Below are 111,393 nucleotides of genomic sequence, written 5' to 3' on the forward strand. Positions count from 1 at the left end.
TCAAGCTACCAAGAGCCCATGAGCATATCTCACTGAAAAACAGCCCCCTCCCACCCCTTGCTCCACTAGTATGTGTCAGGGAAGGGTTTTGTTCACCATCTGGAGCTTTCTTCTGGGCAACCCTCTTCCTGCCTTAATCTTGTGGTGTCTAGCCAATAGATGGAGCTCGTTTCCTGCGTGATGGGCCCATGAGCTGCTGCTGGGATTAGAGGTTTTAAAACTCAGGTTTAAAACACATCAGTGAAGCTTTCCTCTTTCTCCTTCCATGGTGCCCTGCTTTAACTCTTGCTTGTGGCTGATTGCAGCTCTCAGGAGGGAGACTGGTAGTTGTCAGATAGTAAATTTAGTGGCTGCAGTGCAGGGCACACAGTCAGTCCCTGGGGCCAGAGGTGCTTTAGGTGTCTCAGCTGCCTCTGAGCTGGTCTGAACATTAGGTACTCCACAAAAAGGGCATCCCCAGACCTTCCTTCTCAAGTCATTGCACTGGGCCTGCTTTGATCCCCATGTATATACCAGACCCCGTAACAGGGAAGTGGACTTACCCTTCAACACAGCAAATGCTCACCAGCAGGAGTGGAAGGAGGGACCATAAACAGCACCGAGATCTACAGTTACCCCAACCTAGCCCATAGCTCCTGGCCTTCTGGGAATAAGTACCTATACAAGGCAGATGTAGCTGGGGGAAGGTTAGGTGGCGTGGCTTGCAAAGGCAGTGTTTCAAGCGAAAGAGGGTAGGCAACATTTTTTGCAATGAGCTATTTTTGTGACTCCAAAGTGTTTCTCTCTATGGGCTCCTAAGAAGTCGGCACATGGTGAGAGATGCTTAAACACACTGCCAGGGGAACTTTGATTTTGCAGTTTCACACACATTCTTTTCAGTGTTATAAGTGTTCCCTAATTCCCTGCCAGGCTGGCTGTCATAGCTCCATGGTTTAGGACCAGACTGAGACCAGGCTGACATGTGAAGAAACAGGGACGTGAATAGCAATCACGGCTGTCAGTATAAATTACAACCATAAAAAAATGCATTTGTTTACACAGGGGGTGGCATGCCTAGCCAGAGCCAGGGCTAGACATTTGACTCATGCCTCTATGAGGGTCCCAGGTTTTGGAGCATCCCTGAATACCTCAGGGAAAATGCGGGGGTGGGGTTTCTAGTTCTTTTTGTGCTGTTACAGGGGCTGCCTGGGTGTGTGAGACCATCTGCCCACCTACTGTGACATCCTGTCTCAAGTAACGGCCAGTTCTGGATGGTGTGGAGGAAGGCGTTGCCCGCTGTGATGTACCTACTTGTACATTGCTATGCCATCGGCAGGGAGAGGAAATCTTTTCCTGGCCCAGCTGGCGATCCCATTATCAGGAGAGGGTGCAGGAAAATAACACATCCTGCAGCGTAGAATGACATCAGCACTGACCCACAGCCCAAGCAAACCATTGATGCTGTTGAATAACAAGTGCCCACTGCTATTTCCTCCTCCTCCCAATGAATGGACCATTAGGGGGTCAAGGAGCCTTGCAGGGGTCAGGCTCCAAGGACATATCCTGGCGTCCTCCTGTGCAACCCTGTGTGCCTACTGAATTCCAGCTTCAGCAGTAGCGGGGGGAACCATGAACGTTTGGAGCTCGCTCTTGTGATTGATGCAGTGCATTGAGAGAGGAGAGCAGCTCGATCTAGCGGACAGGGCACCGAGCTGAGGCTTGGGAGACTTGGAGGGGAAAAGACACATAGAAGGAATTCACCTGGATTGTTGGGGCATGGAAAGATCAGAGGCTGGGAATAGACCAACACCATGTAAGAGAGCAATGAGTGATGCTCCATAGATAGATAGGATAGTACCCCAGCTATATCATGTATGTCGTACGTGCGCTTGGGCACACCACGCTCCCTTTGGGGACCTCTTTCCCCTCTTTGCCCTGCATCAGGCATATCTATTAAGATTTGCCATGGGTTTTCCCTTCCTCATGGCGTGTACTTGTTTCTTCTGTACAATGCATCTTTGATCTCCACTACATGGTACACTAATAATCAACATTCGTTCTCTGGGACCTTGATCCAAGAGGCTGGGACCTTCTGAAAAGTCAAGAGAGGGGAACAGATGTCTGAAGATTTTTTTCTCTCCACACTTACCAGCTGGTAGATAAATACAAAATCAGACCTGCCTTTGTCTAGTGCTTCTGTAACCCCCTCTTGATATTGCATGACTGCAGCCCGCAACACTACACCAGTAGCAACAAGGTCTCTGTCCCTGAGGCTTGGCCCTACAATGTGAAGCCCTAAAGTTATACTCAGCTATCCCCTATGAGTATTTCATCAATGGAGCTGTGACGTTTGCGGAAGACATTTCATACGGTGTGTGTGAAAACTGCACATGGCATTGGATCAAATGGGTTTGCATGTGACCCCTGCACATCGTGGGGGCCAGGGGATTGTTGCAAACATTGCAGACAGACCCATGGGTACCGGGCATTAGCTCTGCCATAGTCTCTTAGCATGTTAATTGTGCAGGTGGGCATGGGGCATTTGATGCTTCTGAAACATGTTCCCCAACAAACTGCATGAGGCCTTTTCACAGACTCTGGGGCAGTTTCTCGTACCAGATACCCAGGCAAGGGAGCAGATTCAAGCTGCTATTCTCAAGCACCGAGACCTTCTGTTCTGCATAGAGGAGAATATCGCTGAAGGGCAGTGTTGAATACCCAGCAAAAGGCAAGGAGTTAGGAAAGATGATGTAAGCATTTGTGCCCTTGAAAATCTTCAGGACCTTATCAGGACTCCTGTGGCATCCCTGACTGCTCACCACTTCCTCTGCTGGCAGACTCTCTATATCTAGAGACACCTCTAAAGAAATGACCTGGCTCTGCACAGAGCCAAGCTGGCCAAGAGGGGTACACCCAGCCCTCCTAACAATAGCTCTTCCTCTTGATTCAGTGCCGTCCCGCATTTCCCACACATGAGGCAGAAAGAAAAAAAACCCACCCAGATTCTTGGGGGCATGGGTTAATCAGAGACTGGCAGTAAATCAGCAACATTTCCATAAGGAACAAAGGTTGTGTAAGAGCCATGGGAATGCTTTGCATATGGGCACCACTCCCTATCTGCACAGCAGCACAGGGCAGGTAGGGCCAGGCAAAACCAGCTGAAAAGGCTACCTGAAGACAGACTTCAGGAAAGGCTCTGTCTGAGGATTTGCATGGCTGCTTGCACAGACCATCCCCACGGGCTCCGTTCTGTTGCAATCAAGTGTCCTGAGGGGTAAATAGTTTCAACAGGTGAAAGAAGAAAAGCCAATTCCCACCGTTTCAGTCACAGGCCATGACCTTCCTTTGAGAGCTGCAACAGCCATGGGCAGGGGAGTTTGTTGGCTGGGTTGTGCTTTGCTCTTCTTGTTTTAATGAGCTCTTTGCTGTGGAGATGGATATGGGCTTTTCCTTAGGGCCAACTGATTTAGGAGCATAAGCCCTGTTTAAAGGTAACGAACCCTGTGCTTCTCAATTATTTCCTGCCAGAATTACAGAGGTGATTAAAAATACAGACACAGGGACACCTGGAGCCCTCTCAAGAGGGGCATGGGGACTTTTACTGGGAACTGCGCAGCTAACTTTTATGTGTGCTTTTATGTGCTAACTGTTATGTGTGCCCAAGCTGGGCACGATGCATAGGTAGCAAAACCATTCCAACTTCAACCCTGCTCTCTCCAGGGTTAAAGTTGGAGCATTTTATGCTGCGTTTGTATCACTCCTGGCTTTCCCACTAGAAGCAACTAGCATGTCACAACTGCTGTGTGCTCCTGATCAGCTCCCTTTCTGAAAAGGCTCCAAACGCACGTGTGTCCATACCTGATGTGACTAAAGATGCAGATAGATGCTATGGTGAGTTAGGCACCTGTCTTCCATTGGGCTCCCAGAGCCCTTAGGTGTCAGGAACAGTTTTCCCCATATCAAAGGGTTCCTTAAGGCAGCTATGATGCAACGGCAACTCACATTGACCTACCTAGGCTGCATTTTTTGTTGTTGTTGAAATGGTGTGTCTGGGGCCACATCAGCCAAATCAGTTCCAAATTCTGTCAACAGAGCAGAGCTCAATTGTTCCAGTCTGTGCAGTGCTACCACCAGCAGCTCTTCTCCCTCCCAGACTCTTCAGCCTGGGGCTTCACATACTCCCAAATCCATGGCAGGCATCCTACATGCAGGCCTTAAGCCCAGAGGCCTTGGGGTTCAGATGCCCTCTAGTCTCCCCTGCCTTGAAACAAAAGGCCAAAGGAGGAAGCTATGGGGAAAGCCTGAGAGCACTCCTAGGTTGGCTGTGAGCTAACTTGCACAGTGCAGATCTCGGAGCAGGTTGTAAAGCCCATTGAAGGAGCTGGGGAAAGACTCAGGCAGCCAGCTCGTGCAGAGTTCCCTGCTGCTGCGGCTTCATTTATATGGGTTGTTGAGCCAGCTGGTGTAGAGCTAGCTTGGGAAGCCTGCCTGACCTGCCTTCAGGGCCAGCTCCCCTCAACCCTTGGCAATGCCCCATGGCTCAGATGCATTAGACCTAAGGTGCATTGCATTGCCTCTCCTGCTTGCTGCCCTGCTCCCAGCTCTCCAGCATGCTCCCCCTTGTTTTGACAGTGGTGTGTTTATCTTTCTCACAACTACAAAAAAGCGGGACTGTGCGCCAAGGGGAAGGCCTGACTTGGGTTTCTGTGTCCTCCCCAGAACATAAATATTGTGTTTGTTCTGTTGCTCAGAACAATAGCCTGCACCGTCACCCCACAAAACCCTGGCACCTTATGAAACACATTCCAGCCCGTGCAGCTACACTCACTCGAACTGCTGCTGCTGAGATGGAGACGCAAATAAAGGAGGCCCTGAGAGGCAGCTGCCCCTGCTCACACTTTACCAACCTGACTCTTGGCTGCTGTCAGTCAGCTTAGCTGCCCCAAGGCCAAGGCAGTGATGCTAATTTGTAGCATACTCCTTGCACTGGTGGTACCTGCAGCAAGCCATTGCACTCTGGGCTACATGGCAGCCAATGCATGAGGCCATGCCAGCTGTGTTTGACCTGGAAGGGTGTAGACCGAGCTGAGAGACTGCCTGGTTCTCATTTTGAAGGGAAGGTTATTCAGCAAAAGATGTGAGGGGCAGCCTTTGCCCTTCCAGCCCCCAGGGCTGAGATAGCACCATGCATGAACCCTTCTGCATAGGCAGGGTACTGAGTGTTGCTTCTTTCTTGTTCTACCTGGGAGAATTTTTTGCTACCTGGGAGAAATTTTACAATCTTTGAATTTGCCTTTGCCTTAAGAAGGGCATGTGGGCCTGAAAGCTTGCAAAGACAAAAATATTGTTTTTGCAACTATTTATTTGGTCTAATAAAAGATAGCACCTCTACCCCTGGAGTTTTGTCTGCCCTTCTGCATAGCCCACTTCAGCACAGCAGCAGCTCTAGCATCAAGGCAGGATCTTCAGCTAACCTGCTGCACGCTCCCCTTCACACTTAACACGTTCTTTCTCTTTTTAAGGGGGTGGCCAGTGTCCAGCCCATCCTCTTCACTGAGTCTGGGGGCTCCGCTGGCAGATAAATCAACAGGAAGGGGCTTGGTTTGGATTCTTTCCTTCCCTTTCCTTTTCCTTGAAGGCAGAGCTGTGAGATGATGTATAGTGGCAAGGACAGGCAGGGGAAGAAGCAGGCCATGAATCATTGGGCATCCCAGCAGTAAAGCACCAGCCTGCCCAGCTCTTCCACTGGGCACAGCTCAGCTCCAGTGTAGAAAAGAGTTGGGAAGATAGGTTCGTTCTTCTGTGTCACTGGCCAGCGCTTCTCAGCTCTTGAGTCTGGAAAGCAATCTGCTGCCTGTCCTCACTCCCACATCTGGCTCAGCTGTGGATTACAGCTAACTCCGGCTGGCCCCACTGTTCTGGTTTCTAAGCACTTCCCTCCCATATGCCCATGGGGACCCACCTGGGTCTTATTCTGGGCTGTCCTTCTAGGTGACCCAATTCACAAAGCCGTGGTCATGGAGTGGGGAATGGTTCTAGGCTGACCTGGGACAAAGTAGCTCCTCATGTTAATTAAAACAACTGAATGGCCATTGTGGCTCTTAAAGAGTTGGTTTTTTTGGGGGGGAGTGTGTCACCACCTGCTACAGGACTGTACAGGGACCCCTTCTCTATTCATTTCTCTGTGATTTAAGAGACATTTCTACAACTCATTAAACCCATATAGAGGTCTTTACCTTTCATCCCTTTTACATCCCACAGCGTAGTCCTTGAGGGATGATTGCAGGTGCCTCCACTCTCCCTGCCTCCTGCTGGCTGTGAATGCTACGTCCAGATGCTGCAGGGGTGGATGTATGGATATGTAGGTGGATGGATGCAGGGAAGACACCAAGGGGATCTAGTTTCCCATGTGATTGTGGTATTCTTGTTTCTCTCCCAGCAGAACAAGAGATGCACAGAAGCTTAAGAAAATGAAAAATAACAGGGCAGAGGGTGGCTTTTTAACTGGGCACTTCTGGATGTCCAGAAAACTGGATCTGGACAACAGGAAAATATTCAGCCCATCCTTTCTGTATCCAAACTGGTTTCTCCACCTCCACCCCGGAGCCTGACACACTGTGTCATGTTTTTGGCAGCTGAAGCAGAACGCAGAGCTGATTCAGTTGCCCAGAAAACTGTAGCTTTCACAGGAATATAAAAGGTTTGTTTATGGTTTCAAGGAAATGCCAGAGCAGGAATGCAAGCGCCATCCCGGAGATAAGAGCCTGCGGGGAGATAAAGGCAGACCAGGCTCCTCGTTCAGTGGAGCCCCAACTAGCACTCGCACATGGGGGCCTTGTATTTGCAGAGTTGGGGCAGGGCTGGCTCATGGGATGGGCCTTTGGAGACACTTTTGGTATTTATGCTCTGTGGTTGCGTGGAGAGGAGAAGAGCTGCTTGATGCTGAGTGTGCGCACAGGCTGAGGGCTAAATGACACTGATGTAAGCAGCCGTGAAGTGTCTGAAAGAAGCAAGCCGAATAGTAAAATATTAGAGCGTGGGTGAGCCATCGTGTGTTTCTTTCTCTGCCTCAGCCTGCTCTTCCATCAGTACCATCCCAGCATCCCACTGCCCCCTGGTATTAGAAAGTAGACAACTCTTGTCTTTACATATGTCTCGCCAAGATCCTAAGAGGGTCTTAGTGCAGTGGGGCTCGCATGGGCATGTTAATATGAGAAGCCCAGCCTGGTGGGTAGTGAAAAGAAATACTTGGCTGGGAGCAGGGTAGGACCCAGGTGGCTTTCCTTTGCAGGAGGAGAAATCCAGTATGCTCATTTCCAGGATGGGGATCTCTTTGGACACAGATCTTGCTGCCAGTGAACTGAGCATGAGTACTTTGAAGGGCTGAGCTGTGCACTGCTTCTCCTCCAGGTGTCCTTCCCCCCTGGATCTTAGAGGAGCAAAGTAATGGGAAGCATGGGTTTCTTAATGCTGTTTTAAGATGTGTGATGGAAAACTTATGATAGAGGATGTGTATATATATCTAACTCTTCCTATATATATAGAAATATATTTTAATAACAATAAATAAACAAACTCAGACCCTGTGGGAGATGCTGTCCACTTCGATGAAGAAAGGCCAGGTCAGAGCATGGGTCTCAGCTAGTCTGGCACCAGCCTGGAGCAGAGGCTCCATGTGTTGGAGGACAGTGAATGACTCCGAGCTGTGCACAGTTGACCACCAGCTCTTAAACTCCCTGGTGACTCATTCAACTTGGCCCTTGCACTTTTCAGAAAAAGCCTCCTTATGCCATGCTAGCTCAGCTCTGCAAGGGTTTGACCTGGGAAATGCATGAAGCCAGTGGTCCCTCTGCTTCCCTCCTTCTGCTGAGCAGCTGGTGCTTGATCTCAGGAGGTCAAGAGACTTGTCCAGGGTCTTGCCATGAATTGACGGCCTGGGGGTGTTTAAACAGGCATTGCCATTGCTCAGACCCTGCCTCCGGTGCCAGATGATTTCAGGGGTCCCTCAGTGGCCTGCTCGCTTGGAGACCTAGGTGTTGTGTGTGCTGCTGCCCAGGCTTTCCCTCCTAGTTTCTTTGAGAAGTGGTGATGTTTATGTAGCTCGGGGGCTGCACACACCAGTATTTGGGAACCACTTGGAGTTCCCTGAATGGAAAGTGTTTGGATTGGGGATGAAGAATCTTGTCCTCACTGTCATTGATGTTTTTATTACTAGCCCCAATGCGTGTCATTTAGTTCTTATTCCCAAAGACAGGAACACGTTTTCACCTGGGGGGCTGCCAGGTTTTAGCTTTGTGGCTTGAGTGCCCTGTGCTGTGTGGACTGGATAAGGCCAGAAGACACCAGTCACTCATCTAGTCTGACCTCCTGTGAAATACCAGCCCTTGCATGTCACCCATTTCACCCCATATCTGCCATTTCCCTCTGCAGTTGGTTTTGAATGCTTAAAAATCTGTGCCCTCTTTTTTGTTTCTAATTTGCCTCCAGTAATGGAATCGGGGCTCGCTGGACAAGACATAGTTTCCAGAAAGTTTGCTTGACTGGAATGAATTATATATGTCCTTTAATTCTTGACTAACCTGACACTATGTTGGCTTCATCATTGTTTTGCCCAGGACTGATGTCAGCAGACCACCCTCTAACTATGTGAGTTATCCCACTTGTCACACCATGAGCAGACGTCCAGATTTCTGGATGTCTCCAGTACTCCAGGATTTATTAAAAAACCAGCAAGCTAGAGCTTGCTTAAAAATCAGCAAGCTTGGTGTACTCAACCAGTTCACCAAGGACCAGCAGGCAAAAGTTACCCAGGCTGGCTGATTTGCAAATGTTTATTCTTAGTTGATAATGACATTTTCCTTGGTTACTAATGGACTGGAAAGTACTTCAGCATCCTGAGGTGATACAGGTACAACTACCTGCTTCCTTTCACATATAGAACAGAAATATTTATTGAGATCCTTGGCTTTTTCCACGTCATTAACAATTTTACAGTCTCTGTATAGTATTATTGAAAAAGTGCCTGGTTAAATCAGTGTAATTGGGCTTAAGTCCCTTGTCATAAGAGCTTAATTTCTATATTGGTTTAGCAGGATTGTGGGTGGGGGACACTGCACTTCTGACCTTTGAGGAACCTTTTTATAGCTCAAGGAATATTCTCCCCTAATCTAAGCCTTTTGACAATGGGAAATTTAATTTAAACATGGAAACAATGACTTTTGGAAGCCTGAGTTCAGCAAACTGTTATAGCTCTTGCATGGAAGTTGTCCTTTGGCCTGGGATGACCTTGCAGATCAAAATGGGGGACCTTGCAGCAGCTCAGATATAGCTGAACCTGCAGCTCAACATTTTTGACATCTTTTCAGCTGGAGTAACCCAGTGCTTGTCAGCCCAGTCAAAATTCACAGCCCTGCGCAGGCTACTTCGGATCAGCTACAGCTGGGTGAAAGTGTGCTGTAGCAATTAAACGCAACGATCTTGATTTTCAGGCAAAAGAATAGCATTTGTAAATTTTCAGCTGGATCTACCCAGGACGCTGAGCTTTGCCCTAGCTCCTTCAGCTTCTGGAATGAATAGTGGCCGTTGTTCAGTGCAGAAGCTCCTCGTGTCATGTGCAACACATCTGCAAGGATGGAGCTCACTTGAAGTCCTGCATGCCCTATCCCAGCATGTGTTGGGCTCACAAGGTATGTCAGAACAGTTTGCTTGTGGCTGTCGCTGCTTCTGTTGTTGCAGGGGCATGGACATCACAGGCCGTTAGCCTGGGAGCGGCCAGCATGGAAGGTCACCGGGGACTCCAACTCCAGCATCCTTTGAGAGCTGCACTGGGGTTTGGTTCCTGCGAACCTAGCAAACTCCCTCTCCTCCTGCAGAGCTTCCAGCATCTCCTCTTCTCGCCCCCGTTTCCTTACACAAGTGCTTCCTGAGATTTTTTTGCATTCCCCTTTATGGTTCCCTATGGTGGCTGATGCCGTCACGCCTGAGGAGGCTGCTTTGTGGGAGAGCCGTCCTCTCCCCCAGAGGGGAGCGTTTATAGTCCCTCACGTGAGAGCGGCTCTCTGTGGACAGTGACTGGCAACAAGGGAAAGTTCCTGTTCGTTCATGTGTTATTATCAGCAGCACTTCCACCAATACGACTCGGGCGACTAATTAAAGGAGAGTCTGCCCAAGACAGGAAGAAAATAAACCGAGGAGAGCATAAACTTCCCCTGGTCTGTAAACAGAGGGAGAGACACTGATGGGGCTGGAGGGATGCCCCAAATGGGGACTTATTCTTCTTGGCTTCCTCTGGATGACGCAGTAGGAATGTCATTCCCTTTGCAGCTAAGTATCTGCCATCTCTCAGGGCATCATCCTTCCACTCCAGAGGGCACATCCCCAGCTCTGAGTGCTGGCAAGACTGACAGGGCAGAAATCAGAGGTTTAGATAACCAAGAGCTCCATTCCCATGTTCCTCACTTGCCTTGTGTGTTTTCTTCACCTGGGGTTTGGTTTGGACCCACTTGGTTCCACCATTTGCCATAGATCTACTTTTAATACGTGTGTACGGGCTGACAGAGGCTCAGAGGGTGGAGCAAGGCTGTCACTTGTCTTTTCAGACTAGAGATGAGAATTTGAACTGAATCTTACAGCCCCGCATCTTGCAGGCTGGGGAGGTTCAGACTTGGGTCTGGATTTGAATTCTGCCCCATGGGCCTACCTCCATTCAAAGCAAACAGGGCTGCTCTGCCAGCTGCTAGATCACTACTTCTGGGTGGTGCAGTGCTGCCAGCCCATGTCCTCTTCAGATCATGGTGGGACCCCCGTGTTGGACCAAACCCTCCTGACACCCACCTGACAAGGCACTTCCACTCCATGCCATGGTTACATTCCTCGCCGATCACTGGCTGAGATAATAACAGCTGACATCCAGTTTGCCCGCCCAGGAGCTGTTCTTACAGATAAAAGATGCCCCTGGTAAACAACCCCATCCTGCTCTTGGGAAGCACCCACCCACCTTGCCCCCAGCCCAGCTGCCAAGGGGATGAGGAAGGGAAATGGCCTTGCTGGAGGCCAACGAGTCCTTTTCTTCTGAGCCATGGGGTCAACCCTATTGCTACCTAGCCCATGGGCTATGCCAGTTTAGATGACTCATGCTGGTCTGGTTTAGAGCCCAGGGCTGGTGGAAATGCAGCCTACTGGTCAAATGCAAGCCTGGAAACTCTCTAAAGCATGCCCTTCACTTTGGCCTGGGTGTTTGGCTGTGAGATGCTACAGATCCCAGCATGTCAGGCTCTGTCTCAGTAAGGGAGACTTGGGCCACTTTTCCATATAGAAAAGGAAGGCAGGCAGGTATGTCAATGAGAGGTGTGTGGGTCTGGGCACCACTGCTGGGCCCTCGGAGGTAATCCTGTGCAGTGGCTGTTTTAGATTCACTTGAACAGCCCTGCAAGCCTTTGCTCATGGAAAAGTAGGGGGGATGGTTTGTGCTAAGGGCCCTGCAGGAGGTATACCCTTTACCCATCAGACTGCGCTAGAGGCACGCTGAGTCTCCTGCGTGGTTACATATAACTCATGGGTTTGCAAAGGTAACAGGCCCTGGGAGGGAAGTTTCCACAAGCTGGTGTTGCACAGCTTGCCATTCACTACTAACTGTAGGCACAAACCACATCTTGTAGCATATGTTTGATCAAAACCACGTGAAAACACAGCTCTCGTTTAGTTGCCTGTAGCAGACCACAATCATGCGTGCATACGTGCAAGGTTTATGCAGAATGCTGTTTGTGAACGGATGCAGGGTTCGCTGTCCTGTGATGCTGCATGTCTTGGAGCCTGAACACAGCCCCACTGCTGGGCTATTTTGAGGGTGTCTGAGCAAGAGACATCTCTGGTGCAACCCGCTTTGCTGTTCTGGGCCGTAGAGAAAGAAGAGGAAAAGACAGCCCTGGGTATGCAAAGCAAACCAATGCAGCTGGTCTGAGTGCCAGACCGTGCGGACAGGTGGAATACAATGATTTCCCATTTTAAGTGGTCACAAGGGAGCTGTTTGCTCCTCCAGATGCATGGTTCATGTTAGCTCCATCAGCCTAGAGCCAAGGCCCCTGTCCTTTCTAGGCCCAAACTCTGGCTCTTGCTGTGTTGCCTAAATGGGACCTTGAATTCTTTGGGATATACAGCACAAACTCTTTGCTAGATTTTCAAACCTTCTGGTTTCTTCCAGTTTGGCCTGAAACAGCTGAGCCACACATTTCTCCTGAAGCCCTTGCCCACAGTTCAGGCCACATGGAGGAAGCCAGTGGACGCAGCAACAATTCAAAATGAGTAACCGAACCTCTTGTAACCCTGGGATGGATTTGATCTGAGGTACGCGGAGAAGGAGGGTGGCTGGGGCGGGCGGATGCAATCACTCCTGTTGCAACGCTCTGCCATTGTTCCCAGCAAGCCGATCGCTGTGACCACAGAAATGCTCAGTACAGGGAAATGCTTTCATTATGCTTCTGGGTTTTGAACCTTTCTCCTGCTGGTGCTGGTGTGACTCTCCCCGCATTTTTGCTGTGTTGTATAACAGTTCCATGGGTATATGTTGAGAAAAAAAGGTAAGTTGTACAGTGTCTTCCTAAGAAGAATAAAAGCAAGGCAGCACATTCCCAGGGCTTGTCTTCAATCATACGGATTGGGCTGAACCTCATGAGACCAGAGTTTATCTGCCCCTGCTATACTAGAGCATTTATTACCCATAAATTCACTGGAGCCAGGGTTTTATCTTACATTGGCTTAGCAGGGGTTTCCTTTTGGGGAGTTTCTCTGAGACCTAATGCCATGGGGGAGGAAGAGTCTTGTAAGGGCAGTGGGCAAGGGTTGGGACAGGAGAAACCTTCAGTATCAGAAGAGATGTTCTCCGAGGAGGTGAATCAGCAGGTAAATGTCTCCTTGCTTTCTGCTGATATGCACTGTTTGAGGGGTGCATTCAGCAGCCCTGCATGAAACAGAGTAGCTGGGGTCTGGGCTGGCTGGGTGACTGCGGAGTAGAGGTGCGAGTGGTGTTTGTGTCTTATTGGAACAGACTTGCTCATTAGCTCTCCTTGTCCAGGCCTTTGTCCCTTCCCTGCTAGGATGGCTTTGCTCCCTGTAACGACTTCCCACTTGCTCGGATTGTCTTGCCCAATATGGCCCACTTCTCGTATTTATGCACCGCCCCACTCAAGGTATGTTGTAGTCAAAAACTGTTTGGAGAGGCTTGTTGCATAAATATAAGTGCTGAGCTCTGAGCCTGATGTGAGAAATGTACTGATGATAACAACATGCTGTGACGTGCCAAGAACACTAAGAGCGCAGAATACACTTGAGCCTCTCCGCCCTGGTCTGGAGTGAACTGTGCTGTGTTGTGTCTAAATGCTCCCAGGACAGAGAAACGAGAGGATTGTGAACCTTCAAATCTTGTTGTGACTCCTGAGATGCCGGTGTCTCAGGAAGCCAGAAGCACACGTACAGACTCACTCTCCATTCACATGCTTCCAAATACACAGGCACACAATAAATACATACATTTGCTCTTCCAAGATGCACACTTTTGCACAGACACCACCAGGGGAGGAAAGACAAAAAAGTAGAAGAGAAAAAAATAATGAAAACTTCAACTAAAGGAAAGCTCTGACCTATTTGAGAGTGTTCATTAAAACCCTCTCCCATTTCTCAGGCCCTTTGATGCCAGTGTCAAGCTCAGGTATGATCAGTATTTATCCTGCAGCGGCACGTAGCAGCCTCAGCCATGGGGTGGGATTCCATTGTGCCCAGTGCTGTACACACACAGAAAAAAAAGACAGTCTCCAAAGGAAAATAAATGAAGAAGACCTGGGTCAGGCACAGTGATAGGTGTGGGATAGTTTCTACCCAAGAACTGAGTGAGTCTCCTCAGCTGCTGTCTGATGTGGTTGAAGGAAATCCCATGATATTCTCCGCACAGCTCCCCTGCTGCTGCCTGTGTCTCTGGACATGACTGGTAGCGGTACCCTGCTCCTCTTGCCTGTAGGGGCCTGGGATTGCACTTTGGCCCCGCAGAGGGGCAGCTGCCCAGCGTTTGTGCTGCTGACAGCCAGATGTAGCCAAAAATGCTCTCCAGGGGCTGGAGAAGCCAGGTTCTCTCTGGAGCATAGAGCCTGGCTCCCTGCAGACACATGCAGCAGCCTATTCCCAATGCAGGGCCAAGCCCTCCTGTTACACCTGGCTCCTTTCATCCTCGCTGCTCTTTGGAGCCTGCTTGTCCTGTGGGAGAAAGGACAGCTCTGAGCTGCTGAGCTAAGGGGTCCAAGCTGCGGAGGGTCTGATGGATTGCAGCAAGGCTGTTCTATGGGAGAGCGTCCCTCTGCTTCTGCCTCTCCTAGTACCTAAACACTGCTGTAGGGTTAGGGTTAGGGTAGTAGTTGGCAAGGGCTCCCCACAGCAGTGTAGGCTGAATGTTTAGGTGTTCTGCGGGCTTGGCCGTGTCTGCTCAGGGGTGACTTTTACCCAAAGGACAGGTTATCCCTGGAAGCAGAGACACTTCCCGGGTGGACCCTAGGTTGAGACACATCCTTTTCACTGCTCCTTCTTCCTACAGGGCAAACACTGACCATTCATTGACTCCCCATTTGTTACTTGCAGGCAGACCATTCGTGAGAAATATTTGAGTGGGGGGGAATGTACAGATTTAAAATAGCTGCAGTGACATGAGAGGGCACTGGTCCAGCGTCCAGGGAGCGCGACAGACTGCAGGCCTGGGGGGAAGTGTCAGCAGAGCTCTTTCTTCATCTTCCAAACAATTCCACAGCCATGAAGCAAACAGTCTCATCCTCCGCGCTTCCTCGCATGGGGGCTCTAACGTAAACAGCCGCAAACCTCCTCAGATCCCGGGGCAGTCGCTTCCCTGGTTCCAGGATGTCGTGTGACAGCCGGGGCTGTGCCAGCCCAAGCTGCGTCCCTGACCCACTTCTGCCCGGGGCTGGGCGTTCTGCACAGGAATGGCATAAACAGCTGGGGTCAAGCACCGGCCTGATGGGAATCATGCTGTGTCCCCCGGGATCCTAATGGCACCGGTTCTGCATCTCACTGGTGACCGTAGACTTGCTGCTGACTTACAGCCATGGGAGGGAGTGGAGGATGTGGTTCCATGCAGTGAAACTCAGGATGAATTTAGGCCCATGAATGTTCATGCCAGACTTGTAGGAGGGCCAGGGTATAAACCAGGGATTTAAACCAAGGGATTTAGTGTGAGAGAAGCTTTGAGACTGGGGCTGCAAGGATGGTTACTGGAGGCTGGGAAGGAGAAGCAGCAACCAAGGAAGAGCTGTGATAGCACAGGGTGATGGGGTCTTGGGTGTGCCGCACTGGGGCCAAAAGGGGAAGGGCTACCCCGGTCTGTTGAACAAGCCCCCCCCGTGACTGCAGGTGACCTGATATTGGGCAGATGCTCAGGTGGGTCTGGAAGAATGTCCAGTAGCCACAGATAGCTTTCCACTGATCACCAAGCACCACCTGGGATAAAGCTTTACCTAAACTCTTCCCTCTTCTCTTTAGATATGCACATTTGCATTCATCCTCTTTTCTCAACTGTATTTGGTGGGGGGAAAAAAGATGTTTCCCTCTGTGCAGCAGGTAGGAGGATGCCATTGCCCGCTCATACTGTGCTCCCTGTGGTTAGAGGTATGTCAGTGCAGGAGGAGAAACATCTGGCTTCAGTTTGCTTTGGGAGGTAAGCACACTTCAAGTTAGCCATGTATGTAGAGGCTTTGCCGAGTCAGGGCCATGGTAGTGTGCTGCTGTGATGGTTCAGGTACACTGCTCATAAAGGGATGAGGCCTAGACTGGTGGCCACCATATATTGTGAGTATAGCTGTCGCACTGGGATGTCAGTCCAAGAACATACATTATCTGGCTTAAAAAATCATGTTACAGTTGTCACTGAAGAGGCAGCCTGTCTTCAAAAGGAGTAGAGATGCTCTTTAAAAAGATTGTCTTTTTTTAACAAAAGCGAAGCTTTTTGAGAAAACGTATTTGTGTTATTGGCACATGCCAGTTTTCACAGACTGCTCCAGTGTTGTTTCTTCCTGAATTTACAGTTGAAATGATTTCAGCGTGATTATCACTTTTTTTGTCTGTTTGCCAATCCCTACATTTTCCCTGGAGAGAGCAGGTTTGTGACAACCTTTTAAAAGTGGCACAGGTGAAAATTTCAGTTCAATCTGTGCAGATAATTTCAGAGAAAAGGCTTGCGTTTCAAATCCTGTGAAATGCAAACTTCCTTAAAACCACATACACTTGTTCTCCTGTTTCTATCTAGCTTATTGAATAATAATTTGTAGCTGTTATGCCACCTGCTCCAAAAGCCACTAAGATTCATGGAAAGACTTCCATTCATTTCTATGGGCTATGCATTAAGCTTTTACAGAGATATTCAGACTGAGACTTTGCCTTAAGGATCTGGTTTCCCAGTACCACAAGACTTTAATGGAAGTGATCTTGGTGAGGCTGCAGCTGGAGTACTGCATCCAGTTTTGGGCCCCACAATTCAAAAAGAATGTGGCGAAGCTTGACAGCATCCAGAGAAGAGCCACACACATGATCAGAGGTCAGGAAAACAGACCTTTCGATGACAGGCTGAGAGCTATGGGGCTCTTAAACTGGAAAAGCATAGGCTCAGGGATGATCTGATGGCCACCTATAAGTTTATCAGGGGTGACCACCAGGATCTGGGGGAGCGTTTGGTCACCAGAGTGCCCCAAGAGATGATGAGGTTGAACGATTATAAACTACTGCAAGACCGTTTCAGGCTGGACATAAGGAAGAATTTTTTTACTGTCCAAGCCCCCAAGGTCTGGAACAGCCTGCCATCGGAGGTGGTTCAAGCACCTACATTGAACACCTTCAAGAGAAAATTGGATGCTTATCTTGCTGGGATCCTATGACCCCAGCTGACTTCCTGCCCCTGGGGCAGGGGGCTGGACTCAATGATCTTCTGAGGTCCCTTCCAGCCCTAATGTCTATGAAAATCCTGCAAGTGGCTTTGAAATTCTCACCATACCAGTATATCTGAATATCATAATGACAGATGTAGATATTTATTTTGCAAATGTGATCTGTCTCGCAGCCAGTCAGAGAGGAATGTATATATAGACTGTCTGAAAATAAATGCATTCTTAATATATTTTAAAAAAATACTAAGGAGTCAAGGGAATCAATGCAATAGATACAATCTCCCCTTGTTGTTAGGCTGGGCCTTTTGTACAGCAGCTGGGTGAGGTTGTTCTTCAAAAGGGGGAAATTATAAACGTGCAAATACAGCAGGGACTTTGTGGGCATTAGAACCGAAACAGCTGCTCCTAGGCTGTGCTCCTGGGAGGGACATCCCAGTCTGAAGCGGGGCCTAGACTCCCCAGCACACAAATTATGCTGTGCCCAGAGATGTCCTTCCTCTGCACCACAGCTCCGCTCATTAAAGCCATATGTGCAGTGCCATATGGGTTTTCCAAGCCCCCAAATATAAATCAGCGTGGGAAAACCTAGTAAATGCAGATGATACTAGCCTCCACTCTGCCTGACCCGGCAGCTATCAGCGAGTGCGCCACGCTGGTACTCACAGTGCACTGCATCTATTTCATTGCTATCAATGAATGTGCTTCCCAGGATTTTCTTTTGCAAAACAGGAAATAGATGTGAAATAAGTAGGGTGTCTGGGAGTGTCCTCATGAAGAATGCTGGGACCAGCCCTGACAATGGTAAACAGCGGAGAGAGAAATGCAGTATTACCTAGTGGCTAGGGCTATTGACCCACTGTGGGCATTTATGGACATCACAGGCCCTCCCTGAGCCTCAGTTTCCCGGCTTTGGCCTCTCTTAGTAAAGTGCTTTGGGATCTCTGCACCAAAGGAGCTCCAGAAGCACCTGATGGCAGTGTTATGTATAGGGACCTGAGAATTCCCTCACATGCCAGAGACACTCAGTGTACTGGGAACTTCCCCCAAAGCATACAGGTTTAATTCAATTAAATGATTACTGGTTTAATTAAATGATTAAAATTATTCCAACCCGGACAGTGGGCTCCTGCTGTCTCCTTTCATGCAAACCATTTACTACCCTGATACACTAATCCTGCCTCTGCTACTGACACCCTGTATAAGCAAGTCACTTCTCCTCTTCCCTTGGAGAAGGAGATGAAACCTCAGTAGCTTACCCAGCCCCCCCTCCATGCCCCTTGTTAAAAGCTGCCTTGCAGCAGGCTACTTTCCACTTATCACAGGGTAAATGTGTGCACATGGGCAGTTACTAGGGAGCAGCTGGCACAGCATAAACCTCCACTCCCTATAATCCCTTCCAGCCAGTTGTTCCTCTGTTCATACCCTTGGGCTGAGACTCAGGGAAACATCCTTTTTTGGTAAAGCACTGAAGGCCCATTGAAGTCTCAAAGCACTTAATCTTGTGAAATGCTTGGTTCATCCCTTTGAACGTGGAATAAAGAGGTGCGTAAAGTTAAGCGGGTGCCTAAACTCTGTGCTGAACAGGATGGTTGTGGGACCAGAACCAAGTGCTCATTACATGGGAAAGTTTCCATTCACAAGTTTCTTTTTCTAGGAGAAATGGGTTCTCAGTGCAACTATTTTTTGGTGGGGTTGGAGGGTTGCATTGTGTGGAAAGGTTGGACTTTTTGTCAAAATGAAAAACAACCAACTCATTTTGCTCGAAAAATGTTTTGCTTGTATTTGCGCTCAGGAATTTCCCCGAGGAAAAAAAAAAATCCATTAGTACATATGATCAGATGGATGTCTATATGACCAGGTTGTGAAGGACCAGATGTATGTATATAAGACCAAGACAGTTGCTGAAATGGACCCTGCAAAAGAATTAGCTGTTGTTATTTCTTTATCGTATGACCCAGTCATTCTAAGTCACTGAAATAAGAAATCCCAAAGTAAAATCTGTGGGATTAAACCTGACTTCTCTCCTTTATACAGGGATGAATCTGGAGGAAGGGGAGTTACACAGGGGTAGCACCGTTGTATGTGGAAGGTGGCTGAGTATGTGAGTATGTGATTATCATTCTTGGTAATGATAATCACATGAAGTTTTATCTGTCTGAGATTTTCAAAGCACTCAATCCACTATTGAAAGTCACTCACTCCCAACCCTAACCAAGGGCTAGGATCCACTGCCATAACCCCTTTAAAATGCCAACCTGAACCAAAGGCAAGGAAAGTCCTTTAAAAAAAATCTGTTCTGCCTGCTATTTCCCCCTCTCCTGCTTTCTTCAGTCCAAGGAGCAGTTGCTACTGGGGCACAAAGGAGCCTGCCCTCTGAGCTGAGTTTACCATGGCTAAGAGAGCTTACACAGAGCGTCCCCTGGTCTTCTTGGGACAGGCAGTATCCAGCGGGTTAAAGCCACGTCACAGCTTGTTTATGTGCTGAGAAGGAAACATGCTGACAGATAGTCCCAAACAACTTCAAAGCAAGATTCGGGATGCCGATATGGAAACTATTCCTGAAGTCTCAGCGCAAGAGTCCGGACTAATTATCATTGGAAACATTAAAGTAAGAGCTCAACCGATGGCCCATAGCCATGCCTTTTGACTGGCTGAGGGCCCATCCGTATCAAACCACATGGCTCTGCATCTCCCTCACCCTCCCTGTTACTTATGACAGGGCCAAGGGGATTTCGGGTGAATTTGTAAAACAATGTTCCTTAAATGGCTTGAGCCAGAGGACATGAGGTTCCAGCCTGGAGTGGGTTTTGACAGCTGCAGGGCTGATCCTGCAGACTTTACTATGGCAAAGCAGCAGCCACCTCCTTATCGAATAGTTAATAGGAAAGAGCAAATGGGGATGAGAACTTTCCTGAGCCTTCACCCCAAACTCCAACTTGCTTGAAATTCAAAGAGAGTTTCTTAATCTTGGCCTTTTTTGCATGCAGAAGCACTTGGTGCCTCTTCTGCTGAGGGAAAGCCAGGACACCCTGGGTGCATCCAGATGAGTGCACACGTGCCTCTTGCCTCACCTCAAACCCCTCTGAGGTGGGGCAAGAGGCACGTGCGGGAATGAAAAAATGTTCCTCCTGCTGCAAACTTGCAGCGTGGGGAGAAAATTAGACCCCTGGGTCTAAAAAAAACACCTCTCCGCAATAGAGCAGAGCAAGGCATGGTTTGAAACCGTTCCCGGAGCCAGCAGGGAGTCCGTCCTCCAAAAGAGACACTCTAGTTTCACCCACAGGGTCTCTTTGGTGCTCCTGCTGCCCCTGCGCTGTCCAAGATAAGTGCAGGGGGGTGGCAGGGGGATGTGGGGGGTTTGGGGAGTGGCTGCGGGGATGTCCCCAGGGCTGCGGGGGGGTGAGGACCTGGCCCAGATCCCTGCAGCTCGCTAGTCTGGCTTTGCACCAAAGCGGGTCGCACGGCTCCAGGAGGAGCTGCACCTCCCGGAGCCGCGTGACCTGCTCCAGTGCAAAGCCGGACTAGAGAGCCACATGGGGCTGGGCCATGTCCTCGCCCCCCTGCAGGCACAGCGGGGCAGAGGTGGAAGCTGGCCCTGGGGCTCGTCTGCTGTGCAGCCTGGCTGAGCCTGGCTCACGGTGACAGGACCTGGTGCGGCATGCGGTCCCCGTGTGCTGCGCGGCGTCCTGCCACCCGGCCGGGCCTTTCCTATAGTGGCAAGACCCAGCTTGGTGCACAGGGACCACGTGGAGCCAAGCTGGGTCTTGCCAGCCCTGGGGCTGCTCATGCCACCCAGCCACACTGGGCAGCACGAGCAGCCCAGGGCTGGCAGGACCTGATTCGGCTCCATGTGGTTCCCACACACGGGGCCAGGTCCTGCCACCATAGGAAGGGCCCGGCCAGGTGGCAGAGCAGCCCCAAGGGTGGCAGGACCCGACTGGGCCTGGCACATGGTCCCCACATGCCGTGCTGGGTCCTGCCACAATATGACTGCCCTGGCTGGGCGGCAGGAGGAGCCCCAGGGCTGGCAGGACCCGGCTGGGCTTGGCGCACTTTCCCCATGCTGCTGCTGAGAAAGGTAGGTTACGGCCCTGGGTGGGGGGGCCAGGGCCCTCCATGGTGGAGCTGGGACCCTGGGTGATGCCCTGTGGGGGGATAGGGGCTGTGGCCCTCCAGGGGCAAGCTGGGGCCCTGGGCAGAGGCTGCACCCTCTGGGGGCCAGGGGACCCACCCCTCCTGAGCAGCCCCCTCACAAGGTCCCCCACACCCACAGTCCCCCCAGCAATTGCCCCACACCTATCCACATCCCTCCACACACACACACCCACCCATCCCTTCTCACCCCCTTCCTGCAAACACCACATCCCCCATCACACACCCATGATGTGTGAAGAAAACCAAAAGCACACATCAACACGTATAGGTATTTAGAATTTAGTTTTTTCATGATGATAGAGACACTGGTAGGCTTCCACATTGCTTTAACTTTGTAAATATACCAATAAAGCATTGCCCAACTGATCACTGTCTCTCTGTTTCTCTCTCTAGATATATGTGTGTGTGCGTGCATGTGTGTGTACAGTGGTTTTTTGTTTTAACTGTGGAAAAACATGGATTTTGGGGTATTTTTTAAAATGAATTTGGGATGCTGCTGCAGCAGTCCAGCTGGCACAAGGGGTAGTGTCCCCAGGTACCAATTGGCCGGGCCCCAGAAGCCCCTGAGAGTGAGTAGTCCTAAGCTGCTTGCCAGGGCAGCTTTTTGTATGGGTGGGGCCAGGACAGGGCAGATTTTTATACTGAAGGGGACAGCACAGGTGCTGGCCCCAGCCTCTAGCTCCCCATGGATGCAGATCCAGGAGGAGCCAGGCAGGGTTATTTTGCCCCAAGTGGCACAATTTGCTCCACAACAAAGTGCATGTCTGAGCACGTGCGCTGAGGCAAAAAGCCCCGGCTCAAATTTGCACCACTTCTATTTGAGCTGCTGCAAGCGCACGTGCTCAATTGCATGTGTGGACGTGCCCCCTGAGTCCCATGGCATGTCCAGCCCTGCTGAAACCAGGAAAGATCAGAAATCTCCCAAGCATCTGTGTTTGCCACAAGATTCCCGGTGCTCCTCAGTTGCTGACAGCTCATGCACTGAGTCTGTAATGATAAAAGTTATAATTTAGAGTTGTTCTCTAACTTAGATGATACAGAAATTGGGAGATGATCCTTTAGTTAGGGAGTAACCAGTTAGAGCCTGACAAAGGGTCTGCAGAGTTTACCTACAGCGCTGCAATTACAGTTTGTTGTTTTCATCCTTTGCATTCATTGCATACCCATGTTACTGATCCCAGCAATCACTACAGTGTCCACCTTCTCATGCAGAAGTGCCTTCCTTTGCTTGCTCCGCTTGGCAAACCGCTGTGGGTAGGTTTTTTCAATAAAACCTTCCCTGCTCTCTCTTTTTTTTTTCATTCTGGTGTTTAAATAATCCTCCTTCTGGGATACTTTGCAGAAGGGTCCCTGGCCTGACACCACAGCTAATCTGCCCTCCAGAGAAAACGTGGGGCATGGCCATGGCTTTGCATCTTTGCACCCTGCATAAGGGGCAAGATGTGTACAGCAGACAGCCATAGCCTGGAGATCCCCGAGCCTGTCTTAAAGCCAAATCACTGTCCAAAAAATGCCAAGGCATTGCTGGACACCCTTTTGTTTGAAAGCTCCAGAGAGCTCTGCCAGCTCAGGGACTGGCTGCCACAACAGTTACGGCTGACAGGAACATTTCTTTTTCAGAAAAGCTGGTGCCTGACAAATGGTGGAGTGGCCCTCAGAGCAGGAAACCATGGGCAGCAGTAGCACATACCACCAGCTGGACTGTTAGCAGTGACTTGTAGTGCCTACCTGTTAAAGGCTGAGGAGGCAGCTGCCCTCTAGCAGGTCACCAGGGGCTTCTGGCAATCGTCCTTTTGTCTCTATGAAAAGCAAAATGAATTATCACAGAAATCCTGCTCCCTGCTTGCAGCCAGGGCATGAATGCCATGGCAGAGCACTCTGAGCTGAGAGTGCTGGGAGGGATGGCACCATGTCTGCAGATCCCTAGGGCTGAAGGAAGCCGGTATGCAACAGCTGCAAACGCTGTCCATGGAACTGATGGATTTCCCGGTGCCCAGGAGGGACTCAGAGGCTCTGTCCTGCTCCCCACTGCTGTCCATTGCAAGGTCTCAGCCATGCACAGCTGCTCTTGGCAGATACTCCGGCACTCTCTGCTGTTTACTTTGCCCTCCTGAGAACAATTACGACTCTGCAGACTGCAAGGTGCAGGCAGGGAGATGCGTCATGGGCAGTCACTCCTATCCGATTGAGGCAATGCACCTGGTGCTTGTGTTGCTAACAATACCAGCTAGCCACATCCTGCTGGACTCCCTGTCCTATGCAGCACTGCAGGTCCTGCTGTCTGGAGGTCCCTTCCTGGCACAGGGCACCCTGCACTGGGAATCTGAACCTGGTGATTGGCATCTCATGTAAGTGTTGCTGGGGCCACGTCAGTCTGGGAGCCCCAAGCCCTTGCAGGCCCTGGAAGCCATCCGGGGATGTCCCAGCAAAGCCAACCTGCTGCTGTAAAGGATTCCCTGGTGGAGTCTGTATCCCTGTCCTGGAAGAGCTACGTGAATGCTCGCACCCTGGCACAGAGTCACAGGGAATAGGACTGGGCCTGGAATGAATTAGGGGGTTGAACTGATGTCCAGGGCAAACCTGTTTTCCCCACAGGGGAGCACGATCTTTTTGCTCCATTGCATCAGCCCCTGCAGGGTTGTCCTTGACAGTGTGTACATGCTTTGCCTGGGGTGCACTTAAAAGGACCCAACCCACAGTCAACTTCACTGTGGAATGGGTCAAACCAGATGGTCATATTTTTGGATCTTAGGCCCTGAGTCTCCCATGATGGAAAACAGATGCCCCCAGGTTCATCGCAGCCAAAGATACCAACTCCTGCAGGTTGTTCAACCTCACACTTCTACTACAGACTAGGATGAGACTCCACTGAAGGGAAGTATTATTCCACAGTTCCCTCCCTTCACTATTTGAAGTATCTGGTGCTGACCACAGGCACAGATGGGATACTGGACCACATTTGGTCTGGTGATTCCTGTGTTCAGATGCCCTGTTGATCACTTCCTATATTCCAACACGCCAGCACCCCAAGAGCACTCCTTCCCAAATCTGGGTTTTGGCTTCCTAGGTCTTTGCAGCTGGCTCCCCTGTGCCTCTGCTCCCCTTTCCAGTCCTTCATCCCATGTGGAAGGGCCAGGGCATTTCTATACTGAATGCCCCACCTCTGTCCCCCAAATCAGCTCTGAGAGGCAGCACTCTTGGAGATCCCATCCCTGTTCCAGAAGGAGACCGCCACACTCCTTTTTCTCCCTACACACACATTTATTTTCTCCTCAAGATGTTTTTCAAGGGATTCACTGTAGGGCACTGTAAGGTAGTGAGCCAAGAAGAATGATCACGGCAGATGGAAGACCCCAGGCGTCCACTCTACGGTCACACATAAGTCACCAAATAGCATAATGCGCAGAACAGTTCTGTGACCAGTGTTGTGCCCTTGGACACAATGGCTGACAGGGCATGACTGAGATTATGGAAGGAAAGTTTACGTGCAGCCAGATGCCCTGAAATGGACCTGGAACCCCAGGAGGACCTTCCCAGAGGGGCTGATACAGGCTGGCCAACGGGGGGATGCCCGAGCTGCCTGCACATGCAAACTGGAAGATCAAAAAAACCCATGATCAAATGGAGCTACTCTAATGATATGAATACATGCACGTGCAGTGAAGTGCAGACCGTGCAGTACCTGCTTATTTGCCGACTGGTATGAAGGAGGACCTCACTGCAGCAGTGGAAAGAGCCATTGCTTATATGTGATTCTGGAAAAGCACCTAGGTGATGACAAGGGCACAAGAAGAAGACTATAGGGTCAGAAATGTGTAACATGGTCTCTTCGGCAAGTCCACTGCTGCCACCAGCCAGGTGACCAACGCTGGCCATGAGGAGTTAACACTGAACAGGCACAGGGCAGGAAAGGGTGCATGAGAGGCTCTGGCTCAATCAGCCCTGCCTCAGTGCACCTGCAGGAGGGACGCAGGCCTGGTGAGAGTCATTAAAGGGGAGAGCACAGCCTGGGCAGAGGCTGTGAGAGGAGGAGGGTAGGTTCCTAGGGAGCAGGAGCAGGAGCAGGAGCAGGAGCAGGAGCAGGACTAGGACTGTTGCCTGCTGGAGCCCTGGAGGAAAGGTAAGGCTGGCATGGGGATGCTGGTGGGGGTTGTTACCCCTGACTTGTTTGTGGCTGCTGCCAAGGCTTCTGCAAAAGGTAAGAGCCAAGAAAAGGCAGGCAGGATTTCCATGTCCTCTTCACCACGAAGCCCCAGATAAATCTTATCTTCCTGCCCCACCTGGGCTGTGTCAACACCTCCATAGAGCACTGATATTTGCAGACAGTGCTGTCTGTCTTCCTCATAGTGTGGCATACATAGTAAATCCCAGCTTTGCTGGGTGCCTGGTTCTCTCACTGTCCTAGCCACAGCACAGGGTGTGCAGAGCCCCAAGATGCTCAGGTTCCCCAAGCCATTCTTCTTGATCAGGAGCCTGCTTCTGCCACCGCTGTAGAGAGGAATGAACTGCTGTCTCCGATGAGTGAGGCTTTAATGCAATAAGACTGTACACCAGTACCACTAGCTGCTGTCTCCACACTGGGAGGTCTGGACTTGGGGGAGTCTCTTCCAGCTGCTGGCATGCTCAGTGCAGTAAGTGAGCCAGTGGTTCACCAGCCCTCACTGCTGTCTGCAAGGGAGGGTCCTTGCAATACCCCTGTGCATGTACATGGGTGACGGTGCAAGAAGGCTGGCCCTGATCATCCTTTGCATGAAGGGCACTCTCTCTGAGTGTGTGAAGTGGGCTAAGAGCAGATGCAAACACAACTCGTTGCTGCTTCAAGGCTTCTCTACAGTGTTGTAGCAGGGGGGAAATGAGCCCTGGCAGGCCAGGTACCCCCTGGGAGCACAGTAGTGGAGATGCAACTTAGGTTGGCAAAACTATTTTGACACAATAGCATATTCTAGCCCCCAAGCACAAGAAGTCATAAGCAGTGATGACAAAGCTCTTGCGGTGCAACTGCCTATGCCAGAGGATCTGATTAGCTTGGATGGGTGTGCTGGTCTAAAGTCCCACCATGACCAGCAGAGGTATTTTGTCAAAACTCTGTAGCATAGGTTTGGCCTAACAGACTCAGCCACTTTGTGACAGTTAATGCTTGCAAGTGATGTGATATAGCAGTTCACACGTCATGGAAGTGACTGCACAAGGGCCAGGGCAGTGGGGGTGAGTTGCTGTATGTGGGCTTGTGATGTGCATGTGAGGGTAGGTGCTGTTCATTTGTGCCTGTGTGTGGGCCTTGCTGTCTGCTATCAGCGGCCCCTCAAATGCTCCGTGCAGAAAGCTCAGCGTAGTTTTGCTGCACTGGGCTCTGCCCCGTCACCCATGCTGGAGGGGCTGCTTGGTGAAATACTCTGAGAGCTGGCGGAGATGCAGGGCAAGTATCCAACAATTGATGTACCATTGCCTAATGCTTGCTGTAGGTCTTCTGGTTTCCGTGTGAAACTGAGCAATCTCTGGAGATGGTCTCTGCTGATTTGTGCTGAGCCCTGCGTCTGTCCGGAAAGACTTTAATAAGTTTTCAGTAGTCCTGGAGTGGAATGGAGATGGGCAGAGTCACAAGTTTCCACTCCCTTGAGGCCCAAATCAAATCTAAATACCAGACCAAGCTGTGATGGCCAGACTCCACCTCTGCTGAGGCTTTCTGTGGCCTGATCTTTCCTGCAGCTTTGTCCTGTGCTGTGTATTGGCCAGTGGTGCTAGGGTGTATGAGCCAAGCACTGATGCCGGGTTCCCCGCATATTTGATTCCTTCAGAAGAAGGGGAGGTCTGGATCCCAGTCTGGGTTTAATGAGCATCTCTATGACCTGGGGCCCATCACACAATCTATTCCTATCTCCATTTCCCACCTGTAAAATGGGGATAATACTTCATTTCTTTTACCTGTGTAGAAGATGAGCTCCTTGGGTCAGGGGTGGTTTGTTACTCACTAGGTGAACATACAGCACCTAGCATAGCAGGGTCCTTATTCTGTTGGGACCACTAGGGCATGGAGGTGATACAGAGGATGGTAACTAATGGTGCCTGAGCCAGTATGGAGATGCCATTGCTGGATGCTTTCAGTGACAGCATTGATGCCCAGCAGCTGAGGGTGCTGAGTGTCCTTGAGGGAAGACAGGATGTGTGGGAGTTCTGGCTCAGGGGCTGGAAGCGGGGGAATTCCTTGTGATCTGCCAGAGCAAAAGGTGTGAGATGATGAGATGCAAATACTTTCCTGCTCATAGCCCTGCCTTCCATCTCTATAGGCTTTGAAGGGGGGGATAGGGGCAGATCTGCTGTGGGGCATCCACTTTTTATCACTCTTCACAGTAAGTATGCAAGCAGCTGCCAAAGATGGCGGGGGATGGGGAGGTAAGAAAAAATGTTCCCAGATATAAAAAGCTGCTTTCTGTTGCTGATCAGCATCAGGCTCTCTGAGGATCTGAACATGCACTGGACATCAAAGCCAATGTTTGTACTTGCTCCTCTTTTCCCTATAGGCCCAGTTGTATCCTGTCTAAGACATGGGCCTAGCCCACCAAGTAACATAGTAGCCTCTACTAATTGTGGGGGCTAGCGGGGACAGGAACAACTAAATATGGGGGGGCACCTTGGCTCTATAGGATCTTGTCTGATTGAACACTTGAGTTGCTATCTGATGCCCTGCTCCCCATGCTGTCCCTTATCACCCATGGCTGTGATGCATCTGCAAAGGGGTACAGGAGCTCAGTTATGCACCATGCCTGGGGTGACTCGTGTAAGGGTGATTTGAACAAAAGGGTGCCCAGCAAAGGGGTAGCATGGGTGGAGCTGATCCAAGGTATAGTAGGTCCTTCTTTTCCTCCTGGGCCCAGGTCACACGCTCAACCATGTATACAGAAGGCTGTTATTGAAGGGAATAAAGTGCTGCCTCTGTGTCGCAGGGGTGTTTTATCCCAGTCACATTTGTGTCTTGTGAAAGAATTGGAAATGTAAATCAATACCAGAGCAGCCCTGTTTCCAGGAAGGAAATGCACACCTGGTGGATGCTAGCACTTGTCCGTGCATCTGTTTTCCCCAGTGTGGACAAGGCCTTGTTACCTGACTCGTACCCAGAATCAGTTGTGAGCGGCAGGTTTGTGTAAATGCATTTTGCAGATGCAAAGGACACTGCACTTTGGAAACATGGCCCAAAGCCTGCATGCTATTCAGCCATGGAGGGCTGGACTGGACTTGGCTTTCTGATCCCTTGACCCTGTTAGTAAGCTGTAGAGTCAAAGACAGCAGCTCGTGTGAGCAAGCAGGAGAATGTGTTGTATGTGGGACAGTTGCATCAGCCTCTCGCTGAACGTAGCCTTATCTTCTGAGCTGCCTTGTGGTACCCAGTGTTGTTCCTCAAGATCCCAAAAATTGGCTTGGTCTCCTGGTGTGATTCATGTGTTGCTCCTCAGGACAGCGGGCTCTGCAGATTGCACCCAGCATGGCTGTCCGCTGTGCTGACCCATGTACTTGATCTTGCCTGTTTCCCTCCTCCTCTGCCTCCCTGAGCTAACTGACCTTGCATCAAGTCAGCCCTCATGACGTTTCTCTCTTGCTCCTATTACAGGTTTGGAGCAGTATCAATCCTGACTTCGAAGAGGTCAGTCATCATGAGTGTGAGCTGAGAGGTACAGCAGAGGCAGGGGAGCACAAGTCAACAGATGGTGTTGGCCTGGGTGGGAGGTGGTAAAGCACAGCACCCCCCTAGGCACGCTGTTGAAAGCTCACAGACCTGACTACCGACGTCCTGGGAGGGAGGGTTGGAAGGACAAGAGTGAGGGAGCTGTGTACATGTTCGCTGGGAGTGAGAGGGTGCTTGGGGCAGGCCTTGGCTGGCTTCAGTCTGCCTCCAGCTCTGCAGGGGTGCACAGAGCCCCTTCAATATGCCCTAGTCTAAGCTGGGCTCGGCCCAGGTATTGCACCTCCCTCAAGGCCTGAAAAGCACCTCCGTGGTGCCTGGAAGCTGCCAGGACCTCCCTCACCCATACCGCAGCCTCTGATGGCACTCCCAAATGCTTGCTTGGGAAGAAAGCACCACCTGGGGAGACCCAGCACTGCTTCTTCCCATCCCATCCCAGTTCTGCTTGCTTTTGGCATCTAGTGATGAGCCAGAAAGGGCACAGCGACCTCAGAAAGCACGAGAGAGTTGGAGGTACCTTGTAATGAGGAGGGTGGGTGGTTGGTTACATGGTGCCTGCCAAGCTGGGGAGTACTTTGGAGACCCAGGAATCCAGAGGGCTTGAAGCAAGCACACATCTGATTACACTGAGGGTATTATTGCTGTCTTCCAGTGGCTGGCTGCCCTGACGGATACCAGGGAGCAGCAGCATCGATGCAGGAAGTGGAAAGCAGTGTTTGCAGCAGGGGGAGCGATTAGGTACTGCCAAAAGGAATGTGAAACCACTGTAAAAAAATGTATGAGAGATGGTGAATGTATGTGGAAGAGACATCCAAGCCGTGCAGTGCACCCGCAGTGGTGGCCCGTATATTCTGTAAACCAGACAAATTGGCACCATGTGCTGAGCGGGTTCCTGCGCTGGTCCCTCCCTCACTTGGCCCGCTGCATCCTCTGAGCAGAGCTGTCGGTATGTGATAGGGTGGCTGTTGCAGGCTCTTTTGCGCAGTGCAGATGGGAGAGCAGTCACCACTGGGACTTGCTTATGGTGTACCACTTTGGGTCTGGTGTTTGAGGGAAAGGGAAGCTTTCTGGGGACAGCTTATCCCTTCCACCTGCTACCTACATAGAGCTGGTTGAGAACGTCCCTCAAATCTTTAATAGTTAAATACCTGAAAAGCTTAGTCTTGGGGAGTTGAATGTCTTTTGTGGAAGAAGCTCTCTTTGCAAAAAAAAAATTTACAGCTGTCCTCCTGTTTCTACCATGGATTGTTGCTCCCAGCTACTGTGGTGATAGTGGGCAAACAATCCTTCTTTTACCAGTGTTACCCAGGCCAGTGCTCCTGCATGCTGAAGTTCTCCAGTCTCTAAGTCCCCTGGTCTTTAATGTATTTAGTCTCAACCTGCCTATGTCCCCAAGAGGTCATGTGTCCTGCCTACACAGGAAGTCTGAGGTGTAACATGATGCGAGCATTATGTACTTGCCAGCAGCTGTGACATGGAGTGCAGTTCTGTGCCGAGTGTATTTATAACAAACACCCAATTTGAATATCACATCTCCATCTTTTCACACCTTGCCTGCACCTCACTGTTTTCTCAGCGGATAACAGTTGCTCTGTTCATGAGCGGGGGGCAGGGGACAATGCGTGTGGGTGCATGTGCACACTGTCATATTGAATGAAATAGTTTGAATGTTTGTAAAGGTTGCCCATTAGCCAGTTTCAGGAAGAAGATACGATTTATCTCCTTATCTAGTTCTTTGTTTTGGGGACTACGTGCAAAAGGTACGTGCAAAAGGTCCTGACTTTGCTTAAAGTCTTAATTTAAATTTCATCTTTTAGAAATCTTTTACAAAGAGAGCAAATATCCTGAATTCCAAGAGATCAAACCCTGAGGCCTTTTGACCAGGTTAGTAAGAAAAGGGCATTTGCAGTGATATGGAAGTTTCCCAAAGGTAATTTAAAATGCTCAACAAAGGTAAAAGAATCTGTTGAGTAAGATCCGAGCCCAAATTTGGGAGCAGTGACATACTGAGTAGGAGGAGCCCACTGACGGCAGCTCGCTCCATAAAAACGGTAACTTACTGTCCCAATTTGGAGGTGACTATACTTGTAGAACAACGAAGGAAAAATTGCAAGTATAGCCCGGGTCCATACTGATCACCTGAACCACCCTCTCTGTGAACACGAATCTCTTAGTTCATGCTGAAGCCGCGGAGCACCTGAAAGGGACTGAAGGAAGGGGACTTAGTCCTATCACTGCTGAGGCCAGCCTATTGAATTGTATTGCTGAGCCCATTTCATTGAACCGTACTACTGAGGCCAACCCATTAAATCGTACTACTGAGGAATGAAACCATATTTTGGTATTTGGCTTCTTGGAATTCTAGAATTGTAAGTATAATATGAAAAATAATAATATTGATTCAAATTTAACTTTTAGTTGTAATTGTAGTTGTTTTTGTAACACTAATTCTTATAGTATTGTTTGGGAAGGAAGTGCATTCGGAGCATTGTTTCTGATATATGTAATTATTGTATTTTTAATGTTTGTGGTGTTTCTTAAAGCTAAGCAGTGTTATATACGTAGCAAAGAGTTTTAAAATAAAATTGTGTTGTATAAATTAAGTGTGTAATCATTGTGAAATCGTGCAATCAGTTAACTACTCCCCCAGCCAGTGCATCAAAACGAATCAGTAAATTGTGTGGGATTTTTCTCTATTCCATAACCCACTAGAGACACACACTTGAAATGCATGCTGTTGCCATTGAATATGTGACATGGGGCTAGTCTTCTGACTGAGCAAATGTCATTGTTGGAGCTGGGATGGTGAATATAAAGTTCACTCACAGCAGTTTCTTCTTCAATATTTGCCATTTGTTTCATTTCAGCAAACCCTGCCTGGAGAGTCTGCAATTAAAGGATGCACTGAATTTTTCTGCCATATTTCCTACTCGGATAGTGATTGTCATGCAACTAATTTCTTGTCTAGCTGCATCATATGACCACATGGCATGGTGTGACCCAGCCACTCAACATGCTGCAATCCTTGCTGCAATGCAACCCTTGGATTTGCTTAAACTTTTTTTGTCCAGCTAGTAGTACTTCTGGACTGCTCCCTGATGACACTGGGGCATGGATCCCTTCCTTCAGCTCCTTGTGTTCCAAGCGCCATGGGAAAATATGCACAGCCAGCCCTTGCTGCATGTTAATGTTTATAAACAGAGGAGTGAGGAGCCCTGAGCTAGCCCTGGATGCATCCAAGAAATTTCCTGTTTCCCGGGGTGCAGAGTAGCTGTGCAAACCCACAATCGGTGTGCAAGCAGGGTGAGGAGCAGAACAATTCTCCAAGTCTAATCCCTTTTGGAACCTGATCATATACTATCTGTCTCTTACACTCTCCTGCAGCGAGGAGTTCCACGCGTGAACTAACTATTGCTTAATCTTGGTGCTTCACTTACGCGTAAAATGCAGCCAGCAACTCTGTCACGCTTACTCTGACAACTAGCTCACCCAGGGCTGCCTCCTGTGTGCCTGTACAGCACCAAGCATGGGGAGGTCCAGTCCCAGGCCTTCAGGCTGTCTTGATTTTTTGCAAACAGATAATTGGCTTTCTGATCTGGTCTGCAGAAAAGTAAGTTCTACCCACATGTGTCCAGCAATGCAGAGGAGAGCGCTAGCTTTGGGGCACAGGCAGGAAGACTTGACTGCCTCGGTAGGTGAATGGCCTAAGAAGAAAGGAGCTGTGTACAGAGAGCTCCAGTGCCCTGAGGTCCTCTAGTAGTGGGATGCTGGTGGCCTGTCTACTGGCTGGCCTTGCTGTGTGGGAACTCAGGCTTCACTCGGGGAAGTTGGAAACATGTACAACATGGGTGGTGGCTGAAGTGATGAATGGGGTTGGGGTTGTGCTGCTGTCCAGCTATTTTTCAGGACTCTGGTACCCAGATATGCAAGAGATGGGCAGTTCTTTGCCTTGGCTTTGTGTTCAGATGGTGTCTAGCATCCTGTAGATGGCTGATCGGTGTTGGAGGGTGGCAGTGTTTGAGTGCTGCAAGCTGGGGGCTGAGTTGCATCCCCAGCACAGGTGGGAGGCTTCGTTCTTGGTGTCAGCAGCTGGGGGAGGCCGAGCACCTGCTAGAGCTAGATGCTGTATGGACGTTTCAGACCACTCATTTGGTGTAAGCCCCATTTTTGGCAGTTCAGATGGGTGCTTCCCACTCCTTCTCAAGGTGCCCTGGACTAGCCGTTGCTATTTTTGCCTTGTGTGGGGAGCTTCCATTTATCCACTTGAAGGGCTCTTAATAAAATGCTGTTACAAAAGTGAAGCAGCTGCCTGCTCTCCTCTGCCAAGCAGCTGGTCTGTATCAGCCCAGCACCATCTCCCCTGTACAGTATGGCACACAGGTATAAGGCAGGACACTTGTTGCAACAAAGTTTACTTATACCCCAGCCCTTCCAGCTGACAGACAAGTTGCAGCCCATTTGGATGCCACCTCAACCTCAGTGTGTGCAAATATTATTAGCTTATTAACCCATAGGTGCTAGATGGTGATGTCTAATAACATGACCTGCTCAAACTCTTGAGGAGGTCATGTTATTAGACATCTCTGCAGGACTGCTCTGCAGACCTTGTAATTGCAGGCAGGGACAGGAGCTGATCCTGCAGGAATGAATTCCAGGGGTTGTCATTAATTCTCCAGGCTCATTTGGATTACACTGTAGTGGTGCAGGGGAGGCTAAATCCTGTCTCCTGGAATTGCCACTGCCCCATAAGACCACCCTCCACCTTGGTTTTTATCATGCTGCTTATAGCGACATGAGTGGCAGTGTGGGTTTGCTTCCCTGCACCCTGTTTCATTGCTGAGCGAATATGTGTTACCCAGATGAACTCATTCAACTGTGAGCCAAGTCATGAAACTGTTAGCAGTGGGTTTTTTTTTTTTTCCCCTTCTGGTCTCTGCTTCTTCCTGTAACCCCATGCCCAAATCCAAGGTAGCAACTGGGCTCCACCCTTGCTGCACACTTCCAGGGGAGGCAAAGCTGGCAGGAGTGAGGTGCGTTGGCTCTGCTTGCCATGCACGCAGCAGGTGAGTGCTGGAGGCGAGTGGTGGGATGGTGAGTGATCTATATCAGGGCAGGTTCGTGCATCAGTTCAGGCTGCACTGAGATGTTCAAGGATACTTCCCCCCTGTCTGCCTTCCAGTTTCTGCACTAAAAACAAACTTTAGGGAGGCTTTTGCTACAGACATCCCACAGTGGGCTTTAAGTGTCTATAAATCTGCCTGGATAAGGGCCAGGCCTGTGCTGTGCCAAAGGCACACATATGGGAGCATTCCTGACTATTGCAAAATAAATTAAATGTTGCTTTAGTAAACTTCCAGGCTAAGCAAAAACCTAGTATTATAAGGTGTGCCTGCTAGGCTCCAGGCTAGGAGATCTGTTCTTACCAGTGTCAGACCTCACGCGTGATCCCAGATGCATTGAATGGGAATTGGGGATAAGTGTATGGAGTGAAGTGTAATGGCCGAAGCCAAGGGGACAAGGGATCAAGTGTCTGCTCATTGCTCTCCCACTTGCTCCAAGTGGTGGTGGCAGCATCACTCCTGCATGGTGTCTTGCTCTCCACCTGTAAAACTGGGATGGAAAAGGTGCTGTGGATGCGGAAATGGGTCGGGAGTTCATGGAGGTGGGAGAGCTTCCTTAGGAGAGTGGCAAGTACATTATGCAAGAACCAGGCTACAAATGTCTGTTTTTCCCCCTCAGGAAACCGTCCTTTGCACCCAGTGTGTGCACATCACCCTAGAGATGCGGCATCTCCTTCATATTGCTGCACTGCAAGACAGTATGGGGCAAACATCTGGGTTGTGTCTACATGTGCTTTTGCTCCTGTGCATTAGGGCAGCCTCATGCACATGTATTTAGTGCCTTGCATCTGAGGTACTAAATGTAATGTGTACTAGGAAAAGTGCATGTGTGCACATGTAGACAGGCTGCTGGTGTGCAATCCAAGGGGCTTGCCCGAGCACTGTGCATCATGTTGCTTAGAAGCGCGAGTGTATGCTTTTTTGTGTGTGTGTGTGTGTGCATTAGAGCAGTCTAATGTGCATATATTTCCAGCCTTGCATTGGAGGTACTAAATGTAATGTGCACTAGGAAAAGTGCATGTGTGCGCATGTAGACAGGCTGCTGGTGCACAATCCAAGAAGCTTGCTTGAGCACTGTGCATCGTGTTGCTTTAAAAAGCCTATGCTTGTGCTCCTGTGCGGTAGGGCAGCCAAATGTGCACATATTTAGTGCTTTGCATCGGGGGTACTACATTTAACGTGCACTAGGAAAAGTGCATGTGTGCACATGTAGACAGGCTGCTGGTGTACAATCCAAGAGGCTTGCCCGAGCATTGTGCATTGTGTCACTTGGGAGTGTGAGCGTATGCTTTTTTTTGTGTGCGTTAGGGCAGCCTAATGTGCATGTATTTCCAGCCTTGCATCGGAGGTATTGAATTTAATGTGTACTAGGAAAAGTGCATGTGTACGCATGTAGACAGGCTGCTGGTGCACAATCCAAGAGGCTTGCCCGAGCACTGTGCATCGTATCACTTTAAAAAAGCATATGCTTGAACTGTGCAGCAGGGCAGCCTGATGGGCATCTATTTCATGCCTTGCGTCGGAGGTACTGAATTTAATGTGCACTAAGAAAAGTGCATGTGTGCGCACGTAGGCAGGCTGCTGGTGCACAATCCAAGAGGCTTGCCCAAGCACTGTGCATCGAGTCACTTAAAAAAAGCATACGCTTGCACTCCTGCACAATAGGGCAGCCTGATGTGCAGGTATTTAGGGCCTGGCATCGGAAGCACTAAATGCAACGTGTACTAGGAAAGGTGCACGTGTGCAAGCCAAGAGGCTCGCCCGACCACTGTGCATCAAGCCTGCGCTCGCCTCCTGCGCAGCGGGGCAGCCCAAGGCGCCTGGCAGGTCCCAAGGCATCCGTGCAATGCACGCGCCTGCCCCAGGTGCCTGGCTGGGTTTGCAAGCCGGAGAGCCAACATCATGAAGTTGGTAGCAATGGGGGTTTGAATTCAGTTTTTCTCTCCTGCTTGCTGCAGGCCCGGGCAGCAAGCCGTACAAAAGGCAGGCCGGGTGGGGGGCGAAGCCTCCCCTGGAGCTCGGCTGGAGGAGGGCAGGAGCCGGGGCGGTGCCGGGGGCGGGCTGGGCTCCGCCTGCCTCCGCGCGGGGCAGAGCAGCCTTTAAAGGCTCCTCCCGCGGGGGCCAGCCCGCCGAGCCGAGCCGAGCCGTGCCGTGCCGTGCGGGCTGGCCGGGCGCAGGGCGCTGCGCGATGGCTCCGCGCCCCGCGGGCAACGCGAGCGCCTGGGCGGCCGCGGGCAACGCCACGTGGGGCGCGGGGGCGCAGTGGGCGCTGGGCACCGCGCTCAGCCTGGTGGTGCTGGTCATCGTGGCCGGCAACCTGCTGGTGATCGTGGCCATCGCGCGCACGCCGCGCCTGCAGACCCTCACCAACGTCTTCGTCACCTCGCTGGCCTGCGCCGACCTGGTGATGGGGCTGCTGGTGGTGCCCCCCGGCGCGGGGCTGGTGCTGCGGGGCCACTGGCCCTACGGCAGCGCGGGCTGCGAGCTGTGGACGGCGCTGGACGTGCTGTGCGTGACGGCCAGCATCGAGACGCTGTGCGCCATCGCCGTGGACCGCTACCTGGCCATCACGGCGCCGCTGCGCTACGAGGCGTGGGTCACCAAGGGCCGGGCGCGGGCCGTCGTGTGCCTGGTGTGGGCCGTGTCGGCTTGCGTGTCCTTCTTGCCCATCTTCAACCACTGGTGGCGCGACGGGGCGGACGCGGAGGCGCGGCGCTGCTACGACAACCCGCGCTGCTGCGACTTCGTCACCAACCTGCCCTACGCGCTGCTGTCGTCCGGCGTCTCCTTCTACCTGCCGCTGGTGGTCATGCTCTTCGTCTATGCCCGCGTCTTCGCCGTGGCCAGCCGCCAGGTGCAGCTTATCGCCCGCGACCAGGGCCGCTTCGAGCTGGGCCCCGGGCCGCGTCGGGCCTCGCGCCTGCTGGCGGCCCGCGAGCACAAGGCGCTCAAGACGCTGGGCATCATCATGGGCACCTTCACGCTGTGCTGGCTGCCGTTCTTTGTGGCCAACATCTTGCGCGCTGCGTGCCGCCCGCTTGTGCCCGCCCAGGCCTTCATCTTCCTCAACTGGCTGGGCTACCTCAACTCCGGCTGCAACCCGCTCATCTACTGCCGTAGCCCCGACTTCCGCCGTGCCTTCAAGCGCCTGCTGGCATGCCCGCGCCGTTGCCCCCATGCCACCCCCTCCTGGCCCAGCCTGCGCCTGCCCTGCGCCCAGGGCCCAGGCCCCGATGGGCAGGCGGGTGGCAGCAGTGCCAGCAGCAGCCGCTCCAACAGTGGTGCTGATGGAGCAGGCCTGGCCTGCAGCAACGGGCACGGCAATGGCTTGGCCCCACGACCGCTCACTGACGCATTGCTGCAGGGCACCTGCACAACGCTCTGCCCGGCCCTGCAACAGTAAGTAGCTGGGGGGTACTGGGGAGGGGGGGCACGGCCTCTGTGCTGCGGTGCAGGGGGCTCCCTTTGCCTCCTGCCACATTGGGGCTCACAGCACCACAGCTACTCTCTGCAGGGAAACCCCCAGTGCCTCCAGCCAGAGCCCCTGTGGTGTTGGGAAGGGGACTGGGCCATCGGGGCACAGGCAGGTGTCTGACGGGGGTTCCTGAAGGCACCGCACGGTGCCTGGAGAGCCTGGCACTGCTCCCACGGGCTCCCCCTGCTCGCGGTGCCTGTGGTCTGCACAGCGGCGGGTTGGATTCCCAGCAGACCTCGCTTCTCCATCTCCGATGATGGGGCTGCTTCTGGGGTTACTCTGCTCAGCAGCCTTGGCTCTGTCTTTGGAGCTCTTGCTTTCGTTCTGGTGCCATCTATTGGATCCATGCCTCGGGCTGGTCTGGCGAGGTGTGCCCCCTCAGCTCTATCTATCTCGGAACCTGATTTCCGCGTAGAGACTGCAAGTTCAGCCCAGGGGCTTTTGCACCTTCTGAATCCTACTTGATCTGACCGATATCAACAGGCTAAAGGAAGTGATGGCAGCGACCTGTTTATCCTGATTATTGCTCAGGAAATGATCCTGGTGATTGATTGACTGCCTTTTTCCAGGTTTACCAGCAAAGAAGCCTCAGAAGGTCCTGGAGCCTGACTATAAGGGAAGGAAAAAGAAGCATGTGAGTGGATATATTTTTTAGTCACTTGGCAACATTGATATTCCCACTGCTGCAGGCCCCAGATGTTCAAAAAATGCTGAGAGCCAGATCACAGCACCCAGATTTGGGGCCAGGGTTTTCAAAAGAGCCTGGTTTTCTAAACCTTTCAGCTCCCATCCGGCCACACGATGTGCTAAGCTTTTCTGAGCTCTGGTCCCTTTCTTAGATGTAGTGTGTGGAATTTGGCATTTCTAAAAATAATTTATACCAAGGATTTCTGTTATAAATTGTTTATCTTTAGTGAGGTATCATTTGTATACAGGGTCACTGCTTTTTTTTAGTACAGATATTCATGCCTGGTCCATAAAAATAAAAAAAAAAAATCACAGGGAAAAATAGGATAGGGAAGAGCCAAGTGCTTTGAGATCCTTTGAGATGGAGAATACTGAAGAAGTGATGATTACTGCAAACCAGCGTGCATAAAGTGAAGACCAGTGGTGGGTGAATTATTTGCAGTTTACTTTGGGGTTTCGGATAGTGGCAAGCAGATGCTTCTTCATACCTCCTGGGACTGTGAACCAGGCTTTGGAATAAATCTTCTCAGGAGATCCCTGGCCTTTCTGCTTGTATTCCAGGTGAAAGCTGGGGAAAACACCAATGCCAAATACTTGGACACCTGAAAAGATAGGTTAGCCCAAAGTCAGCATTATTAGCTGACGGAAGAGAGGGTGTTCCTTATTTTTTCCCCTCCCATCTGCATTGATTCCCTTAGTTTGAATATGAACTGCTTGAAATCTCCGTCTGCAAATTGACCTGGAGTAGAAATTTTCCTTAAGAGTTGCAGTCACTTTGCTGCTTCGCCTCCTGGTGTGGGCCTGGATTGGGAACAGAGGTTCAGAAACGTTACCAGAATCTCAGTTTCTCAAGCTCATCCGAACTGGGAAGTACTGAGGCCTGCTCGGGAAGAGGCTGATCCCATGAGCTTGCCCTAGAAAAATGAACCTCTGCCCTGAGGTGTTACCCGGTTGGGGTTCGGGTGCCCATCACGTTGTAACATCAGCTGCAAACTGCCGTCTCTCATTGGAGTGGCCCTGCTCTCCATCTGCCCGTGGGGGGCATGGACCCTGATCCAGCAGAGCACTTGGGCACGTTCTTAACTCCAAGCCTGTGAATAGTCCTGTTGATTGCTGTATTGCACAGCCTGTTAAGAAGCTTGAGGTAAGTTGCTCCCACAGGATGCTTTTTTCTTTTTCTTTTTGCCTCCAGTGGGATTAAGCACAGGTTTTGAATGACCCTAAATACATGTTTAATCGCTTTTTTTGTGATGGAGACCCAAGACGCTGACATTTTTCATAGTGATTGTGATTCTAGATGACTCTTGTTCCTCTTGCATTGACAGTTTATTCTTCTCCATTCTTTCAGGAACATGGCCAGGCCTTCTGTGGAGAACTATTACTCTTGGTTCATGTACCAACTCTGTCCATCTGAAAAGAGAAATGAGACCTATAGGCAGATATTCATTGTACTTTTGGTGTTGACTTGGGTATTTTGAAAGGCAGATACCTTAACTTTGTGGCAATTTCTCCAGGGTTAGACATTATGCAGAGGAAATTGTACCTTAGAGAGATGTGTTGCATGCAGGTGGCATCTTTCCAGTGCATCTGACAGATGCATAAGAAAGAGATGGTGCTTTGCTGCAATGAAGGCTTTTTTTTTTTCAGCCCGATTGCTTGGGATTACACCAGAGCCCAAGAGGGCTGAGCCCAGGGGATTTAGTCATACTCTGACGTCTCTGGCGATAGAGGTTTGGATCCAGTTCTGGATACAGCTCCAGAACTTCTCATGATGTGAAGCTGGACTTGGTATCAGAGTGACCTCCCTCTCCAAGGCTAGGAGATGAATGAATGCCAGTACTTCTCAGGACACTGGTCCGATCAAGAACTGACCAAAATCAATGTGAACAGCATACGTGGTCTCCAAAGAGCCTGCAAGGTCTGAAGAAGGTCTGAAAGTGTCTCCTGTATGGATTGCAAGAGAAATTACTACCTCAGAAGCGGGACATCAGTATGCAGCTGGAGCCTGAATGTGGGGGCCAGAGGTTTCTACTCTCTGGGATGGAGTCTTAACCTCCGTGGCACTGTAAGCGCTAGGTTTGCAGGACAAGTTGATTCTGTACACCTGCCCAAAGTGGCTGTAAAATGCAACCAAAACCAACTGCACGGGTGTAAATGGTTACACAAAGTGCCAGGCAGGGCCCAGGCTGCTGAGCTACTATTTCCATAGCATGCATCTGCTGGCCTCAAAGCATCAGGATTTTACACAGAATGTAACAGGACTTGGGAGACTCTGGGATTATGTCCTGGGTGGTGATGGTGGGGGGGAGTGCACTGAATACAGCTGGACCTCTTGCTGGAGCCCAAGCTGAAGGGATAAAAGGCCTCAGATAAGCAAGTGATCTTCACTTTAATTTCATTGCCTAAATCACTGCCTGCGTGGGCAGCACAAATAGCTGGCATTGAAGAATATCCATTCCACCTGAAAAAAAAGCCCATTATAAAATGGCAACTGTGTCATGTTCTGCACACTCGGGGCTGGATTGTGCCAGGGGCTCAGCATCTTGTACTAGAGGGCACCTGTTGCTGCTCTTTGCTTCTGAGCTGAGGCAGGCAGTTGCTCCAAGCTAGGTTTCAAAGGGGTTTAGGTTCCTGGCAGGGTTTTCCAACCTGCTGAGGCACTACTGGAGATGGGCAGCTTGGTGTTTTAGAAAATCCCCCCAAGCACCTGCGTGCATCTCTGCACTCAACCACCTGTAAAAAATATGGCCCTAAGGAGCTGATCTACAGAGGCTTTGAGCGCCTGCAACTCTGAGCCAGTTCAGTGGGAGCTGGTGCTGGCTCTTCAGGTGGACCCGCAAAGGATGGCTGCAGACCTCTGTGACTTGATATCATCCATATACCTCGCTGTGAATACCTGCTGAAACCTCAGGCTGGACAGCTCCTTGGAGCTGCAGGCAGCTGATGCTCATGTGGCATGCTCCTCCAGCCATATAAAGCTTGCATTTCAAGTGGGTGCCAGCTCTTAATTTAGAGCTCCTTGACACGGGATGAGGGGTAGAAATGAAAATCCAGCCCTGGGATGTTCGGCTGTACAATAGCTCAGCAGCACGGAGCACTGTAAATAGGCCACATTGTGTACCAACAGGTGTTTGTATTTATGAGTGTGTGCATATGCCGAGCTTACTTGTGATGACTTTCCCTGAGATGTTTCTGGTTGTAAATATATTAGAGACGTTGACTTTTTTTTTTTTTTTTTTTGCGCCAGAAATAAGCCTTCCAAATGCCTGACTGTTGTAAGAAAAAAAAATACAAACACCTTAACATATGCAGTCATGTCATCTTTCAAACAGGGACAGCTAAGCATGGTTCTTCCTGAAGCTTGCTCTGGAGCAGTCTCTGGGTCAAGAACGATGCAGCTTCTGTTGTTAGACTCCCCTGAATTGACCGTATTTCTGCCCCTTAAGGCAGCTTCCCTAATAGGTGATTAAACAGATGGGAAGAAGAAGATGACTATCATTGCCCTGTGCTGTATGTTCCACCTGTAGGGCCTTAAAAGGATGATATTAGAAAAGGCACTTGAGCACTGAACTTATGGTGACTTTCAAAAGGGATTGAGCACCCGACTCATACTTTTTGCAGATTACAGAATCACAAGGTTGAAAAGGACCTGGAGGGGCATCAAGTCCAGCCCCCTGCAGAAGTGCAGGATTTGCTGATCTTAAACCATCCCAGAAAAATGCTTATCCAGCCTCTTCTTGAAAGTCTCCAAGGAAGGAGATTCCACAACCTCCCCTGGCAGCTTCTTCTACTGCTCTAATGGTTAGGAAGGTCCTAAACCTCCAGTCGCTCCACATTAAAGAGGAAGTCAGTGTTGGCTGATGGAATTAATCTATTAGGGTAGTTGGCCCCTGTCGGGGCAGGAGTCATTTCAAGCTCCAGGTACATACATAAAAAAGGGGCTGTGACTGCTGGAAGGTTGCTGGTACAAGAGTCCTGAGGCATTGCCTGCTCTGCACTAAAGCACAGTACTTTAAACCCAAGCACAGACAGCAGTGTCCTGATGATGGGTGAGGCTCTGCTGAGTGGGGAACCCCCCTCTATGATTTTCCATCACTACTTAAGATTTTTGCAAATAATTAAACTTCTGCTCTGCACCTAGTGCAGGTGCCATAAACCACTCTGAATGGGGAAGGGAGGAAGGAAAATTAGGCATTATGACTTTCACACAGCAACGCCACAAACAAAGGGTTGCTTACGAAAATTCCCAGAATAGGTAGAAGAAATGCTGGCTGCTGCATGTGGAAGTCAAAGGGATTCTTTTCTTCCCTGAGGTCAGATGAAAGAAGTACCTTAGAATAATCTGCCAAAAACCCTGCAGCCTTGAGAAACCAAACTGGGGAGAGCTGAATTGTGAGTTCAAAGGTCTGGTGGGTGGGGAGAGGGGAAGGAGATCATGCTGGTGGGGGGAAAACAATAAACCAATTGAGCAGGGCCCCTTGTCATACACAGCTAATAGAAATTAAGAAATATAGGAGGTGGCTTTCTCCCACTCTGTGCTTAAGAGTCAGGGAGCAGGGAGGCCCTTCAGCCTATTGTTTCTGGCAGGTCTTCGGGAGGCAGCAGCTGGTCCTGACTGGTCTTTTATCATTCCCCCAGTTACTGATGCTACCTTTCATGGAGCTGCATTTCCCAAACTGAGTGCTGGCAGCTGGAAAGCTTTTCAGGCATCCATAAAGTGGCTGGTAGTGCCACTCTGTGTTGTAGGGGAAGAATTTCACTGGTTGGGACTGGTGGGTGTGAGTACAAAATCAGCAGCTTGTTAACTTGGAAGCAGAGTGGGTTTTGGTTTCAATATGAGAGCTGAGGGGTTGTACTGTTCTCAGGGTCTCTCTTTCGGCAGGCTTTGCTTTTGTTACTGTGTCTGATTGAAATGGCCGAACAAGCAAAAGTAAAATCTGGGCAAATGTTTCCATTGTATTTATACTGGAACTGCAGAATCTCTGGCTGCTTCTCTGTTAGTTGCTTTAATGGTTCTGCTGTTTCTGCTATTTATTTATAAGCTACTCCACGGACTCCCCTAGAAGCAGTTGCCAATAACTTATCCTGAAGCTCAAATAAACTCTCATGAGCTTTGGAAAGTACAAAGCAGCTCTCAAAGGGTGAGACTTGCAGACAGCATAGCTGAGCTGGGGCCAACGGTGAGAGCCCAGTCAACACCAGCTGAGGCTCTGGTCTTGTGTCTGTGGCAGCAGCAATGCTTCTTGGCAACTTCCCAAGGATTGAACATACTCCAGTGAGGTTTCTGGCATCCCAAGGGAAGAATTAGGACTGGGGAATCTCCTGAGGGACAGAGGTGAAATTAATTATCCTGCAGCGTGTGTCAGCTTGGTTTATTATACCAGGGATGTTCTTGGTACATTTGAAATTTGCTGCTATTAGGACCTGAGCCCAAACCCAAAGAAGGGAATGGAAAGAATGTAATTGTCTCCAATGCTCTCTGAGTTGGGCCCTTCTATCTCTGCAAATGCCTATGTTGGTGTTTAACTTGATGCTGCAAGTAGGTCATTTGGTTTCCAGGGAAGTGGTTAAGCACATGCAAAAGTGTTTGCAGGATCAGGGCCTCTGTTTCTAGAGAAAATAGGCTTGATTCAAGTGGCCCTTTATATTTCTGGTCCCGGTTATAGGTTTGCTAGTTCTAAGACCCCTTGCCGTGCTGAGAGTGCACAACAGAGGGGAACGCTGGTAAGTGATGCGTGGTTCATCTCCTCCAGAGTCAGATGCCCGTGCAGAGCGTGGGTGTCCCTGACACCTGTACTTCTAGCTTGCACTGCTCCCCTTTGCTTGGTAACTGGCATAGGACGAAGCCTCTTGCCAGAGTGTGGGAGAACCTGATTGTGGGCATATCAGGGGAAAGAGTGAGGAGTGGGAGGGTGCCCGCTGCATTGATTTTATTTATTTATTTATTTATTAACTGAAAGGGGAAGAAAACCACGTGGGTCTGTATGTGCCACACTCGGTTGTTCTTTAGCTTTCCCCGAACGCTTGCTGTCAGAGCTGCTAAGCTGCACAGTGCCGCTTCCCAGCTGGAGCTGTGCCGCTTGCCTGGCCGATGCCTGCACAGTTGAAGGGTTAACTACTGTCCTGCAGGCTTCAGAAATGTTGGTAGGTTCTGGGCAGTTCATGTGACTCCCATGTTAACCAAATTACCACCTCGCAGTAGCTTTCGTCCTCCTCGCTGCAGCTGTTCTCTTCCCTGTCTTTACTCTCCAGTTTTTTTTCCATGTTCAAGTTTGCAAAACTTTTCAAGCTGAGGCAGAGTGAGCATGTTGCCTGCCCTGACGGTAGTGTGGGGCTTGGTAAACTACATCCTGCCCGTTATAAAAACATAATATTAAACTACTCTGCTATTTGGGTAGGCATAACATCTTACACCGATTGCATCTGTGTTACAGAGAGCAAACTGCTCTTCGAACATGATACTGAGCATGGAGGAGTCTCCTCGCTGTTCCTTGCTGGCTGTATGATTTTAGTGAAAAAAACCAGAAGGATTAGTAAATTGCTCACTTACTTTTCTGTTCTTTGGTAAGAAGCAAGGTGCGCATTGCTTCCTCTGCTGTGTTTGTTCCCCTAGGAGCTGTAACTCCCCGTAGGTTGCCGCTACAGAGCACCATGAATTCTCCTCTCCCGCTTCCCAGCTTGCTGTCTGATGAGGAAAAACCTGTGGTTGTCTTGTGGGGTAAGGTTCCTTCGTCATGGGCAGCTGACAAGGGGGAGAAAAGTGGTTATTATCCCCTTGAGGGTAGCATGTGCAATCCTGATGCCAGAAGTTAGCAAAGCTTTCCCTTTTGAAAGGTCCCAAGCAGCATACAATATTGGCCCGCTACCTCTCACTGGCCACGCACACGTGGGGCTGAACTCGGGCATATCAGTCCCCTGCGAGCTTGGCTCCAGACCCTTTGGCAGCTCTGCTCATAGCTGCTATATAGCAGTATTTGAAGCTCTTTTCTTCCCAGATAAGGCCAGTGCCTCCAGCCCCACTCCAGCTCTTCAAATCCAGTCTTAAATCATCCATGTTTCCTTTGGCTTGGGATCAATGAAATGAAGGAAGCAAAGCAACAAAGCCACCAAGTTGTGTTTTTGCCACTGGTAGAAACTTTTCTGTTGGAGAATGCCATTTGCATGAAGCCAAACTGTTTTTTGGGAAATGCTGTTGATTTTCTTTAAAAAATGGTTTTGAGAAAACCATGGGACACTTGTTTTACCATGCCGGTGTTTTCAGGATGGAAAGCACTGCTTCATTTGGTTTCAGAATTGAATGTGCTTTAAAATTTCAGAAATAGGAAAGTAGCTGGAATGGAAACATATGCTTGTTTAGTTTTTTGAATTGATCAGAAAAATACCTTTTGCTTGTTTAAAAAAAAAAAAAAGCCTACTTTTTTTTTTTTTCCTGTGGAATTTCATTTCACAGAAAGCTTCAAAATGTTGGCTTTTCCCTGAGTAAGGATAGAAAATCCCCAAAGTCTTGAAACTTCATTGGTTGTAAAATCCACTTTCTGAGCAGCTATTTACTCAAATATAAGATGACCCATATAATGTCAACTATAAGATGATCCCTTCCCCAAAGTAATTAGATTTTATCTATGGGGAATTTATAAGTGTGTTATACTTTTCCAGGTAGAGAAGCTAATTATTGGAGATTTGCCTTGAATTTGTCTCCCTCCCACTGCTACAGCAGAGAAAATAAAGCAGATTTGAAAACAATAACTTTGAAATTTAAATGTAGCCATAGTAATCTGCATATAATGCCCATATGCTCAGTTCATCCAGAATTCATGCATTACCTTTTTATGAAACTGTTATGAGTTTTTAGCACAGGTACTTCATATGCATACTTTAAAGCAGCGCTTGGATAGCCATCTATATCTGTATATCTTGTTCACGGCCAAATCTCTTCCAAATTCGGTTGGGCAAAGCACAATAATCAAGTTCCAAAATTTGACTGAGCAGAGCTCAGTTGTCAAGCCTGTGCAGCTCTGCCACTGGGCAAGTATCCTCCTCCCAGGCCGATCAGTCTGGGAGTTTTAGGTACTCCCCAAATCCAGGCAGGCATCCAACATGCAAGCCTTGGGTCTGGAGGCCTTGGGGTTCAGATGTCCCTAGTCTTGCTTGATAGAGCATTAGTTTATTTTTGTGGTAAGAGGATGCTTTTTTTCTTTTGTGGTAGGATGCTTGCCAGTAGTAGCGCCACACAGACTTGAACAACTGAACTCTGCTCAGTTGATAGAATTTGGAAACAATTTGACTAATATGGCCTGAAACAAATTAAAAAAAATAATCTTGTGGTAGGTTGTTATCAGCATGTTTGCCCAATATGGGTCATGTGCCTTATAGTCAAGTGAGTGTTGGGTGCGTTTAACCAATTTCATAGTTGGTTTCCATTACTGAGCACATGCTGCTTTTTGGCAGCAGTTTGATGATAGCTAGTGTATTTAATGAGGTTTCCTTGTAAGTGAATGCAAGATGAGGGGCTTTCCCACCCATGCCTTGTCTTGTATTCAACTAAGTATGGTATCAAGCTTTTGCTCGGCAATTTTTTGTATCAAGATGTCTTTGGGCTAGAACTGCCTGTGGGAAACTTGCAAAAAAACTGGCTTTGCATAAGACGCTGTAGCTTTCCTCTATGTGTGGCATGGGTTTGCTTAGAGAAAGAACATCCCCACGTGCTCAGCTGTGTTTCTCTAGGCTGCGAGCTGAATGCCAGCACCAGGAAATATATCGTGAAGGAAGAGGATGACTTCTTGGAGCACCTGGTCTCGCTGAAAACAGTAAGATTCAGGGTTTTCTGGGGAGCCCCGCTGATGGGTATGGGTATGTCTAAGCTCTGACCAGAGGCAGGATTTGTTCTTCCCGCTGCCCATGCAGAAACTCCCCCACAGCACTGCTGCTCTGGCATCCTCACCCTGCCTTGATATTGCCTACCAATGCTCAGGGACTGCATCAGACGCTGCACGGGTATAGACTGGTTTGGCAGAAGGGAATTTCTGCAATGCATGGAAGCGTCAGGGCAGTCTTTTGCAAGCTGACTGTTGGTAGCAGGGGCCTGGCTCTTCTCCGGGGCACTGGCTCGCTGCATGAGATTTGTTCCTTTGCCAGCACAGCCCGGTGCCGATGACTTGCTTGTTCCACAGATCTGTCTCGGGGCAGAGGCCAAGGACGAGCTTAACGTGGTGGCTGTAGCAGCAAAAAACACCTATGGCGACAACACGCCGATGCCCATCGCATCGCTGAAGCTCTCCGTTCTTCCCATGGTAACACAGAGCAGCATAAAGACATTAAGTTAACACAGCCTCCTTCACCACCATCCCTCCCCACTGGGCAGCTGGAAGGAGGCAACTACAACATGCTTGTGTGGCCCTGGGACCAGCAGGGGAGCTGTGTCCCCATTGTCTGGATAGCAGCCTATTGCCCACTGCATGGCACAGAGGTCACTGCCAAATACAGCCTGCCAGGGGGGCAGTGCAGACAGTGGGTGAGGCAGTCATACTTCCCTGCTGCCTTTCCTGTAGCTTGCCTGCATGCTGAGTTGTTCTTGAAGCAGCAGCTTTCCCCGGTGCGTGTTACCAGTATGTTGTTTTGCTCCCAGGGGCTCCATGTAACATCCCTGCCTTGTTTCAGGCTACTCTGGACGGCTTTGAATTTACCCCTCCTGTGGATTTTGTGTTAAAATCTGGAACAGGGCCAGTCTATCTCCATGGACAACATGTCATTTGTAAGTAAGACTCTGATCCTTGCCATGGGCTGCTGTGACAGCACTGTGCCAGTGGTGGGTGCGTTACCAAGGGGTTGATCGCACAACTAGGAGCCAGAACCTCTCTGATACTATTTGCTGCGTGGCTTTAAGCAAGTCCCTCTGTCTCTGACCATGGCTGTTGAGTTGGCGATATGAACCTAGAGGATGCTATGGAGGTGTGGTGGTCTATGCAGAACTTCATCTCTTTTTCCTTCTCCCTCTTCCTTTGCTGCTGCATTTCTAGGTTAGAGGGGTCATCTGTTCCAGGCCTAGTTGCAGCCAGGTTGCAACCCCACCAGCCATGAGGAAAAGGATGTTTTCCTGGTGCACAATCCTTTGTCCATGTCTTTGGGAATGTGGGTGGTGTTCTGTGCACTGCATGCAACTCAGTCAACACCCCTCCTTTCCCCCTTGCAGTATCTCCTATGCGCACCATTGGTAACCCTCTGCATCTTGCCAACATCCTGGTGACACTTACCCATGCAAAGCCCCTGCCAGCTACTCGGAATCCATCAGCAGTAGCTCCTATTGACTGTCACTTTGCAATTCTCATGTCTTTCCAGTGAAAGATTATGAAGAATATGAGGCACCTTGTGAGGGACTGGAGAATGAGGAAGAAGAGACAGAAGCAGAGATGGAAGAGAAGGAGAAGAGTGTAGTGGAAGAAGAGGGGGTAATTAATTTTAGTGTTAGCTGCCTTGTGCTAGGATGTTGGTTTTGTGAGTGGGAAGCACTCTCAGTGCACACAGGAGATCAGTGGTCACACTTGGTGCCTGTCCCACTAGCCTCCCTGGCTTGCACTCTCTGCTGGACTGGTGTCCCTCGTGGGTCCTGGCTGGTGTGTTTTGAAGTCCAGCTCTGAAGGTGGTACTAAAACAAATGACTGTAGTTTCCAAAGTGTCTGATCCATGGGAGGTACACTGTACACTCAACCCATTCTGTAACCCAGGTCTCTAAAATACAGCAACTTAGAGAGTCTGCCCGCCCCCCCCTCCCCCCCTCCATAGGCAGTATGGCTCCATTGGTCTGGATAAAGCTGGACTATGGGGTGGGACCTCCTCCAGTGGGCTCTGCACCTTTGGCAAAGGGTGATGCAGCTGGAAACTTGGCATCCTTGTCCTTTCCCAGCCTGGAGCTGCCTTCTGTGCCATGATCCAGAGCCAGGTCAGGCTAAATTCTCCTTTTTTTCCCTTCAGGCAGCATCCTGCTGAATCTGTCTAGCCCCGAGCAACAGGGTCTGTGGCCTGCAAGACTATTACTGGGAAGTTTGGGAGCAGCACTGTGCTGCTCTGAGATGATTAAACTCTGCTGTGTGTCGTCCTCCCTTCCTGTAGCCTCTTCATTTATCACCAATGACCTCCCTCAGTCCCTGGCTGGGTATCTCCTGCTGAGCTATCTGGCTTTGCTCTACCTGCTTGCCCAGCAAGCCTTCCTTTTCAGGTCGGGCTCTGGCACGTGGTGCCTGCAGACCCCCACCCCCCAGCAAGTTTGTTCAGCTGTTCCCGGGGTGGCTGCTGCCGGGACAACCAGCGTTCCAGTGCCCGGCACAGGCCCAGCGGCAGTTGCAGCGCTGGACTGGGTGCCCACGGGGCTGGAGGTGTGAAGAGCAAAGCCTGTCCTGCCTGCTCTCACCTGGCCGGGGCATGGCTGCTCTGTCCCTCTTCCTTGATGTCCCGCTCACCAGGGAAGCCCATGAGCTCCCCTATGCCTACATGGAGGACCCCTCTCCAGACAAGGTGTATCTGGACTGCCGGGGTAGGGACGCTGCTCAATCCCTGTTGAGGGTTGAGTGCTGCTTTGGTGCAGGGTGGGGGACACAAAGCAATACGTGGGACTGACCCCAGGGCTCTCATGGATGGGGCAGCACAGAAGACAGGAGGCAGATGAATGTCCCACCTTCCAGGGAGCAAACTGGGGGTGGGCTTAGGGGGCAAGGGCAGTGCTGTCAAGCTGGGGCTGAGGGAGGCTGTCAGTGCTGAATGGCAGAGTTGCAGAGACTGAAAGGAGAATCCTCCTTGCAACTGCGTCCTTTGCAGAGTGGGGCTGGTGCACCAGCTATCTGTGCACAATCATCCTCCTACGGGCAAAGCAAAGGGCACCTGTCCCCAGTGCCTTCCACCCAACAGTATGCAGGCCATGTGCAACTAAGGAAAAGGGTTGAAAACTGGAAAAAGAAGTGCCTGGGGCAAAACTTGCAGCAGCTCCAGGCAAGGAGATGGAAGAAGAGCTGGGGCGGGAGTCAGGATGCAGCACAGTGGCAATGAGCCTTGCTCCCCTGCAGCATCTGCAGTGGGGGTGTTTGCCCTGCTGGGGCTGGCGGGGTGATGCTGGAAGGCGGCAGCAGCATGCTCCCGGACCAGCGTGGGGTTGGGCCTACCCTCTCTCTTTTCAGGCTGTCGGATAGATACAGGTGAAGCTTGGGTTTGCCCTACGGTGCTGCGCACCCTGCAGCTGGTGGCCGGGGACCCTACGCGAGACTATGAGCAGCTCCCGGTGTGTGGGCTCCCCGAGTTCACCAGGGCAGCCACAGAGCTGGCGATCGGTCGGGAGAGCCAGGCAATCCTCGAGAACAGGGTACGGATCCTGCAGACTGTCGGTGCTCCTCTGAGCGCGCTCTTCAGATCTTCACTGCTCTATCTCTGATGCCACTTGGCAATTAGGGCTGAGCCCTGCAGAAAGGATGGCAGGGTGCGTTCAATACAAAACCCCTAGCCATATTGCAGCCCTGCCCTTCTGTGCAGACTAGCCAGGGGCTGTTGTAACTCAGGACATCACCCCCATCCATGTGCACCTTGCAGCTCTGCACTCCTGGAGCATAATCCAAGCACAACCCCACTAACACAATACATGCATGTGTTCCCCTCTTTCCCAATGCACAGGGTTAGGACTGGTATTTGTATTTAAAATCCAGGACTTGTCAGCTCCAGGGAAGTGGGCAGGACTAGAAAGCGGAGGATTTGGCCTTGGAAATCCTCAGATGTCTGAGGGACCTCTCTACACTGGCAGCACCTTGACCTTCAGGCTCTCCCTCCACACTAGGAGAGAAGTGGGGGTTGAGAGTACCAACATCAGCCAGGGGCACATGCACATTGTTCCAGCTGGAAAATAGCAGCCCAGGTGGCAATTTAATTAAAAAAAACAACAACAAAAAAAAGAAAAACCCAAAGGGAACAACTATGTTTTTGAAGTCCTTTTTCTGTGTTCTGCTGCCTGCTGTGTTTCAGAAGGGGCAGTGGGATGAGAGATGCAATAAAAGCAGATGCTACTGTTGATATCCCTGGCCTGGGCAGGGATTTTTCTTCTATTCTAGCTTTCTGGTGCAGGCTTTACCTGGTAACAACACAGAAGCAATGCTCCATATGCCTCTTGGTGGAGTGGGGGTTGGCTTGGGGCTGTTGGCTCATGGAGGAGGGTAGTTTGGATGGGGTAGACAAAGAAGCATCCTGCCAACCTCCTGGTCCTACCCAGCACTGCATGCTGCTAGGGTTTGTCATGGCAGCTCTTCTTTGGAGGCTGTTTCCAGCAACTTGCCTTCAGGCAGGCAGGCCAGGCTTTAGACTGAAGGAGCTGCAGTGGCCCTGCCTCTGTGCTGGGGGAGCTTGTGAAAGTGACTCCCTTTTGTCTCTGTGCGAGTCAGGCTGGTGGTGTTCAGACAGCGGGAGTGACTGGAGCGCTCCGGATCGGAGCTGAATTCCTGCGGCGCTGGCACTGTCAGCATACCCCTGGCCCAGCCAGGGTTTACATTGCTGCGCACCAGCTGGGTGAGTGACGTGCCGGAGCAGCCGACCTGGGTGACAGACAGCAAGGCAGTTGCTGTAGGGTGGCAGGAGCCTAAATGGACAGTGCAAGGCTGCAGCGCAGCTGGGTGATGTGGTCGAGGCAGGTGCTGCTGCCAAGGCCAGGCTTGGTTCATGGTGCATGCACTTTCCCAGTGCCTGGGACTTTTAAGGGGCTAGAATAATGCCTTGAACCCTGAACTCCTCAGTGAACCAGGGGCAGCTGGGAAGGGAAGTGAGTGGGGGCATGCTGTCTCCTCGCTCCCTCTGTGGAGACTGGCTCTTGCCACCCTCTTGAATGACCCACAGGAAGGTCTAGTCCTGGAGGCAGGGAATACTTTTAGAGAGTTTGGTAGCTGGGATCACTGACTTCCCCTACACAGGCTTCCCCACTGAAGGTTTGGAGGCAGCTGGCAGTTGCTCTTCTCTTCCCAGCTCATGGAGCTTGGAGTGGAGACTTGTAAAGAGCTGTCAGCATCAAACACAGCACCAGTACTGGAAAGAGCTTTCATTGTCATAGATGGGTCTTGGGCAGCTTTGTTCACTGCAGGGACAGGGGCATGCAGAGCCCTGCTGCCTATGCACTGCCATTCTGCATGGTTTGTGATGTCTTCTACAGCACAGAACACGGCAAGCCCCTGGATAGAGCCCACACACTAATTAAAGGAGTAGTGCCTAATCTCTGCATGCTATGAATGCCATGATTTGTATCCCACAGACTTTTTCCAGGGGATATTCCATGATGCTGGCTTTGTAGATATCTGTCCTTACCTGTACTGGGATTCGGAGAGGCTGGATGTGGCTCTGGAGGACTTCCTGGAGGTGCTGGAGGTAGGGACGAGCTTTGTGGGGCGCCTCCTGGACCAAACTTGTGTCTCTGCATCCTACAGGGACTGAATGAGTGCCTGCTCATGCTGCCCACTGAGCTCCTCTCTGGCTTTCAGAGCTCACCAGAAGGCTCCATCATTTTGCTGCATGGTCCTGAGGGAACCGGCCTGACCCCGCGGCAGTGGGAAGAAGTCGCCCAAGTCATGGAGGCGAGTCTGAGAGCAAGGCAACACAGCTATTCTCCAGCTCTTGCTGCCACTTGCCCTGTCCCTGACATGGACAGATCCTCACTGCATGTTCCTTCCCACCCCTGCATCCACAGAGGAAGCATCTCTTCCCTTTCTTCGACATCCCTGGGCAGGGTCTGGCCTCTGGAGACCTGGACAAGGATGCCCGGGCTTTGCGGCACTTTGTGGCCAGAGGGTTCGAGCTCTTCTGTGCTCAGTCTTTCTCCAGAATCTTTGGCTTGTATGGTGCGTCCCTGGGCCCATGGAGGGAGGAAAGGGGCTGGCCGTGACCTCCCAAAGGAGGGCAGGGAAATGGGGCATTACCTCCCTGCCAGATGTGAGGCAGCTGCTAAAAATGCTCCTGGCAAGATACTCGGGGACATGAGGCCCCCACAGCTTCTCCTTCCCAGCAGAGCAATGCTTGCAGGGTTGCCTGTGACAGTACGGCCAGCCCAGTGCCCCTCTAGCACAGTGCAGGGCCCAAGCGTGGACACTAGGTGTCACTGCATGCAGGGGAATGGGTGATTGAAGGCAGAATGGAGGCATGCTTGTGGTGCAGTCTCAGAGTAGTTGGGTCTACAGGTTGGGGCTGGGCTGGTGGCATCTGGTGGAGAGGGAGGAGGTGGGAAGAAGCTGGCCTGGGACAGGCCCGGTGGTGCCTATTCTATGCACAGGGGACATGCATCAAATGTGCCATGCTGCTCTGGTCACTTGGCAGATGAGCCCGTGGGGAACCTGACTGTGGTGGCGAGGGACAACGTGGCACTGACCCGCATCCGGTCCCAGCTGGAGAAGGTGGCGGCAGCATTGTGGGGCAGCCCCACCTGCTTCAGTGCCCGCGTCATTGCCACTGTGCTCAACAACCCTGCCCTGTGCAGCAAGTGGTAAGGGAGGGGCAGGGGGTGGTCCCTGAAGGGTGGCAGGATGGACCCTGAGTTGATATCTGGAGCAGACGGAGGCTGCTGGAGACTCAGGACTCCAGGTTACAGCCTTGTGTTTCCAGGGTGTCTTCCGGCCTGGAGCATCCTAGGGTGCTTTGCAGATTGCAAGCTGCACGATACAGCCAGCTCTGGGGTGGGGGATCCTGGAGAAAATCTTCCCTGCCTGAACGCACCATGCAATTTTTGCTGCTCACTCAAAGCACCCAGGGCCTGCCCCTCCAGTCCAAGCCCCATGCACACTACCTACCTAGACTTGCGGAGTCAGTGTGGGTTCAGGAAAGGCCCCCACTCCAAGTCTTTTCCCCCCTGTGAACTCCCTGTTCCCCATCTCTGGCCCCGCAGGAAGCAGAGTCTCCGGGCCATGGCGGAGAAGATCATGTTGATCCGGGCAAAGCTGAAGGAGAAGCTACGGATCCTGGGCACTCCAGGCTCCTGGGAGCACATCACCACCCAGCTGGGTACACACAGCTTCATGGGGCTGCTCCGTAAGTGCCTAGCCAGGGGCTTCCTCTGCACAGAGCTGGCAAGACCAAGCCTGGGACAAAGTTGCCTCCATGCTGGAGCAGCTGCTCTGTGAGTCTCAGAAGCCACAGCCTGTGCTTGCAAACCCTCCATCTCATCTCCATTCCCTGCCCTGGCTCATGAGCTGGGCCCTCTGCCCCCAGGGCTGTGGAGCAGGACGTCGTGGTGCCTGCCAGGCACTTGTACCACGATGCAAGAAGTATCGCAGGAGGGGCTGACTAGGACTGTTAGCCAGTGAGATGAGGGGCTGCTGCTAACTCTTGCCTGCTCCCCTTTCCTTAGATCCTGAGGGGTGAAGAGTGCCCTCCACTCCCAGGGCCAGGGACTTGGGGACTCCTGGGGACTCACAAGGCCATACTTCCTTGCCTGCCTGCTCTTGGCCACAATCTGCTACACTTGGCAGAAGGCTTCAGTGCAGTCCCACAGTGGTGTCTGTTTCCCAGCAGCTGTCCAGGTGGCTTATCTTGTGAAGCACAAGCACATCTACCTTCACACAGATGGCCAGGTCAGCATGTGCAGCATCAACTCCCACAACATGGATTATGTTGCCCAAAGCATCCATGAAGCAGTGGTGGCCACGATGCTAGGACTCAGCCAGCACCCAGAACACTGCAAGGGCCAGTGAGTGGGCCAGCAGCTTTGTTCTGCCCAGCATGGCCTGTTCTCCCCACCCCACTTACCTTCAATAAAATGGTGAGTTTGACCTCCAGGAGCCTAGTGTTTGCCTCTGCTCTGCCCCCCAAGCAGCTAGGGGGAGTGCCCCCCACCACCCTGGGCAAGTGGAAGAAGGAGGCCCCCAGCATAACAGCTCTGGAGCTGGTTGGTGCTTTTGCAAAGCCAAGGGGAATGGGGAAGGGACTTGGGCAGGGTCATGTGGGCACAGTGGCAGCGGGACAGGCATGTGGCTGCAGCAAAGGGCTGACCAACATCAGGGCCTTTATTGCTTGCAGATCAGCTCTGCCCACTAGGCCTGTGCCTCAGGCATGAGCTCCCTACATCTGCTCCAGTCCCACTGGAGAGAAGGGTCTGGGATGCCTGGTGCAGTGGGTGAGCAGCAACGAGAGTAGTGCAGTGGAAGGGTTTTTCAGGGGCTGGGCAAGGAGAGAGTAGCTCTTGCTCAGGTAGCAATTACTGTCAGGTCAGATTGTTCTCTGTCGAACATTTCCAGCAGGGCAGTGGTGCTGCCGGCAGGAGAGGGACTCGCGTCTAGGTACAACTGCAGGGCACAATGCAGCCTTTGCAACACATGTCTCTTCAGGACTCCCTCCAGGTAGTTGCACAGCGCTGGTTTTCAGCCCTCCACTTGGACCTGGCCAGGGGATCAGGGCTGAAGTCTGGGGTTTGCTCCCATGTGCAAATGTTTTGCAGCAGGAGTTTGCAACACTTTTGGCCTTTTAGGGCATCCTTGTGACAGCCTGGAGAAAAACTCCTGCTGCTGCTGTGTTTTCTGGAGACCCTCTTTGTAGGGCTGAGGTTAGAGCGCAGACTCCCTCCCTGTAGCTTAAGGCTGCTGATAACTCCAAAGCACCAGGGAGGTTAAACTCAAAACCATTGTAGTGCTCCCTGTAGCTCAGGCTCATTAATCCCTTCTGTCAGAGGAGCAAAGACTCATGCTTCCAAGTGGGGGGTTTATCTTTCTGCTCTTGTTGCCTGGGCTGCCTATTCTGTGGCTCCAGTCTGTGGGAGCTGTCCAGCCTGTCCTTGCCAGCACTAGGCTGCTGGAGCTGAAGTATCCAACCAGGTGCTAGTACTTCCCGAGTGGGGTTGCAGGGGTGAGCTATGACCCTCCCTCCCTCCTAACAGTCTCCTTTGAAGCTGATTACACAGTACTGCCTTTGATTTTTAATGTCTACTGTTAAAGGCAATTCCAAGGCAACAGACTGCTTTGGCCAGAAGCCAAAGGAGCTGCAGAGGAGGCTGCAGCAAAGGACCTTCCTCCCCTGCTGCACAAACGGAGGGGTGTGGGGCCACAGCAAGGTCATTCCCTACCTGGGTGAGGAGCACTGGGCTGTGCAGGCTGGACTGGCTCTGCCCTAGTGCAGAACTGCTCTGGGACCTGCCCCTAGGACCACATGCCTACCAAATCTGTGAGCCACTCAGTTTGGATATAGGCATAGGCACACCAAGGGGCTACCAGGATTGGCTTCTATGTATGTTCCCCCCTTAGTGTTTCATGGCACCGGCAGGAAGGAGATGCCAGGGTCTGCACGTGCCATTCTCTACTCAAGCAGGAGGCATGCTGCCTGTCTTAGTGGTTGATATACAAGCTGGGGGCAAAACTGGTGCCACCAGTGCTGGCCCATGTACCTGACCTGCTCCACTGGCCCTGCTAGTGCCTCAGTGTTTGGGGGTTCAGTGGAGGCACTGCTTAGGCTCCTTGAAAACCAGCCAGCAGTGCCGGAGCATGTTGGTACCGCCAAGGGGACAGCAGCTCTGTAGTCTGAAGGAGGCAGGGATGTACTGGTGGCTACAGCACTGGCCTGGGACTCAAAATGTGAGTCTGGTCCCCAGCCCTGCTACTGACTCACCACATGTTGTCACTCCACCTTATTGTGTCTCAGTTTCCCCACTGATACAAGCTTTACAATCCTTCCCTCCTTCGTAGTGTTCTTGGGAAGATAAAGCACCATGCACTTGAGAGGTGACCAGATACTATAGTGTTGGGGAGCCTTAGAAGTACTTATCAGACATCTGCTGCAGGGTTAATCAAAGGGTGCTGTCGGCATTCTTCTGGATGCTGATTTTATTCTGGGATGATTCCCACTCACTGTTGCCTGTTTATCTAAATAAAATTAAGCTCTGCTCTAGCACTGTGTGACTGGATAGGGTAAAAGGTAGCCAGGAGGCCTCCTGAACAAGTAGCCACTAGAATAATGTGATTAAAGCTTCTAATTGAGCATAATTGTCCAAATCCATTAGGCACGTAATAGTAACAGCAGTTCTATTTGTCTTTACAGAGAAGCACTGAGTCCCCTGGGCAAAGTGGGGATAGGATGTATGTGGGAAGGGACTACAGTACATGTATTTTTCTACCTACAATCAAATGAAGTAGGTCAAGCTCATTCTGGGAAGCTCACTTCATTTCTGCTGTAATTACTAATGAGAGGTGGGAGATGGCATTGGGTGAAGCCGTCCTTGGAGTGCACTGTGCAGCAGGTAAACACGGGACATAAATAGTCCCCAAGCTGTCTGCAGTGGCTGTAGGTGCCTGAGCGGTGCTCTCAGCAGTGTTGCAACCTGCCTCGGACAGTCCCCATACCTGGTACTCCTGAGGGACCACAACCCGGAGCAGTCCAGAATGCACCTCAGCAGCTTTGCAATGCTGCTCACAGAGGGGGAATGCCTGTCGCTCGCTGGCAGTGATGAGCTGATACATTTACATGCAGGATTTGATTGGGTTTTAATGTTCCTCACGATCATACCACTATAGACCAGCCCTGGGAGAATATTAATATTGCTTTGCCCTTTCGTAGTGTCATTCATCCCAGCATCTCAAAAGCATTTTACTAAGACTAATTGCAAATCTCACAATCCATCATACATGCTCTTTAAAAAAAAGCACCTATCCATACCTCCATCTCTCTACAGCAGATAAAGGACACCATCCATTATTGAAATGTGAACACCTCTCAAATGGAAAGCACCAGCTTTTTAACTGTAAACAGGGTCACACAAGTATTTAGGACTAAAATATTACATTACGGTGTCTAGTTAGAACAGCAGGGTGCATTTAGGGAAACAGGAAGGCGGTACCATTTTTGGAATTTGGAAAACAAAATCCTTAATAGCAGCACCACAGTCTCTTTCAGGGGTGTTTTCAGGACTGAGCTCCAGTGCACCTTTTATCCCCTGAACCATGGTACTGCCACCCCCACTGTGAGTAGATGCTGTTGCACATGGTCCTGGCAGCTTGTAGTTGTAACACCATTAGCTGGGCTTTGACAAAGCGTGTTGTGCTTTGGAGCAGATGCTGCCAGAGATCATTACGAGACAGACAACCCTGCGCCTATATTGATCCTTTGAGAAAGTTGCAGGGATGAAAGGAAAATGAAAGGGGATGGGAGCTGATGGCAAAGTCATAATAAATGATTCATCTTGGATTTGCCCCTTGGGCTGCTTTCCTGGTACCTCAGATGGTTTTTCCTCCCACTCCCCATGCACACTGCCTTCCACCCTGAGTGGTAAACATCCCTGTCCCCCAGGGCCTTTCCACTGCCACCTACATCAAATGCTTCAGAGATGTGTGGGGGTAAGGGGGGGTGGGCTTTCTAGTAACAAATGCAAATAAACTTGTCCCACATGCCTTTCTGGAGTGGTCCTGGTGAGTATTCATGTTTCATCCAAAAGTTCCCTGGGAACCAATTAGTTGCCCTGGAAGTCATACCCAAAAGATAATGGATTGTCCTTTTCATGGCCAGGGTGACCTAGATGCAATAGATGAGTTAGCCTGCTGGATCATAGGGCTGTAAATCAGGAATAGCACTATTGCAAAGCATGCATTAAAGGTATGAAACCAAGAGTTTTGCATCGAAGGGCACAGGAGCTGTTTAGGTTTATCTGAACGCCTCATGGAATGAGACTTGCGAGCCCCCCACCCTGGACATGAGCACCGTGATAAATGAGCTCTGGGTTGGTGGGTGCCAGCTCATTGTACCAGCTCAACTCAGCCTAGCTGATGAGGTTCTGCACAGAGCTTGTGACGCTGGTTTGAATCGTATGCTGGTACCATACAGCTACTCTGTGTGATGCCATTGGCAGTGAGGTCAGTGAGATCTGACCCCCATTCACCCATTCTCTGAGCATTGTCACAACCATGTTTCCCCAGGCCTGGGAGGGATGGACTTTGCACTGCTGAGTACTAATGCACTCGTGACACGTTTGCATCCTGAGGAAAGGGGCTGTGACCAGGTGCAAAGGCTCTGCCACAAGGCAGGCAGGCAAAGGGTTAGGGTTGGCTGGTGAGAAGGCTATCATGCTGAGTGTGCTGATTGGCAAGACTGGCGCAGCCATGGGGAATTGATTAAGGGTCCTCTTCCACTCTAGAAGGGTTCAGAGGCAGAGCAGGCACCAGACCGAAGAGTTGTCTCCCTGCAGTGGCTGAGGTGTGAGTTTATGCTTTGCTCTGGACTTGTGCTACAAAGTCCTCTCTGTGGTCCTTGCTGCTGGTAGGGACCTGAGAGAGGTAGTTTGCTGATGTCAGGTGGAAGGCAGGGTAGAGATGCACCTAATAGACAAACTCAATAAGATATTTAGAGAGTGTGCGCTTTCATGAACTTGAGCTCACTTCATCAGATGCTGTCAAAAGACAGCATAGAGCAATGTATAAAGCGGAGTGAGTGATTTGAACAGGGACCTAGTCATTTGGCCTGGAAGTCAGTAGCAGCTGGATGAGATATGAGATTTGCCTCTGTTTTGGCTGCTGCTTGCATTGGAAAGTAGCAGTAGGGTTCATGCAGAGAGCTGGTGGGGGTCAGGGCTGCAGGTACTGCATTAAGCATGAGTTGTAGGGCTGCCTGGTATAAGAAGGCTGCTGGATGCTCTCCTGACCCAGGGCACTGTCCTCTCCTGTGCCCTCCAGGCTTGTGAACTGCTGGAAGGCTTTCAATACTCTTTGGTGCTTGACTGATTTGGATACTCCAGGCCTTTGCTTTGGCTAAGGGAAATTCTGTGGTCTCTCTTTCTCTTTAAAGAGTCCCTATGAACCTTGCATTTACTGTTCTTTCCAGCACAACGGTATCCAGCCTTGTCCTTGTAAGCACATCTCTTTGCAGGACAGCAGGCTCAGCTATGAACAAGCCAAGGTCTCCACGAGGCTGGTCACTCCTTCCTTCCACAGCTGCTGTCTGGGTCTGGGCTTTGTCTGGAGCCTGAAAGTCTGTGTGGGTGGAATATGCTGATTGATGTGCTCCTGCAGCTCTTAACATGGTTTGGCTCTGGATGGGGCCTTTGGGCTCTGCAGTGATACAAAGATGTAGTTATCTGGGGGCTGGACTGAGAGAGGTTTCCAGTGAAGCTCACTGATAGCATATCTTCTTGGTACTCCCCTGACTGGCATTGATACCTGCGTGCTGCGGTGAAAGATGCTGCCTGTGCCTACCTTTGTTCATGAGGCTTCAAGGGTCTTTGGGTAAATGTAATAGCTTTTATTAGACCAACTGAATTATTGGGGGAAAAAATTGTTCTTTGCAAGCTTTTGGGTACAAACACCCTTCTTTGGGTAGACGGAGCACTCCCTGGCTCCCCAGAACTGCACTGAGCAGGTTTCTTTACAGAGCTTGGCTGTGTGCTGGAGGCCACGGGGGGTTGACCCGCGGGGTTTCTCTGCCCTTCCTCATCTTCCAGGCTGAGATTGTTCTTGATCTGTGTCTTGCATATCTTGCAGTGTTTGTCCTGGAGCCTGGGGGACAGACCCTGGACTGGGAGCAGGACAGGAAGAGTGTGACTTTTCAGGAGCAGTTCCCAGCAGATATAAGGTATTTCCGTTCTGGTGACAAGTGAACTGGTTTGTATTAACATGGGGGTGGGGGTGGGGGTGGGAGTGGTTCAGGACCATGTGTTGGGACAGCCCTGTCCCTGCTTTGTCCCTACTGAGTTGCGGGGTAAAGGCATCCTGGCCCTGGGCTGCGCAGGGCTGATGTGCACCTTGCCATCTCTTGGCGGTCCTTCTCTGAGCCTAGCATGAGTACATCCAACTGTGTAAATGAGCCAGTCTAATGCCAGCACCGACTCAGGCTAAGTGCATAGGTACGGAGGAGCAGTGCACACTGGGCCAACTCCATCCCTGGTGCAACTCTGCTGATACCAGCCACTAGGGTTTGGCTTGAGATGAATAGGCACTCACAATGGAGCTGCTGCATGGTATCTCCAAGGTACCTTGCTTACCACTGTACATAATCTCTACTCCCCGTTGTTTCCTGCAATTAAGTTGTACCCCCACCCCTGTATGTACAAGTGCTCCTTCCTTATCTGCTGATTAAGCAGAGCTACTGTAGGAGGCAGCAGCATGCTGCAATGTGCTCACAGCACAAAGTGATGGCCAGCTTTATCATCATGACCTGGCTGTGTCACTCATTGCCTGGAAACTCCCGTGGCCTGACAGATGCCGGAGGGTACACAGCTCCTCAATAATCCACTGTCCTGCTGATGTTAACAGATGGGTTGTTGGTATATGGATGGATCTCATGCTGCAAAGCCAGAACAGCACCCCACAGCATCTGTGTAGGATGGCTGTAAGCAGGGAAAATCCTCCCTAGGATGGGGAGGGAACTTAGTACCTAGAGCCCCTCCATTTGGTTGCTGACCCTGGTCCAGGGGTGTCATCATGGGAGAAAACCCATGTCCTGTAATATGGTAAGATGAGGAGCAAGGGGTGAAATCAAGGTGAGAAGTACATCCCTTGTGTAAAACCATGCCGAAGGGGATGGCTGTGGGGCTGTTCCTCTTAGCTGGGTAAGGCATCAATGTTGGAGACTGGCAGCGCACAGCTGTGATTCACTGTTTCATGCTGAATTCCTCTTACTCTTTTCTCTGTGGCCCTTTTATTGGACAAGATGATGGTCCTGACTCTTCCAAGGATCTCATGAGTTCCCAGTTTAGTCTACTCTACTCCATTCATCACTGCTCACTTAGTCTCAGGGACAGGACGGATGGTTCAGTGCTTACCACGCTAGCTGAGAACTGTCTTCTATTTGCTGCTCCAGCCCAGACTTCCTTTGTGGCCTGAGGCATCTTTCTCAGCTTTCTATCTGTACAAATTGTGTCTTTCGCTGGGCTCTGAGGATCAAGACTTGAAGGGCTGCACAGTGCTGAGCTACCCTGGGGATGTACTAAGGATAGGCAAATGACTTGCATAGACCCATTCATTAACTCCATGTTTCCTTTCCTGATTGGAAAGAGCCAGGTCTTGCTGGGACTTTGGAGTCCCTGGAGTCTGAATGCATCTTCCTGCTGGCTGGCTGATTTGCAAAACGACCCTGTATCTGCTCAGCCTTTCAAGGTCTTGTCTAACAAACCCGATGCCCTGGTGCGCTGGTAAATTAGGATGCTCGCTAACACATGGCTCTCCTTAGCTTGTTGCTCCTCAACAGGTTTCTACAGGCTGCTGCCTCCCACCACTGCTGTTCTCCCTGCCTGGCATCTAGGCAGTGACTTTGTGGATTCCAGTCACAGCTGTGTCACCCAGCATGGGGCTGCTGCTCTGTTCACACAAGCCCCTTTCTTCTTCAAGTGCTTGATAATATGCTCGTTCAGCCTAATTTGTCGCTCAGATTCAGGGGCAGGCACTCAAGCCAATAATTTTCATGCTTGTTCTTGCTCTGCATCACTTGGACTTGCTTGGGCAGCTTATGCTAATCTGCGCCAACTTGCCTAAGATTCTGCAACTTTGGCAATGGGCATGAGGGTAATACTGAGAAGAGGAAGGTCAGACAGCTGCCAGTTCAACAGTTAAAGAAGGTGCTTTTAGTCCTTATCCATGTGCTAAAATTGCAACTTCATTCAAACAAGCAAAATGAGCAGCTCCCATCTCTTTTTCCCCAGCACAAAACTCTGCCTCCTGCAATCTGCTGCTACCTTTGCCCAGCATGAGGTGCAAGCATGTCACCCACCCCTATAATGCAGGTGGCTCTGGAGGTGAACATGGCTGATAGAAAACCCACCTGTGGAGACAGGACCTGACTTTGGCTCAGATCGAGCAGGGGCATCCTAATCCCAAGACCTCTGGGCATGTAGGATGCCTGCCAATGGATTTGGGAGTATCTGAAGTCCCAGGGTAAGAGCCTGGGATGGAGGATGCTTACCGGTTGTAGCACCATACACAGCATTTAGAACAATTGAGTTTTTCCCGCTCAATCAATATGGTTTTTGGAATGACTGAGTTCTGCTCCATCAATATGATTTGGAACTGATTTGGCTGATTTGACCTGGAACACGAAATATATTAATAATAATAAAAAAGAAATGCAGGACCTGACTGAGGTACCAGAATTAATACCTTTCCTTTTCTTGATTTGTATCTGGTTGGCTAGAGGGTTGCACCCAGAGAGTCATGGATTGGCTAGAGGGTCACACCCAGAGAGTCGTGGTGGATGGGTCAGTTTCGACCTGGAAGGGTGTGGGCAGTGGGGTCCCGCAGGGCTCGGTCCTTGGACCAATACTCTTTAATGTCTTCATCAGCGACTTGGACGAGGGAGTGAAATGTACTCTGTCCAAGTTTGCAGATGACACAAAGCTATGGGGAGAAGTGGACATGCTGGAGGGCAGGGAACAGCTGCAAGCAGACCTGGACAGGTTGGACAAGTGGGCAGAAAACAACAGAATGCAATTCAACAAGGAGAAATGCAAAGTGCTGCACCTAGGGAGGAAAAATGTCCAGCACACCTACAGCCTAGGGAATGACCTGCTTGGAGGCACGGAAGTGGAAAGGGATCTTGGAGTCCTAGTGGACTCCAAGATGAACATGAGTCGGCAGTGTGACGAAGCCATCAGAAAAGCCAATGGCACTTTATCGTGCATCAGCAGATGCATGATGAATAGGTCCAAGGAGGTGATACTTCCCCTCTATCGGGCGCTGGTCAGACTGCAGTTGGAGTACTGCGTGCAATTCTGGGCGCCACACTTCAAGAGGGATGTGGATAACCTGGAGAGAGTCCAGAGAAGGGCTACTTGCATGGTTAAGGGCTTGCAGACCAAGCCCTACGAGGAGAGACTAGAGAACCTGGACCTTTTCAGCCTCCGCAAGAGAAGGTTGAGAGGCGACCTTGTGGCTGCCTATAAGTTCATCACAGGGGCACAGAAGGGAATTGGTGAGGTTTTTATTCACCAAGGCGCCACCGGGGGTTACAAGAAATAATGGCCACAAGCTAGCAGAGAGCAGATTTAGATTGAACTCTAACTTCACAGTTCGAGTGGCCAAGGTCTGGAACGGGCTCCCGAGGGAGGTGGTGCTATCCCCTACCCTGGGGGTCTTCAAGAGGAGGTTAGATAGGCATCTGGCTGGGGTCATCTAGATCCAGCACTCTTTCCTGCCTATGCAGGGGGCCGGACTCAATGATCTATTGAGGTCCCTTCTGACCCTAACATCTATGAATCTGGTGACGTCTACCTGGGCTCTGGGGCTGTCTCGCTCCTGAAAGCAGGAGCTACTTGCACTAGCATAGATTTCCCTGTGTGCTGGGCTTTGGGATTGATTTGGAAGTGCCTACATTTACCAGCACCCCTTCCTTTAAGCTTGCTTTGGCCAACCACATACTAACCAGTCCTGCCTTCACTGAGCAACCATGGACTGCTGAAGATACAACCCATTATGCTGGTTACTATCCTCATGGGCTTTTGCATGGACAGACTTGAGATGCTCAGCAACAACTGAGCGGCTGAAGTAAGGCAGGGTGGGGAAGGGGAGGAAGGCTCCCTTCTGCTCTCCACTATCCTTGTGTGAATGTAGATGCACTCCCCAGGTGTTGGGCTTTCGCTACATTCACACAGGCACAGTGGGGAAAGACCTGGTCCCTTTTCAATGTTTTTTTTTTTAATCTTAGATATCTCAAGAGCCTACAGTTCCTCAACTCTACCCACCAGCTCTCCTCTAATCCACCCTGGGCACCAGCTCTTGCTCATTAAGCACTAGGCTCCAAGCTCCTTTTTTCTGCAGCTGAGGGGCTCAAGGCCCTGACTCCTGCCTTGCGACAGGGATTGCTCAGAGCTACTTAAGAAAGCTCCAGCATCTCCAGTCCCAGGGTTCACCAAACCTCCAGGCAGACCAGAAATGACTGTCAGCCCCTCATCTAAGACGCTCAAGGAGCTATGTTTGTCCACCTTGGTAGTTCCAGCTGCTCTTAATTAGTCTAGTTTCTTTCCTGGGTAGGTATGTGAGCTCCTTTGCAATTATAGCACGTGATTTTGCTACCATTCTAGGAAACTCTTAGGAGCCAGGCCTGAAGACCAGCATTAACAGAGGTATTTCCATTCATTCTTTGCCTCTTTCTTTCCCAAGCTGGTTGAAAGAGAACCAAAAGCAGGAGGTATTTTATCAATTTATCAATAGGACTGGGCATCGCTATTACATATATGGATAGAACAGGCCCAAGCATCGAAGTCTGCTTGGAGACCCAAATCCATGGAGCTGAAGCTTGTTCCTTCCCACATGAACTCTGTAGTCTGCTTTTGTTCAGAAAATCTTTAAAGATGCTCAGATGCTGCAGAAAAGGAGTGGCAATTTGCTTCTTACTTAGGAAATACCGGTGAAGAGATGGCCTTTGTTCTTTCCCTTTATGCATCAGAGATCTTTCTTTCTCCCTCTAATCGTGACACAGTATCTATCATTTGCTTGGCATTGAGCTGGTTCTATTGTATGTACAGATCAGAGCCAAGGTTGTAGACGAGCACTCACCATTCTTGCAGGAAGCTAATGCACTAAGAGAAGCTGCCTGTGGTGCCCCGATAAGGGCCACCTTTGGGTTAGCCAGGAAACCTGATTCAAACCACATGCCTACGGTGTGACCCCAGTCCCTTTCTACTGAAGTTGGGGGCAGAATCCCATTTTCAGTGATGCAGGGCCAGATCCTAGAGTGCCTATACACGTGCTCCGGGGTGGGGAGGTTGTTTTAATTACAGCAGCTCTCAGGAGCCACTCTAATTACAACACCCACAGCGTCTTATGTATTCAGTGTCCCGCAATTCAAAATGGTGGTGGGGGCGGTTTAACTAAAGTTTGCTCATTAACTAAAGCTCTACTCCGAGTGCTTTGGGGCACATGTAATAATGCTTTTATCTGAATGCCATGTTTTTATTTCCTGAGTCTGTCGCTAAAGGTTAATACGACCTTATGCTGCAAGCACTCATTTGTCTGAAGACTGGCCCACCCCAGGTGACTGTCACGTACTTACCTGTGTCCAGGTGTCTAGTGGGAGACTGTGCTTTAACTGTAAGTTGCTTTTCTTCTTACCAAAGAACCACTTATAAGCTGGGCACCCCAGATAGCCCAGCACATCCATACTCCAGATGGTAACCCTTGCTTTGCACACAGACACGTTTCTCCTCTGGGTCCCTAGGAGGTCCTGACTATCCTTTCATGTTCTGGCCTCTTGGGCAGTTAGCAGCAGACATGCTCCTTCACCTTGCGCCATGCAAGCCCTTCAGGCTCTCTTTACAGTATTTCCACGTAGGCAGGCTTGCTAAATGGCTTATAATTACAGCAATTACCTGAAGTGTTTAGATTATACAAAACCCCAGGTACCACTGATGTCATTTTCTGTAATTAAATGTTTTCTGCATTGCAAGAGTTCAGGCAATTGACAGGAGGTTCTTGCTGCATGACACTGCCTCCTTCAGACTGCTACAGCCTCCTTCCTGAGGCACTCACAGAGACAGCCCTGGCCAAGTAGCAGTGTGGGGCAGAGGTATATTAATAAGATCACGGTGTGCCTAGAAATGCTTGCCAGGGCCCATAGCATTAGCTCAATGGGGCCATTAGCATCCTGGCCTCATCCCAGCTTGAGTGAGTTCGGGGTAGAGTGTTCTTCAGAGCTGTCTGCTCCAAGTTGGGGCATGACAGGGGTCAGAGCCATAGCAGGTGGGGAGGGGCTGTGGCTCTCCAGCCAAAGCACAAGCCAGGGCAACAAGGAACACTTGGCATGATGGCCTCCAGCCTGGTCCTGAGACTTCTTCACTATCCTCTACATTTGCCAGATGTATGGTACACTGTTGTTCTGTACCTGTTCAGACAGCACAGAAATCTTGCCGTGTCCCAGTCCAGGTATATAGCTTCAAGATCTAGGGAAGGCAAAGGGTAGCCTGGGTTCCCAAGAGCCACTACCAGCATTTCAGCCCTTGCACAACCATGGAGAAGTACCTTTCTGCTTGTGTGCTCAGAGGCAAGTAAGGAGCTGGGGGATGGTTAAAATTGGGCTGTGCATCTGGTCTATCTCCTTGCGTCAGCTAGATAAATTCATGATGAGGGGCTCCCTATTCTTTTCCAGTCTGTGGTCTGGAGTTGCAAGTCTGTTGTTCTCCAGCGCGTGCGCCCCACTGTACAATCTCAGTGCAGGCTTTGCAACGCCAGACTGATTGCACGCCAAGCAATAGCAGTCCGGGACTGAAGCTTCCCAGGTCTGGTCACCACCTCTTTCTCATGATCGGAGAAGCTCCTGCAGCATTGGTACCTGGAGCAAGCCAGGCACCCGGACGTATGTGGACTTTGGCCTTCAGCCTGGGGCAATTCTGCAGTTACCTCTGCTTGTTTCAGATTGGCGTGGGAATCTGACCCCATCACTTGGTGTTTGTTTCGTGGGCCCTGAAGTACTGCTCTGCTCTGTGCAGCTGAGAGATTTTCATGCAGTGGCAATTGCATTGCATCCACTTCTCAAGCTTTCCCCTTTCTCTGTTGCACAACAGGCCCTTGCACTGGACAGACCTTCTATGGCAATTGGAGCCAGATTCTCCAAGGTATTAAAACACCCAAGGATGCAGTGAGGCATCTATGAAAATATGATCTCGTGGGAAGGTGTGTGGCAGGGCAGGTTCAGCAATGTTGAGGCTCCTAAAACCCCATACAGACAAAACCAGCTTTGTGTAGGGAGAGAGGCAACTAGGCAGACAGGCACTCCAGGAATGCCAAGAATTAAATCTGTGCCATAATGAAGGGGAGCTAATCAGTTTGACTGAGAGTGTGCTTGTGATGGGTGCTAATTAGCAGCTGTTGTTCATTGTCACTCTATAGGGAGTTTGCTGTATGCACATCCTTGTTGCCTAGGGTTTTGTTCTCCTGCATATCCCAGTCGTTAAGTGGCTTCTTGAGTTGCTGACACTTCTGGCCAGGTTATGTTGCCTCTTGGTACAAACTTAATTGTTTAAAGCCTGACTGAGAGCAGATGTTCAGTGACTGAGCTAATGGCTGCATGGTTTAATGTAATAACCTGATCTGGGCCACTTAGCATTTTGGTGCTTGCCAAAAAGCCTCCTGCGTCTCATTGCAGAGCATGGCATGAGGCTGACAGCAGCTGCTGACATTAAAAGCTAGTGTGCCCTGGCAGAAATGCTGAGGAAGGAGGATGTGAGGGTGATTTTGCGGCCATGACGGTCCAAGAATGATGAGAGTGTCACCAGATTTGCCCATTACTTTGGGGTCATTCACTTTCATTCACATTCACATTCACACATCATTCACTTTTCATCCCCTTCTATGAGTCCTTCCCACCCAGGAAATACCTTGTGTATTAGCTGCTGTTCCTCACTTAACGTTTTTAAAGATACAGTTAATGGAGTTCCCATTTTCCCATATTTTCAGTGGCACATGACAGTTTATTAGCAAGAACTTCTATATTTGCAGCATCAATTAAGGAGACTCCTGCTCCTACCAGTGCAATTTAATAACTTATGGTACAGGTTCCTCTTGAGTCCATGATGGCTTACAGAACTGGTAGCGACACTGCAGGGCCAGGGGGGTTGCTTCCATTTCCATAGAATCCATGCATGTGGCACAGCCATTTTATTTCCCGGGCTCCAAATGGCAAACACTTCCAGAGTTTCAGAGGCATCGCAGGTTCAGAATAGAGTCTGGTCATCAGACTCCAGATACCTATGCACAGCAATGCTTTGGTGCAGCTATGGGATGTCATAATTCATGTTTGGAGACCTGCGAGGGGACAGAGAAGATAAAAACAAACTCCCACACTCCCCCGTATATACTGGGAGAAGCTGGGGTCAACATTGCAGGGGAAAAGTGGAACATTGATCTACAAGAGGGTGGCCATAACAAGTTGAGCACTTCTCTGGCCTTTTCCTGCCTCAACATCGGGGTAGGCACTGACAAGCCTATCCAACGCACATTTTCCAACGGCTCGAAGCCGTTCCTTCCTGCTAGCCAAGAAGGGTGGCCAGCAAGAAAGAGAAGACTGTTTACCCTATTCCTTGACAGTCCAGTGGTTTACTCTTCCATTCTTTGAGCTGTGAAGAATGAAACCATTTCCTCCAAGGTTTTTTACCTTTTCCATTCAGGATTTCAACCTGATTTTCAGTGTGGTTACTAGTAGCGGCAGACTTGGCTAAGGCATCAGCTTTATTGTTCCAATGTGATTCTTCTGAGTGATTTTTCTGATGACCCTTTGTGTGAGTCACTCGGGTGTCCCCAGTCCTTTCTTTGATCAGGTTAGCAATTTGTCTCCCTTTGTCTGAATGAGAAATGGGACGCCCATCTGCAGCTACCATTTCTCTCTCTAACCAAAGCGGGAGCCACGTGGTGATTGCTCTGATTGTCCAGTCAGAGTCAGTATAAATAGCAACAGAAGTGTCCCGAGATTTATAAGCTAGGACGGCTTTAACTGCCTCTACTTCAGCTGCTTGGGCAGAATGAGGGCAAGCTGGTCCTTGGAGCACCTCTCTGTCATTTATGCGGATGGCTCCAGACCCTGTTTGGGGATGCCCTTTATGGTAGAAACTTGATCCATCTGTAAACCAAATTACAAACCCCTTCTGTTGTGCATCTGTAAGCTTCTTGCCTCCCTTGACAGGCCATTCGAGGTGTTTTAGAAGAGGGAGGGGGCAGGTATGCTCCTCTCTTTCTATGATTCATCCATACGGGGCTGGTGAAACAGCTTGCTTTTTTTAAACTCTACTCCTCGGTTTACTAGGGCGAGGGTCCACTGGGCAATGCATGGGTTAGAAACCTGACTGTCTTGCATTTTCCCTGATATGATGTACTTAAGCGGGGAATGCACAGTCTGAACAATGACCTTCGACCCTCCAATAATACATTCCCAATGCGCAAGGCTCCAGACCAGGGCAAGACACTCCTCTTCACAGGGAGTGAAGCCTTGTTCTGTTTGATTTAGGAGCCTGGAGGCACATGCAATGACCCGGAGCTTATCACATTGCTTTTGACTAAGAGTGGCTCCAATACTTGTTTCTGAAGAGGCCAACTGAATCGCAAAAGGAAGGACAGGATCTGGATATCTCAGAGCTGGAGCACAAGCTACATCTTGTTTTAAGGTAGCCAGGGCAGTTTGTTGGTCTGGTCCCCATTCCCAAATCCTGTTTTTCTTCAATAATTTGTACAGGCTTAGCTTTGTCAGAGAACGTTTCAATGAACTCTCTGGAAAAGTTAAAAGTTCCCAGAAGAGCTCACAAAGAGTGTGTGTCTGTGGGAGCAGGCAGCTTTCCTCCGGTTTCTACCCTTTGCTGATCTGGAGTCCTGCCATCCTCTCCTAGACATCCACCCACATATTTCACTCGTTGCTGCACTAACTGAGCCTTTCCCCTATTTACCTTAAATCCAGTTTCCTGTACTATAGTCAGCACCTCCTTAGTGATTTCTCTATTCATTTCTGAAGTGGGAGTGTGTATCAAAATGTCATCCACATATGAAATTACGTGTGAGTGTTGCTTAGGGCTCAAACGGTTCCACATCTTAGTGACGTGGGCATGACAAACGTTAGGGGAAGAATGGAAACCTCGGGGAGTTCGGCTGAAGGCATATTGTTGTCCCCTCTAGGTAAAAGCAAACTTATACCAACATGAAGGATGGAGGGGCATAGCCATGAAAGCATTGGCCAAACTGATTACAGAGAACCATTTGGAGCCGGCTGCTCCTGCTGCTAAGATCTCATTGTATTTAGCTACCACAGGAGCAGCGGCAGGGGTGGCTGCATTTAAGGCATGGAAGTCTATTGTCAGTCTATAAGTGACCCTGTCTGCTTTAAGGACTGGCCATACTGGTGCACTGCAAATCCTTTGCATAGGCACAAGCCCTCCTTGTTCTAAGAGACTATCTATAGTAGTTTTAATACCTTCCTGTGCTGCAGCTGGGTATTTATACTGTCTTTTCCTTCAATCAAAACTTCAGCATTTATTTTTCCACACTCTGCTTTATGTTTAGTCCACACGCTGGGAAATTCCCGTCCCCGTGGATCACTAATGGAGGTTAGGGTGGCAGTAGGTGCCTTTATGGCAGCACAACGATGCACAGCAGAGACTTCTGCAGCTCCTCCTTTTAACTCCCATAACACCCCATTCGCTAGATCTACAGTTAGCTGAAATGCCTGGAGGAAAGGACCTCCTAGGCTTCCCTTCTCGTTTGCCTCATGAGCACAGCACTCTGCTTGTCCTTGCAATCTGTCAATTTGCAAGGGAACAGCCTGCCAGACTGGAGCTTCCTGAATTTCTCCCCCATATCCACTAAGCTGAACATGTTTCGTGGTGGGTCTCCCTCCAGAGATCCACCGGGGACTTAGAATATTTACCGAGGACCCGGTATCTACTAGCGATTGGGCTAACATCCCTGGGTTCCCCACTGTAGCTCTCACAGTGGGTCTCCCCCATACATCACATGGAAGTCTTGTGACCAGCTGGGGAGGCCCGAGGAGAACCCGGCACCCCTATTGACCAGCAGACTTCCTCGGGAGACTCCACTCAGGAGAGGAGGCAGGGGCCTGGCGCTGCCAGGGAGCGGGTGCATGGGGTGCACTCTGGACTGGGGCAGTGGGCTGAGGGGGTGCTCCCTGCATTAGCTCTGCTCTCCGCATGGCTTGAGACAAAGCATTAATCAGGACACTAATAGGCTGGCGATCATATTTTCCCATATCTTCCCCTAAATTCACTAACTCTTTCCAAATCATTCTCCTAAGGGTCTCTTTGGGCTGTCGTTGCCCAGGGTTGTGAGGCAAAGGGGATTAGCATTGGGAGGGCGACTGGCAGAGTGAGGATCATTATTTGCAAAGGTGATTTGCCTGTACAGGCTCTGCTGTAATCTTTTTGCCTGCTTGTCTCTTTAAAACACCAGTCTCTCGCAGCAAATCTCCAGCCTGTTTGATTTTTGCCACTAGTTCATTCCAGGTTATGTGTGTGGCAGAAAGGCCACCGTCTGTGCCCCTCTCCAGAAATCTGTCTCTGCCAGCGTGAGAGGCTGGTGTTGAATCCCTCAGGGCAGGGATCTTCCTCCCTGCCTACATGACAAAAGCCTGGTGCCTCAGAGGCGGATGCTTTGGTCACCTGGGGAGGGGAGGGAAAAGCCCCACTCACCGGCCCAGGTGACCCATGATGCTTTTTAAATTGGTTGGCTTGTGGCCAGCCCTGGCAGCTTCGATTGGACCGGGATGCTGAGGTCAGGAAGGTTATTTAAAGGCCCGGGCCAGGAAGAAGGGCAGCCATTAGCCATGCGGTCATCCGGGTGAATCTGAAACAGGCTCTCTCCTCATAACCGCATGCTCAGAGTGACCTGCCTCCAGAGGGAAACTCCAACCACCTCTGGAGGATGTGTGTGAGTAAGCTACTTGAGATCAGACTAGATATTTAGCTTACAGTAACTCAGATGCGAGATCAAAAGGGCTACCTCACCCATACTGGGTTGCTCTATGGGATTCCTCTGAGATTCCTCTGATATTTCTATGATACTGCTCTACCTTTTACCCTGTTTCCGCCCCACCCCCTGTAATCAATAAAGTTCTCCTTGTGACCAGGGTGGAGACTTATTGAGGGGTGGGTCTATATTATACCGAGGAGGCCCCTTAGGTCTGTGGACTAAGGGAGACTTCCCTAATAAGCTCCTGATTTGGGGGAAGTGCCCCAAGTGCTGGTATTGGGTCTAGTACCCATTGGACGATCAGGCCTGTGTTTTCCAAGGTGCGCAGAGCCAGAATTGAGTCCAGAGCCTTGGATGGTGGCAGTGGGAACCCCAGGCTAGACAGTGTGCTCCAGGGAAGGGGTCGGCCAGATGGGAGGCACCCCAAGGGAGGCACTTGGAGCCTGGAAGGTGGTCAGGCGCAGTGAGGTGGGCGGCTCAAATCAGTAGTGCCCCCTACTGGCCCACCACAATGTGTGCTAAATCCACAACCCCTGTGGTAATTTTTGTCTGGGAATTTAACCCTGCATAGGTGCTCTGTATTAATTCAGGTCCCTGATAATGAGGAGTGATAACTCCATTCTCTTCTGTCTGGGGCAATGAATAGGAGAGAGTGGCTAGCATTTTGTTTCGGATGAGGTAAGATTCTGGGGCTTTTCCTGGGTTCTGCTCTTCCATTACGTGCAGTCTCCTAAGGGAAGAAGCAGGCAGTAATATTTTACTTATCATCCATTCCCGGGGCCCAGGAGCAGTTCGCTCCCAAGAACCTATGCCCACGTCTAGAGCATCTGCATCACAAGGAGAGGCACATAACTGAGCTAATTGAGTTAAGTCCATGCCATCGGCCGAGGGGTCCATTTGCCAAACATGAGCCAGCCACGCAATAGCAGTGTCTCGGTTCAGTGGCCCCAGTCTCTCAGCATTAGCCTTGGCTTGACTGGGAGACCACTATGTCAGTGACTATTTCCATTGTGGGAAGATCATCTCCTGCAGCTAAGCGTTTAACCTCCTTTGTGGAAACAGGGGCAACATTATGCACATAAGGTCAATCGGGGTTGAATGGGCTTTTGGGGACTGCATCAGGGAGTACCTCTATTTTCCCAGGGGATTCAAAGTCACAATCCGCTCTCAACCTTACAGCTGCTACCACTCCCTCATGGGCACTAAGTTGGGCAAGCAATTTACTGATCTCTGCCTCACACTTCTGATGGCTTGTGGCTGCCTTTGCTGCCTTGTTTTCCTCTGCCAGGAAACGAGTTGCTGCTTTTGCTTCTTCTAACAACACTTTTGTGTGTGCTAATTCTTTCTTATACAGCTCTAACGTCTTGCTTGCCTTGTCTCTGTCTTCATGCATATCTCTAGGTAAAGTTACCAGTTTAAGCTTTTCTGCTACAAAATCACACCCGTTTATCTCACAATCTTTCAAATGCTGTTGTAACTGTTCTTTTTCAGGCTCCAATTCCTGCTTCTCCTTTAACATTTCAATCATTTCCAAACATGCGTAAAACAATGCCCAGGCAGCAGCTGCATCTTTTGCACTACTATGTGGCTTAACAGTGGTGCAATACTGTTCAAAACTCAAACCTGCTTCAGTCAGGGGATTCTCACCCTTGAAACACCCTTTTTCCCAGGGGCATTTTCCCTTCTTCATTACCCATCTCTCTAACCTGCAGGGTGTCAGAACCCATTAATTAGATGCCTATAGCACAGAGGAGAATTGGTATAGCACAGAGGAGAATTGGTATAGCATAGTGGAAAATCCCATTTGGTTTGCATGCCTGTGTCATGCTGGAAAATTCCATGGATCTCTGGTTTGATACATATGGCACAGGGAGAAAGTAGGTCACAGCAAAAAAGTAGGTCACCGCTATGTCTGAACCCAGTAACCAAATACTACAGTAGTGGAAAATTCAAACATGCACACCACCATTGGCCAGTTCTAAATTATTCGTGCTTAGTGACTAGTGATTGGCTTGCTAGCCATATAAAAGTTAAGAGCAGTTTCCGCCCAAGTTGGAGAACTCTGAACACGAGAGAGAGAGTAAGGAGAACTCCGCATACACCTTGGAGTTGGAGGACTCTGAGCATCCGACCTAGCAAATTGGAGACCTCAGAGAACACCTCCTCAGAGGCAACTTGGCGGACTGATCACCCACCGAGAACTCCCCGTCACCGACCCAAATTTAGACGTAAACCGACGACTGCCTGCCTGAACACCTCTGTACCTGTACACCTCTGCAGACCGACCTAGTGAATCTTGTAACCTGTAACCTAAGTCAGTATTCAGCCTACCTGTGTTGCGGTCATCTACAGTGTACGTAAAGCAATCTTAGTTTAACCAATACGCTTCGGTACCTAGTTCCTCTCCGTCCGTCAAAAAGTACCCGCCCGCCGTTTTGGGCTCCTGGCTACAGCCCGACCTTCTGGCCTTGCCACTTGACCGCCACACAGGGTTTCTCCTGCCTCAAATGAGCAGCTAAAGGGGTTTTACCAGACATCTCCATTTCCCTTATCACACTAATGATCACTATCAAAAAGCCTCTTTTACACAGTCACTTAGATTCCACACTGCCACAGTATTACTCCACAATCCTAGTTCTAAAGTACAACTCCTAACTCTACAGCACGGTCTTCAAGTTATTCCAGCACAGTTCTTAACTTAAAAGTTACAGGAGGTTCTATGAGAGAGGGACCTAGCTGAAGGAGCTTGGTCTGGTAAGAAAGAAAAGAGAAAAAAAAGGAAAAGGAAAAGGAAAGTAAAGCTTTCAGATTGGTGCTTCAGTTTACCACTCTGCAGCAACTACTCAACAATTACCATGTGATTAGGGTCACATGCTGCCAGCCTTCTCCACCAATTTTGTTACCAGATTTGCCCATTACTTTGGGGTGTGCTCATTTATTAGGGATACGTTTCTAGGGTCTTGGTAATTCTGTCAATGTGCTGCTTGTGTTTCTATACGGAGCTGTATCTCTCCCTTGTGCAAGTCCTCACCCCCAATGGAGCTATCTTGCAGGACTCAGTTTCAATGGGACTGGGTTCCTCCAGTCACCAAATCAGTCATACACACAAACACACACAAATTAATGTGACACGCCTGACCCGGCCGGGTTGATCAGCATGGACAGACACCCTCCTATGCCAAGAATCAGTTCATCAGAGCAACAATAAACTGCAGTCAGACACAAGCACATGGGTAAACAGAATCCCTCTGAATCCGGCTGGGTGTCCAGATGACACCCTCATGGGCTAGCAGTCAGTTCATAAGGGCACGGCTGAGTCAAACTGGGTCAATCAGCCTGTACAAGCTGATCCCCTTATGTGTTTCAAACTCAGCACATCTCAATCTTTGGCCTCTTGATGAGCCGACCCCACAGTATTTTTGGGCTTCACAGGGATCTTTAGCTTAGGTAAAAGAAGCGTTGCTGGACAGCATGGGAGGAAAGAGAAGCAGAGAAGGAAAAATATACCCAGTTACTACCAGTTTGACTATAAAAGTTATTTATTGCTAAGCATATGAAATATATAATGGTACTAGTAGTAATAGACATGCAAAGGAAAAACAAACACAAGCAATGACAATACTACCCTGGTTTCACTAAGTATTTGGGGAAACTTAGCTCAAGCTTAACTAATACAGTTCAGGTTCAGAAATTTATGCCTAGAGTGAAAAGAGAGAGAGAGAGAGAGAGAGAGAGAGCAGTGGGATCTCATCAGTCCAAGGTACTCAGGCTGCAAAGCTGACAGGCACAGTTCGTAGCACAATCCTTGAAGAGAGACGATCTGTTTTTCCAGCGTCCTAAGAACAACAGGGGATGGTGTCAGCACAGGAGTTTTCTTCTTGAAGCACACACACTGTTGATTTTTACAGATTTTTATACCCTCAGTTTAGCTGCTTTGAAGCATTCTCAATAGTGTCAATCACTGTCTTTTCTCTTGACAAGGGGTTATCTGGTTTGGAACATCTCAAGAAACTGATTGATAATCAGGAAAAACATAAGGTTAGGGAGTAACCGAATACTTGGGAGCCAGCTTGAAATGGATAGCAGATATACTGATGGGATATCTCATGGGTTCTTCAGAAACAATAGATGGCTTGCAGCATCAGGATTTTGGATTTTCACTTGTTGTGAACAAGCCTCAGCTTAGCATGACTTTTCCAGATCTTACTACAGTCTTTTAACAGACTTAAAACAATTATTGGGGTGTTCATAACCTTTTATGGAGAAGACTTCCACCAGTCGTCTCGGGAGAAGTATGGCAACACCTGTGATTAGGGCTCCAACGGGCTGGACACTGTGATGAACCCCTTTACCATTGTTCAAATGTTGCCCATACCCACTCTGACTCGGTCTCTTGCCTCAGCATTCCCTAACCCGGAAACCGAGTTTTAGTCAATCAAGTTTAAATAGGCCTCTCATAGTGGGACCGGGGAATGTATGGCCCAAAATGCCTATTAAACTTAGAGCTGTGTGTGTGTGTCTGGGCGGGGGGGGAAGTCCTTTGTAAATCCATATTAGAGCTGGTCTGATAAATGCTGAGCTGGGTGTGTGTGAACATGGGTTGATTAGCATTGGAGCACAGATTCCCCATCATGCAGTGCTCCCCTGCTTCTCTGGTCCCAGAATTCACTGCAGTCTCTGCTTCAGACTTTCTGTTCTCCATCTGTCACGTAAATGAATGGTCATCTGGCTCCATCTCGGATGCAAATGAGACCTAGGGCAGTTGTTTCACTCTTGTCACCCTTATCTGGAGGGTCTTAGGTGCGTCTCCCACTGCATCTTAATCAATTTTGTTCAGGTGGGGGTGGGGGGTGGTGGTGAGTCCTTTGTGAGTCAGACAGACTGCGTCCTGTGCCAGGGTTCCCAAGAACACACAGCTGAGACGTAACAAGAGGCAAGGATTTTTTGGGTGTATAACTTTTATTGAACCAATTGCATAGTGAGATAAAGGTAGACAAGCATTTACATTGTTGGCAATCTCTTGATTGGAGGATGGTTTTTACCACAACTCATTGATGGGTCTTGAGGTGACTTAACAGTCCAATCCTTGAGCCACAGATCCATCCGCAGAAGTTGCAGGCCTTTCTGCAGGGGAGAGTAGACTATACGCTGGGATTTCTCTCCTTTTCCTTCCTCTGCTCTCTCCCCTCTGCAAAACTAGTTGCCCTTTGAAGTGAACTGCTGCGGGGTTGATGTTGCGGCATGATTGGAGTTAGTTAGCAGCCAGCTTCTCCCAGCTGTTGATGTTGGCATCTGTTTTCTTGACGTGTGCCCCCAACACGTCCTTGTAGCACTTCCTCTGGGCACCACAAGATGTCAGGCTGCAGCTAAACTAAGAGTAGAGCCCTTTTTTGGGGAGTTGAGAGTCAGACATCTGGACCCAATATCCAGTGAAGTTGGTGCTTGGTAACAGCTGAAGAAGGCAAGCATTCAAAAAGATATCTAAAGATATCAACAAAAAAATCCTTGCTTCTTGGGGAGGAGAAGGCAGCCTTGAGGGGAGTCTGCTCTTTCATCCCAGGGAACAGCAAGGGGAATGCCACTGAATGGCTGAAGTCCAGCTAGGTTGAGGGTTTCTGAAGAACGAAAGTTGCCACCTTCTCATGTTTGGGGTGAACTTGCAAGGTCAGGGATTGTGAGAGGTGCGAGCAGACAGTGATGGGGGCTGCTCTGCTGGGTTTCCACTAAAATTAATCCAATTGAAAGTGAGGTCACTCCAGGGTAACATGAGAAAAGGACTGTATACCCATTGACACGGACTAGGAAGAGCCCTCCCCAGGGTGGGTCACTCCATCCCTAGTCCCTGGAAGGGCTGGTTCTGGCCTGTGCTACAGACAGGTTTCTGGCCAGAGTGGATCATAGATCTGATCCAGCCTTGCATTTACTGATCATGCCTTGGTTTTACCCTGCTGCGTTGCACTCCTGTTCCATGGAAACAGTCTGCACTGGTTTCCTTCCTCTGGCTGGAGTGACTCACAAGAAACAGTCTTGGCTCCAATGAGCTCAGCAGAGATGTTCTCCAATTAAAACTCTCTTGTCAATTAGTGTTGGTAACAAGACCACTTAAATATCCACCCCTGCTGTAGCGGTTATGCAGCTAGAGCTGTTGCTGCAGAGCACCATATGAATCCACTCACAGTCTGGCAATTCACTAGTGTGCTGTGAGCGCTGTTCCAGTCCCCCACAGGCCTGAGGGTTGTCAGATGTGGAAGCCAGACTGATAGGGACATATGCTGTCAGAGAGAGGAGGTGATGTGGAGCGGGGAGAAGGGAAGAGCACTCAGGGAGTGGGAATTTCCAACCAAATGGGCCCATTGTGGGGGCTGGAGTGACTTTGCAGACAAAGCCGGGGAGCTCAGATCTCGCAGGTTGTGGACTCCAGGGCCATCTGCCAAATCTTGGACTCAAAAATCTGTCAGCTACTCCAGCAAGTGGCAGCTAGAGTCCCAAGGGCAGTGGTCACAATGGAGAGGGGGCCTCAGAAATATAACAGAGCCCTAGAAAGCCTCCTGGAGTGCTTGGGAGTAGGGGGAGGCATGAGATATGGGACCCACTGCCTGCCCCTGGAAATCCTAGAGGTGAGGGGAAAGGACACTGCCATAGAGGCAGCTGATCTCTCTCTTTGCATTTGCATCCGAGGGCCCTTGCTTGTCCATCCGTCTTTCCTCAGGCAAAGTTCCCACCGACGGCAATGGGAAGCAAGACAGGACTTAGGGTTTTGAAGTGAAGAAGGCCATGAACCTACCCTCCCTCTGCCTGGCCTTGGCTGAATTGAGTGGCTTAAGTGTATAGGGATGAGATCTTTCTGGGCATCTCTGAACATCCTGAGGCTTGCAACGTTCCCAACAAAGTGATAGCATCTACAAAGAATGGGAATTTATGCCCCTCAGGCACCAGCTGTCTTTCCAGGAAGCTGCAAGGCTGGATGTTATTGGGAACTGGACAGGGTAAAGACAGCAGTGGGAGGAGGAAGAACAGCTAATATTTCCTTACCGGTGTGAAACTTTCCAGCTGCCCTGGCCCCCAGAAGACCCACTCCAATGGTCTGAGACCATTTCTCTTTTCCTTCAGTCTTCTGAGCTGCCTTTTTTTCTCCCTTGATCTCCTCTCTTCCCGGCCCAAGGAGCTATTATACAGATGGAAGAGCTCCGGTAGGTGTGGGGTTGTGTCCAACAAGGGCATTTTGCACTTTACTGGGTTTACACTGGCAGTTCAGGGCATGCCGTGAGCTCGGACAGCTGCTGCAGCCCCTGCTCAGAAAGAAATTGCTATCCTCAAGGCAGACTGAGCTCACTGAGATGGAACAGGGAGACAAGGCAGGGCCAGACCCTGCTCTCAGCTCCCTCCCCGGTGCAAATCTCCTATGTGGTCTCAGCAGCTTCCCTCACAGGCTATTTCCCTCCTGAGCTGGCAGCTCTTGGGAGCAGCTACCTATGCCACCGCTACCTGGGGCTTCTGCTGCTTAAAGAAGAGACCATAAAAACTAGGGAGGTGGTAGTCATGGGGGACCTAAACTACCCAGACATCTGCTGGGAGACGCAGACAGCAAAGTCCCACCGTTCGCGCAGGTTCCTATCCTGTGTACAGGACCTCCATCTGATGCAGGAGGTACATGGTCCCACTAGGGGGAATGCCTTACTGGACCTGATATTGGCAACAGGGGATGACATGGTAGGAGACCTACAGATTGGTGGTCACCTGGGGGACAGTGACCACCAAATAATAGAATTCAACATAAGACGTCGAGTGGGTAAGGTAACTAGTAGGGTGAAAGTGCTAGACTTTAGGAAAGCTGATTTCAATGAACTCAGGCAATTAGTCAAGGACGCACTGCAGAGTAAGAGTTTTGAAGAGATGGGAGCCCAGGAAGGGTGGCTGTGCCTTAAAGAAATGATCCTTCAGGCACAGAGGGAGACAATCCCGATGCGGGGGAAAAGGGGGAAAGGGGCCAAGAGGCTTCCTTGGCTGACCAGAGAAATCCAGAGCAGCCTACGGGCAAAAAAGGGGGCATATAAAAAGTGGAAACGGGGAGAGATTACTAAAGAGGAGTATACCTCCTCTGCTCGCGCTTGTAGGGAGGCAGTTAGATGGGCCAAAGCTACCATGGAGCTGAGGATGGCAACCCTGTGCACCCTGCCACCCCTAGCTGGCTGAGAGAGAGGCGGAGGAGTGAAGCCCCAGAGCATCGGGGAAAGGCGAGGCCAGGGTGCTTAAGGATAACAAAAAAATTGTTTTTTAGATATATAGGGAGTAAAAGGAAGGCCCAGGGTGGAATAGGACCCCTACTAGGTGGGCAGAAGCAATTGGTGACGGACTGGGGGGACAAGGCTGAGCTCCTCAACGAGTTCTTTGCCTCAGTATTCCTAAGCGAGGGGCAAGACAGGTCTCTCACTGGGATTGTAGAGAGGCGGCAGCAGGGCGCCAGACTACCAAGCGTAGACCCTGAGATGGTGCAGAGGCACTTGGAGGAACTGAATGCATTTAAGTCAGCAGGCATGGATGAGCTCCATCTGAGGGTACTGAAGGCACTGGCCGACGTCACTGCACAGCCACTGGCGGGAATATTTGAAAAATCATGGCGCATGGGCCAGGTCCCGGAGGACTGGAAAAGGGCCAATGTGGTCCCCATTTTCAAGAAGGGGAGGAAGGAGGACCCAGGCAACTATAGGCCAGTCACTCTCAACTCCATCCTTGGCAAAGTCTTTAAAAAAATTATCAAGGCTCACATTTGCAAGAGCCCGGCAGGAAAAATTATGCTGAGGGGAAACCAGCACGGGTTCGTCCAGGTTACAAAACACCTGGACACAGGAGTAGGGGTTGACGTCATTTACTTAGACTTCAGGAAGGCCTTCGATACGGTATCCCACACCATACTAGTGAACAAGTTAAGAGGCTGTGACTTGGATGACTGCATGGTCCGGTGGGTGGCGAATTGGCTAGAGGGTCGCACCCAGAGAGTCGTGGTGGATGGGTCGGTGTCGACCTGGAAGGTTGTGGGCAGTGGGGTCCCGCAGGGTTCGGTTCTTGGACCGATACTCTTCAATGTCTTCATCAGCAACTTGGACGAGGGAGTGAAGTGTACTCTGTCCAAGTTTGCGGATGACACAAAACTGTGGGGAGAAGTGGACACACCGGAGGGCAGGGAACAACTACAAGCAGACCTGGGCAGGTTGGACAAAATGGGCGGAAAACAACAGAATGCAATTCAACAAGGAGAAATGCAAAGTGCTGCACCTAGGGAGGAAAAATGTCCAGCACACCTACAGCCTAGGAAATGACCTGCTTGGAGGCATGGAAGCGGAAAGGGATCTTGGAGTCCTAGTGGACTCCAAGATGAACATGAGTTGTCAGTGTGACGAAGTCATCAGGAAAGCTAATGGCACTTTATCGTGCATCAGCAGATGCATGATGAGCAGATCCAAGAAGGTGATACTTCCCCTCTATCAGGCGCTGGTCAGACCGCAGTTGGAATCCTGCATGCAATTTTGGGCGCCGCACTTCAAGAGGGATGTGGATAACCTGGAGAGGGTCCAGAGAAGGGCCACTCGTATGGTTAAGGGCTTGCAGGCCAAGCCCTATGAGGAGAGACTGGGGCACCTGGACCTCTTCAGCCTCCGCAACAGAAGGTTGAGAGGTGACCTTGTGGCTGCCTATAAGTTCATCATGGGGGCACAGAAGGGGATTGGTGAGGTTTTATTCACCAAGGCACCCCCGCGGTTACAAGAAATAATGGCCACAAGCTAGCAGAGAGCAGATTTAGACTGGACATTAGGAAGAACTTCTTCACAGTTCGAGTGGCCAAGGTCTGGAACGGGCTTCCGAGGGAGGTGGTGCTTTCCAGTACCCTGGGGGTCTTCAAGAGGAGGTTAGTTAGGCATCTAGCTGGGGTCATCTAAAACCAGCACTCTTTCCTGCCTATGCAGGGGGTCGGACTCGATGATCTATTGAGGTCCCTTCCGACCCTAACATCTATGAATCTATGAATCTATAAGAACATGGTAGGGTGGTAACCAGCTCGGAGCACAGGTGAGAGTGCAGGTGTCACCACTATCTGGCACTGATTCCCCATGGCTTGAGCCTCATCTTAGACCTAGGTCTGCCTGAGCAGTGCCCTGCTAGGAAATGGCTGTGGAGAGAGCCAAATGGGTTATCCACTGCCTGTGCAGGGGGAGTGACAGAAGTAGGTGCACCAGCATGTTCATCATCCCTCCTCAGCCATCTGCCTGGCAAACTGACTCTTAATTATTCCTCTTTGGTTGTGGCTGTTTTTCAGAGCCATTGTCAGACAGGGCTTAGAATGGGAAGCTCCTGTTCCAGCTCTTCCATTCACTCGTGTCCTTGACTCATTTTAAAAAGCCTTTCTCTGCTCTCCCCACCCCACTGGGCAGGATAAAGCCCCAGAAGCAAAGGACTTAGGGTGCTATCTGGGCCGCAGTGCCAAATGCATGAATAAAAATGGGAGGCAGTCCAGTAGGGAAGCCAGCTGTTGAATCAGAAGCTCCTGCCTGCACAAGCCATGCGCGTTGTTTGGAGCATGTGCCGGAGGCCGTGAGAGGAGCTGGCCCTGGGACTTGTCTAGCTCAGGAGAGCCTCCGCTCTTCCAGCAGCTGGGATGGCCATCAAGCTGGCAGACATCAGCTCTCCAGCTTCAACTAACAGAGCAGGATTAGACAAATCCTTGGCTAGGATGATCTAGCTGGGGCTGGTCCTGCTTTGGGCAGGGGGCTGGACTAGATCTGACCCCCTGAGGTCCCACGCAATCCTCATTTTCTGTGATTAGGGAAACGGCTCTCAGGGGGCAGGTTGTTCTAGTCCCACACCTGAAGCAGTGCATGCTGTTCTCTGCTACAGCCAGGATCCCAACCTAGCTGGGTCCTTGACCCTGCCTAGGGATGCCTGCATAGCAACTGCACCTTGTAAAGGTCTTTTTGAGCACAAGTAGGGAAAATGGGGTCCATTAGCCTGATGAGTGGCTATCAGTCCCTTTTGAAGGTCTCTCTCCATAATGCTCTGATCTGTTATTGGTTATTTTGCTGGAAGGCCTAAGGGGGGAAAAAAATCCAAAACCTTGCCTCTCATTTTGTGGCTGGTGAATTATGGCTTTTTATAGTTCACCTTGTTGTGGCTTTCCGCCGACCGGCAGTCCTACCTCCTCTGCGTGCTGTTCTCACTGTGCCCATAAATATCCACCGGTAATAGAAGGCACCAGCACTTATTTAATTGCCTGTGGGGGGTGGGGGGATGGGATGGGATGGGATGGGAAGCTAATGACGTTTGGGAAGTGCTGACAAATTGCAGAGGAATAAATTGCATAGTGAGATCAGTGTCTTAGATCTGCCCAGGGTACTCTGGAGAGGCAATGGGCCCTTTGCAAATAAAAATCCATGGGCTCCTGAGCCAGGCTGCACCACCATGGAGAAAGGCATTGATATCTGCCTGGAGGGAACAGCTGGACACCAACTGCACTGTGCTTTGAGTAACAAACCTAGGGGATATATGGTCCCCTAAGCAAAATGTGATCTTAATTCTTCTAGACAGGGATGGAGGATTTGACTGGGTAAGGTCCTGTCCTAATGGGTAGGGGCCACCAAGTCCATACTAGATATACTGTGTAGCCTAGGGGTCTGCCCAGTGTAGGTCCATGTCTTCAGCTGTGACCAGGACCAGCTGTTTTGGGGTTGGTTCAAAAACCTCTAAAGGAGCAAAAGAGGATGAACCTGGCTGCAAGGAAGTTTCCTTCTGGCCCTCATTACTGGGGGCCGGTGCATGCCTGAAGGCAGAGGATGGTACCTTTGCTCTACTGGACATCCTCCACTCCCATAGGAAGGCCTCAATCCTGGCTCTCACATCATCTTCTCTCTGTCCTTGGGGATCTCTCTGTCCTCCAAAGAGATTTTGCCGCTGCCTTCTCCCCTTGGTCCCACCTCTGTTTCTGACCACTGCAGCTGAGAGACTGTACATGAGCAGGCTGGTCCTGTGGATGGGGCCCTGAGTAGGAACCAAAGTGGCTGTTGGTGACCCTTTGGCTTCATGCCTCTGTTTCCGCTCCCATGCAGGGCCCACTCAGGCTGTCAGGACAAGGACTGTCTCTCATCAGCACCGTGGCCCCCAGATCTTTGCTAAGCCCTGTGGGCAGGACTGTGACGTGAATCACAAGAACAAGCACACTTGGCCAGCACTGAGCTCTGGGGAAGCAGCAGGCTGTCCAGGAAGCTCAGGTAATGCTAATACGCATCTTTCTTTTCTTTTCAAGGCAGGAATGCAATGCGCTGCTAATTGAAAACTGTCCTGAATGCTGTGCACGCTGCTTGGTGCAGTGGCTGTATGAGGACATCTTGCTGAGCATGGATTAAGCCGTACAAAGAAATCCAGGAAGAAAAGAAGCAGAAGGTCAGTGCTAGTGAATTTGCATGATGACCTCTTTAAGTTCTCAAGGTGTTGAGAGAGCACAAGATAATGAAGCATACAAAACACACCCCAAGCCAACTGGGAACCCATTATATTTACCTGGGAGCTGTTTTCCTGTTCTCCAGCATCATCCACTTCTTTGAGCCATTAAGGGCTCTTTCTGTGTGTTGTTCTAAACGAGAACCTTTGAAGTAGCAGTTCTTCAGACAGCAGCGGGTTGTACTGTGCACAGCAAAATGCTGACATGCTAGAAGGGGCTGCAGGCTGTCTGTGTTGTCAGGGGCCGCGGAGGCAGTGGTTGGACTAGCTGGTGTCTGGGGGTACTACTGGGAGCTACTCACTTGGCAGTGGGGCTCTAGCCAGTCGACATATGGCAGGACAATAGAAGGGTTCAGTGGCTCTTGAGCTGCACATTACCAGGTCTGTCTGGGAAATGCAGACCCCATGTCCGGGCTTGGGAGGGAAAGCAGAAGTGGGGCAGTGTGTGTTTTAACCCTGGGGCAGGGATGCGTGTGCCGAGAGGCTGAGCACCAGCCTTGATGACACGGCAGTGGCATCAACATCAGTAATGTGAACAAGTCTGTGCTCTCAGACTCCCACTGCCAGCTCCACCTGAGCCGTCTCGATGACAGCCAGGCTGGTGACGCCAGGGCTTGCTTTTTCTCATTAAAGTTTTTCCGGTCTCACAGATGGTTCCAAACAACAGCAATCTGAGCTGCAATTGCAGCTGGGGACTAATCTCTTCCTGTGGTTCCTTCGTGCACCTGAGAGCTCTTTGGTGTGGAGTAGAGCCTGGTTTGCGGGGCTGCAGCGGTGTTAGAGGAGACTGCAGGTGAGAGTGCCTGGAGGGTGTGCCTCCCCTTTAGGGCTGCATTACAGTCTCGTTACAAGTCAGGCAGCCATGGCTGAGTGCCCCGTGCAGTTGTTTGTGGTCATTTGTATTCTACCCTGTGGGTAGTTTTAGACACATAGAGGAACCCCCAGCTCTAAGACAGGGATAGCAGTTCTTCCTCTCTCCTCCCCCTTAGCCTTGTCTATGGACCAGATCAACAAAACAGGAGCTCGGTACCTCAAAACAGGAGCTTGGCACTAGGTTCTTTCAGGCAGGGATATATTGATATACAGCCCCCAGTACCTAGACACCAAAGGAATAGTACGAATCATGCTGGGAGGCAGATAGCTTCACTGTCCAACTGGCCCCAGATGGGCAGGCTACTTGGTGCTGTGGGACCTAGCTAGGTTTGATTTTCCCCTTGTGTCATTCCCAGCACCAACCCTTTTTGGGTCCTCTAGCCCTGCCAAGCTAGTATCTGGTACTGAACTCCCCCGGCTGGGCTGTACAGACATGGCAGGAGCCCAAGGGTGGCATCGGGGTGTGCACTTGGGCCGTCTGGTCTCCCTGGGTGCATGCAAATTGGGAGCAAGGGGCAGGAGTTCAGTCTAGGTGGCAGTCCTGGGTGTGACAGGGTGGTGGTGTGGATGTGCCCAGATGTGCTGGCCCTGCTAGAGTCATGTCTTTGCCTCATTTAAAAAACATCTCCATTTAGCAATGACAATTAGAGGGTGAGAAGCAGCTGAGAGGAACCGCGGGGCAGTAAAAATTGTTTAGTGGTGCAACGGCACCGTCATTTTCTGGAGCAGCTTGCCAGCGCTAACTAATTCACACTCCCAATGTCGCCTCCAACAGCCACCTGCCCTTAAAATGATGGAACGTCAGCCCCTGCAGCAGAACGCAAACCCATCCCTGAGCCAGGCCTGGGCTCTGAAACTCACTGGCAATAAGCTAAGAAGAGCTTCCACCCTCCAAGGTAAATGCCAAGCCCAGGTCTTTGCCCACTGTGCCATCACACCCATTCTGCTGCACCCAGGTTCTGGTCAGCAAAGGAGGTGCTGAAAGGCATGCCGGTACTAGCACGGTTGCGGTATCGTAGCCCTGATGGTCCAGGAAATGTAGGAGAGGCGAGGGTTTTCTGGAGATATCCTCCTGGGCCAGCTGTAGAGTTAGGAAAGATGCTGGACCAGCTTTCAGGACCTGAGGAAAGGTCCTTTTGTGTCTAACTTCTCTCCCAACTCTACAGTTGGTCCGGTAAAAAATATCACAAAAAACTCAACTACTGGAGCAGCAGGCTCCAAAGTAGCAGCCTGGTGGGTGTGGGATGACTGGCTTTCAGCCAGAGTTGATGCCCTTTATTGAGAGGTAAATGCAATAGGTTAGTGCTATGGCTGTCTCCAGTCTTAACATCTACTTGTTGGAGGTGGGTAGACAGAGGTATGGAGCTGCAAAGTGACGTTGGCCTAGCCATGGAGTGAGTCACTGGCAGAACTGGGATTAAGACTCTCCAGTTTCTGGCTGCGGTCACATACCCTGATTGGGTTTTTTTCTCTGGTATGTCAATGATAATCCATGCAACGGCAGCACAGCCCTCTCCATTTCCAAGCCTCCCCCGCCTAGACAACAGGCCACGGCTTTGAGCTGCAGCCCCAGACTGGCAGAGCGGCCATCTCTCTCCCACACGTTGTTTTTCTTATTTCTAATGACCTTGTTCGGGGTCCTTGGGCCCAGAGTCGATGCTCCCTCTTATGTGACAGCACATCATGGAGTACTTTGATATAACCATGGCAACAGGCAGCTAATTAATGGACGATCCTCAACACCATGGAAACAACTGAAGCAAGCCAAACAAGCAAGCAGATGAGGTGCATGGCTCTGGGGGTCAGGGAGGGCTGTCTTGTCCTGCGCCCTTGGGTCCAATGTGGAGCAGAGGGGCAGAACCTGGGCTCTCGTGGCTGCTGGCTGCTATGGCACTGGAGAGGGGAGACGGATCCTAGATGGGTGCTTAGCAGAGAAGTCCTCTCCATCTTCCTTGGACCTCGTGAGAGTGTTGTAACAAAACTCCTTCCTAGCTTTTGGCCCCGTACTTTAACTGGGGAAGGTTTAAGGGAGCATCTGGCACCATGCCTCATAGTTGCATGTGAGGGTTTGTTCCCAAAGTGTTTAAGAACAGGTTTGACGCGTGCTTGGCTGGAATAATTTAGACTGAGCGGGGGCTGGGGGTGAGGGGGACTAGATGTGACCTCCATGGGGCCTTGCCAGCTGATTCCTTCATGATTCTGAGTGTTGGCCCCTGGAGGATGAGGCCAGAGACCACGTGGATTGGGCAGGGTCAGCTGCCCCTTGGGCAGTCTGTTCGAGTTGGTTTCCACTGGTGTAAATGACTTCATGCAGAGCTGGATGCCCTGGGGTCCAGGTCTGTGTGATGCCATCAGAAAGGTTTCTTCCCTTGCTCCCTCTTTTCATGCTCCTGTCAAAGTCCAAGCCTGTGGCTCTCTCCTTTCCCAGCTGGTAGGAGCTTATCAACCAGTGCTTTCAGGGCCTGCAGCGGCAGCCTCTTCGGCCCTGTCCTCTCCATCCTCCCTTGCTGTACATTTGTACAGCATGCCCTAAAGTCTCTAGATCTGCCCTGCACCTTAGTTCTCCTACCATAAAGAGGGATCATGTCAGTGCCCTGCCATTCAGGGGTAGCACAAGCACCTTATTAGTGAATGACTGTGAGGCACTCAGGTACTGGGCTGAAGAGCACTGTGCACCTGCTGGGAGAGGCTGATCCCTCTAGAGCTGAGCAGTATCTCTGTCTAGGCTTGCAAAGTATTTCAGGATGATTAAATCTGTATACACACAGGGCCATAGGTAACGTAAGTAACACCAAGAGATTTCTGCATCTGGGCAGAGATGAATGCCTGTTTATTTTACGTGGAGTCTCTCACACAGCTGGTAACCAAAGCACTTTGCAAAGTGAAATAGGCTGAGACTGGAGGTAGTAAGTGGTGCCTGTTAAAAAAAAAAGAAAAGAGAGTGAGAGAGAGAGAATAACCTGATTGTCTGGAGATTTGTTACATGAAGGCAATTCATCATTTGATCATGAACACAGGGAATGCAAATACAATGGTGACGCAAATGATCCCCCCGCGCTAACCTTGCCTGCCTCAGTGAGCCTGTGGATTCTGCACTGTGCAGTGCCTACTTCTCGCACCAATAGACAGAAATGGGGAAGGAAGCTGTTGTGTCCTGCTGGGGTAGGGAGCTGAATGAGGCAGGTACTGTACAGCTCTGTCTCCTTCCTGTATGGCTTAGCAGTAATAAGGAAAGTTGTCTCCTGGGCAGATTCTGCCTCTCAGTTAAGGCACTGGGTCTCCTGCAGATACTGCACACACGCATCTCATTGGGTGCATCCACACACGCGCTTTACTGTTGAGTTGTCTAATTTGCTCTGCAGTAAAGCGTCACCATCTACACCTGCACCCATATTGGGGTGCAGTAAATTAATTAACTCCACTTGTCTGAGACAAGTCCAATCCTGCGTGCGGCAGAGTCATTAAGTGTCCCAAAATGCATGTGTAGACAGTGACTGGGGCTGACTTGGGCATGAGGGTGCCTCAGTGTGGGGGCTGCCTGCCAGCCAACCCCTCGCAGTAGCACCCTCGTGCCCCAGCCAGCCCCTCCGCCACCTGATACCCCCAACCAGGGTCTGGGGCTGACCCCCTGCCAGCCCAAGGCTGCTTTCCTCCAGCTCAATGCGCTGTGGTCCCAGGCACATGTGTAAACACTGTGCTCAGGACAAATAAACCCCGGCATGAACTGCTCCAGAGTTTACTACTCTGCACTAATTGCACGTGGAGATGCATGCATTATGGAATGAAATTTTCCAAGAAAAGAGAGATGCACGCATAAGGCTGGTTACAATTTAGACTGGATGGACATAGTGCTTGGATACGATGGATAATATTTCCTAGACAGCAGGTTGGACAGGGGCCTGCCATGAGTCAGAGAATCTGTTGTCTTGTCTGAGAGTGGAGACCCTTTCAGAGTGTGGAAGTCATTCACCAGCACCTGCTGGTGGTAATGGAAGCACATCACTAGCAATAAGTGACCCAGTGCCCCAAATTCCTATCTAAAAATGGTAATGGCACAGATGCACCAGGGAGCGACCTGAGTGGAAGGTTCTGTACAGAAACTGGCTCTCTAGTTTAATTTGTCAGGAATTTGGACAACTGCCAAGAACATGTCCTATGCTTTACATGGAAAAGGAATGTACCGACACCACAGGAATAGAGGGGTTGCAACGAGGATGGAGCCAGGTGACAGAACAAGGAGCAATGGGTTCACGTTGCAGCAAGGGAGGTTTAGATTGAATGTTAGGAAAAACTTTCTTACTAGGGGGGTGGTGAAGCATGGGAATGGGTTACCTAGAGAAGCGGTGAAATCTCCATCCTTGGAAGTTGTTAAGGCCTGGCTAGACAATGCTTTGGCTGGGATGATCTAGTTGGGGAGGGTCCTGCTTTGAGCAGGGGTTTGGACGAGATGACCTCTTGAGGTCCCTTCCAACCCTCATTTTCTGTGATTCTGTGAAAAATGGGGTTACGGAAGAGTTAAAGAACTTTACTCCCAGAATCTATTACCTGCTGCCTCCATGAACCAGTAGCTGGTTTTATTTTCCATTTTGGGAAATGCACACAGAGGAGTTTTTAACCATTGCTCTGACTGATTGTAGTAGCCTGTCTCAGAAGAATGAGGGATTTGAAGCAACGGTTACAATAGTAGGACATGGGGGCTATATCTAAGCTGCATCTTCAACCATTCTCAAGCCGTAATAACTTTGTTTGCTGCTTTTTGGTGTGTGATAGAAATCCCCATGAGCTCCAGGCAAAAAGGGGCTGTGGTCCTATTGAACTGAGGGCTCCAGCCTGGACTTTTCGCTCATTCCCTGCTAGTTTCAAAGGAGCTACTTCTGACTGACAGTTGCATAAAGAAATCAAGCCCCTTGCTGAATACAGTAGCAGAGAGAGGCAGCAGCCGGTAGAGGGGGCAAGAGGGTTGGCAGTAGGGATCTCATTAAGTTCAGCAGGCAGAAATGAGCATAGTTGGAATACAGAGCCCCAAAGGACGAGAGAGCACCCTGAATCTTCTGTGCTCCCGCACATCCAAACCCCCGTAGGAATCAATACGGTTCCAGATACCAAGAACCAAGCCTATCTGTGCTTCCACCTGGACCCTGCTCTGCACTAGGTCAGTACAGAAGCCTGTCTTTCTGTTGTCTGCAGATTAAATGGGCTTGCAAACAGTTTTTTTCTTGTTCTTTTAAATGTAACCCTGCTGTATGCGTACCCTGGCTACTGCACAGGAACTGTGCCCAGGCAGGAACAATTCCATCATCAGATGCTGCTGGGCTGCAACCATGGCTTTGCACTTGACTCAGGGCGTGTCTGTTGTAAAAGTGCCCTTGGTGCATGGGAAGTGTGGGAAGAGGGGTGAGCCTGTTGGTTATTTAGCATTGGCTCAGAAGGAAGCAAGGACTTCTATACCAATAGTTTTAGGAACAATTTTGCATTCACAGCGCTTAGCCAGCCAGCTCCTCCCCAAAGCTCCCATTTGGAGACTTATACAGGAGCAGAATGATAAGCCTTGTGAAGGTATCTGTAATGTAAAATGCATTACTTCTCTGTGGGTTCAAAAAAGAAAATATACTTTAAACCATGTATTATTGATGGCAACTTCATGCAGGGAAAGCTTCATCTGTTTCAAAATGTTCCACTCCTGAACTGTTGAATACAGATGAAACCAAGAGGGATCCTTAGCAATTAATCTAAATCTCAGTGCTATGACAAGTTTTCTGTAGGTGCTTTGAGTTATCCTGACAGACTGTATGGCAAAGAGAGAATTCTCTGTTCAGTTCTATTGGGTGCTTCCAAAATCTATTTAAAAATATACCGTTTGCTATTTTGTTGCTTTAGACAAGACTTTCCATAGAGATTTACAGAGTAACACAATACCTGCCATACAGAGAAATTAAGAGGGGCAGGCAAGGGAGAGGTAGGGTACTTTATTTAGAAGCTTACGTGTGGTCTGCGACTGAAGGCTGGGAGATGGATGCTTGCTAAGCTTCGAGTGAAGTTTATTTTCAGGTGCTTTATGAGAGGAAAAACATCCTGCAGAAAACTGCTGAGCCTGGGATGCACTTGTGTGAATTCAGTCTGAATAACAGTAGACATCCAGTAATTGCCTCTGACCTATGGCGACATGGGCAGTCTCTAGAAAAGAGTTGTTTGTGCTCTCCAGTAACAGGCTGCAGAAGTTCTCAGGGCACAAACTCTATGGGGATCAGTGCTCTTTCCAGGTGGCAAAATGCTAGGCATTTCCTGGACGAGACTCCTAGAGCAGCGAATCCCAGCCACAGCGCCATGCTGACATCCTAGGGTGCCTTGAGTTCCTTTCAGGGGTGTTACAGGCTGCCGTGTAGTTTTAGCACTGTGCAAACACGAGTCACAAGATGAACACAGCAGATTTCAAAGACAATCCACAGTGCTGAAAACATGTTGTGGTCTTTCTGAGTTCATGACAAGAGAAGAAATTGCTCTAGTATCTTCCTATAATCCAAAAATCACGTGAAAACTAAAAGCTGACATTTTTCAAGGAGTGCCTTGAATCTACCAGGGTCTGCCTGGAGTCTAAAAAATGTCCTAGAGAGACACAAATAGTGGGAGTGACGCACAAGGGTTTGTATTTCAAAACTAATCAAACCCTGTGTCCATCAACCTAGACCCCTCCCTCCAGCACAGCGGACTAACTGTTGGTCCTGCTGGAGTTAAAGAGGTTTTTACCATTGAACTCACAGGACCAAGCTGCAGTATTTTTGTGAATTGCCTGAGATGAGTGAAAAGGAAATGCTGCCTAGTGCCTAGGGACACTTGATTTCTTTTGCAAAAAGAGGCTGATCAATTGGGTTAGGAAAGGGGATTAGCAAAATACTGGAGCACAGGCTTTTTCGTCAAAAGCTGAAAGTAGTATCATTTTTGGTGTTGTTGGTTTTTTTCCCTCCGTAAACACCAGAAAATATTTGCTTTGGTTCAGCTACTATTTCCCTCCTCTTTCTCTTACAAGATGATGTTCACATTCCCATCAGCTGGATGCTTAGTGAAGGTAAAAGTGCCGTGCGATGCTTAGTCTAGAAGGGATGTTGTTAAAATAATAACGCTGCAGTTTTAAACAGATGTTTTTGCCCGTGTTACTAACAGCTGCTTGAATTAAGCATAAGAGAATTTTCAAAATGAAAATGTTGCTGTGTCTCTGGTTAGTTTGCTTTTTTCGACCTATACTCAAGAGTAAGATTAGCATTGTAGTAAGATTCACAGCCTGTTTCTAATGGGTTTCATTTGCTAGCTCTCACGTATTAACAAGGGGCTGCAGTTTTTTTCACCGCAGGGAAACATTTACATTCTTACTGGGTCATTTATTTAAGGCCAGAATATGTTTCTCTGTGTGAGATTCTGTAAAACTCTTGTACTCATCTTTTTACTGATTTGTAAATTTGGGAGTGTAGCTACCTCTCCTTGGCAGTCCTCAAATTCTCCTGTTGTCAGAGCAGGACTCTACTTGTGCTACCTCTTATTTCCCATCCCTTTTCTCAGGAACCTGTACAACAAAACTGTTCCAGTCCAGCAGGAAAAATGAAATGGAGAAAGCAATTCTAAGGAAGCCTTGCTTAAAAGGAGGCTAAAGGATTGGGCCTGAGGCATATGGAAATCGTCTCAGTATGAACGCCAGTGGGAGCTGAAGCACACGCAAGAAATTAAAAATGATGTACCAAGAAGACATGTCTATTTAATCTCCAGGTATGACCTGTGAAGTGTAGAACAGAGTTGCATCGGTAGGATTATACCCGAATAACCATTCACATACCCAAGTACGTACAGAAGATCTCTGCAAAGCTGAGACACTGAATCAGAATAACAGGTCATGGTTTTACAGGGACTGTTTTATCTGGTGAGGACTGTCAATTCATCCAAAACAGGTGCCCACAGAAGGTTTGATCAGAAATGGTATGCACACACACTACTGTGTTTCAGAATGGCAAATGTATCTTGATCTCGTAATTAGGGTCACTAGTGCTAACCCATCTGCTCTTCTCTAAGCTTGATTCCTAGTTGACTGTGACTCATGGAACCCATCAAAAATTGGGACAGCGTCCCAACCAATGACAGTGTCTATGAGATCATCCTCAAGAACAGCTCCAATTCCAGCTCCCAGTTTACAGGTGTCCAGCTCATCCAGTCCTTCAAACCCCTCATCATCCCATGCTACACCCTAGTGGTACTGATTGGCATCTTTGGCAACTATCTTCTCCTTTATGTCATCTGCAAGACCAAGAAGATGCACAATGTCACCAACTTCTTCATCGGGAACTTGGCTTTCTCGGACATGCTGATGTGTGCTACATGCGTCCCTTTTACCCTGGCCTACGCCTTCAACCCTCAGGGCTGGATCTTCGGGAAGTTTCTATGTTACTTTGTGTTCCTGATGCAGCCCATGACTGTCTACGTGTCCGTCTTCACACTCACTGCCATTGCCGTAGATAGGTAAGTACGGCTTCTAGCCAGCCTCTTTCTCCTGTGTGATGCGGGATGGAGGGTTTGTTTAGAAATGAATTGGCCTCACAATTGTAAATATTCATTCCTGAAATTGCTGCTATCACTGTCTGTGATTTCACTGTGACCCATTTTCTAGCCTCAGGATTTAGCTTTTCAGGAGAGGGCTATTTACAGCAGTGGGTTTTTTTCCCCCTTTTCCTACATTGCATAGTGTATATTGAAGTATACTGTATGGTTTTTGGCACTGACATGGGAGCAAGGGACACATGTCTGTCTGTGCATTGTTTTCTCCAGTGCTGTGAGGGCAACTATGTAGAGTGCAAGGGGCTGTTTGTAAAGCTCTTTGTTTTACTCTGTGAAGGAGCATGCTAGAGCAGCATTACTAGCACTGCACCACAGCTGTCTCTGTTCACTCACTTCCTCCTCCTTTTATCCCCCCGCCAGTCCCCTGAGCTGCATCTCCTTCCTAGAGCCTGCTCTTGGTCAGCTTGGCTCAGGTATCCTCAGTCTTACATCCCCTCTCCGCAGCATTCCCAACTGAGATGACACAGAGGCCGAGCACACTCTTGTAACTTCATTTCTGCCCACATGATGACAAGCCCAGGAGGGCCAATTATTGCAGAAACATTTCCAGTGATGTGGTTTCTAAGACAGAGCATGTTTGAAGTTGTTTAAAGAGGCAGCTGGAAGTAGAAATTCTGCTTTGTGGTTTCTCCCCCGCTGCCTTTAATAGACAGCTCTGTGCTAGCTAACTTTCAGCCGCCTCAGGAGAATCCCAGGAGAGCACAGGCTCATCTGCTTGTGGGAAGCAGCAGCAGCCCCATGGCTTGGCTTACCAAAAGCACTACCCATGGCATGCAGGAGGCACTCCTGCCCTAGCTTGGGAAGCATGGCAAGCTCCTGTCGGCCTACATGGAGCATGTTGTGAGGTGCTGATGACTTCTTGCCCATCAGATATCCTAAATGAGATATAATCAGTGGGAAGTGGCTGGGTCATTGTGGCGGGCCCGTAGGGGGTGTTCCTGCGTTGAGCCACCCACCTCACTGTGCTCGACCACCTTCCAGGCTCCAAGTGCCTCCCTAGGGGTGCCTCACGTCTGGCCAACTCCCTTCCTGGAGTACACCTGAAAGCCTGGGGGTAACATTGCCACCACCCAGGGTCTGGATTGATCTTGGCCCTGTGGCCCCTGGAAAACACAGGCCTAGTCATCCTTGAGGGGTACTCAAACCACTGCAAGAACTTGGGGTGCTTCCCTCAGTCTGAAGCACCAATAGTGGTCTCCCTTAGTCAGCTGAACCAAGGGGACCCCAAAGGCATAATCTACACCCTCTCCCAATAAGTCTCCCATGCTAGGTAGGTACAGAGGAGAACTTTATCGGTTACAAGGAGTAGGTTTGGAATAGGGTACAGGGTAGAGCAATATCAGAGAAATACCTTAGTGCAAACAGTAGCATGGTAGCCTTTGATCACACAGCTGAGTTACTGCAAGCTGTATATCTACAGGCAGTCCTTGGACTTATGACACAATTGGTTCCTGAAAACCACGTCTTAAGTCAAAACGTTGTAACTCGGAACCAATTTTCTCATAAGAAACAATGTTATAAATGGGGGATTGGTTCCTGAACCAAGGCCCAATACTCTATTTTCACCAAAAATACCCCAGAATTTTGTACTCAATCAATTATAGATGAGTAATATAGCTACATTAATATATGTATATTGTAAATAGCAATCATATTGATTTGGAAGGACTTCTTTGAGGTGGCTTTGCTGGACTTTTTGAAGGGCTCTTGGTTGGACTTTTTGAAGGGTTCTTGGCTGGAGTCTTCTCAGGTGTCTTGGCTGCAGGTTTGTCTGGAGTCTTGTCTGCTTTCTTAAAGAAAGTGTCCAAGGAAGTTTGGACAGATATTCTCCAGGGAGATGAGCGATGCAGTGAACTTGTTCGCTGGCGTGGCATTGCATTAGATCGGATCAAGAGTTGTAAGTCGAAACTGGAGTTGTAAAGTTGAAACAGAGTGTCAATTTATAAAGGTTGTAAGTGTGAAACGTTGTAACTCAAAATGTTGTAAGTCGAGGACTGCCTGTACTTAGATCTCAAGTAGCTTACTCACAAGTATCATCCTGAGGCAGGTAGAGATTCCCTCTGGAGGCAAACAGTTCATTGAACATGAGTTTCAAGAGAGCGAGCCAGTTTCAGATGGTCCAGCTTCTCTGAGAGTTCTCATCATGGCTGCTGCCTCCGCCTCCTGGGCAGTCCTTAACTTACATAGACCTTATGAACTCATTTACCTGAGCCAATGAAGGCCAGAAGCTGTTGGCTGCCAGCCAACCAATTTGAAATGCATCACTGGTTGCCAGGTAGACTGTCAGGGTCTCTAGCCCCCTCCCAGTCATGATGACACTGCTTAGAAGAATGGGGAGTTTAAGCCCCCGCCCAGGTGTGTGAGGCCAGTCACGTAGGCAGAGGGAGCAGGTTTACCTCTCCTTCAGGAAGGTATCCAGCTTAGGTTACAACTCAGGGTTACCTGAAGCTGATAGGGCCAGGGGTGTCTGCCCTCTGCAGTGACCATGGTAGCCAAATTGTCAGATTAGGCATCTGCCTGATAGCAGAGTTTGGGGAGAGACAGAGATGGCATTCTGCTACAATCATAACCCCTGTGTTCCCCTGAGTGCAGAAGTAGTGATTTTATGCTACAAAGGGAGTAGACTCATTATGCTTTTCCCCCCATGGTGTAGGTGAGTAAAAGGGGTGCTACCACTCTCATGGGGCTCTGGACTAGAGCCATATCTTTCTGTTTCTGCTGGGACTAAAGGGCACTCAGCACTTCATGGGATCAGAGGAGCTCCTGGTTTTCCCATGGTACGAAATTAATGCCCAGGCTCGCCTTCATTCTGCATTCCCACAGAAGGTGATGGGAAATGCTAATTGCTTGAATGAGGACTGAGTAAGCATCTTGGGCCTAGGCCTGCATGTGCTTAGCTGCACTGTAGTCACAAGGGGCTTGGGGCTGCAATGGAGCCCAGGTTCTGTACATGCCAAGGGTCTGGAATGAGATTCCCCTGCATCATGTTCAGACACTCCACTTCTTCCTAGCCCTGCTTGGGTTCCTGAGGATGTTCTTCAGTTACAAGAGGCTTCTTCCAGTGCTCCACAATCACCTCCACTTGCCATCCATCTTGTCTGGAGTCTCTTTCAGGGCCAGATTAACAAACCTTAGCCATGCAGCTGTTGAGCCATTTTCTGCCAGCCCAAGGGGATCAGCTGTACTTCTGCCTGTCCAACCTGCTCCCACACAGCTGCTCCTGCCAGCCAGCTGAGGACCACGCAGACATCCAGGCAAGGTTGCCATGACAAATGCATGGCTTGTGGGCTGGCACCAGTGCCCAGTCAGGACATGAAGGACAGCCAATTGCCAGCCCGTGCCTTCCCCCTGCAGACTGTTTCTGTTCTGACATCCTGGGACCCTGCAAACAAGAGGTGCAAACAACTCTTGGGATCCTTCTCTGAGATGCAGTGAACATTGTGATAGCTCTGCCTAGATCAGTGCAAAGAACAATTCCGTTGCTTTTCCTCCTCCAGCAATGTGGCTTAGAGTCCCAGGGCTTTGGCTTTCAGCAGAGTCATGGAGTTGCCAAGGTAAAGACAGATTTAATCAGCACTGTCGGTCCAAAGGCTTCTAGCTGCGAAGCAAAAGGAAAAGAATATTCGACTCAGTCTTCTCCTCCCTGTGCACAGCATATTTGTGCCCTGTGCTTCTGGCCCATAGATAGACACTATGATATTCTCCCCAGACTCCTAATTTGTAGCCAGATGTGTTGGAGAATAATCTAATTCCTCATCCTTTCTACTGACTGCAGGCTAAGCAGCCGGCATGGAACTGCCAGTGCATCTGAATCTGATCTGAGTGTGGACTTCTTGCTGCTCTTGCAAGTACCAGTAAATGGAGATGTCTTTGCCTGCTGGCTCCTTAGAGATTTGGGATTCTTTGTGCCCATGCCAGGTTATTAATACCATGCCCTGCAAAGCTGTGCCAGAGAAGCAGATTGTTCCAACGCCTGCCTGAATGAGGAGAACTTGCGCCTTCCTAAATCATGTTAGACAGAATTTATTGCCGTTTTATTTAAAATTATGTTTCCATAGAAAACTGAGGCTGCAGTCCTGGCAGGGGGACAGGAAGGGAAGGCACATGTGGGTTCCAAACACTAAACCAATGACAGAAAGAACATCTTTAATGCAGATTTAATGAGAACATCTTTAACATGCGTTTCTAAACCCATGATAGAAAGAACATCTTTAATGAGTCAGACTCCATCAGAAGAACAAAGGAGATGCAAGTGGGGCAAAGAAGATCAGATGAAGAAAGGAAAGGCTTGGAAAAGCTTTGCAGCAGTGAGCCCTTGCAGTGTGTGGGAGCCTTTTCCAAGGGGCATGTTGGACGCCTGATTGCTTGGGACATCACAGGGTATTGCTGGAAACCAGGCTGTAAACCCTTGCACAGTCTGGGCATCTACCCACATAGCATGGGCTCCATTCCACTCAGCAGTCCTGGAGAATGAGGAGGATGGCTGTGAGTACATGCCCCTGCACTGGCAGCCAGCATCTTGCACTCTCTTGGAACGGTTTTGGTTGCTACTTTCTGTTCAGACAAGGTTCATTATGTGGAAATCAGGGTGCATTTGCTTTGCTTTACCAAATGGATGTGTGACCCTGCCCTCCACAAGCCAGTGGCCTCTACAGACACATCACCCATGTTCACAAATCCCTTAAAACACCTGTATAAGCTAAATGCAGTGCAGTTTGGCTATGGGCTACTGGTGAAGCAGGCTTCAAAGGCCTGCTGCAGCCACCTGCACCTCAAAGGACTCTCATAATTCCTCTCGTATTGGGTTGCCTAAATCAGCAGACAGTTTCTCCACTCCACCCCCATTCTATTGGCAAGGTCTCCCCTTCACACTGCCTGCCTGGTTTAAAATACAGCATGCAGCAGTCACGATGGAAGCAGCCTGGGGTTGCAGGCTGCCAGAGAATGATCACCCCAATTTCTCCTCTGCCCAGGGAGCTCTCACTTTGGTGGCTGGAGCAGGCTTTTCATGGAGCCATAGGCAGGCGGCTCTGGAGTCCAGATGTTCTGTAGCTATTGCTGATGGCCCAGATGCACACTGTGACTCATGCTTGCTTCATGGGCCAAGAGCTCTGCTCCACTATGGCCAGGTGGTCAATGAAGCCTGCATTGCAGCCATTGGGGCTTTTCATTCAGCATCTGCTTCATATGTGGCTCCTCGGTATTCACTGGTGAGTGATGGGCTGCTGTAGGAGTTGCCGAAATTCCCCAAACACAGAGGACTCAGGCACTGACACTCGGCCGTGCTAATCAGCCCTCTCTTGCTGCTGCCCCATGGACATAGCTGCTCCTCTCTAGGTTGCTTGGTGCCCGAAGAGCCTGGAGGTGTGTTTGAGAGCACTGCTGCCAGGCATGATACATTTGCAGTCTAGATGTAGTCTTAGTGCTAGGCAGACTTCCTGAGTGCAGAACATGTGGCACAAGACAGTCACTATGCCGAACCATATTCTAGGCACTTAAAGTGACTAGCAGGAGGCTCCGCTATCAGCCTTGTAGCTTTGATCATTAAAAAAAAAACAGCACAGAAACCAGCATAATGCATGTGGTGAAGGAGAAGAAGAGAGATTAACGGGGGGAAAGTTGTTAGGCTCTTTTAAAACGTTGCCTGAACTTCTCAAGTATGAATCAGAGAAAATTTTACAGAAAGGGCTGCTTGGGCAAGGGAACAGGAGCGTGCTGATTGGTGGGTGAGTTCCTTGCGTTGACAGAAATAACCTGCTGCTTAACACAAGGCCTCAGGATGGGGAAAAGAAAAGCCCCAATTATTTCATCCTTCCACAATAAATACTTTGCTTCAGGTTAATTCTCCGGCTGTGCTTCTGCTGGGATAATTGCAGCTCGCGGGGACCGGAGGTTTTGCTGTGCTGGCAGGGGGTCGTTTCCTGTTGCCTTGGCCCCATGTGTTGGGTCTTTTGTGACTAATTAAATGCTACACAAATGTCATGTTAATGAAAGAAGAAAAAGGGGCTGTTAAATGTTTGACTAACTGGAAAATGTCAGGCTCGGTGCTTGAGGAGGAAAGCTCTTTTGTAGCTTTTGTGCTCAGTACTGGAATATACTGGTGCTGAGGATTAGCCGACTGCTGCCAGTGCCTCTCACTTGGGTGGAGTTTGTCATGTAATTGCTCCATCACCAAAGCTACCAGGAGTGGTAGGGACTGAAGCCAGTGCCAGAGACTGGGGAAGGTAGGACAGCCATGCTGGAATGAAGCAAGGGCCTATCCAGTCCAGAGGCCCATTGGACGGCACCAGGTTCAATTGAAGTTGCTTTGGAAACGTGGTGCTTGCCCCTTGTAGGCGCCCAGGGTGCATGCAGAACTGGCCATACCCGCAGCCCGATCTGGTCCGTATGCAACCCTGGCCAGGGTAGCTGTGATGCCAGATAGCTTCTGGCGGGTCCTTGTGGTAACTGCAGGTTACTCAGGGCCTGTCCAGGGAGGGAGTGGAAATGAAATGCTGAACCATGTGAAGCTAATGCATGCAATTAAAGTGCATTAAAACCCCATGTGGATGCTGCAGCTTAAGGATGAAGCTACAGCAAACAAAAGGCACTTTGCTTCCCAATGGCAGCAGCCACATGGGTTCTGTTTGCTGCCATTTATGTGCATTAATTTCTCATAACTCTCCTCTGTGTAGACAAGTCCTTAGTATACTTTACTCTGGGGCATATATCTCGTCATCCCTGGGGCATGTACCTCATCATCCCTAGCAAGCGAGTAGCAGTGCTGTCCCCATGGGGATGGCACTGACCACTTTATCTCTGTAGCTGGTGACTTTTGTGTTTCTGCTTGCTGTTCCAGCTCCTCCCTGCTTTATCTATGGGCTCACATGCCCCAGCTGTAAACTTTGCCTGCTAGGCTGACTCCAGGTTGATGCAAACAACAAGACCTGCAGCAGGCAACTGCTAGCTCAGCTCAGAGAAGAGGGATGAGGAAGTCCCTTTGCATGTGCTGCTTTCTGTGCAGCTCTGAGGTCTCATTTGGGCTTAGTGTGCATGCATGCATGCAGCAAGCCTATCATCACAGGGGCTTGCACAAGCTAGTTCAGCCCTACTCCAGGAGTGCAGTGGGATGGGGCTGTTAGGAACAGGAGTGCTGAGGAGAAAGTGGCAATGGGAGCCATAACTTGTTCCTGTGCTCTCCCTGCAGGTACTACGCCACGGTGCACCCTCTGAAGAAGCGCATCTCTGTCACCAGCTGTGTGTATGTGGTGGGGGGAATCTGGCTGCTGTCCTGTGCCCTGGTGGCCCCGGCCATCGCCCACACCTATCACGTGGAGTTCCAGCGTGAGGGCTTTACCATCTGCGAGGAGTTCTGGATGGAGGAGGAGAAGGAGCATCTGGCCTATGCATACAGCACTCTCATCATCACCTATATCCTGCCCCTCTCGGCTGTCTCCCTCTCCTACATCTGCATCACTGTCAAGCTTAAGAACCGGGTGGTGCCCGGCCACCCAACGCAGAGCCAGGCAGAATTTGAGCGGGCACGTAAGAGGAAGATCTTCCGCCTCCTCGTGCTGGTGGTAGCTGCCTTTGGGATCTGCTGGCTCCCCATCCATGTCTTCAACATCCTGCGTGACATAGACATCAACCTCATCAACAAGCACTACTTTCTGCTCATCCAACTGCTCTGCCATTGGTTTGCCATGAGCTCTTCCTGCTGCAACCCTTTTCTGTATGCCTGGCTGCATGACCGCTTCCGCAGTGAGCTGAAAAAGATGTTCACCTTCAAGCAGAAGATCATTCCCACCAACCACTGTGTGGCCATGAGCGTGATGCTCTGAGATCCGGAGTGTGGCCTCCCTGCTCCTGGATGGTCTCACGCCTACTCTTGCCCTTTCCATTTCCAAAAGAGTCAACAAAAAATAGATCCCCCAACCACACAGCACATGGCCCTATTTGTGGGGATGACTGCGACTGCCTCATGCTGCTCTGGGGTCCCAGATCTGGAAGTAAAGAATACTTCACTGCAATACAACTTCAGTGGCAGTTGGGAAAGTACATGATAGAGGTAGAATTGCCCTTGAACTTTTCCTGACTGTGCTATCGAGCCCTTGATACAATGAGTCACCAGGTTTCTGCTTCATCGGAAAGCAAGTAGCCAAGTATCCCAGCTGGTAATGAGGCTCAGTACTCAGGAGACTGACTCCAGGATTCACATGTTCCAAGGCTGCCAGTCCAAGAGCTAAACTTCACCAGGAACAAATGCTTTTTCACCCAAAACTTGCTAGGGAAATCACCACTGGAAGAGACCTTTGAGGTAGGGAAGACTGCAGATTGTGGAGACATGTCCAAGCTAGTTGTAAACTGGTTGTCACTGTGGTAGCACAGAGCTCACCCTGGACGAACTGCCTGAGCACTTATCCAGCTTTGCAAGCAGGTTTGCAGCCTGCTCTCAACCCCCTGCTACTGCAGGGGAGATACCATGGTGATGATGTTGGTTCAGGTGATTTTACTGTACCTGGAAGTGGAGATCCCCCTATTCCTGGCCTTGAATGACTTGGTGCAGTTGAGGGTGGAGACTTGTCCATCGCACTGCAGGTGGGCACCCCTGTGAGAGTCTACTACAGCCTCTCAATGGGAGGATCTTGGTTACGCCACAGTCACAGTGCCAAGTAGCATAGTACTAGACCAACAGTCTTGGAAAGAGTGGATTTGTGTTACCAGACGTTGGGAAAAGGAAGAACACCACATCCAACTTTATATATCGGGGAAAATCCCTTAGTAAGTCAAGTGGGAACTGTTGCTTCTTTTACTAGGACCAAATATGATGACCCTCTGTGCACAGTTCTTCTCTTCTCTTGTTCTGATCAGGAAAGGGCTCTGATGGGGTTGGGGCCAGATTGCTTACGTCAGAGGGAAGCTTGGACAGTGAAGTGCGTGTCCCCATGTTTGCGGCTGAAATGTTCAAGCACTCCTGTGTCTAACGCCAAACTTCCTTTCTTCCCAAGACATCTCAGCATGAGGTTTGTTGGAAAGAAAAATCTAGTTTAAAGTTCCTGTCTCTAAAAGCAGAAGGTAGGGCAGAGAGGCACCTATGAACCAGTTAGTCTGGAAGGTACCACCCTGCCCATCTGCTGCCTGATTTCAGACTCACCACATTTCTCTCTCTCTGAAGCTGGGCTTGGAGGGAATTTTCTTTTCCAGACTGCAGAGGTCTTTGCCTGCGGGGAGCAGACCTGCTGCGAGCGAGATCCCTGCAGCTGATAATGGAAGCGATTCTAACAATGCTGTCCCTCGCCCCTGCGATGTGCTGATCTGATGTGTTTGACGGCTAATAAAACAGTGCTACAGACCACAGGCTCTTTCCTTTCTCATGATGAGGCCTTCCGGGTATGTATAAGTGGAGTTTGCATCTAGAAATGAGTGGGTCTGGAGAAGGTGGGGGAAAAAGGAGGGGGAGAGGGTTCCTTGTGGCAGGAGCATTCCTCACTTCTGGTGTTATGAGGCATTTGAGCAGTCAATTCATTGCTCTGTCATGAGTAGTTCATGAGCCAGATCACTGTGCAAATGCTAAGGGGGGAGGAAGCATACCGGCTGCATCTCCAGCTTCTTCTCACTTTCTTCCTTTCACCTCCTTGGCCCATTGGGGAGCTTGTGGCAGAGGGATTGTTTGCTTTTGTGCCAATGTGGCTTCTCTCCTTTCTGGAGTCAGCTCTGATAATCTCTTCTGACAAAGGGGCACAGCAGGCTGACCGCTATCACCCACACAAAGGGCACTGGATGATTTCATTGTCATCACAGCAGAAATGCTGGAGATAGCCCCCTGGCTGCCAGAGGTGAGCAGGGGAGAACATGGCACTCCTTGGGCCTGAGTCTGCAAGCACTTCTGGTTTCCAGAGTGGGGCTGAGTACTGTCAGCGCTCACTGAGGACAGGCAGGCATGCTGAGCACCTCTCAGGAGGCACTTGTCCTAAGCAGGATAAGGTCCGTTCCCTTCTTGCTGCCTTCAAATCTTGCAGGGCTCATTGCAAAGGCTGGTGTGGGGGAGGCAGGGGAGGAGCTCATCAGAACATCAAAGCCCTCTGTCCCTCCAGAGGCTCATTGTGTTGCTTAATAAATCCAGGGATGGATACAGCACTGCATGGGGCTGGCTCAGGGCCTGGGCCCTAGGGAGATACAGGAGCAAAGACGCTTCCTCCCCACTGCCACAACCATCTCCCCCTCCGCTCTTGCCCTTACCCAGGGGCTCCTGGGCATTTCCTCTGCCCAGCACACAGCCTTCCCTGACACATGGATATTTTCCCTTTCTCATGCCCAGTTCTTTGCAGTCTGTAAAGGTTTATGTTTAACCTGTGCACTGCCTTATCTCTGGGGCATCGTATAAATGCTCTCCTGACTGTGGGAGACAGCTCCACTCGTGACTCATTCAAGCTTCGGAGGAGCACAGGGAGCCCCATTCCCAAGGGCACCACAGCTCCTGGGTGAGTGATGTTTGGCTTTGGTCTTTTTGAGCACACACGACTGAACGGCTTCACTGGTGCTGCCTGCCAAACACAGTGCCTTTGTGGTTTGCACTGGGTGCCCTTCCATCACTCAATCAAGGCATTAACAACCCAGGTGCTGAGGGCTGGCAGCACGTCAGGAACAAGTCATCACTCACTGCAAGAGGCAAGAGCTTTTGCAGGTGATTTCTTTTATTATCTAGCACTTGGCTCCTCTCCCAGCCCAGAGGGAGTGTGCGTCCCCAACCGGGGCTTGTCACTGCTGGCACTAGTATTGCATGCATGGCTCTATTAGTAATTTATGATGCTCTGAAGAAGCTGCTGACCAGAATCCCTCTTGCTTTTCCCTCCTGCTGTTAAGCTTTGGGTACTGAAGGGTTACAGGGTTATCCTACATTATTACATCTCCCCAGATCCTGCTGAGCCTGTGTGTGTGAAATGCAGAATTGCAGCCGTGCATTGATCTGGGTGCCTTAGATACTGCCTCTTGTGTCTCTGATGTTTGAACATGGATTACCCTCCTCCTCTGTGCTGGCTGCTGCTTTTCTTGCTTCTGTATTGTCAGCAAATTCCATTGCCTCAAATATGTGGTGTTCCAGCTCCCAGCTTACTGATGTGGCAGACGAGGGCAGCAGGGTCAGGGCTGCTGATCCCTGCAGTTCTTCAGTAATATCTCTTGGTCTGTCCTCAGTGTAACTTATCCTGCCTGGAGGGTCACCATGAGACCTAGACACCACTCTAAGTTGGACAAGCGGTACACAGGGATAGACACGGGGTGAATTTCCCCAAGGTTTTCTCTTGTGATTGTGCCACTTACTACTTTGGCAGGGTAAATTAGCCTGCCCTGAGCTCTGGGTTGTCATGCCTGGACTTCTCCCTAAACACGAGCAGCAACTTGAGAGCTGATTTGGGTTCACTGGAGTCTGCAGCATCAATGTACTCTCCACATCCCTGGAGGGAAGAGACATGTCTATGCACACTGGCAACCTCCCATTTGCGATACTGCACCAGTGTCTGCTTTGTGCTTCCAGTGTGTTCCCAATGGCTGGGATTAAGCAGGAGTGGTCCTCCCCAAGACCGTCCCTTCATTATCATTGCTCACCATCTAATGGGAGCGCCTGTTGTGCTGGGTGCCGCACACGTGCACGGTCAGACTCAGTTCCTGCCTCCCAGAACTTACACATCCAACGAGCAACACAGACAAAATGAGGGCGAAAGGAAAGATTATTACCCTCTTGTTACACAGGGGGAGCACAGGCATAGAGATGGTTGCTAACCCGACTTGGATCTGAACACCAGGCCAATGCCCTAACCACATTATCTTTCTTTCCTTATGCTTTCTGGGATGGACCTAACCAGTTCCACCCCTACTTTGGGATTCTCTAAGTCAATCTGCATGCTGATTGATTGATCCCTTGGTGTGCGAGAGGGTGCTGCTGTCCAGATGTCCTAATTTCCTGGTAAATGATTCTGGCTTGACTGTGCTCCTCTTCCCAGCTTTCCTGCTTTCGTGGGAAACCTCACTCCATCATTTGACATCCTTTCTTGAGATCAGCGAGGAAAACTGCTCACTTTAAGCATCCACAATGCCTCCCTGTCTCTGGGGCCACACAATCCTCCCAGGGCCATCTCTTGAGACTTTTGTTCTCTTCTCTCGCTAGCCTGCTCCCTCAACTGGCCCAGCACTCTCTGAACCCAATGGAAAATTCCTGCTGAGTAGGGGCTGGTGTGCTAAGGAAGGTCTTATCTTTTACTGCAACCTATTGAGAAATCTCTCATTCCTTCATCAGGTTGCCTTATTTTTAACACTTGCCTGCCTAGCACTCATCCCGTGGTAGCCTCCGTCAACTTGTTTTATGTCTAGGTCAAAGCCCCTGGCTCTTTTGGTAGAAACCCTTCGTACATCCATAGATCCCATAGCACGTTACTGTGTGATCTGTCCAGGGTCCATAGATCCCATAGCACGTTACTGTGTGACCTGTCCAGGGTCCATAGATCCCATAGCACATTACTGTATGATCTGTCCAGGGCTTGAATCCTCGTTCATCACATCCTCTGCTTGCATTTTTCAACCAGGATCTCCCACATTCTTCCAGTATCTGCTTTCCTGTAAGTCAGCATAATTTCACCATCTTCCAGTGGGATCTTATAAGTACACTGTGTCTCTGCAAACCTAACCCGATTACAGTCACCAAGCAAGAGGCTCCAGCCTGCTTTGAGATCAGCCCTGTCAAAAGGAAAAATGTTCAGCTGCCAGTGGTTTGCACTAATAATCTCATTTCAGAATTGCTGAAACACTTTGCTGGAGTGCAAGGACAAAGTGGACTGAGACAGCTCCGAAACAAGGGGAAAGGACAAAATGCAACAAGTCTTGTTATTGGTTATTAACATCGTGCCAGCAGCTGGCACAAATACTGTATAACACATTTTAATAGGTTCACAATTTACTAACAGAGGTTAACGTGGACTGTATATGAGCAGCAGAAGGCAGTACTGCTGTTTAGCCCCAAATGTAAAAGATGCTGCTTATTTAGGTGAACTGCCGAAGGACAAGGAAACATGGAATTACACAAGCAACAGGTACTGAGTGCCCCTTTAGCCAGGTCAAGGTCCTTCCCCGATAGACATGGTAGCAGGGACAATCACCGCCACCCAGATAGTTAAGATAAAAAGTGCATAAAGAAGTCTGAACGCTGGCCTAGTAACCAAGGTATGCAGGTGCTGATGTGATAATCCGAGCGTGTTACCAAGAAGCCTTCGTTAATCCCTGTGCGTATAGCATTTTAATTTTGTAGTTTGCATTGCTAGACTCATGCTGCCTAGTGCTGACATCTCCCACACTTGAACTCAGCCTGAAATTGGAAAAACTTAAGCATGACCAAAATGCTGAGTAACACAGGGCTGCGTGCATGGTAATGATACCTAAAAGTCTCTTTTTTGTTTTGTTTTGATCTCATGACACTGCACGTTCACCCTTCTCAAAAGACAAGATAAACAGAGCTATTAAAAGATAAAAGATCTTAAGTGGCTGACTTGGGGAGGTGAAATACATGCATGACTAATTATTTGGTTTGCAATTTGAAATAGGTTGTTGCTGTCTAAACTAATCCAATAAATAAGCTGCCAGGAATTCACTTGGGATGGGAGAGCTAGAAAGGGGGAAGTGGCAGTGCTGGCTGAGGGACTGAGAGGGTTTTCTGGAATAGGTTCACATTCAACGGCTGTGTCATAGGACGCCCTAAAAGGGACTTTCATCCCAAATCTGAAAGACGACCAGCAGTTCAGCAACAGGTAGTGTCCTGATCAGGGCTGGCATTTACTAACTGTGAAGTTGCCCTGCCCCTGAAACGAGCTGGTCTCTGGCTTCAGGGCTCTCAATATCTGCCCGTGGAGCATCCAGGGCTAAGTCCCATGTTTTGTTCCCCAAAAGCAGAGTGACTTAACATAGGCAAGATAGATCATCAGTCCCACTTTAAAAATGGAAGAACGGGAAGCGAGAGGGGGACTGGTATGCAGAGCAGTGAGTCAGCAGAGACCAGACTCTGCTCCGAATGATTAGAAGCCTTGTCTCCACACTACGAAAGATAAATGTATTGGACCACAGGGAAACCAACAAGTGAGAGCCACCCAAGGTAAAAACACAGTGAAAACATATATTTTTTTTAAATAATTTTTTTGTGTTCTGGTCCAAATCAATTCCAAATCTGTGAGTCAGTCAAGTTTGCCCTACTGCTGGCAAACATCCTCCACCTCACCTAGGGCTTCAGATGTTTCTAAATCCTTTGGCAGGCATCCTAGGTGCAGGCCCAAGCTCGGAGACTTGGGGTTCAGATGCCCCCGTGTTTCGCTTGCCCTCAGCCATAAGGCCCCAGGGGTAAGCCTGGAAGGAGTCTCCCATTTCCATAAAGTGGGCACAAAGCCAAGATCTTCCCACTCCAGCAGCAAGTGGGAGCTTTACTATACATTACTTCCGTGGGTACTGTATGGTACCTACCCCATACTAGAAAAGCAGCCATCCTTGGGTGCGACTTAGTGGTCATGGTGAAAACATGGTGCTTAACAGATACTATGAGTTAAACCAGACAAGGTATAGCTGTGGGAGAAGAGTGCCGAGTGCACCGTAAAACTGAAGTGCCTTGCCGTCATGGTGAGTTCACCTTGCAGGGACTTATCATGCATTACCTTCTGTGCAGTGAAAATGCCTTTTTTAGCCGTGAAGACAAGGGATGAGGTCATTCTGAGGATAGAGGCCTGTGATGTCCTCCCTGCTTCTGCTGAGCCACATAAGTGCATTTCCAAGGTGTGCAGACAATGGTGTCTGATTGCAGTAGGTCAGTGCTATCTATGTAAGAAGCCCTCAAGCACGGCGCAGTGTATTACAGGTATTTGTGACAAGCTGTGAACAACGTACATGCACTTTATGAGCTGGGCCTGGCCCTCTACAGCAGTGGGGAGGGGGCATATTTTCAGTGCACAGGTGGCCGGAGAGTCTAAGCACCTGTCTGAGCCCAATCCAGGTGTGAGTTCCCCTACAGCAAAATCCATCTCACCTTGCTTTGGCACATTCACATCCTGGGTGTAGCTTCCCCTCTAAAGCTGGGCTCCTTAGCACAACTCTGACTGTGTGGGGCTTGAGGAAAGCTACATTCCAACTATATGGGGTACGAACCAGCTTTTCAAGGCTCAAACCATCACAGCGTTACAGGATTTCATCTCAGGCCCTTTCCAGTGCTTGGTCCGATCGGCAACTGGGACTTGCCACTTTTTGCTGAGACACGTCATCCATCCACTTAGAGGCACACACGGCCACGAGACTGTGGACTTCAAAGCTATGACAGGTTTCTGACTAAAACACCTGTCATGGGGCTAGGAGTGATTCTTCTCCACTGGGACTTTAGGCATGTATAATTATGGCGTCGAATCCTATGCTGGGGGAGAGAAGAAGGCAACCTTTCTCTCCCGGCTAATGAAACAGCAACAACAAAAAGATGTTGCTCACAGGATTGGAATGGTAGAATGAGGAGTTTAGTGAGGTGTTTAGGGCAGGTGAGGTGATCAAAGGTGTGCAGTGAACTAATTTGTCACATACCTCGGCTGTTTTTCACGTGGCCTGGCTTAGAGATTTCACTGCCACATACCTTGTGTGTGTGCACGCGAATGCGGATGCATACTGCCATTGCTCTGCCTTGCCTGTCCAGCAGATCTGCTCTAAACAGTGAGAGCCTAGTGATGTCCAATGTTACTAAGCTAGCAAAGTTTCCATTTAAACTCCTAAAACAGTCAGCATCTTTCATGCTCAGTCTCTGCTATAAAGGTGGAGCTAATCTCTTCCCATGCTGGATTTATGAATGCAGTTCAGCACTGTCTGTATGTCAGGGGTCAAAAGGAAAGCTCAGACACTTGACTCATGGGTCTTGGGTCTACCGGATTTTGAATTGGCTTCTAGCATCCTCCTTTAACTGGCCATAGATCCTCAGGGGAAAAAAAGGCCTGGTGACTTGGATAGCAAGGTACATACAGACATTAAGGGATTGGAGTTCTAGGATTAGGAAAGGTTGACTCGCCCGGGAGCTGTAACATGAATCATTAAAACCAACATGCTGAAGAAAACAATTTGGAGGTGTCTGGTGCATTAGTGTGGGTGTATGCATGAGATATGCAGAGAAGCTCTGTAATTTCTTTTTCCATCAGACAGCTGTTTTATGAACAGACATTCAGGCCTCTGTCTTACTAGGCCTCCAACGTAAAATGCAGCCCCGTGACATAGTGACATCATATGATCAAAAGAGCAAAAACTGAAAAGATATCACATTTACCCAAATAACTTTGTTTGCCTATGCCTTTAGACCAACACGGCTACAACCAATACACCTAAAACTAAACAGTGAAAGCCTCTTTGACACCAGAGAATTTTCTGAGCCTTTGCTAATGTTCATGTGAAGAGCTTTTGCAGGTGATTTCTTTTATTATCTAGCACTTGGCTCCCAGTCAGTTGAAACCAGGGGCACAGAGAGTCTGAGGGGAGGGACAGGCCTTTTTTTTTAGCATTGTGTTAGTTACCCCAAGTGAGGACACATCTAAGTGCTGGAGCGCAATGTGTCTTGCGAGCACGCGCAGATCATGCATGGGGACCTTAGTTGGTAGCTGATATAAGGAAGGGCAATAGGTGAGATCATTGTTTACTAACTCATGTGTAAATGAGTGACTCCTCTGTTCCTCAAATAAAGCAGAACCCCACCCTCCAAGCATTACATTGGCATGTCACACCGAAACTCCCAGACAGCAAAACTGCATTCTCCACCTTCCGGTCCGTCTGCTGTCTGCTGGCAACAAGCTTTCTTCGGATCTGACTGAGAAGCAGAGGGGCCAGGGAGGGAAGTGCAGATGGAGGGGAAAAAGCTCAAAGCCACGGGTCCTACACACCCACGTAGAGTCACAGAAAATGAGGGTGGAAGGGACTTTAGGAGGTCACATCTAGTCCAACCTCCTGCTCAAAGCAGGACCAGCCCCAACTAGATCATCCCAGTCAGGGCTTTGTCTAGCCGTGTCTTCAAAACCTCTAAGGACGGAGAGTCCACCACCTC

At 50.0% G+C, this 111,393-nt stretch overlaps 4 protein-coding genes and 1 long non-coding RNA gene across 11 annotated transcripts; 4 read left to right on the plus strand and 1 right to left on the minus strand.

The window, feature by feature from the left end:
- The first annotated feature begins 36,001 nt into the window (after nucleotides 1-36,001).
- On the plus strand, nucleotides 36,002-41,326 carry ADRB3 (adrenoceptor beta 3). Of its 2 annotated transcripts, none has more exons than XM_014595317.3 (3): nucleotides 36,002-37,256; nucleotides 37,902-37,966; nucleotides 39,368-41,326. In XM_014595317.3, exons 1-2 carry the CDS (start codon nucleotides 36,046-36,048, stop codon nucleotides 37,939-37,941), a joined length of 1,251 nt encoding a protein of 416 aa, XP_014450803.2. In that variant the 5' UTR covers nucleotides 36,002-36,045; the 3' UTR covers nucleotides 37,942-37,966; nucleotides 39,368-41,326. The 2 variants fall into 2 exon arrangements, with proteins under 2 accessions (XP_014450803.2, XP_059586664.1); XM_059730681.1 differs by having other exon boundaries at nucleotides 39,667-41,326.
- A 3,417-nt stretch (nucleotides 41,327-44,743) lies between these two features.
- On the plus strand, nucleotides 44,744-49,111 carry LOC102572396 (nucleoplasmin-like). The gene is made up of 5 exons (XM_019491471.2): nucleotides 44,744-46,826; nucleotides 47,190-47,309; nucleotides 47,677-47,770; nucleotides 48,355-48,464; nucleotides 48,988-49,111. The coding sequence occupies exons 1-5, from the start codon at nucleotides 46,515-46,517 to the stop codon at nucleotides 49,000-49,002; spliced, it is 651 nt and encodes a 216-aa protein (XP_019347016.1). The 5' UTR covers nucleotides 44,744-46,514; the 3' UTR covers nucleotides 49,003-49,111.
- Nucleotides 49,112-49,434: 323 nt separating this feature from the next.
- GOT1L1 (glutamic-oxaloacetic transaminase 1 like 1) lies at nucleotides 49,435-54,794 on the plus strand. The gene is given in 9 exon segments (XM_059731811.1): nucleotides 49,435-49,527; nucleotides 50,126-50,365; nucleotides 51,429-51,552; nucleotides 52,286-52,398; nucleotides 52,512-52,690; nucleotides 52,693-52,868; nucleotides 53,341-53,506; nucleotides 53,906-54,048; nucleotides 54,532-54,794. Coding segments are annotated over 9 exon segments (1,413 nt in total). The 3' UTR covers nucleotides 54,711-54,794.
- A 5,228-nt stretch (nucleotides 54,795-60,022) lies between these two features.
- Nucleotides 60,023-103,659, plus strand: LOC102572713 (prolactin-releasing peptide receptor). 6 transcript variants are annotated; one of them, XM_019491448.2, is made up of 7 exons: nucleotides 60,023-60,212; nucleotides 60,468-60,558; nucleotides 84,667-84,803; nucleotides 85,511-85,653; nucleotides 86,509-86,629; nucleotides 93,285-94,232; nucleotides 101,515-103,659. In XM_019491448.2, exons 6-7 carry the CDS (start codon nucleotides 93,814-93,816, stop codon nucleotides 102,146-102,148), a joined length of 1,053 nt encoding a protein of 350 aa, XP_019346993.1. In that variant the 5' UTR covers nucleotides 60,023-60,212; nucleotides 60,468-60,558; nucleotides 84,667-84,803; nucleotides 85,511-85,653; nucleotides 86,509-86,629; nucleotides 93,285-93,813; the 3' UTR covers nucleotides 102,149-103,659. The 6 variants fall into 6 exon arrangements, with proteins under 6 accessions (XP_019346993.1, XP_059586666.1, XP_059586665.1 ...); XM_059730683.1 differs by having other exon boundaries at nucleotides 84,671-84,803; XM_059730682.1 differs by lacking the exons at nucleotides 85,511-85,653; nucleotides 86,509-86,629.
- On the minus strand, nucleotides 88,541-92,362 carry LOC109284141 (uncharacterized). The gene is made up of 2 exons (XR_002091472.2): nucleotides 91,716-92,362; nucleotides 88,541-88,650 (listed from the first exon to the last, which is right to left on the minus strand). It is a non-coding gene; the product is annotated as an uncharacterized LOC109284141 (long non-coding RNA).
- Nucleotides 103,660-111,393: the final 7,734 nt, after the last annotated feature.

Source organism: Alligator mississippiensis, chromosome 7 (assembly GCF_030867095.1).
Source record: "Alligator mississippiensis isolate rAllMis1 chromosome 7, rAllMis1, whole genome shotgun sequence".
NCBI classification, from domain to species: Eukaryota; Metazoa; Chordata; order Crocodylia; family Alligatoridae; genus Alligator; species Alligator mississippiensis.

Excerpts from the sequence above, each read along its gene's own strand:
- LOC102572713 (XM_019491448.2), top strand. The coding sequence starts at position 93,814 with ATGGAACCCATCAAAAATTGGGACAGCGTCCCAACCAATGACAGTGTC. Across the intron at positions 94,233-101,514 it reads ACTGCCATTGCCGTAGATAG|GTACTACGCCACGGTGCACC; the intron begins GTAAGTACGGCT and ends CTCTCCCTGCAG.
- ADRB3 (XM_014595317.3), top strand. The coding sequence starts at position 36,046 with ATGGCTCCGCGCCCCGCGGGCAACGCGAGCGCCTGGGCGGCCGCGGGC. Across the intron at positions 37,257-37,901 it reads CTCTGCCCGGCCCTGCAACA|GTTTACCAGCAAAGAAGCCT; the intron begins GTAAGTAGCTGG and ends GCCTTTTTCCAG.
- LOC102572396 (XM_019491471.2), top strand. The coding sequence starts at position 46,515 with ATGCAAGATGAGGGGCTTTCCCACCCATGCCTTGTCTTGTATTCAACT. Across the intron at positions 47,310-47,676 it reads AGCTCTCCGTTCTTCCCATG|GCTACTCTGGACGGCTTTGA; the intron begins GTAACACAGAGC and ends GCCTTGTTTCAG. Across the intron at positions 47,771-48,354 it reads CCATGGACAACATGTCATTT|TGAAAGATTATGAAGAATAT; the intron begins GTAAGTAAGACT and ends ATGTCTTTCCAG.